The 106,415-nt window shown below is 45.3% G+C and overlaps 1 protein-coding gene across 16 annotated transcripts; it reads right to left on the reverse strand.

Annotated features, from left to right (window-relative positions):
- Positions 1–11,468: 11,468 nt before the first annotated feature.
- Positions 11,469–83,568, reverse strand: svila (supervillin a). 16 transcript variants are annotated; one of them, XM_048979735.1, is made up of 44 exons: positions 55,631–55,757; positions 55,508–55,580; positions 52,295–52,358; positions 49,987–50,078; positions 48,464–48,521; positions 47,993–48,126; positions 46,585–47,260; positions 45,535–45,618; positions 43,543–44,313; positions 42,940–43,098; positions 42,416–42,450; positions 40,823–40,887; positions 40,268–40,404; positions 39,528–39,614; positions 38,484–38,751; positions 38,186–38,263; positions 36,746–37,232; positions 35,851–36,034; positions 33,197–33,329; positions 30,346–30,393; positions 29,617–29,691; positions 28,999–29,067; positions 28,148–28,310; positions 27,186–27,278; positions 26,714–26,800; positions 26,437–26,614; positions 25,906–26,078; positions 25,637–25,792; positions 24,622–24,758; positions 23,149–23,296; positions 22,724–22,869; positions 22,314–22,489; positions 21,717–21,864; positions 20,638–20,920; positions 18,375–18,529; positions 18,065–18,170; positions 17,333–17,540; positions 15,658–15,791; positions 14,982–15,137; positions 14,523–14,666; positions 13,872–13,993; positions 13,623–13,778; positions 13,116–13,136; positions 11,469–12,409 (listed from the first exon to the last, which is right to left on the reverse strand). In XM_048979735.1, the coding sequence occupies exons 2-44, from the start codon at positions 55,563–55,565 to the stop codon at positions 12,323–12,325; spliced, it is 6,939 nt and encodes a 2,312-aa protein (XP_048835692.1). In that variant the 5' UTR covers positions 55,566–55,580; positions 55,631–55,757; the 3' UTR covers positions 11,469–12,322. The 16 variants fall into 16 exon arrangements, with proteins under 16 accessions (XP_048835692.1, XP_048836006.1, XP_048835847.1 ...); XM_048980049.1 differs by lacking the exons at positions 55,508–55,580; positions 55,631–55,757 and adding an exon at positions 83,266–83,568; XM_048979890.1 differs by lacking the exons at positions 55,508–55,580; positions 55,631–55,757 and adding an exon at positions 64,607–64,774.
- Between the last annotated feature and the right edge of the window lie 22,847 nt (positions 83,569–106,415).

Consider the following 106,415-nt stretch of genomic DNA (forward strand, 5'->3'; position numbering starts at 1 on the left):
CATTAAGAGCCAAAACTGAGGCTCATTGTGGGGGTGATGGTTGGAGCTGGGGTTACCTTCATCTGTCGACAGGGCTTCTACAGTAGGTCCGCTGGTCATGAGAACTCATACAATTACATTTTTTTAACCCAGCTATTGAAAGCACATTTGTGTGCATTTATGATCATTTTGCTCATTACATTTTTGTGCCTTTGGGTTGGTACAGTGCTGAGAAACCTGCTCTCAGAGTATCGCGATGAGATTAAGCGACCCAGATAAAATTGGCTTTGTCTTCACGCCTACAGAGCAAATGCTACATTAGATAAACAATTGCTGAGATCGAGCCACCAGCACTCAGCATGCTAATCACTTGTATCCTCCTTTGAACTAAATCCAGGATGATTGTTTTGAATGGAGTCTTGGTGCTTGTGTGATTAAAAAACAGCTTCTGCAGCCAAATGAAACGCGTTCAACAGAGACGTGTAGGGCATTCAAAAGTCACAGGCTGTCTTCCTGTAATGAATGGGAGGCCCAGTGGTTACATGATTACTCTGCTGGCGATGGGATTCGAACACACAACATGCTGGTCACAGATCTCCAGCCCACAGAGCTGCATGTCACCCCACGCACATCATAAATTAAAACAGTGAGGGTGTACCTCCTTCCCAGCACTATCATCCAAACCCAGGAGGAAGATACTCGGGCATCCACAGGTCTACAGAGATGTTTAAAGTGTCCCATTCACTCTCTTCTGCACTAAACAGCAGAAGCTCAAGACATCTATTATTCAGGTCCCACACTCTCATAGAGGGGAGGAGGGGGATCAAGGCCCTGGCTGAAGATTATTGTGTGTATGCCTGGATGACACATGAAGGGGATTTGGCTAAACGTCATGAGTCACAAGCTCCCCACGAGGTGAGATTTTGCATCGCACAGCTCCCTTATGAGAATCTATTAACGCGCTGGCGTTCAGGAAACCGCTGTCATTTATGAACCCACGCATGTACAAATTGCCGAGTCACAGGGAGTTGTTAGGGTCCTTCAAGATGTAGAAGGAGTATCGTAAATCATCTTTCTGTTGGGCTCTTCTGCTTTCATTCTACTTTCATAGTTTTCCGAAGGTCATCGCACCACTTAGACAAACCCATACAGATATCAGAGTCGGCACAAAGCTTCCTCGTGTTTAGGACGCGTAAATAAAACCATCATGCTGTCCCCGTGATTACCGTGTCACCATGCCCCCCCCCCCCCGGCATGCTGCCTTTAAGGAAGATCTGTCCCTTTAAGGCTCAGTGGGAGCAGGCGAGCCGGAGCGCCTGTCAGCGGGAATCTCAGCTACGTGTGTATTTCACAGCGCGTTCAGGCCGCCCTGACACCGTCCCCTGTGGTTTAGGGGGGGCTCAGCCCCATTTCACAAACCTTCTGTCAGAGTGACTAACCGCAGAGCTATGGGGAGGCGTTCCCTGGTGATGGGGTTATGTGGGGGGGGGGGGTCAGTAAACACTAACATTCAGCACAGCTACATCTCACAATGCTGTGGGCTAAGGAGGGCTGGGGGGGGGGGGGCGGGTATGGGACACTTTTTAAAATTGAGTTTGCAGCTGCCTGACAAACTGACAGCACCTGAAGACGGGTAGTGCTTATTGCCATGGTGACACTGACCCCGCCAAGCACCCCCTCAAGCTCCGACTGACACCTCCCTCTCATACGGCAGGGTCAGGAGTAGCAGCCGGTCTCCAGATAAGGGAACCTCTCAGGTCAGGAGAGTGGGAAGCATGACGGGAGGTGATGTAGACTTTCCATCTGATGATGGAGAGATCCCTGCAGTGGTCCTTCTGTAAGGTGCTGGAGCAAGGCCCGCCCGCCCAGTGAAGAAACCTCGAAGAGCTGCCTCTATTCTCATCTCTCAGCCCTGCTTGAAGAGGGAGACTGCAAGCCCTAGAACAATATGGTCCTCAGGGACCCCCCAGACAGTCTAGGTTTTTTTCCCTCCCAGCTCCCAGTTAGAAGGGAGCAAAATTATTGACTGTCTGGCAGGTAGCTAGAAGGGAGCAAAAATGTATACTGTCTGGGGGTCCTTGAGGACCGAGTTGAGACACGCACCCCTAGAGGATGATTTATTGTTAGTTACAGTCAAGGTCGAATGTGTTACCCTTAGTTTCACCTGAGAAGCACTGCTTACAACCAGATGAAACTGATTTTTAAAAAGTAAATCCATTGATACCCTTTTTATTCGCCTTCGTTTAATAAATGTAAAATTCTTGTTGAACACAGAGCTGTGATGGATCCAGTTGTACCATGTAGCTGGAGATGGCGGTTAAGCTCCTAGGCGGCCAACCATACTGATTTTTCCCCCACAGACTTAACAGATAACTTATCCAATAAACCAGTTTCTCAACCCAGTCCTCTGGGACCCTCAGACAGTCCAGATTTTCAGTCCCTCCCAGCTCCCAACACACCTGTACCAAGGACTTGGTTTTCCTGATTGGCTGGGAGGGAGTAAAAATGTGGCCTGTCTGGGGGTCCGTGAGGACTAGGTTGAGAAACATTGCAATACGCCCTCTCTTTTCCACACTTATATGGGGAAAAAAAAGCCCACCCTAATATAACTGCAGACAGCAGAAGCCCCAGTGTGATGAGAGATTTGTTTGTGATATACTGGTTTGTGAAATCAGCTCCCCATTCGTGCTGGCAGCAGAGGGGAAGCCTTGCTGTGTGACCGGGAGGCGGGATGCTGGCCGGCGGAGCATGAGAATGAGGCCCTTATGCTCAAATCCCCTGAATGCGTGTGGAGAAACACCTGTAAAATCTGAAGCCAAGTCAGGGCACTAAAACAGCAGGCCAAAGCAATGAAAACAAACAGGGAACCCAGGTCACATGACCACAGCAGACCGTCTCCAGCAGTTTCGAACCTCAGCTGTAACTCAAGTTTTATATTTGTTAATGCACGATTTTAATTATATCTCAGTGAACTAAACGGATGGCACCAGGGAAACCGGACAGTCAAAACAAATCTACACTCAGCTGGGATATAGTTTCTTTGTTCAAGGAATATTAAAATATGGAATAAAACGATGGAACAGTGAACTACAAACAGTGAACTTCCACAGCCTTGATGGGGCTCATCTGCTCCTCTGAAATCTCAAGTGAAATCAGAGGGATGCCTGATCCCACCCCTTCACCCACAGTTCTACACGACTGATTGGATAGGAAGGAAAGGAGGAGAACGGAGACAAAGCATGTGTTTGGGGGCAGGACAAAGCTCCCTGTGGAAGCCAGTGGAAGGCTGTGGGTTTGAATCTCGTGGCCAGCAGAGCGATTACATCACTCTCGGGCCCCTGAGCACCGGCATCTTGACTTTGGAGCTCGATCTCAGATTTGGTGGATAGGCAGAGCACTGATGCTAACCTGCCGTTAATCCCAATTCAAAAGTTTTCTTACATTTTCAAATTGTTTGCAACCCTCCTGCCCCACTTGACAAAAGTCTACCTCTAAGCTGCATGTCCACAAACACATTCTGGGAAAGGGTGATACTGGGGTCGTGTCTCCCCATGTCTCCCCATGCTTGAGTAATGCCCAAAAGGGTGTTTCCAGAAAAGCAAAGACTATCTGAGCCCACAACAGATGTGAAAGCAGGGTGCTGTCAATCAATGTTTGCTACGAACCAATAAAAACAGGGTCATCAGCACTGTAATATGCCCACAAATGCAATCTGTTCAGCAGACTGGAGTACTAAAGACTGGAGTATTAGTATTGACTCACTAAATCAGCATCTCCCCAGAAGATGGCGCTCTAGGCTGCCGCCTGTCACCTAAGAGGTTGACCAATGCTGGTTAGACCCTGTAGCTGGAGGCTTGTATTGGGGATTAATGACCTGCGTCCACGAGCAGCTTCATCCTTCTCTTCTGTGTTTCATCAGTCCCATCGGGCAACAGCTTGAGGAGACCATGTTCTCCACAAGAAGGAGCGACAGTCACGATGGAGCGGCTCCCAGCCTTCCTGGCATGTGCACTTGGCACCGGGGGGGCGGGGCAGGCTTCGTACTGTGCAGTAATAGCCCCCCCTCCGGGGCGCTGGCCTGTATCCACCCACTATCAACCTCGCGACTTCAGTAAAGATATCACCCCCACCCACATTTTGCCAAAACATACCATCCAAAGCGCAATGAGAGGAAAAACGCAGACACAGGCACTACAGCTTCGGACCCGGAGTTCTTTCGGCTTTTCCCCCATTCCCGCTGGCCGCGCTCTCGGAACGTCACATGTTTCTCGTTTAGCGCGGAAAATCAACTGCAGCGGTGGGGAAGGTACTGATTTCAGGAAAACAGGTACTTTAATCATTTTTATGGATCATAGAGTTTACGCAGCATATAAATAAAAACACCCGGGTGTCGCCTCCCCTGCCCTGGGGCACTAGGAGTGGGGGGGGCGGGGGCAATGGTAGTGCTGAAATGTAATGAGCAAGTCTAGAATTTATTTATTTTTTTTTTTAAAGTGAGGGCATATGAGGGGCCAATCCTATTAGCCAATGATATGTTGATGAATCTGTGAGTGACAGGAGAGGAGCCAATCAACATTCACTGGGGCCAGTGCCCCTGTACATCAGCACATTTAACTGCGTTCCACAGTCATGTCAAGTCAAGTGGCCTTCATCGCCATGCCTTCCACATAATGGTACACTGTAGCACCGAATAATGTTCCTCCAGGACACAAGTATGTAAACAATAAGGAACCGCAGCAGCATAATAGAGTGTGACCACTGCCAAGAGACCTACAAAAAGGAGGAACATGACTCTGACGCAAATCCCAGGTGAAGGTCGAGTGGGAATGATCGCAGAAAGCCACACGTCGTCGTCAAATTCAGAAGAGCTTGACATTCATCTTGTCATACTAGTGACGTTTCATCTCCACATGGAAGAGTAACACATTAACAGTAATCAGTGCTAATTTCAGAAAAATATTTAAATGATGTGTCCAACGCAAATTCCTCATTAGCCTCATTTATCAGACTAATTTTATTTCTCCGTCGAACCAGCTGCTAAATTAATATGAGCCTGAACGGCAAAACGGACCGGAGCCCAGTTATTGGAGTTTGTCAACGAGAAGAATGTCTCACAAAGGTCGGGTGGTCTAGTTCTCTATTCACTTGCAAAAGTACTGAGTCATGTTCTCACTACTACATTGTTATTTTAAAAGATCTTAACTGCCTGTTAGGAGACAAACGCAAACCGCAGTCCCATGAGGTCTGCTGAAGTGTTTCATTTCCTTGGCTTGAGTCACAAGCGGTATTCTTTTTTTGAATGTGCAAAATCTTATGTTTGCAGTGATTGGCTACTCCGATATCACCCACTGCTGGACTCCTGACACGGTTTCTGCAGAAACCGCGAGCCCAGGACCTTCCGTTAACCGAAAGCCGGAAATACTGCACAAATCACCACAACTATGAACACAATTTACGTCCATTCGCCTCATGGAAAAATGGTTATAGACCAGCTGCTGTGGAGAAGGTAGCTTCTCAGGTCAGTGTAGAAGTTATTGCTTGAGCAACACCCCCCAACATCAAGGACAAAACTGTCCCCGTTCATCTCCACACAGGCCTGGATGACACTGATGAAGCATGTATCACAAGGCCAGATTTCTTGCTTAGCTGGATAACTTGTTGGATTTAATGTACCCCAGTTAAATTCGATCACTCACATTTCAGCCTGGACTACCTTAAATCCGACAAGAAATGCAGCCTGTATCACGAACCTACACATCTTGATGATGTCATGGACTGGGTTGTTTTCATGTTAAGTACCACTAGCCAATCAGCCTACGCAGTCTGAGCAATGCAATCAGTTTAATCAAGGTTGAAAGACCACTTCATTTTACATCCTCATAAATCTCAGCTGGAGGTATGTGTCAAGGGTGGGGCCATCCTGGAGGGGGGGTGGTTGGAGCTAAGTTAGATGAGCACATCAGCATGGGCCAGGTAGCTTGGAAGTGCTTCAAGGTCAAAGGAGGGAAATGGGGAAGGCAGACAGGTGACTGTGTACACATACAACAGCCCCTCATGATGCTACCATCTCTACTTGCCCATATATCCAGACAGCAGGATTGGGTGCATCGGTATAATTTCCCCTGTATAGATAGCAGTATCTGCTGGCCAAGGCCATGTGTGACTTTCTGTGGATTAGGGAAATGAGGAATGCCAGTTCCATTTGGTGGCGGTGGGGTGGAATAACTCATGTTTAGCCATATATACAGCGAGGTACTTCACGCGATTAAGTCTTAATGAGGGGCTCTGTCCTGGAACAGGGAACCTGCAGGAATTGCATGTGTGATGTGTGCCTGGTTAGAGGAAACAGAGGAGTTCCATGCACTAACAAATCAGAAAAAAACAGGATTAATTCCTTAAAGGCGTACTGCATTTTTCGAAAATGTCTACATGTGTACAGTTGTGGCCAAAAGTTTTGAGAATGACAAGCATTGGTTTTTAGATGTTTGTAGATGTTTTTGTCAGATGTTTCTGTGGTAAACTGAAGTACAATTACAAGCATTTCATAAGTATCAAAGGTTTCTATTGACACATTAAGTTTATGCAAAGAGTGAATATTTGCAGTGTTATCCCTTCTTTTTCAAGACCGCAATTTGCTCTGGCTGCTGTCAATCAACCTCTGGGTCAAATCCTGACTGATGACAGCCCATTCTTGCATAAGCAGTGCTTGGAGTTTGTCAGAATCTGTGGGTTTTCGTTTGTCCACCTGCCTTTTGAGGATTGACCACAAGTTCTCAATGGGATTATGGTCTGGGGAGTTTCCTGGCCATGGAGCCAAAATGTCAATGTTTTGTTCTCGAGCCACTTATTGATCAATTTTGCCTTGTGGCACAGTGCTCCATCATGCTGGAAAAGGAACTGTCATTTTCATGGCACAGAGGGACTTTGCAATTAATTGCAATTCATCTGACTACTCTTAATAACATTCTGGAGTGTATGCAAATTGCCATCTTAAAAACTGAGGCAGACTTTGTGAAAACCAATACTTGTGTCATTATCAAAACTTTTGGCCACGACTATAGTTTCCATTCAGATATATGAAACAGACAGGTTTCATCCAGCCCGATCACAGGTCAACAAACGGTGCTGACTTTGGGTAAGCTGAGAGGATGGCCTTATGCTGCAGTGAAGAGGGGGGAGATGCAAACAAGATAGGCGATGGTACCAAAAAAAAAGGGCAGCATCGTGAAACGATGATCAGAGAGAGAGAGAAAAGCAAACGAACTGCAAGCGGTTTCCTGTACACAGAAACCTGAATAATCATATGGTGTCCAGGATAATGCATGGGGGGGCTGAAAACCCGTTGGCCAATAAACTGCAAGCAAAACCTCCACCACTGTGTTTGACTCCGTCTATCATGAGGCGAGAGTCACATAATGAAGTGGGAAACCCCCAAAGCAGAGGCATTTTAATCCCCCCAGTAACTGTAAAGGTCCCCATTATTTCGCCATGGGGAATCGTTGTCGAGACAGAGCTTTGCTGTATGTCCTGTGGCTACGAGCTAAAATGGCTTTTCCCTCACTCGACCATGTGGGCAGAACACTGGCTGAGACAGGTCTGTTTGTCTTAAGTCGTCAAAGTAAGCTAAAAGGCCAGCCTGGCCGCACCATAAATCGTTTGTGGGGGGGGGGGCTCAGCTAGGCCACTAGGATAGCAGCTAAATCTGAGTTAATAGTTGCAGCATGCCACCAAGAAAGGGGGGAGACTCCCGCTGGACCAGCATTTACTTGCCATAAATCATTTGAGCACTGGGCTTTGAGGTGCCCCCTCCAGTTGTCGACAGGAAAAAGGCTGCTTAGTGTATTTTGCCGGGCCAGGGGGACATAAAAATCGAAAAGGTCTTGTTGAAGCGGGGAGTACGAAGGAAACACACTGCTTGGGGAGCGGAAGCGGTGCCGTTTAACCCCAATTATCAGCTTTAACGTGTTCTGCCTCCTCTTCTGGATTCCTTCAGTGGGAACGCAGGACCTGGCTCTGGGCCAGGCGCTAACAGCCACGCTTCACCGTAAACATGGCGTTCGCCTGGCAGCAGCAGATGGGCCATGTGCCGCCAAGGAGCCTGCCAACGCTGGCGTCCACCCCGATGTTTGTGTTCCTGTTTAGAAAGCACGGCGTCACGCCGGAGCGGCACACAAGGCCAGCTGCTGTGTTTACCGACACTTCAATTACGGCACACGACATATCGATCTCACCTGCTCGTTTCCACCTGCGGCTCAAAGGTGACACGGATTGTTTTTGCTGAAGTATGAGAAGCCACAGGTCAGAGGTCACCGCTGGCCCTAAGCAAGGCCTGAAGGGCCTCCATATTTGGTCATATCTGGAGGATCCCATTCTATAAAAAGTTCAGGTATAAAAGGTAGGGGGTGCCAAACACCAAATATCACTCTCCATCTCAATGAGGGCACAGTTGCTACTCAGGTCCACAGACTCCAGAGGACTAATCAATATAATGGATCAGGAGCAGCTGGACGTCAGAAGGTATGTGGCTGGTGGGGGGGGTGGGGGTACGTCGACCACTCGTAGCACAGCTGGGGAGGGACAGACTTGCGGTCTGTGGGCCACGTTGTCATGACCATGAGCCTCATCAGGTGAGCTTCAGGTCCATACTTGTGGGCAAATTCCAAACATGTGAAGGATGCTTCTACCCATTGGCGAAAATCAACCCCCCGTCGACTGGCTTCCCCCTTTGCTTTTGGACAGCATGGTTTGGTCCGGTGTGGCCACAGATGATTGATGAGAGGCGGGCGGCCACAGTGCCTCACAGTGGGTATCGGGTGACAGGGCTGTTATAGGCACGGAGTGAACATCACTGGTGAGACAGGGAAACCAAAGAACAGTCCCAAAAGCCCACCCCGACACACCCCCTTCCGAGAAGAGCACACCGCCCCCGGTGACAAACATGTTCACCTACCAGTGACAGTATGAGACAGATATCAGTGTCACTCCCCAAAGGCTCGGAGTCACAAGAGAAAGATAAGATATGGTTATTCATAATCCATAATCCAGGCAGGTTGGACTCCAGGTCTAAACCAGGGAATCACAGACGGTCTAACAGCACCGAAGTCCAAAGGACTTGCTTTCTCAGGACAGTGCGTCTGAGGCACAGATTGGCCGGTAACCTAAATAGCTTTTAAACACCATATATAAAAGGAATGGGATTCATTTTAACCTTTAAGTGGATTTATGTAAATGTGACTGCTTTGGTAACCTTTCAACTCATGCAGCAGTATATAACCTGAAGAGCTCTATAAAAACAAGGCCTCTTACAGGCCCCAGGACCGCTGGCAGAGGGACATGGCTGGCCAACGTGAGTGTGTGTGAAATGCTGAAATAGCCATTACACCCCCCCCCCCCCCCCCCCCATCTCTTGACTCAGCTCATTACGGGAGTGGGCTTCAGTGATCAGCGATTGATGCTGAATCCCTTTTCAGTGAGCCCTCAGCGAACCTTCTCACCTCCACCAGCAGACCAGTCTGGCCTCCTCAGATTTGACTGGACACCTTCATGGCCGCATGGCCGGCAAACGCGAAGCTTCAGAAAGAAGTGGCAATACGATATTACGCAGATCTGGTAAGAAAAAAATCAAGTACTATTTCTCCATTCACGTAGCCTTCGGCATTCTACCTAATAAACATATAGATAGTTTTAAAGTTGTACCCCCTGCCCCCCAATCCCAAATGTCTGGGCTGCATTGTAAAGGTTGTACGTTTAATATTAAAGCATCAAACTAGGTCCGAGCTTTTCAAACCTTTGAATAACGGCTGGTGCATCCGGAATGTTTGACCTTTAAAGGGCAGGTATACAGAGCAGAAGCTGGGGCTCACAGGTATGGTGGCAGCAGAGGGCACAGCATTGTGGGATTGGTCACGAAGCTATGCAGGTGGACAGTCCCCAGACTGACCACGGGCTCAGAAAGCTGGCAAACTGGAGCTGAACAGTAAAAAGCTTGGTATGTTAGTGCACCATAGAGCATATAATAGTCCTACTCCCCCCCCCACTCTGGTTTAGCATAATGGGCCCATTTCGAGTGCCAGAGTCATGCAAAGCTGTAATATCCCCCCGCACATGTAGCAGAGCCCATTCCCATCCCATCAGCCGGGGTCCAGCAGGCAAGCCAGCTGCAGTAATGGCTTCCTGCAGACCGGTGCAGACATGTTAGTTGCCGTTTCTGCTTCTGTGGTCAAGTGGTGAAAATGCCCCCGCGCCCACAGTGTGCTTTGGCAGCTTGAAAGCACATTGGGCGGGGGGGGGGGGGGGGGGGTGGTTCCCAGTGAGTCAGCAGAGCGCTAGAGTTCACCGACCCGGAGCATCAGAATCACGAGCACCGCCTCCAGCGTCATACAGCTTCCTACTGCCATTTTCTTTAGGTCTGTCCCCCCCGCCTACACCACGCCGCAGCCTGCATGCGATGAGCAGCACGGAGCAGCGCTGCGTGTGACGAGCAGCGCTGCATGGGACTGCAGCATGCTGCCTTCGAATTCACTCCATGGGCTTGCGATAAACCACAACTATTTTATCCCATAAATGGATTTGGTCTCCATGCCTTCGCATCCAGGTGGGAATGCAGAGTCGTGTCAAGTTTACATGGGATAACGAATCAACACGGCTGCTTGAGGAACAAGCTGGGAAACTGATTACCGGCAACGTAATGAATTTACCAAATAAGGCAGACATGGAGACAAGAATCATGTAAATACAGAAAAGACAACAGTCTCTAACGGCTCAATCACCAAACCATTAACTGACATTTACAAGGTACAAAGAAATGCAAATGATACAAGACGTACATAAATTGTACATAATTACATCATTTAGATGCCATTCCCTAGGTGCAACACAATGGCTTCCTTTGAAGGGTCAGGGGGATGATATTCAGTTTTGCTAAATTACTCTAAACCGGACAATTATACTGTTTTTTACACTTCTAAATAAGTCATTTCAAACTAAAAAAAAGCAATGGACTAGTTGGTTTAAACTGTACTGAGCAGGACAAAGTGATCGTTTTGACACCAACAGTAAACACATGATCTCTTCTGTCCGATGGAATGTAGCTCAGTTGCCACACACAGGATTGGGACAGACTCATTGCTGTGATTACAAGTCCTCCAGCACCCCCTGCTGGCCATCATAGAAACAGGTCCTGCAGCTGAACGGTAAGTTTAGAGACCAAAGGATGGGGTAACCCTGCTGGTTTTCAAAGGTTGGAGAGAAAATTAGCATCCCTAAAATAACCAAAAGGCCATTGAGGAATTGGGGAGGTGGGGGAGGAGCAGCTATTCCCCCATTTCATTCTACCTGCCCCCCACTAAATATTCACAAGGTAATTTGTCTTACCTTAAAAAAAGGCCCAGTTTCACAGCAGAAAACAAGTCCAGCAAATGCATTTCTTGCCCTGTCCTTGTACTAATCACAGAACGCATTTTATGCATGATAGACCACAAACAACTGACTTTCGCAATATTCAGCGTTTATTTTTTCACCATTTCCTTTATCACAAAGAAAGTCTTCAAAATTTAGACTAATATCCTTTTGTATATAAACTGTACACAAAAGCAAGGCACTGTACATTATAGAATTCATATAGAAACACTTGTTCCCCCAACCCCAGCCTCCTCCAGTAAGCCCATGCCATTAATACAAAATTCTTTGACTTCAGCATCCGAGAGGTTAAAGGGGTGCGGCCAGGGGTTGGGGGGGAGGGGTTGGCGTGACACAAAGAGAGCCAAGGACAAGTCATACTGCAGGAAGCGGGACATGACGCAAGTTGCACAAATACTCCAACAGGGGGCAGCATCCTTCCACATGTTGAACACCAAAACACTTCCTTCTGCTTTTCTATGGTGAAAACCACGATCAATCACACAAAAAAAATTAACCTTAGAGACGTTTCTCGGAGAGGCAAACAGCACACGGTGCGGCTGGTACTTAAGTGCATGAGGTACTACGCATTTTATATATTTTTTATATATATATATATAATCAAAAAAAAAAAAAAACAATAAAAATATGCCGAGTCCAGTATCAGCATTAGGGTTCTTTCACTAAACCAGAAGAGGAGGAAAAAAAAAAATTAAAAATAAAAACAGAACACGACAAGGAAGCTGCAGGAAGCTGACACACCTCTGGAGATGGACATTCCCAATTGGTTTTCCCTCCCCACCTCACGCCATGAGCCACTCAGGAGGGTCTGCCTCTGAGCCATCCAATCAGGGCTTTGGCAGGAAGGGGTTAAAGTGATCTTAGTGGCAGATAGGGTCCAAGAGTAACCCCAGCGACAGTCGGGGTGCTGGGAGGCCAGGATGGCCTAAAACAGTCCCTTGGCTTTCTTCAGCTTCACCTGCTTCCAGCCTGGCAGTGCCTCAAAGGCCTCCCTCGTCATCTCCAGAGCTTTCTGCCAAAGCAAACGGTCAAGATTAAAAGAGTAAAAGAACAGAGAATAAATGCACAGGAAACAGTGCCATCCTCCCAAAAGGTCAATGGCTCTCCTGCTCGATTCGACAAGTTTAGCGTCTGCCTTCCATCGGACGGGGTAAAAACTTCACATTCCTCAGCAGCTTCTTAAATTCACACGGACGTATCAGCTTTGGGTCTTACGACACTGACATGTCACCTCAGGACTGAAATCCATCACGTGCAGTGCAACGTTTTAAAAAAGGGGAAGGCAAACTGTCACACATTATAGCCTTTAGAAGCCAATAAATACCAGTTCAAGTAGTTTGTGGAACATCAAATGAGTTCATGAGGTCAGAAATGACAAACTCACACGAGTGTCATGCTTCATTTTTAAGGTGAAGCCCACTTGGTATTTCAGAAGAATCCACGATTACAAGTCAGAGTTCTTCACGCATGTGGTCCCTAATCTCAGATGTAGGAAACATCTACATTCAAACACCATCAAACCCAAACGCTTAATAACCCATGCAAGATAAGCACCGGGAAGAGCACCGGTGGTGCACTGCAGTAAATTCACGCCTTCCTTGGTTAGAGATGGTGGGGAGTAGGGGTCAGAAGTGATGGGTTAAAAGGAAGGGGAAGGTCACCCATGACTGGGGATGCAGTGTGTGGGACCACCAGTGCTCACTGCAACAAAAACTCACCTTCCCAGAAGCCCCTATGCCCTGAAAGGTGAAGTGAAGCATTAAGCTTGGGCACAATGAAGACCCTGAAATAGACCCTGAAATAGACCCTTCAGACACAGATCCAGGTTCACCCTGTTTCAGACACTCTGGCCTTCTAACACACAAGCTTTATACCAAAACAATTACTCAACAATACGAACTTACAAGAACCAACAAAACGGAAGGATCGGTCAAAAAGTACAGGATGGCAGATTTAGTCTGGCAAAATGACTTTGGGTCAAAGCTTTGCTGTTGATTGCACATTTATTTCTTGGACAAATTTGCAATATCTGACCGTTATTTCACTGGTCAGTCAGTGTAATGGAACAAGTTCATCAGCTGAAACCTCTCAAGCAAGCTCTGCTACTCACTTGTGTCCTTAAGCATTGAATTAAAAAGACCAGCTACTAATGTCACAGTCTACCTTGCTGAAGAGACGGTAGAGTGTCAGTCATACACAGGTAAGGCAACTGGGCCAGGCCTCACCTCAAAGTCCTCGTCCGACAGGTACAGCTCCAGGTGAAGAGGGTCTACACCTTCTGGAAGGGGGCGTGCCTGTAGTTCGGTCAGTGGGTAGCTGTCCTTGCAGAGCCGGGAAAGCACGTCCTGTACTAGGATGATTTGTTGGCACACCTCGGCTTCCTGGTAGGACCGGGGTAGGGGGTAACCACACAATGGCCATTCATCTCGGTTGTGATAGAACTAGAGTTAGGTAGGCCTCTCGATTATGCTCACCCGTTCTGTGATCTCAGCAATATCCTCTCGGTGCTCCCAGCTGGGGAACATATTTGTGAAGGTAAGGGGTTCCAGACCAGCGTGGATCAGATACGCCTTGGGGGGCTTCTTCTCATTTTTCTCTGAGAAGGACCAAAAAGGTTAGGTCAGATCTACTCTAGAAACATGTAGAGAAGGGATGTCAGCCCTCCTGCAAATTTGCCCCCATCATTTTAATCTATTGAATTCCATCCATCCATCCATTTTCCAAACCGCTTATCCTACTGGGTCGCGGGGGGTCCGGAGCCTATCCCGGAAGCAATGGGCACGAGGCAGGGAACAACCCAGGATGGGGGGCCAGCCCATCGCAGGGCACACTCACACACCATTCACACACATGCACACCTACGGGCAATTTAGCAACTCCAATCAGCCTCAGCATGTTTTTGGACTGTGGGGGGAAACCAGAGTACCCGGAGGAAACTCCACGACGACATGGTGAGAACATGCAAACTAACACGCACACATGTGACCCAGGCAGAGACTCGAACCCGGGTCCCAGAGGTGTGAGGCAACAGTGCTAACCACTGCACCACCATGCCGCCCTCTCTATCGAATTCCTTTGTTTGATTTCACAATGATTGACTATTCTGGAATGTATCTGGAACATACCTTTGCAATACCGCAGCACGGTCTCCATGGCACACTTCCTATCTGCGTCCCAGCGGATGCGGGCAGAGCCCGTGGCCTCAGCATCCTGCGGCCACCAGCCCTGCCACAGGTACACCTCGTGATGATTGTCCACGAGGAACAGGGCTGTGGAACAGCATGGAATAAAGAACCAGACAAAGAACCTTATCTACACAGAGCCATAGTGGTTTGTTTTTCCATATCTTCAATACAGGCCAGAACAGCCAAGCTGATAACTTGTATGTTCTTAACTTTCAGAAGTTAACTCAGAGGTTCATATACACACAAGCATCAATAAGCTTATTGGAATAGAAGCTGTGTCTAGTAAATTATACATTCTAGTTTGCAGGATACGACGTCCTGCTGTGATGAGGTGCAACCTGACAATTTACCCCAGCAGGTCTATTATGCGGTCAATGATACAGGGGGCGCTGTGAGTACCTGGCTGGCTAGCTGAGTACAGGTCCTCCTGCAGGAAGGGCAGAGAGTGGACCAGCTCAGCGCTTCTGGCGGGGTAGAAGAACTCTGTGGCTGTGAACTCCCCCGATGAGCTGCTTAGCTGGAAGAGCCGCGACGTGAAGTTGAACTTCCCCGGATCTGAGAGCACAGGGGCTGGAGATCAGTGTGGGTCATGGGCAGCCTGCACCAATGGCTGTACCATCCTAGCTGGGCGCCACACCCAAGCACATGCTCACTCCCGCTAGTCTACAGCGATACCAGAGGCGATTCTTACATTGTTTGTCGGCAGGCAGAAGAGGGACCATAATTCATACAGACAAGGCAACCATATAATTAGCCAAAAGATACGTTTTGAATACGTAAGTCAGAGAGGAGGGGCACTCTGGGGGCCATTCAGGTTTCAGGTGGGGTCAGTGCGCTTGTGTATACCCCCTGAGCCATTTCCATAGCGATGAACTCCCAGCTACCACACATGCTAATCAGAATATAGTATATGACCTTACATGGCATGCAGATGAGCTGGTACAATAACCTTAAAAAATGGCAAAACACTACCGATTTACAAATTGAACCTCAAGTAAGATTGGCAGAAGCCCCACCCCCACCCCAAAGGAGGCGGGGCATGGAAAGCTAACCCACATGCTTGAATTCTGACTACCTTGCAGCATGCAGTCGTAGGCCTTCCGGTCCCTTCTGCCCACAGCCTCCCAGAAGCCTGGGGGCTCCGCCCCCTCATCACACTCGTGGATGGTCACTTTGCTGCTGTTGTGCAGGCCTGTCTCCAGGGGGCATCTGTGATCCAGGGAGAGCACACACCAACCAAGACGGCCCAAGTCATTCCCCCACACTGAACCATAACACTCCCAACGTTGCTTAAAAAGTTGCACATCTGTTATGAATGAAAGCATCCGAACCGAGTAATAAATAAAAGCTGTGGACGCAATAATTATAGTCCTCGGTCAGTGATATTCAATTATAAATTCCCACAAAGCTCCAGCCTTAACGGACTGGTCTCAACACAAGTTTGCCACCAACTCCTTCAGATGAGCGTCACATCATCCAAAAACATCTATTTTGCACAATGATTAGAAAGTAGGCTGGGCGACAAAACAATAATTATTGCACAATTATACATTTCTTGATATTAATATAATAAATGCTTGATAAAAGTTAGATGTAATTTAAGACTCAATTTAATGACATCACTTCCTGTTACTGCTCGTCATTTCATTTCTGCTGCACAAACTGCAGAAACTCCGGTAAACACACAAACGGGGGATTTATCGAACAAATAAGTAAATGCAATAGGGTAGGCAGGCAGATGAAAGACGACACAGTCAAAACAGGGAATCTTATTGGGAGAGCAGCCAAGTCCAAAGCAACCCATCCAATTAGGGCCATCCAGCGAAATCCAAAACGAAAGTTCAGTAATATTCAGTCCACTAGAAATCCACAGAGAATTTAAAATCTCTAGGAAGAATGCAAGCGGTGGCATATTATCAGTGCTGACTAAAATAACCTGGCAGCGCACATGCTGCTGTTCTGGTAAATGCACAGGAGTCACAGGAGAGAAAAGCACTCCCCCCTAAAAGGAGATACTCTGGATAAACCAGCTAAAAAGATGGTGTGATGGTACTTTGGCAATTTAAAGAAGCCTATGACACACTACAAAATGATGCTAACTGGAAATGCTACGAATTTACTTCATCATTTGAAGCATTGCCATAAAGTAGAACATACAAAATGCAAGTGTTTACAGTCACTGTTGTAACTGTCGCTTCCTGTATTGCTCCTGAATGGGACACAGTGTTTCAATGTATCAATATGATGTAGCTGGCAACCAGCACAAGTCGCCCCACCTCCTATAAAGAGCCGTGAGGCAGTAAGAGGGAAAAAACAAACAAACCATAATGTCAGTATATTATTAGTGTTAGAATGCATGCGAGTGTGTTTGTGTGTATTTAACTATGATTTATTAAAACTAGATTTCAGTTTGCAGGCCATTTAATGTGTCATCTTTTTCATGTTCTGTTTAAGGAAAATCTGTTTAAGGGGAACTCTAAGGGAACCTTAAGCAGCAAAGGAGCCTCAAAGTATTACTGAAAACAATGATGCATGAATTAGATCATAATTATCAACATCACCCAATATGAAAAAAAAATTGTTGTGGTAAAATATTTTGCCTTGTCACCCAACCCTATTAGAAAGTTAAATTTTGGAGGGTAAAAGCCACATGAGTTTCTCAGTTTATGGAATGGACGCAAATTTGCTCTGTTTGGTCTAAAAAAAACACACTGACGTGCATCTTATTCCCTGTAGGGGGCGACACTCACTGCTCCTTGATCTGGTTGGCGGCAGTACGGCCCACATCACGCATGTGCTGCTGGGCCTTACAGCCATGCCACAGGTAGATGACGGCCTTTCCCACGTTAAGCAGGATCATGGATGTACGGGAACGCAGGCTGCTGCAGTGACACGCCACCTCCAGCAGGTGGCCCTCCACTGGAACCTCACCGCGTACACAGTACAGCCGCCACTCATCTGAATGGTGAGAGAAATAAGGCAATGCAGTCAGTGGGTGGGACCAGTGTGATTTGCTCTATTTACTTAACACTTTCGATTAAATTAGCCAGCAACTGACAGGGCTTATAAATTCAGAGAATTGCTTTTAAATCTGCATTTCTCTCAGTCATAAAAAATGAGTTTAGGATAATTTAAAATAGCTGTGACCCCAGACGCCATACTAGAAGCTGTTCTGGATTTAATGAAGGCTAACTTTAGGCCCACTGTGGCATCATGTAAATATCAATTCACTCATTTAAAAGCTAGAAATGGAGTCTTCAAAATCAGAATCTTGATTCTAGCTGCATGCTTGTACAATTTGGCGAAGGCTGCATACAGAAGTTATGAGAAAACATGTCTCTACAAGCAAAGGGCAGTTCGATGTGCATTACCATGCCTGCTGCCCCACATGGGCAGAGCCGCAGCACTGACCACACCTACTTCCACACCCCTGCCCCGCCCCTGCCTCACAAATAGTCCCCATGGTGACAGATGACACATACTCTGCACGTTCTCCTCTTCTTCCTCCCTCTTTCCTGAATGCACTATCATTCCTCCGCTGAAGCACTGCAGGAAGCAGGGGGGCTCTTTACCCTGCTGTACCTGGACCTAGGTGGGGGCAGATCTTATCATACACCTCCATCAAAAAGGGGCAATTTTTATTTTTATTTTTTTTTAAAAAAGGCATTCAATATTAGATTCAAGATGTGTCCAACAATGCATTTGAACATGGCTGAAGAATATTTATAGCTGAAGTTTCATATAAATGGCTTTGAGGTTCCGGGACTTCAGCGGAGGAGAGGTGGGACAAACCTGCGCCCCGTGTTCCTGGTCCAGCTCCACGGTCATCAGTGCCGATGTTCCCTTCTCGCTCACCGTGGAGTGCCGGCCCTGCCAGAAGAAGTAGCAGCACCTCTCCTTCCCGGCTGCCGCCACACGCCCCTGCTCAGGGTTCTGCCTCTTCCCAACTGCACATGGACCGACACAGAAAACTACATTACCCACAGTGCATCTCTTTCGATATCCTCAAATGCAACTATTTCTTTAAAAGCTTGTTCTATTTAAGGACAATCTGCTTTTGCCACATTGCAGGGTACAAAAAATAAGGGGGCTTTTCCACTACACAAAGTACGGTGCTTTTGGTACTTTCGCTTTTCCATTTACTTCTGGTCGAATACCAGTACCAAAAGTTCCAGTATCGAAAGTGCCAAACCAGCTGGGATACTTCTTTGGTACTTTGGCGTGGGACCGGTAAGCATATTTGCTGTGGATTGGTTATGCCAATAGCCTGCCGCTGAAAGACAAAATACAACCGGCATCTTTTGAAACACACAGCGAACAGCAAGAAACAAAATAAGAAGTAGAAACAAAAATATAAAAAAAGTAAAATGGAAGGATGGACAAACAGGCTTTAAATCACCATATGGTCAGATGAACAGATCCAGCGGGATTTGGATGCACGACTCGAAATAAAGTATTTGCCGTAATAGCAAGCCGCTGGGAAGAAATGGCGCTTGAAAATCAAAAAACTGAAGCAGGAAAGTGAAGGATCATAACATGTTTAAATTCAGCGACAGAAATACCGCACTGCACTTTGTGACATCAGTGACCGCCCAACTGACGTCATTTGGTGCCGGTACCAGTTTTTATGCCAGTGGAAAACCGACACAAATGTAGTACCATACTTTTGGTACTTTATGGAAGTACCGAAAGTACGGTACCTGGTGCTGTGGAAAAGTGCCCTAAGTAATTAATGGGTTCCGTGTTTCTACCTCTCAGTCTTTAGGTGATGTACTTAAAACAATTAACATGCTAGATTCAGACACAAATATTGTTAATAGCAAGCTAAGCTACAGAAGAGATTAAGAGAGTCAGACAGCAAACATTCCATACACATCCCATGGCTTAGTACTTAGAAAGACCAAGCGCTATTTAAAGGTACATGAACATCAAAGCCAAAACCACCAAGCACAAGGACAACTTTGTTCCCACAGCAGTATCCCTGGTCTGCAAACAAGACACTTTGCACTTCAGTCAGCTGTCATCCTAGCATCACCTGTTTACTTACACTCACTGCTTATTTCACCCTTCATTTTATCCCATGCAGCTCTTGACAGCGTTAAAAGTGTAAAATTCCATGTGTACATACTTTCAAAAACAATGTTGAATGGCCTTGTGTGTTATATGTTATACTGGACAAGTTCACAGAAACCTGTTTAATTTGGATAAATTTATCCCTCAGAATACATAGTTCTTTATAAGTTGGGTCCCCCCAATATCAAACTCTCTACTACTTCGTCGATCCTGCACACTCACTAAGAGAAACTCCTGCTATGTTTAACATACTTGGCCAATAAAGATCTGATTCTGATTGAGAACAGCACCTGGTGGGGACCTGCAGACAAGATGGTGGACCTTTCACAGTCCTTCCCAGACACTGCATCATTTGAGGAGAATACCTGCCATCCATCACGCCGACCGAGCGAACGGGTCTGCACTGCAAAAATCACCATCCTGCAGCTCTCCCTAGAACCCTCCCCCACGGCTAAGTTTGGGGTAATGGCAGTTTACACTACGGGCAACATAATCACCTACACACACACGGCAATAGGTAAACATGATCCGTTTCAGTTTCTCTTTATATGGTCCACAGAGGGAAGATCGGTTTCAAACAAGCATGGTGCGTTATCCAGGGAAGGTTGGGGGGGGGTGGTGTAGTCCTACACGTGATTTTCCACTGGCTTGTAACAAAAATAAAAAGGTCATTCAGGTCCATGGTGTCAAGGGCAGGACTGTAAATCTAAAGAGCAGGTGCCAAGGCTTCACGCTGCCAGCAAAATACAGGCACTTGACATACGACCTGAATCACTCAGTCTGAAGGGCGGGGGGCATAATCTGCTTGTGTGCTGGATAAATCCCTAACTTATGCCGTTGAAATGGAGAATCAAGGCCCAGAGCAAAAGAGTGTCTTTAAAACCTGAGTGATGAATGTATTCAAGAAGCACTGGGAACTTTTGACAATTGTGACACTTTGCAATATGTGTCCTATTTGCGATACAACGGAGAACCTACTGACCTGTCGCGCTCACCATGTACCGCCACTTGACGACGTACGTGTCTCCCTCGTGGAACTGTCCGATACTCTGCCGGGGCAGTCGGCTGTAATCGAACTCCAGTATGTGCCACACGTCCACGGCCAGCGTGCTGAGCTCGAATCGCCGCTGGTCATCCCCCTCCACCGAACCGTAGCCCCGGCCCACATCCACGCCCTCCAGCAGCATCGTCACGGGCGTCCGTAACTGGGGCAGCATAAGCGCGGCGTCGTACGGCTGATGGTCAGAGCCCAGGAGCTCAAGGGACTGGGTAATACACAAAACTATTTGTAAATATCACACATAACTATTACATTTTGTTTATTTACCAGGTGCTTTTATCCTATATTCTTAATTGATATACAATTAAGAAAGAAGGGTTAGCCGGCCCCGGAAGTAATTTGGGGTTAAGGGCCGTGCTCAAGGGCCCAGTGATGGAATCACTCTACTGACTCTAGGATTTGAACAAATGACCTTCCAAACATAGGCATATCATCCTAATCAACTAGGCACATGCCACAATTTATACCAAGCAACAATTGCTCTGCAAATATATTTAAAGAAATCATGTTGGAAGGACCACAGGAGTAGTTAGCTGCTCATCAGTATGTTCCGAAAGAGCAATTTTAACAGATAATAAAGAGTGACCTCAATCTCCCAGCTCTTACTAAAGCTAAGGTGTCTCTGGGTACCTTGCAGTTTATCAGTTAGTAATCACTTGACTGCCACTGTTGGTTAAAGGCTGACCATTTTAACCAAATATGGAACATGAAAACACACACACCCCCCCTTTGGGGGGACCGTCCATACATTTCTATGGGCAGAACCCTAATCCATGTCACGACACCCATAACCCCTACCCAGCCCGAACTATAACCATAAGTAACCAAGCAAAAATACAATGTTGACATTTTTAGTTTTGATGGCAATCACTTTTATAAAACTGAATTTTGCCTTGTGGGGATTGAAAAAATGGTCCCAACAACATCAAAATAAGTTATCACATTGTGAGAATATTTAGTTGCCACAGTGTAAACTGTAGATCTCTCTCTCACACACACACCTTCTCATCACTGGGCTTCTCAATGCCGTTCTTGGCTGGCTGTTTTTTCGAGTCCATCCAGTCCAGGAACTTCTCCTTGAACAGGGTGGTCTCGTTGTGTTCTGTGAGCCTGCCAAAGATCGCCCAATCAGGGCGACCCTGTCCTTTCCTAAACAGGCACAACCATCAGTCAAAACCAGCTATCAAACCCTGCAGACATATTTTGCTGCCTAAAGCAATATTAGTGATGCATATAGTAACTCCAGGCAGACAGCTAGCAGAAATCGATCAGCTCCCTCCAGAACTAGCATTATGGAAACTAACAGATAAAGGCCATTGTGGTCAAAAAGCTATTCATATCAACTCTAGTGCTAAGCAGACCCATTCCAACTAAGTGACTAAAGCTTACATCAGAAGTCCTCTGAGACTGATGCTTTCAAAGCCCAAATAGCACTTAGGTTTTTACTTTGTTTAAAAGTCTTCCTAATGGGATTTGCATGCTAGCTGTGATCAAAAAAAACTTCAATATGGTTTCACCATATGTGATACTGCACTATCAGCCATGCGGCACTCTCAGGAAGGTAGAGGGCGAACAAAAGGGGATGAGGAGGAGCTTGCCTGGGAATGAGGGAGTTACACTCCCCTGGGTCGAGGGGGTTGATGTCGCAGTTGGTGTAATCAAAGGTACCATTCCATAGGTGCTTGGCCAACTGGAAGGCCACCTTCCTTTGTGCCAGTGTGACCTCCTTACCGTGCCACACATACACCTCACTTCCAAAGTCGAACACGAGCACCTGAGGGGGGAGTAGGGGGGGGCATATCAGGGCAGCATCTCCAAAGAAATACTCGAATGTTGCTAGTTTAGGAAACACACAAGTTTGGGTCTAAGTCTAGAGGATGGAGTCTATGAAGACTTTGGGGATGGATCTACTAGTTTTATACAGGTGACAAATCAAACAAGTAAAATTAAACATGCCAACATAGACAGTACAGGCAGGGGTGAAGAGCATACATTTTTTGTAACATACCTCTTTAGAGTCCAGCAGAGAGCACCGAGGAACCTTCCCCCAGAAGTCATCATCTGGGACCAACTTGTCGTCGAATAGGCGGTAGATGCAGTTAGTCTCTACGATGGCGCTCTCGTACAGCTCGTCCTCTTCAGGTGACCCGGCAGCTGGAGGGCAGGAAAGCAGCTCTTGCCAAAAAGTATAGTGCACAACTCACTCTGAGAAAAGCTTCAGTCATCCGAAAACTGAAAATCAACATTGATTACATAAGTTCTCGGTTGGTTTGCGGTTCTTCAATCTCTCCCTATTAGGCTGAGTTATATCAGCTGTTTTTGTTTGCGTAACATGAATCACATGGGTTGTTTAACGGATGTGACGGCTATCAAGACTCAACAAGAATGCTTGCATCACAAATCATAGGGATTGAGCCAATTGATAGCACTTACCCTGGTAGCTGGCTTGCCCACCCAGAATCTTCCAGAACTCTTTGGATGCATGTGTGTGAGTGTTAATTCCCTCCTCGATGGTGTGAATGCAAACAGCTCGGCACCCCAGGTCTCGTTTGCTCTGGATAAATGTGGCAAGTTCACTGGCCTAAAGAGGAATGGGAGGGCAAGTCAGGAGTGAACAAAGACTCAACAGTAGTGTACGGTAAGCCAACGTATAATCACTGAAAATGTGCAATAAAAAAGAAAAGGGAGCAGCGCCTTGTGTTAGCTGGTAGTGGGGGTGGGGGTACAAATGTGGACACGGATGGGGACAGGAATGGATATCATCCTGTTAGTCAGTGAGCTTGGTCATGGTCTATGCAAGACAGTGGAAGCACATCAATGTTAGATGCCGTTTCCTGCAGTCTGCAGTCCTTGCAGGTCACTTCCTGTGCCACAACACAGGCAGCTTCCTGCTTCTGGAGTATTCACCCACTTCTGGGAGGGGTTTTGAACCCCATAGACTGTAATAGGAACTCAGCAAAAAGCCAAAGCGGTCTGGCATACAGGCGTCGTTTCAGACTTCTATATTCAATAACCTCATCGCTGAACCAACAAACCCATATAGGGACTGTTCTTGATCATAAGCACTTCTCTCATGTGGCCTCAGACAGCTCCATCCTGCATAGGGCATGAATGCAGGGAATGATCCTTCCGCAACTGGATTTAGACATCCAATTGAGCACCGTTTCCTCTAGCAGCTGCAGGAAGTCATCTAAGTGATGGCGAAATCTACTATGGCCAAATGTGTTTACATAGATGTGAGGCTCCTACACAGAGACCTTAGGGCCGCTGTGGAACTTTGATCACTTTTTGGAAGTTTTACATCGCATGACAGCCCCAGCACACATATGCATTCTTGCCTACACTTTGGTATTTTTTTGGAGACAAGTCTGAAAAGAAAAATAAAAGCTACAAAAATAGGATTGGAATGAAAAACATCACATGCTAAAGTTTTGTTGATATGAAGAACCACTAAAAATGTATGGAGTGTGCATTGACTACAGTGAATTGCTACACCCACCATAAAACAAACCACCTTAGCGATGAGAGGCAAAGTGCAGCCATGCAGTGGGTGATACCTCAGCACCACACTACGCCAGTGTGAGTTTTTTGTCCCGTGGCTGGAGTACCAATCCAGCCAGTAACCCCCAAATTTCCCTGTAAGTTGGAGGACCTCCTTGGACGCAGATTAACGTCATACCCAAGATTTAGCAATTACAAGTTAAAGGCCTTGCTGAAGGGCCCAGTGGAGTAGGATCACTCCTGGCATTCACGGGATTCAAACCAGCAACCTTCTGCCACAGATCCCTAGCCTTAGAGCCACTACTCCACCCAACTAAAGGCAAGACAGAATATAAATGGGAGGGGTCTCAGCAGGCACAAAACACAGGGGTAACAGCTTCAAACAGCTTCAAGCAGCTGGCTGACCTTAGCCTTCTCAATGACGTTTGCAAACTCCCCAGTCCAGATGAAGCAGTGGTGGGGAGAGATGAGGAGGAAGCAGTCTCCGCTGTTTAGAGAAGAAGCGCGAGGCTCCACCAGCCTGGTCTGGACATGTCGACGGCCTGTAAGAAAGGGGAGCATAAGACATGCTTACTGCTACCTTGAGCCAATTCCCCGACAAACCACCACTTTGCAGAAGAAAGGTGGGACTTCCGGGCTGCTGATACCCCAACACAGTCACTCTACTATCAGATACAGGCCTCTCTCTACACATGTCCTCCCTTCAGGGTTCCAACTTGGTGTCAACACCCCTACCCGGCGTGGAGGCGGACACCAAACTGATCGCCAGAACATTCAAGACAAACAAGTTAAAACAAGTTAAAATCAGGACATGGTATCATGTGACAAGCTGTCCCAGATATATCAGAGACACAGGCACCCCAACTTCTATGGCTAGAACAAATAAGCTCATTATGCTGTACAGCAAAAATATAAATAATCTGAACCCCCCCCCCCCCCTCTGACCAGCCCGTAACAGTTATCTTATTTATAAATCAAATTAATGTTGCCTGTTTTCTCCATATGGCTGCACATAGTCTCAGTCTTCTAGGGCAACGGTCTCTCAGAACATAGGCAGTGAGCGGAAGATGCAGCTAAGAGGAACAAGGCTTGCTTCAGCCTGAACAGTAACGGTCTGTGTAAGGCAAGGCCTTACAAGAACAACACATTATCTGAAACAATTTATGGAATTGTATTACTTTGCAACACTGCACTGTGTATTACAGCTCTATAAGGACTAGTGAAGTTCTATCAAACACTCCAATTAGTACTCCACCAGAATGGAAGACTGAGCTGGATTCTGGGCCTCTGCAAGATTGGCTCCATAACTTACAGCTGACAAAAGCCAGCACCTGGTGGCCTTGTGCTCTCTATAAGTAACTGCATATGTGTTCGTCATTTCGTGATCTGTTCAGTGTCATGCTTCGGCCGTCAACCTCACCTTTGACCTGCAGAAGCATGAGCTTCTTGTAGGGCACTGCGCTGTTGTTGGATGTCTGCTCGGAGGAGTTGACGCTACGTAGACTAACACTGCTGAAGTTCTCTTTGCTGGCCAGGCCTGCCAGTGCCACCTCAGAATACCCAGAGTTCTTGCCCACTGGGTGTGGCAGGGCAAATCAATAAGACCGATGAAATAAATTTCAGGAGATGTTCAGCTAAATAATTCCACGCACATTCTTCTGAAAAGAAGGCTGAACCCCTAAGACTTACTCTTCTCAGCTTTCACCCGCTGGGACTCCAGCATGCCGATGTTGAGCCGCTGCTCTGTGTACTCGTGACGGATGTCCTTGCGTGCTGCCAGGATCTTCAGAGGGTTCCGAGATGCCTGAACGTTGCGGACAGGTCGTACAGCCCGCTTGTGCTCTACCATGGCCGAGGTCAGCCTGGACAAGACAAGGTGGAGTCATGGACATATCACCATGCTAGCCCAGGAAGACAACTAAAGCTTAAGAATGTCGAGACTCTGGATTTGGAAATCATGCAAGATGGTTAGGGTTAGACACAAGCTTGTCCTTATTAGCTATTCAGTGGAATAAATCCCGAGATACTTGTTTTTGCCATTAGCTGTCATAGCAGTTCAATGGGGACCCACACAAAGGAATGGATAAGCTAAGAAACAGATCAATAAAACAAGTTTCCTTTCCACCCAGTCCTTACCCTATTTGCTATCATCATTAGCATGGAAACTTGGCGGCTATAAAAGGAATACACGCCACTTGAACAGGAAAGTCATCTGCTTACTTTGGAACCTGGGGACCAAATATGGCATCAAAGTCGTCATCAATATCAACGAGGTCTGACGTGCGAGAGAGATCTTCTACATGACTGTAGAACTTTGAAAAGATCTCGTCATCCAGCTTCATCACCTCTTTGATGGACTTCTCCGTTACAGATACTGTGGGCTCCTGAAGCCCTCCCACTGGAGGAAAGAAAAAAGAAAAAAAAAAAAAAAAAGTGTTTTCCTCAGGGAATGAAAGACGTCTGCAAGCCCTTCACAAGCAATTCGAAGCAGACTCACATTTGTTGTTGAGCCTCCCCAAGAATGATTCAAGTTTGTCAAGTTTTTTGTCAGATTCTAAGTTCATTCCAGGTCTGGCCTCAATTTCTGAAAAAGCAATAAACCAAAAATCCGTCAATTCTGAGAAAGCTTGAAAGACTTCCATGGTTGCGAATACTTTGCTATGCTTTAGCAGTTACATGGCCTTAACTGGGCCTTGAGATTCTCCATAGTACAGCGTCACAGCAGGCATTTGGACTGAGATTATTACTGACAGTTTGAAGATGTGTTGTCAGAACTCCAACACTTTCACATAAATTTCACACAAGCCATTTGAGTGTGAACCTATAGAAGACATACATAAAAGATCCTTTCCTTCAGGTTCACATGTAGGTAGCAGGAATGAGAGTTCAACTGCAATCCTTAGGTAGAGAGCACAGTGCCTCCTTGGTGTACATCATAACACATCAACGACATTAGGACCACCTCTGACCTTCCTGGGGCTTGGAGATGGCTGGTGTGGTACTCTTGTTTTTCATGGAAATTGGAGACTGCGTGGGGCTGATGGCAGAGGGTGCTGCAAGACCTGGAACACAAGCAAGAACTACTAAGCATGCAAGAGCTGAATATTTCCATCTAAAAAAAGAGAATCATGCACTACCCATAAGGAACGTGCGATTATGGAAGTGGCTCCACAATAATTGGACACAAATGAGCAGTGCCCATTTTTTCAATTCACTATTTGATCTTCAAAGCTTGTCAAGTGCGACGCCTCCACCTTGGAATTTAGACTAAGAATTGTTAGACACCACAAGAAAGCAGTTTATGCTCCCTGCCCCTCTCAAAGAGAACTGGGGAAGTGCTGAATAATTAGGATGAAGCTTTGGGCAATCACACATCTAGGGTTGTTTAAAGTCTCCACATCTGGTGGCTTTGTTGCCCTGGAAACAACCTGACGAGCAAAGTAAGGATGGCTACCATCAAGGCAAGGAGGGAGGTTTCTTAATCATTGACTGGTTTGCATTTGACTGGATTGACTCGGTCTTCAGAGCAGAAGTGCTTCAATGCTAGACTGTTTTCAGAATGAGGATAATTTGCGGTGACCAGGCTGAGCATAGACCAACACCAGTAATAACTGATGACAGTCTTTCAAGCAGAATAAACTCTTGGTCGACACTAATCTCAGTACTATCTGACCGAGAGTCAGATGGCTCTTCAGCTTCCCGAGTTACAGCTGCCAGCCAGGTCCTCTGCTAATGCGATAATAGAGGCCATTACACAATTTTCCGCCTCAGTAAAATGGTGGCAGATCTAGCCGGCTCAAGTGTAATTAAATCCTCACCTGGAGGTTGGCACTGATTTTGAGTGAGTACATTTAACATGCTGAGATTTTACCCATGAGGAAGCAGAACATCACAAGCCAGCAGAAGCTAAGGGCTGTCAGCGTCAACCAACCTTTCTTGACCATACGTGCTGCCACGGTGAACTGGGTGGAGTCGTTGGCCACACCCTTGCCCTTCGTCTTCCACGCCTCCTCTCGTGCCGTCATCAGTTGCTTTCTTTCCTCTATGGTCATGTGCGGTTCAGTGCGCGGAACTTCAACCTCCTGTCCCATCCTCTGATTGGAAAGGAGAAAGAAGTATTTAGGTTAGATCATCTCGCACAAGGTCAGCCTAGAGCTCTCCTGTTAACTTTGACACTGCCACAGTAAGGACAGCCCTTGACTTGGGTAAACTGAACCGCCGCAAACAAACCCGAAAGAGTTGACGGAATGGCCAGAGCAAAACGTAAATTTACATTCTTTTCATTTATGTGTTCTTAAGTACATATTATGAGTTTCATTTTAGTTTAGATGTTTTTCCTATAAGGTGTGCTGCATGCTCTCCAAAGATAAATCCAACTTATGGGAAATTTGCTACGACAGTTGAGAACTGCCTAAACTACAAAGCATGACGACTACAAAACAAAACAAAAAAAAAAAAATAAAAAAAAAAATAAAAAATGAACATGACCCTAATGACAGCTGTATGTAATCTACAAACCACCACACATGTGACGGAACTGGTCACGGGACGAAATGCTGATAACCAGTGCCAACAGCACAGACAAAGCGAGCAGATAGAGGGGAAGGAAAAAACCCAACTGTAAAATGAACCATCCTGACTACCCAGAAGATAAGCTCTGAGGCTGGTCTCACAACCGCATGGTTACAGTGGCTTTGGTGGATGGGGGACTAATGTAACTCAGCTGTTGTAATGAAAAGGAAGGTTAATCGCGTATTAGGGGCACAACAAAGCTGTGTTCACCTTCCACCTCCATGGGTGCCGCTCATCCATCTGCAGAGGGCCAGACTCCCCAACACTGGGTGCTTTGACCTGTCCAGGAGAAGAAAGAAGGGGTCAGGGGATGACGAGAGGGGTTCTGCTTTTGGGGACATGGAGACCATGGGTAACCACACCGGAGGCAAGTTTCAAGTAAAGGAACATTTGAATGTGGAGGAAAAATAAATTTAAAAAAAGCGTTATAACTGTATCCCTCAAAACAAGCACAGCCAAGCTGCCGAAGAAGCATTCGGACGCCCATGATGTGAACATCACTGCCGCAATCATCACACAATGGTTAAAGCAGGAATCACAGTAAATGAGACGCAAACCAGTTAAGAACAGTGATGAAAGAGATTCATTAGTCAGATAGAAAACGACGAAGAGCTAGAAATATCTAAGGTAGTGGCCAGAACAGGATAACGACGACGACTATTCACAGATGAGCCAGTCAGATCCCATTTGCAGGGGTATGATTAAGGGTAACGATGATGTGTAAGGTAAGAATGATCGGTTAAAGTATCCAGGCATCACAAAAAAAAGCCCAACATTTAGGGGGGGGGGGGGGGCAGAACAATGGCAAAGGGCCCAGCAAGCTCTCACCTGCTGAAGATCGATATACTGCAAGGTGGGGGCAGAGCTGATCGGTGGTGCATAAGTGGAAGCATAGACAGGTTCCTACAGGGCACAGCCCACACGAGGGGGTGAGGCATGGGGGACAGAACATGGGAGGACAGACGAAGACATGGAGAGTTAGGCAGCACAGCGGACAGTCGTAGTGAGAAGATAAATTACCACTCAGGGACGGCTTGAGTAAACACTTGAAACATCAAGGCTGTAAAAATCTCTCCTTATGATCTTAAGAGTAGAACACTTCATCCATTATGCTGCAAGGCTGTTGACCTCCCCAAGGAGCTCACACCAGCACGCAAATCAGATGTGCTGTGGATTCCTAGCTGCACATCTCAGTGTCACAAGGGCTGTCGAGTCAGCTGGAGTGAGAGTGCATTCCGTGCATAAACCTCAGAGAGGGTGTTAGGCCCAGGTCCTTGGCAGGTCTCGCAGGACAGCAGGGAATGCGGTTCAGGGGCTCATGCCAAAATCAGCTATATTTCAACCCACCTAGGCTGATCGTTTTCCCCCAGGCCGAACCAAAACAAGGCACAGCACAGCACAGCCAACGGAACCTCCAGATACAAACTGATCAATAACTCCACACTTTGCTCCACTCGCTGTAAAGCTAAAGGTCCGTCACAGCATCATGCTCAGAAGCAGTCCCCAACACCGACCACCATGAAGCAGCAACTCCATCAGCACACTGGCCAAGCTTACCCAGAGCTGCTCAGAAACCAGCAAGTCATCAGCTATCAAGCCCTCCTCCTATAAGCCAAGACAAACGGACATGTTGCAGAATAATGGTGGAAGGACTTTGGTCAGAGACCTCCTGAACCTTGCAGATTACAGGAGCATTGCTTACATTGCCCCAGACATGCACAATAGCAGATAAACATGCCTCTGACATGGATACACTTACCTGATATTTGGATAAGGGAGACATCCAGGGAAACAGACTCATTTATAAAGGGACTTAACACAGTCAGTTGCTAATACTATAACGTATTTAAAGTATTGGGTTATATTGCCATCGTGAGCCCAAGAAACATTTCAGTATTTCAAGGGAAGAAAAAGCATCACTTTTCACAACTACGTTCAAATTTCCTTCCTTAAAACCTGGGAAAACAAGCTGGTATTAGCCTGTTCGGACCAGTTTGAAAGGCCAGCACAAGGAATGTGACTTGTTAAACTTCTACAGATCAGCCTTAATGCTGGAGTCGCTCAGTCACTTAATTCGCACTTTTTGTCCCTGTAGATGTAATGCTGAATGGCCGCCAAACGTAGGTGTGGCTCCTATTTCCCGTGTGAATCTGCTCCGTGGTTCTTATTGCAGGAAAGGAATGGCTCTTTTCCACTCACAGGCCCACGGAGAACCCTTCATCCTTGATGAGCTAGAGTTGTTCACGTCTACTCTCTCTCCTAGCTGGTCTGACAATCACTGAGAAATTTCTATGGCTCTGGCTCCAGATAAACTGTCAGAAACCCTGGTCCAGGCAACAAAACAGTGCACAACATGCATCATGCACGACGTGTTCATCGAAGTACGGCCACAAAGCAACAGGTATACAACGTCACAGAAGCTTCTCTGAACTCTGCATTAAACCAGGAGACAGAACGGTGCCGCTGGTGCAGTCAGAGCCCTGCCTACGCACTCAAACAGCCAGGGGTGTGCTGACAAAACTCACACCTCTTTCTAGACACAATGCTGGACTGCATGTTAAATTGCAATTATTTTGGTGTACGTGCAATAATCACCAGGGCAGGGGTAAACACTGGCCTTTCCATACTATAGATACAGCCATCTACTTACACCCACGATTTGGTCAGCAAATTAGTAGTATGCCAAAAATATTAAGGAGAGGTTACTGTCATGCCCAAAATGCAATAGCAGGTATAAATTCAGTGTATCTTTATGTAGAATTTGGATAGCTGAGCACGCCACATGCTAATGGCTTGGTATGGCATGGAAGCGAGAAACACTGAAGTGGTGATGAAGACTCTAAATTTATACAGATTACCAACTTTGGGCTTCACAATAGGCCTCATTACTATTTTAGGCATACTACTAATCTGCTTACCGAATTGCAGACAAAGTAAATGTCCAAATAGTATCGAAAAGCTGGCATCTGGAAAAATATTTGGCTTGCCACCAGAAGTCCTGTTGATTACCATGCATGCGCCATATATTTCAGATTCATATCGCCATGTGATACCATGCAGCCCTATTGTATTGCTACAGAATTAAATGAGATGCACGGGTATCCAAGTCTGCTTATTCTGAACAGATGAGGTATTATGCAGGAGAAGGCTGGAAAGAGTTACCACACAGAATACATTGATAGAATACAGTTCCACAAAGTGAATGTAGTATGTTAAATATGGAAAATACTAGAGCTTACAATTACATATTAACATTTCCTTTGGTAAGTCAGTCTGGCGAGTCTATCCACAGTAAAACTGCTCACACACACACAGTACAGAAAAAGCCAAACATCTTAATCAGTGAGTGAGAATACTACAATGCTGACCTCATCAATGTAAACAGCAAAGAAATGGAGAGGCATTTCTACTTGGGGCCCGAATGCGATTCCTAATTACATACAGCTGCATTTGATGAACTTCAGGCATACATTTCTCAGAACCATGAAACATAGGATTCGCACATTTGATACGATGGGAATGGATGCCAAATAAAACAGGATAATAGGATATGATTTGTGGATCCAGGACATTAAAGGCCGACAAGCTGATAGAGCACATTAGGAGCAGAATCACAATTACACCCAAAGTAAATATTTTCCCCAAAATGCTGAGAAGCATTAAGTCACACGTCGAAACTGCCAGAGTCAAAGCAAATGTAAACTTAAGGGGGCCGGTTTAGCTTTACGGAGGGACTTTGAAACACGGCTGGTAAGACATCACAGGCAGTGCTGGAATCAAACTGGCAAACCTTTAATCAAGCCGCACATAGCCTCGGGACAGATGGTATTTACTCCTGAGTGTCGTACAGCAACGCAACACGTGTGAAATGTGACCATGCGGTGCGGCTGCATCTGTGCGCTTTCATCCAAGCTGCTAGTTTGTGGGGATGTTACTACAGTACTAAATTAAGCCTTATTAATAGGAGAATTAACAAAGCTTGACCGTGTGCTGTATGCATGCAGATCTATGTCCTAACAGTAGGTCTTGGGATTGTTACAATGTATTATGTAATAACGCCACATTATGTAATAACTTGACAATGTAACAGATGATTATGATATTGATGATGATAATAGGGTAATGTTGCAATATAAAATCATAATGACAAAATGTTACCAATTTATAGACAAGTTCTTACATAATGTGGTGTTACACGGTGACAACATTATGTAATAACATCACAAGTAATGAAAATTTGTTACATTTTATCGAGTTATTACACAACGCGGTATTATTACAGAATGCTTTGTAAATGGAATTCACACAGTCAGTTTGCACATCACGTCAATTATTCAGCAGATCCAGTGAAGACAGGGGTGGGAATGGAACTGCAGCAGAGTGGCTCGGTTAGGGAGAAAGGCGTTACCGTTTTCTTGAAGCCTGGCTCCGTCTCCCAGACGTACGTGGGCCTCTCTGCCATGGCTGCCATCGCCACATCCTGCTTCTTGTTGATTCGGTTCTTCCAGTCCTCCTCGCCACTCTTTTTAAGCAGGGCCAGCCTGAGGGGGGGGGGGGGGGGGGGTGGGGGGCAGACGACAACAATGGCGTCAGACTTGGCCTGCCGGGTTACTGGCGTGCACTGATGAGGCCCTCCACATGTACTCCCGACACCTTCTATATCTACCCTTTGCCCCCCAGGCTGCACTCAGCTAGTCAACCGTATCGAATAATAGGGTCCCAGATGTCCTCATGCAGCTGGCTTTACCCTGGAAGTGCTGCATGCCGATAGTATCCAAGTACCAATTATCTCTGCCACTCAGTATTCAAGATCCAAGATCTTTATTGGCCACTGGTAACAGGTGCATTGGAAGGCTTAGTCTAAAGACAGTGTTAGACGACACAGAGCGCAAAACTATATGATATGTAGCCAGTGGCTGATAAAGTGTAGTAACAGATCTACAAGTGCATGTGCCATGGATATGACCATTACAGGAAATGTGGATGCTGGAAATTCAAATTGCTTGGGGAAATAAGCTGTGTTGAATCTGGCAGTCAGGCCACTCAATGTTGGCCAAAGTGCTTTAGTACAGCTGACTGCTAAAAACCTCAAAGTACCACATCCAGAACCAGGAGCAAAGGCTGCAAAGACGTTCACCGCTAAGCTACTCGTGCAAAACTTCACACTCAAGAGCTAAATATCATCTGACGTAGCTCCTTTTAATGCAGCAGCTACAGAAACAGTTTTTGGTCAGGAGTGCATCGTTTTGAAGACGACAGCCTACAGCCAGCATCTTCTGGTTTATGAGTCTGTGGACAGACAACAGATATAGACAGCAGACAAAAGGAGACAGCAGCTTCCAAACAAAGTCCAGTGGTCAGTATAAATGGGCCGCTCAATTCCAGGTGCCTCTGCAGTATGTACACAGAGCAGTGCATTGTGGGCATGAATGCAGGATAAGATTACACACGTCTTGGCAGGATGCAAAAGAATTGAGAACCAAACCGTGGTTGGAGAGATACTCAGCCAGAGAGGCTCAGGAATAGCATAACCGGACAGCACTGCCCCACTGACCCCGAACGTCCTTCCTGCCACTACAGTGCTGTGGGTTTGACAAACAGCAGAGCATAAACAGCCACTCATAGCCGCAGCTGACACAGCATGTGGCACCAGTCTTAGGGACGTGATCTGAGCTCAGTAATTAGCTATTGTGCAATTATCAGGGCAAAAAACACTGTGGTCAACTCTTGACCCCATGACCTCTTTAAGCATATTAGATGGATTTTGAGAAGCCTGATCAAGACCCCCTTCAAAGCACACTCAAGATAATTGATTATTTTACTTTCTTCCACATTCTGTTCTATAACCAAAGACCTATGACACAGCCCAGTGTCCAGATAACAAGCCTTTCCAAACACATTATGAGTGGCCACCCAACATTCCCACCTCCCCTGCAAAGACAGACTCCCTCCCAATAGAGCATCAAAGGGCACCACCTTAATGGAGAGGCGCCTGGTGCGTCTTCGGGGGAGCTGTGCTCAGCATGAAGGTAGACGGCAGAGCAGAGCCAACCAAAAGGGGGAACAAGAAACTAGGGTGTGAACTGACAGCAAACATCTTCAGCTTGCAGTAAAGCCCAAAGCGTGACCAACAGTGTGTGAAACAAACTACACATGTGAGCAGCATGTTAACCAGATGTCACACAAAGAAGGCAGGGGCAGAAAGTTCCTGAAGCAATTGGGGGCTATGGATCCAATGGTAAAACCACTCTTCTGACTGTGGGATTTGAACGCACAACCCCCAAGCATCACCAATAAATTGAGCCGGACTTTGTATCTGAGTCTGTTACTCCCCAAATCTGCAGGGACACGGACACCACAAGGATTCCAGCCCAGGAATGCACGGCTGCCGGCTCGCTCCCTGGCCGGGCAGCACACGAGGGTTTGAGATTAGAACCAATGACCTTATGGTCACAGGCACAGTGTCCTAATCTGCTGAACCACACACTGCCTCCCACACATATAGCACTTCACATCAGACCCCATTCTTCACAGAACCTGCCAAGATGAAACTGATTCTGAACCGGTGTCCTTCGAGTACCACACTCAGTGTCTCAGAAATGGCACACTGCTACAGTTTACACTTCGGCACAGCCCTGAGACACCAACCCACAACCCTGAGGACATCTTGAAGAATAAAAAAAATAAAAATTAAAAAAAAAAAATCTGACACTTCGACATGTGGGCCACAAGGAACCTTCGCCCTGTTGCCTCTAATCGGAGATTCTAACTCCGCCCCCCAACCTGTGATGTAAAAAGATTCCACAGAGAGACACAAGGTACCTCTGACTCACCTTCAGCTACTTCACTGCAACTTGTTAAGCGACAAGTCAAACAGAGGTAACCAAGTGTCTAGCCAAACAATGCTCTCTGCTCATGCTAATACAACACTCACCAACATTACAGCGCAGAGCATGACCAACGAAACGTCATGAAAAAAAGTACAATCTATTATCAAGAAACAGGACACACAGAAACACACATACAGCGCAATTCTAAACATCCACTCGCCCAGCAGCTCACCTCTCCTTGATAGACATCTGTTTAGTGGTCATGGTTTCATAGGAGTCCCCCACAGCCTCAGGGTGGCTCTCCTTGGCAGTCAGGGGCTCTTGAGAGTTGCCGATGCTGTTGCGGGGCACGCGTCTCCACACCGGCACTGCTGGGGCTCTCACGGCTGTGCTGGGCTCTGACAGAGAGGCGGAGACTGATGTGGGGATGTCAGAGAGAGAGAGAGAGAGAGAGAAAGAAAGAGGGGGGGAGACAGGATATCAGACAGCCCCAGTGCAACCTCCGACAGCAAAACATACTCTGAATACACACAAAAAAACAACAGTAAGGCTTGTGCTGAAGTCTGACAGCTGATAAGGCTCACAGAGTGTATCCACCCCTTCTCGAACACCCCCACCACCTTAAAAACTTGCAAGCTAAATGCAAAACAGAATGCGAAAACACAGTAAATGTCCCTCCCACCACATTCCCAAGAATCCTCTTCCTGGTCAGTTAGCTTTGACAGCCCTGAACTGAGAAGTGATGCCCTTTAACGGCCCCATTCACCTGAATGCTGAGGCACGGACAGACGCAAGCAAGAGTCGAGGAGCCAAACAGGAAAACCAGAGTGCCTTTCTGTTAAGGCTGAGAGGAAGTGCATAACCACAGAGAAAAATGAACGCATGGCCAGCAGAACCAGAAAAAAAATAGTCAGAAAGAAAGAGAGAATGTTTTAAGCAAAAATCGGGCGCTTTTGCGACCTCGAGTACACATCCGGCGCTTAATTGGGAAACAACGCATGATGTTCTCAGCCACTGGAAAACCAAGGGAGCCGTTAGGAGGACAAAGCCCTCAATTTATAAAGAGAGATTAATGCAGTGAAGCTGCCTGTTTAGAGAATCACTCATCCTCAGCACCCCCCCCATACCTGAGCTGTTTGTCCCGGGGGCAAAGCCGCCTCCCCCTTGGTGCAGGTCGTGTGAGGCCTGGGCCTCCCCCAGAGTGCCCCGGTACTCCTCTTTCTCCTGGGAGAGAGGACACTCTTCTTTCTTCGGGCTCCAAATCGAGCACTCTGCCCTGTCAGTGGAGGCTTGCACCAGAGCCTCTGGCCCCGCCCCCCACCCTCGGGGAGGCTGAGGCTGGGGAGGCTGCCGGGCCTCCTCTCCTGGGGAGGGCAGCTTCCTCTTCCCGTTGCCCTCACCTGCCCCGGCCTGGGGGGTGGTATCCCCCTGGATGTCAGACCTTGCCTCTGGACCGTGGGGTGCCTGAGGACTCCTGGGGAACGGGCCAGAAGCCACGACCCGAGTCCGGTGGCAGCTGGACTCCTGAACCAGATGGATGTCCCCCGCCTGGGTGGGGGTGTCTGTGACCGTGGGCTTTGTCAGGGGTCCGAGGCCGGAACCACCACTCCGAAGCTGCAGTTGGGGAGGGGGGGGTGCGATGTTAAAGGCATTCCTGAGACCTGGTTCAGAAAAAGGCTACAGTGAAGCACATCCGATAATGCTGTGATGCAGTGGGCCAAATCCAGCTGAGTAATCAGTCTCTGGCAGCTGTGACTCACCACACATCCTGCCCGTGGAAACAAAGCGCAGAGTCAAAGGTCATAGCAGCCAGAGGATAAAGACAACAAGTCCAACTACAGGCTACAGGCAGTAAAGCCACCTCACACTGGGGAATTAAAACTAAAAGGGGCATCGAAGGAAGATTTTTTTTCTTCTGTCAATTTAGTAAACATACATATAAATGTCAAATCTCTGCTGGTCGATTCATCTCAGTAACCCACAGGTAATGTAAATAGTAAGCATTGACCAGTGAGACTGGTCTCACTGGACCTGTAGACAAGCAGGGGTGTTAACATGTTCAAATGAACTGTAAACTACAGTAAAGTTTTGAGGCAATAACCCTCTTCCAAATATTACATAGCTAAAGCCATTCTCAGACTTTTTGATCCCCTCTGTGTATAATGGTTCGGACCGATGAAAGTTGTCCCCCATTCCAAGATGCTGTTTAATGCCAGTGTATTAAAGCCATTCAGCCAAAATGAAGCTGAGCTACTTCTTACCAATCAGCACAGAAACTCTTTTCATGCGAAAGCACAGTACACACAAATATGTTGACCAGTCGCACAATCTCCCTCATTGATGCGGGCACCGAAAATCTACCACAGCTATACATAAATTTCCATTCATGAACATTTCACAAAAAGCTCAAGTCTTGATCGTCAACAATGAGATACAACTGACATCCTGTGACTGCATGCTCTGATCAAGGCATTCCTGGGGACATGTAACAGAAAAAAATGGGCCAATGGAGGACAAAGCTTAGCAGATAGTGCATGTTCAGGTATCCAAATCAGAGCAATTCTTACTTGAGCTGTCTCATAATAGACATCCAGAAGTTCTACAGAGCCACTGGATTGCAGAGAGGAATCTGTACTTAGCAGGTCCTGTATCAGAGATAAGCTTCACTTCATTACGTAGACGTGGGGGGAGGGGAGTTTAACCAGGAATAAGAGGGAAACTTGAAGATAGTTGGCTTGCAGTGGGAAGTATTGCTGTCAAACCGTTTAATGTTGAATTTGATGACATACTTCTCTTACATAGTCAGAGTGCAGTACAAGACTGACCTTATGTTTGTGTGTTCTGCAAGGAGTCAGACCCCCATACCTGCTGCACCTCTCCCAGGGTGATGGGCTGTGTCTGGTAGCGGGCGCTGCTCCTGCGCTGCCGAGGGTCCGGCCGGGCACTCGTAACCTTAGTGGCAGGCTGGGCCAGCCGGTTGAAGAGGGCCATCTTCTCGGCCAGGCTGAGGGTGGATAAATCTGGCTCCTGGGATTCGTCCTCAGACGAAGGGGCCTGTTTGGACCCCGGTGCTGGTTGGGGTTCCTTTGACTGCTCTGGAGCCGCAGAGGTCTTTTGGGAAGAGGCCTGCAAACTGTGGGGGGGGGGGGGGTGGAGGAATGTTGACAGGGACAGTGTGAGAACACAAATCGCAATGTTGGGACACAGTAAAGCAACATTCCTTGTCCATACATAAACACACACAGTGAAGAAAAGACCACTGGTCTTAGGGTTTTCCATTGCAAAAGAAGCCTGAAGAACCACAGAGTAGCATGCCAGTCACACCAGAAGCAGGAGCAGGCTTATATTGCAGGCATTATATTGAGATCTTGCAACACAAATATGACTGTCAAATGACCTGGATGGACCCTGTTGCCAGTTTGAGCAACCAGACATGGAGACCCTTACGTAACGTTGTGCTGATGTGTGGTTTGGGGTTGGCTGTATCAGACAGTTCCCAGACAGCTCTGCAGAGGACGATCTCTACTGTCAGCTGTGGCTATGATTGCATTACGTTCTGTGGTACTCTGTTAGTAAGATGCACTTCCGTGAGTTAAAGGGATGTGTTAAAACTGTCCTCTTCGCAAAAGCTATTTTGATGGTCGCTGTGTGTGGTGTTTCACCTTTTTCAGGGTGAGGAGCATTTGCAAAAGAGATATCACTTACACAAACAGCAGGGGGTGCTCTTTGTCAAGGTCTACTCTGGTTATACTCAACAAGCTCTTAACAGATATTAGCTGCAAAAGACACACATTAAGAGACCACAGGAAAATGTTAAAAGCTCCATGTCAGAGCTGAGTGACAGTTACTTTGTGGGTAGGAGGTGATGCGGAGCATCATGCGAGGGGCTTAGCATTCGCAGCCTGGTACCTGCATCGTGTTTCTGAGCTGCTGACTACAGCTGGGATTGGAACTCGAGTGACCGCTGTGGGGATAGTCGTGGCTGGGGTGGGGGGACTTAATGTGAGCAGGACAGGATGGGGGAAAACGCAGGAAGACAAAGGAGAGCAGGAAGAGAAAAATTAGGCATCTCGTTAAGAATGGTGAAAAGGAGATTGGTTGGGAAATGTTCAGAAAGCCGACGCTTTATGGCCAAAGTGACATACAGCAGAGGAAAGGGTTACAATTTGTGTACGTGGCCCGGCATTGAAGCCCATGACCTTGCTGAGCTGTGTGAAAAGGAGGAAGCATGGCGGAAGCAAAGCTGCAGTATTTACAGCCTGTTCGGCCACTCGGCTGGAAGGAGATGCTGCAGATTCGCTCGTCTGCCTCGACACGAGTGTAAAGGCCCTTCCTATCGTGTGTCACATTCCTGAGTGCTTCCCGGACTGCGAAGGGACAAAAACGACGATCTTTTTTCATAAGACAAAAGGGCAGGAACCCTTCCTTGGAATCAGGAGGAATCAACGTGTCGGCTCTGTTCGAATCCTGAGCGGAAAAAGCCAGCGGCTTCCCCACCGACGTCTGGGAGGTGACCGTAACATGTTCATTCTCTTTATGACCGAGCTTCTTCCTTTACATGGCTCTAAACCTCTTAGAAGCTGGTCATCCAGTGTCACACTGTACCCTAAAACCCCCACCTTCCGGCCACCATCTCCCCAGCAACGTACGTGGCGGCGATGACCACCTCCTCGGTGGTGACGGGCTGGGTGCGTGAGCGGTCCTGCGTTCGCCTCATCCGGCGTTCCATCGCTGCATTCCGGGAGCGGGGCTTGGGGGCCCCCCCTTCTGCAGTCTTTTCAAGCTCCTGGGGAGGGGATTAATATATCACTTTCTTGATACGATCAGACCTGGCCAACATTAATACTGGTGTTTGTTTGTTTATTTTTTTAAACAGGGTTTCCTATGATCCAAGCGCGCATTGTGGTGTAATTCCCCTTTGTTAGATTGGACCACGGATCACACGTTCCATGACTGCATCAGGGTACATGCTTCTGCCCCCTGCTGGCTGGGTCACACGTCAGCAATGATGCCAAAAGCAGACTGAGTCAGGCCTAAGGAACGCAGGGGGCTGAGCGTTTTGGAGGGGGGGGGGGGACCTGATACCCAGGCACGACTTAGTGATACAATGAACACAGATGTGGCAGATGTCCCACGGGGTAGAACAGGGGCGGGGTGGGGGGAGTGCAGGAGGAGGTTAGGAAAACAAGAAACAGGCCCATTACCCTGAAGAGGGAGCGCTTGGCTGCCACACTCAACTTCGCTCTCTCATCAAGCTTCTCGTCATCCACTGGAGAAAGAGGAAAACAAATTGGGAAAGAGGGAGAAGGAGCTGAAAAGCAACAAGTTAGGAAGAAAAACCTCGGCACTAAGTGGCACTTGGGAGCCAGAAACTGATGGAGGCGGCAACTTGGACAGAGGAACAGAAGGCAGAAGTAAGACAGGAGGTGCGGAGTCGTTTTAGAGTGGAGGATGACCAGCTAGGCCAGCTATCTACACCCAAAGTGTTCTGCATCACAGAAGCCCACTAATTAGTGCTATTTGGGGGGGGGATATACATCAGGAAATCTTGTGTGTTCTGCTGTCATAAATCTCTGATCAGCCAGAATAATTATGACCAGCAGGTGGCGACGTAGGTAAGAAACCAAGAGGGCCGTAAGGATAACTGTCTTGTTCTTTCGGGGGCTGTGAAACTGCAGTCCTGCTCACACTGCTTCAAACTGCCAGTAAAAACAGTTGCACAAAGAGGTAACTGCATGTAAACAAAACTGTTGAGGCATCCAACACGGCCCAGCACAGAAAAAGAAAGAAAGAAAAAAGATATTTATAGCAACCTACCACTAAGCTGCACGGCAATAATGAGCCTGGCAAAGAACAAGGTTTTTATGACGCGTGTAATGCGAGCAACTTTTGTTAAGTCTTGTTAACGACAAAAGAAACGTGAGCGGCGAAGAGAGCGAAAACAGCGCCTCGGAAACGACTATACGCTCACTGCAGAGTCATGCCAGATGCTCACTATAAATCACACGCAAAGGCATGTGCATGATGAGAACCTGAGCAGGATCAGAAGCTCGCTCACACATACGCACACGTTTGAATTTGTAATAATGATAATTGTAATTTAGCATTATTATGTTCCGGGGACAAAACCATAATTCCAGATTAGCCTGCACATAATGTCACATAACACAATGTCCTGAACCACACAATAAGCAGAGTGTAACCTTATCCATTCCCTTAACACACCTAACGCATGCACTAGGAATTAATTCTGCAACCCCGTACCAGTTCTGCTGCTAGCCAGCATGGGGCGCCATGCATCCTGATCGGCCCCTATGCTGAGCACGCAGCCCGACACCTGGGGAGGTGAGGAGTGCAGCGCCCAGGCAGGTGCGGCCCTGGCACAGGCCTCTGGAAGGCCCCCGCTCCGCGTCTTACTTCATCCGTGAGTAACGCGACTTGATAGATATTGGCAGAGAGTATTTCCAGCTGGGAGGCCATCGGTGCGTCATATGAGAAACACATGTGCCCGATCCCACCATGCAGAATAACAGGCACCATACTCTACTGGGAGCGTCCAGAACACCTTAGAATTTGCTCTGACCTTCAGAGCCTAAAATATCACGATGTGGCGAGATTGTGTCACCCCAACAAGCTGAAACGTGTATCTGGATCGAGAAGCGTGGGGGGGGGGGGGGCCGTTAAGTCACACTAAGCACCACTGAATACACAAACAGAACAGTCGTGCCAGAATGACACACACAAAGGAGGGGTCGGTGTGTGCATTGGGGGTGGGGGGGCTTACACATGGTACTCACCTTCAGTACTCTGTCGCTCAGGACTCAGACAGGACCTGGGTGGGGGAGAGATCCGAAAGCAGGTGTCAGCAGGTAAAACAGGCAGGAGCCATTAGCGATTTCACCAACCACGGCCCCCAAGAGTACAGAATGTGCCGGATGGTAAAGGAACAGGAGGGGGTAAGTTGACAGAGTGGTTAAAATCAACAGGATTAGCGATGAAGTTTCAGCTGCCGTGTGGGCCCAGGGGGAGCAGTGTAGTGGGATAGAGCAGGAACAGGCCAGAACCATCAGCACACAAGAAGAAATTTATACAGGAGTGCCGAGGGAGCCACGGTCCCACCATTGTTTGACGGGATGATGCCGTGAAACTCATATGCCCCAATTTATCATTAAAACACTTTTATAAAACACACACGATGCTCCCTGCTGGTCAGACTTCACAGGAAGTTCTCCTCTGCAGTGCTGCATGCACAGGCACCATTGCAACTGCCCCCATCTCCTCCCCACCTCCGTGTTACCACCACACCTCACACACAGCCTACCTATCGGACTCCAGGCGCTCTGCGGACGTGATCGGCTGGGTCCTAAATCTCTCAGAGGCCTTTCTATCATCGTCAGCGGAGATATAGCGCCTGGGTCTCCGAGCGCCCCTGCCCTCCGCTCTCCCAGCCAAGCCCCTGCCCAGCTCTACCTTAGCCTCTCTTAAAGGTTTTGTTTTTTTTCCAGGGGTAGAAACACCCAGGAAAGGAAGACAAGAGGGGGAGGGGGGGGACAAAAAAGTAGCATGAGACTGACGAAATGGAGACGAAGGGATTTTTTAAAAACCCGGACCTTACACTGCAAACCGAGTGCCGGGTTTTTAAACTGAGCAAAGAACGGTCACCATGACCTGGCATGTTAGCCCCATGCAAAGAGGGTGGGCCCCTTGAGGGCCTCTTGCAGCAGCTGGGGTCAGGTGAGGGTGTAAGACGCCCTAGAGGCAGGATTAGGACACGCAGGAGAGGCGCGCCAGTCCACGGCGCACCGGCACAAAGGCAGCCCATTCCGGTTAAAGCGTGAACAGCATAGGCGTTAAACCGTGCAAGTTGACCACTATCTGTTATGGTCAGGGAGGGCCAATGTGCACTCCATACTGTACCACATACAGCTCAGGTTTCTTGGTGACACCAGTGCTCTCCAGGTAGGAGAGGCGGAGCTGTGCCACGGAGACCCCGGTGTCCAAGGCAACATGCTCTCCATTGGTTAGAGTGCCGTGGAACACCAACCCCTCGTCCGTGCCCGGCTCCGGCCCCTGGAACACTGCCACCCGTGAAGACGACGCTGGTGCATCAGATATAGAACGAATCAGTGTTTTGGGCTTCTCCTTGAATGCCTCTGGCTCCCTCTGGGGGCAGACGAGGATGTTGCCTTGCCGTCGGCTGTCCCGGGCCCGGCCTTGCCGCACCCTGGAGCCATGTGCCGAGGACACGTGTTCCTCTGGGGTGCCATAACCCAGGTCCTGGCTGGCCCTGCGGGCCCGAGGTTCTTCCTCACGGTGGCCCCGGCGAGGATCCTCCACGCTTCTCTCCCTGCGCCGGATCTCCGAGGGCAATACCGCCTTCCGGCTCTTCAGAAGCCCTTCAGTACAAATGCCGTCCGGCTCCCCAGAACCCCATTTGGGATCCTCCTCCTTTCTGGCACTGTAGGTCTTTGACACGCCCTCAACAGACAGATAGCTCTGGCAGTCTGTGCCCTCGGGCTGCCTCGCCGTCCCTGGCCCAGTCATGGGGCCACATGTGATTTGGGAGGTGAAGAGCTCACGGAGGAGGGCCGAGTTCTGAGGCACCAGGGTTCCCCCCCTGGAGAATGAATCCGGCGCCAACTCCGGGCTTCTCCTTACACCTTCCTCCCTCGCCATCCTCTCTCTAACTTTAACTCTTCAAGGAGAGAGACAGGAATTAATACCATTTAATACGTATAAAAGAATACCTAGGCCCATCCAGCTCTGCAGGGAAATCCCCTGAGGGATGGACTCAACGTTCATGTACAAAGGCCTTCATCAGGACCTGTGGGGTGGAGAAACTAAACAGACGTTCCTCGCGAAGCGGTAATGCTGGAAGCTCCAGCAGGCCCCCGCAGACCCGATGAATACCAGCACTGACACATCAAATGCATCTTCTGTAAGAGGGCAAAGGAACAGGGGCTCTTTGACCCATGATGACATAAGGGATACCTGGTTAAGGACATGGACTCAACATGAACTGTGATGCATTCAGTCCAAAAGTGTCCTGCTGAAGGGTCTAGCAGCTAGGTAGTCACTCCACAAAAACGATCAAAAACAAAACCAACCGAGCAACTAAAGCCGTGTTATATATAGCAATAGCTACCTTACATCTACTGCATACTCCCAATATTAATGATATATTAGAGACCATTGCTCACGTTGTTAGTACTGCTGGTTAGGCAGCTATCCAAACAATGACTAGCTGTACTATTACTGTGCCATGAAATTAAAAAGAAAGTAACATCTGTTTGTACGTTAACTTAAAAACAAATACATTCATACTTGTGCACCACAAATGAACAATCTGCTAACGGAAAGGGAGGAGCTGTGTCCTGTTCCCATCAGAAGAGTACCTAGACTCCCTCATCTGTTCCTCAGATGAGGTCCACAACCAGCGCAAGACTATTGCTTTCTCTGAAATAATTTGCTTCGATTTTGGAATTACCCGATTAAGAACTGCTCATTCCTGAAGTGCTCCCTGTGTATATGCCAGACAGTTTGAGGGAAAGTAAGTCATGGTTCTTACATGCGTGTGAAGTTAATCACATCGACCAATAATCTAATGCATCTAGGTTGTACCAGTCTCTGCAACTATTTCAATATTGCAATATTTCGCATAGTCTGTACAGACCTAAGAAAGAGTAAAATCAGCAAGTTTGGAACAATACCAGGTGAATTATACAAATTATTAGCAGCAGAACAGATCTGAAAATGCTGGCTCACACACTTTGAGTGAAGAAAACTAGATTTACCCCAATGAGAACCCCCCCACCCACTTGGGTGTAGTGTGGTTAAGGGGACCATAGAGCGATGGGTTAGTCGTCCTTGTTAAGTAGGGTTCACATGGCTGACACACCCACGCATCCCAGAGTACCTGGATGGCCAGTTGATTAGAGACTGTGTGTCCCCTTCCAAATCGGTCTGAAGAAACCAATCGCTCTTTGGTTTCGCGTCAATGCTGTATGGGGACAGCTGGCGGTAAGCAGGACATCAACCACCAACATCCACCATGCAAACACCAAAAGTTTACCCGCCACTTTCCAGATGAGCAGTAGGGATGCAACAAATCCATTAAGTTCCAATGGAAATTCCATCACTTATGGCGCATTACGGGACTCAACTATGCCCAGATTCCACTCAACTCTAGGCTCATGATGAAGCGGTTATTACGAGCACCACATACTTCCACAGTAAGCCGGGATGTACCCTGAAAATAAGGCTTTAGTGACATTTGATCAGAGACTAAAGAGCAGAGGGGTGATAAATGTATGATGTTGGACATTCGTGATCAGTTAAGGTAGGGCCCTTGCCTACACCAGCTGGGAGCTCTGTCTTCCATCTACTCACCCCCTCAACGCCGACCTTGAAAAATGTCCTAATCCTGGTCCAATGTCTTCACGGTACACACCTCATATATGATGGATGACCAAATGCTTTTGAAGACTCCAATACATGGTCCTGACCCAATGCCTGCATATTTCACCCTGATAAGTCCCATCCCCTACATTCAATTGGACCCCAAACAACCGAAACTGCGAAAGTCCTTGGAGCCCAGTGTCTATAAGCGGTTTCATTACCAATGTGAAATTCCTCACTTGACCACCTGTGTAGCAGGAGCCTAAAACAAGTCAACACAAATATCCAGGCATGCACAATCGACTGCTAGTTCAGACTTCACTGTGTGGTTAGACAGGTTCCACAGAGCATGCCGCAGTGTACCAACATAAAGCATGCCTGAAAGGTGACCACATCAGCTCCCCGAAGGAGAAACCTCCCCTAGCAGACGCTTATCTCATTTGGACACGCCCAGTCGCCAACATATCATAAAAAGTATGTCCCTACAAAGCCTGTCCCATAGCCCCAGGGGTTCGTTACCGAGAGGTAGCATTAGCACAAATGCTAGGGCCTGCTGGTGACAACTCACCCTTGCCTGTTGAGGACGGCCTGTGCATGCTGCTCGATGAGTAAGTCCCCGGGGGAGGCGCCATGCTTCGGGGAGGGCGGAGAGGCCCTTGGTGCACTGGCACCATCCCTGGCGGGTCTTTGGGCTGCGGCAGACATGTCCATGTAAGGCGGCTGGTCGCCAAGGTCCTCACCCTGTCCCCGCCTGTAATTCTCCAGGTTCATCAGTCTCTCGCGCTCGGAGACACCGCTCTCCTCCCAGTGCACACCGGGCTCTGCCAAAATCTTCCCCAGTCCAGGGCTCGTACTGCTGCACAGGTATGCCTGGTTATGACTTTTCTCCATCACCTCTTCTGCCTGCTCCTTCCCGCTGGCATGCTGGCGTTCCGAGGACACTGGGGCTACTTGAGCCTCTGGCACATCACGCTCCTTGCGGTGACTGACATAGCGGGGAGCGTAGTCTGCGTCCGCCTCCTGGTCCAGTGAAATGCCGTAGCGCTCAGCCAGCTGCCGCCTCCTCTCCGCTTTATACCTGGCTATCCGTTCTGCCTTGGACTCCAGGCCCGCTGGATCATACGCGGACTCTTTGTGAGCAGTGTGGACCTCGGCACGACAGCGGGCCCTGGACTGCCTCTCTGCAGCTGGGTCCAACATCTCTGGGCTCTGGGTTCCCTCCTTGTTTAATCGTCCAACTGTGACTGCAGGAGGAAGTTTTGGGAATGAGGGACAGAGGGGAAAAGGAAGAAACAGCAGTCAAGCTAGGGCATGAGGGATTATCGCAGAAAATGTTGATTCCCGGCAACAAATTTAAGATTAGCCAGAGCCTCAGAGAATCCCACTCACGGTGGACTTCAAAGCCTCATCTGCCACCAGTAAAAGAAATACTGAAGCTTAACTGCATTACTGTGTTTATTAGTTCTGTGCGAGGCACACAACAGATAATCTCCTCATTCAAAACATATCGCAGAGATCATTTGAAATAACTGTCTGTGCAGATGCCCCACTATCCAAGTTGCATCCTACCAAATGTCAAAAGATAAACAAGCAAATGCTGTATTTTGCAGAGAGAAACACACACACACACACTCTAACAGGAAGAGCCGCAATTTGTTGAGAACCTGATCCAGAACTGGAACACAAAATGAGGACGATGCAGAGCTGGCCCTCTTCAGTGAAGCTTATAAAATGCCGAGGGGAGCAGTTTCACATGCCAATAAGCTTTGTTAATACTGCAGCAATTTATACCTTTGTCTTAAGATTTTATTTTTTTTTATTTCCTTACATTGTTCCCTGATTAGTGCTGGTTTTATGACGACAGCCATTTAAACTATACTTGTACCGCCTCAAAGAAGGTTGATGAAATTTGTGACCCTGTTGGCCACAGGGGTGCGGTTTAGTCAGGCCGTGACCCACGACGGGCAACCAAATACCTCCACAGGGGTCACAGGGGTCAGAGGCGCGGGTGTAGCGCGGCATGTCCTCCTCTAACAGTCTGTCGGCCACCAATCCAGCGGGTTGGGGGTCACTCTCCGCGCACTCCAGGTGCCGCGTCATCCTCTCCTTGCTATGCAGACGGGGAGAGGCTCAGCACAGACGAGTCAGCACTTATGGGCATACAGCCCTGTCAGCAGGCACCCTAAAGCACACCATCATCATCCAATACAACCTTACTCACCCACTTTAACAGACACCTAAACACCAATCAATGACTAGCCATCTTCAAAACTAAAGCCGAAAGCCCACACATGGCAAATTAGTAAAATACGACTGAATAATGATTTTCTGTAGTTAAAATGCATAGTCATTTATAAATCACCCACTACGGCATGCAGTTGTAATACAGTATGAGACCCCCAATCCACCTCCCTTCCCCCTAACAGAGGTATCAGAGTTCGACTTACCGGTTCATCTCAAAGTCACGTGGGGCACTGTTTTCAAAGTGCTTCCTCAACTCTGAAACTGGAGATGATCAGATCAATAAGGGGATTAATGAATGAAATGGCTATGAAATTATTGCACGGCACGGTATAGATGATCTGCTAAATCGTGTGCAGGGTCACACAGACACACACCCTTCAACACCTTGCAAAACCAGCGGTTGAATAAGAAAGCAGATTCACAGGGCAGTAAATCAGAGAATAACGTCAACTGCTTTTGTGTGTCTAACACTTTCCTGCCGGGCATGGAGACTACAGGAAATGACAGAATGTATACAGACTGATTTATCATTACAGAGAGGATGTCAGTGTCTCAAAGACAAAGACACCAGGTGAGATATACAGCCGAGGCTGTGTTCAGGGGGCCAAAAAGGCCTCGGGCCTGCATTCTAGTAGCTTTCGAGACAAAAAGATGACAGACGTCAGACATTCCACAGATGCTTACAGCTTCCCCAGCAGCCCTGACACCCAAGGTGCTTAAGGATTTGATTTATTAAGACCGCGATGTGGAGGCTGTCCTGATTTACACAACATATCAGGAGAGCCAGACCAAGCAAGAGAGGGCGCAAAAAATATAGAACGATTATAGTGGCAGAAAAGTGCCACACAAAGCAGCCGTGATGAGCACATCCTCAGATCTGACCCATAAACCCCACTTTCGGCTGCAGTTATCCATCCGCACCAATGTCCACAGACGAGACCCTTCATCACCCACTCCAACTTGAGGATTCAAGACAGAAACTGTTCCTTCCCTTCCAGGAGAAATGATACGAGATCAGCGCTGAAGGTGGCCTCTCGGGATGGGGGATATTCTTAGACATCCTCAAACCGAAAAGCGTTATTTTAGGAGACAGCGGAGGCTTGAGAGTTTATACTGTAGATACAGTAGGAGAGTGTACAGCCATTTGAGTGAAGGGCACTTGGGAAGAGAGCCATTTGGAACAAAAGAAAAACTTCACAACCCCTGGAACTCACAGCTTCATTTGTCAAGGGGGGGGGGGGGCTCGCCTACAACACATGTGGGGGGGGGGTCAGCTTGCCTACACCAGCACATATGGGGAGCAGAAAATGCAAGTAGTAACCAGAACAGTGCTCTTCGATCCCAGCTGTAGTGGAATGGGCCAAAAATAACAGAATCTCAGCCAACAGCAATGGAGGGATATGCAACATAAACATGAGTGGGTAACCTGACGAGTCTCTGAAATGTATTCCAACCTCCTTATGTGCGTGACTGCAGTAACTGTAATGGGGGGGGGGAGCTTGCAAAATGCTTGAGAAAAAAAAATAGATACAGGTGGATCTGTATATAAAAACTGTATTCAAACAAGATATAGGACTTGAGTTACAAGCTCATTAAAAATAAGATTCACCAGGATGCTCAGTGATTGAGCTAATTCAAACATCCCTACCCCCCCCCATCCCCCTTCCTCCCACATATTCGTCCCAGGGGCTCACCACTTGGTTTTACATGAACAAGCATCACCCACCTTTTGGGAGAACTGCCAGGAGACTGACATCAATGTCCTTCGGACCCCTGGCCGATTTGTCCTTTTCTTCCGACGAAGTCCCCGTTTGATAGCTACGCAAAGAAACAAAAGGGGTCACTTAGGGAACTGATAAACAAACTTTGAATTATTAGTATTGCGTGTGAGATGGATGAGAGAGCTTATACAACATCTCCAGAGTTCATCTGGGAAAGCAGAAAAAAGCTCAAATAAACACTAGCTGGATGATTACTGACAAAGTGTGCAACATGAGACACGACGTGTCGTAGGAGAATTTCAACACTGGCAGCTCAACCTATAAATCAACTTAAATTTTAGCCAATGTTTAATTTATTTCCACTTGGCTTTTCCAACTGGAAGTGACTGGCTGCTGCATGCCGAAAATTTTCACCTCACTAGTTCTGATAGTGTCCCTGTCAGGCCTTGAAAGATGCATAAAGTGACTGTCAATGCTTATAAAAAATAATTACAGAAAATACGATACAGGAACAAAAACGCCGACCCTTAGATACTCAATGGCTATCAGTTGGCCCACTTCCAGAACAAGAGATGAGCACAGAGCTCTGTTCACTGAAGGCCTTAAAATGGTCAATTCCTCAACCATTTTGAACTCAAATACTTCAGCAACAGCCTGAAGCAATGCCAGCTGCATACCTTTACCCCACTAGAGGAGCCCCTTCTGCGACATGGACCTCCAGGTCACACACTCTTGTCCTTAACCACTTAGCTAGCTGCTGGACTCACCAAGGCAATCTGGCTGTGAGCCCAATTTGGTGTTACTAGGGTGAGTCATAGCAGTGGAGGATCCGGTCGTGTAACATGCAAGGTGTGAATGAGCGGGATGGTGTCAGAAGGGGTCACATGTGACCCCAATGGCTCAAATATTCATATTTTTTAAATCGAAAGCATCGAAAGCACAAACCCATCTAGTGATATAACAAGCTTCAAAGCTGCTGGTTGGGACCAAACTATCAACATATAGAAAGGACTCCGGAAAGAGATTTGCTCTCATTCTCATCCTAAAACTCAGATTTCAGAGCACTGGGCTCTTCGCCGTGCCAGTTCTATTTAGAGGTCCAGTTTGAGTTCATGGTCATTAATCCAGGTCCCATTTCATAAAAGAAAAATCAGACCCAAACCCCATAAATCATGTTAATTGAAGCTGAATTCAGTAAAATCCACCCTAATTAAACCTGCACCCATATATTGGTGCACATCAAGTGAAATTGATCAGATAATGACAATGACAATGAAGGACACTGAGCTACTTCTAGTTTTACAAACTACTTTTTTAAACTGAAAAGGCTCCTGTGCTTGGCTACACAGTTTTGGTGGTTCTTGTGCTTTGACTGGTTTGTGTCCTTGATTGAGAGACTCATCCAGCCGTTTCATATTAACATTAGTGATAGATGCATGGATACAGGAGACTGACCAATCAGCAGACAGCAAAAAGTCTGTGCTTAAGTGTCCTGCTAATTCTAACTGAAATGATCATTTATAAACCCGATCCAAGCTCAGTGTCCTCCCTCACTTATGGTCACCCTTCAAGTACACTACCAGTAAAAAGTTTACACACCACAGGTTTTTACCACTTTCCCATTTCTTTTATAAAACAGATTTTTTTTTATTCTTAAGTATTGGAAAGTTGAGTGAACAACTATAAATGGAAATAAGTCAAATAAAACAAGTTTCCTTCATAAAATGGAACGAATATATAACCATTGTATGTCTGACATTATATTACCTGGTTGTGTTGATGGCAGTCAAACTCTAAGTTGTCCTTTAACTTTAAATGCACTAAGAGTTTCATCGCATGAAACAGCAGTATTTTGCAGAAAGAATGCCTCAAATATTCTCTGCAGTTATAACTGCTGGAGGAGGTTACTTTGATGAATCAAAGATATGAAATTCTTGCTAATAAAGGTACTCAGATGGCGAACATCCTGTAAATTCATTAGCAAAGAATATTGAGTGTATTTTTACTAAATGTTAAGTGAGTAACACGCAAACGTAGAATATTTCAGTGTGTGCAAAAACTCTTGACTGGGATTGTATGTGTTAGAGTCTGTGTAGCAGTGTTTTCGTAGTCACATGGCCACTTCCGGTTTCTGTGGGACAATACCATACAGAGGGAGTCACGATGCATAGAAAAAACCAATCAGAATGGTTTTTGAATGTTTGAGGCATGTGATTTAGAAGCTGCCGCTGACCCATTACACAAAGAGTTGAAACAGGAAGAACTGGAAGTATAACCAAAGGCATGGTCTGTGGTAAAAATAAACATACCTACCTAAACGCTTTACTCTGCAGTCGTTTTGAGCCGCAGAGTTTGACTGGAGCGTGTCTCCCAAAGCCTGTGGCAGAGTAAATAAATTGCCTATTATGACCAGGGCCCCAACAGAGCAGGTAATACAAAACCAAATAAGACATTAAATTGCACTTTATTAATACCAGATTTTGAACAGAAATCTTCGACATGAGAAGGGGGGGCAGGTGACCTCTCAAGGGAAATTATGAAATCATGATACAGGAAAAACACACACACACACACACACACACACACACACACACACACACACACACACACACACACACACACACACACACACACACACACACACACACACACACACACACACACACACACACACACACACACACACACACACCACACACGTTGGTGTTCCTCTCTAAATGGAGACCTTCGATTCATTTCTATGGGGAAAAACCTAATTCTAATCACGGCACCTTTAACCCCTAACCCAGCACTAAGCTTAACCAGAAGTAACCAAACATTTTCACTTGCGTGTGAACTTGTTCGATTGTAGTCAGATTTTTATAAAACTGAGGTTATCCAAAAGGGGACCTGATAAATTTCCCAAAAGTAAGGAAAATTTGGGTCCCCAAATGTGATCTATGGTGCCGCCCCCATCCACATGTGTGCACGCACACACACACGCACACACACACACACACGTTGGTCTTCCTATCTAAATGGGGACTGTCCATTCATTTCAATGGGAAGAACCCTAATCCCAATCACGACACCCTTAACCACTACCCAGCCCAAACTTTAACCACAAGCAACCAACCAAAACAAGACTTTTGGCACTTCTACTTTTTTGATTACAGTCATTTTTTAATAAAACTGAGGTTATCCAAATGGGGACCTGAAGAAGTGTCCCCAAAAGTAAGGAAGTTTCAGGTTTTACTGCACTTTGGGGGCATTTTGGTCCCCAAATGTGGTCTATGCAAACCCTCACCCTCACACACACGCACACACACACAAAAGGAGCACACATGGCTGATAACAGCTGGAAATGATTTATGACTCTAGCCATAGGGCGCCCAACCCTTTGGGAGTTTAGTCACACTTCAAGGGTGTGTCCCAGTGCAGCACAGAGGCACTGCAGCGGCAGGCACTTAATGAGGCAGCGGAGCTGTATGCAGCCCCTGAAAAACAATCCACACACATCCCTGCTGCTGACCAGGCCGGAAAGTCACCTGATGCTGCAATTCAGCAATGCTTCAAATGCTTTAATTCTGTGTAAAACCAGCCATCCCACTACAAACTGTTAATGGGGGCGGAGTGTGGCTCAACAGGTTAGGACACTATGCCTGTAATCAGGATGGTCACTGGTTCAAATCCCAGATCGGGCAAAGCGATATCGGCATTGGACCCGTGAGCAAGACCCAGTTGGTCCAGGGAATGTCTGACCCTGCCTTCTCAAAAAAAAAAGTACGTTTTGGATAAAAACGTCTGCTAAATATGTGTAAAGTAATGTAGGTAGGCGTTATGCTGCTCTCAGCAGATAATTTGGGAGCCATGGTCTTAAGACAGACACACAGATAAGAAGCACGTTTAGCGGTAAGAATGCCTCCAGCGTGTCCTGCACGACGTCTCCTAGCCGAAAGGAGAAGGTTCTGATCTTCAATCTCAGGAGACCGGCCATCTCAGACAATGATAACAAGGACAGGGGGTAGACATGTGTTTCCAATTCCACCACCCCCCCCCCTTTCAAAGCACTGCCCTAATTTACCTTGGGGTTCCAAAGCCACCACTACCCCTAACAGACCAGGCCCTCTTTTTAGACCTTATTAAGGATGTTTGGATTAATGTTAGAGCAACCTCTAAAAATACACAAAAAATGTACTGAAAACAAAATCTATGGGGGGGGGGGGGGGGGGCGGCGTTAGGTATTATTACAGCTGTGGAGATGATATTCTACATCACAACAACACAAAGAGAAATGGTCCCCAAGGACCAGCCATCAGCATCAAGAGGACACCGACAAGCAATGAACTGCACGGGATGGTCTTCATATACATTAAAACTCATATGGGCAGTTGTTTTTGGGTGACGTTACCATTTACTTTCACACTATGTTTGGCATCAGAGGTAGGTCACTTCATTTTGAGGTCTACATCAAACAAAGAGAAATGCGGAAGGGCGTCTTCCAGGGTGACGTGTGATGAGGAATCAGAGACGTGGATGGGAGCGTAACGAGGAATCAGAGACGTGGATGGGAGCGTAACGAGGAATCTGACGTGGATGGGACCGTGCCAAATTCATGGCAGCCTGCATGTGTGGGGCAAACGACAACAAGGCAAACTCAAACACAAGAGACATTCGATATGAATAAATCAGATTAATGGAAACGGGCTGGAATGAGGGTGTAGGGGCCACAGCACATTATCCCACCCCACCTCCCAAACCACATTCGGGAAAAGCTACCAAGAAAACAGCCCCGCCCCTTGAAAAATGAAACAAAACAGTTCTGGGATTCCCGATTGGTGATGCAATCTGTAAATCAATGATATCCAATCACACGAGACAAACAAGGTAGCCAAACAAACGACAATAGGGGCGGGATTTAAGGAAGCACGTCACTGAGGTTCCTTAATTCTTTAAGGGTAGGAGGCACATATGCCAGACAGACACAAGACAGAAATCCAGCTTGCTTAAGAATGTCTACAAACACCACAAGTAAAAACAATCCTTACCACCACAGTATAAAAAGCAAATAACCCAAGCAGTCAAGTAATTTAAACAAATCTTGCACTACAAAAAAAAATTGCAAGATACAAAACTGAAAGAATGCAAGGGTGGGGGGGGGGGAGGGGGGGAATATACTGCAAAGTCAAAGAATGCAGAAAAACCAACCAGAAAGCAGCAGTCAGAATAAAACCAGTTTTTTTGGATGGCTAGTCACCCCTGGACCCACATGACAAACACGTCCACTCAGCATGAGGAAGGCTGCTGCGACGGCGACGCAGACAGCACCATCGCACCTGTTGCAAATTCCGAGCCAGCACAACAAGACCCAGAAAGCACACCGGAACCAACGGAGCACTGGAAAACTCCAGACTGATTGAGGGGGGGGGTAGAGAAACAGAGTGGAGCGAGAGGAGCATCCCCCATGCAGATGGAGGAGAAGGACAAACCAAAGGCATTTACAAAAAAAAAACTCCTAAAATCAACCAGAACAACGGCTCAGCTTACCTTGACCAGAAATCTGGACATGGCTCAGGTAATTCGATATCCACGGGTTCCGATACATGGTTGCAGGTCAGAGGCAGCGGCGTGGTGAGGGAGGTAAGGGGGGGGGGGGGACAAGCGGCGGAGGCAGCGGCGGTAGCACCAGACAGCGGCGGCTGCCAACTGAACTGCAGAGGTGATGCAGACGCAGCTGCCGGCCCAGAATGAGAGTAGCTCCGTGCTCCAATCGCAGGCCCCTCCAACCCCACCCCCCTGGGGCCCAGTGACAGCCCGTCGCAGAGCTGCAGAGCTGCACTCCAGCTCAGAGCGTCGCTAAAGCCAGAGCACCCCCCCCCCCCCCCAAAACAAAACCTCCTCCTGCTCCTCGTCTTTACCTCTCACCAACCCCTCTAATCAGATTACAGGCAGAAATTAGGCACAGGATGTGCCACGGAGACGGTCTGGATGAGGGAGTCCAGCGCAGAGAGATGCATCATGGGAATAATGCCTAGGACAGGTTTACATAGAGAAGAAGCGGTGAGAACGGTAGGTTTAAACGAGCGTAAGAAATTCCTCACATCTCTGAGCTACGAAAGAAACATTGAAGTGCATGGAGAGGGAGAGAGAGAGAGCGTGAGTGAGAGAATGATAGGAGGGGAAAGCAGAGAGAGAGAGAGAGAGAGAGAGAGAGAGAGATTGCAAGACGACTCACTCTGACTAATCGTATCGTTATGCTAAATGAGTGTACCATCCCAAGAGGAGGCAAAACGGAACGCTGCTAAAAAGCTCTAAATCTGCAGATTTATGGAGAACACCACACAGGTTCTACGTTCTTCACCCCCCCCCCCCCCCCCATGCCCCCGACCCAACTCCGCCACCGTAGAGTACACAGACACTCCCCATGAGTCGGCGGGATGCGAACGTGTACAAACTCGCTGACTCGGAATGCAACAAAAAAAAAGCTAAATCTCTGTCATCAGCGACAGAACTTGAGTCATGCCTCGTAAACAAACTCAGAGCCTTATTATGAACCCTGGTGTACAAGTCAGGCGTAAGCCTAACCAACAGAGCCAAGTGATGCTTGTTTGTGATGACAGACAAAATTCAGACCATCTGACTTTCTCAGTGTGGGCTGTGAATAAGATTAAGACCTGACAATTAAGACATATGGTTCAGCTTTAAAACTAGAACACACCATTTCCTCAATTAAAAAAAAGGCTAAAAAGTTGACGATCTTTAGATAACCCTATACGAACTTCAGATGATTCAGATGACAATACTCTCACTCACTCTTCCAGTCTCTCACACACTGACACACGCGCTTACGTTGCACAGGTATTCGCTAAAGCATTTGCACAACATAAAAGATCTATTTACACAAGTGTCTGAAATCACCAGGAGCAAATGCGACTGCTGCCATAGACCGTCAAGGGAACAGACCACCTCCTCTGTCCCAGTGAGGCCTTGGGGACGATGATATCCTGTCCCGCCGAAGGAAAAAAAAATCTACGTCTCCCATGTGAAGTAACATTCTTTATTCTAAACTAGGCGACCCCTGTTCCCAACTTTTTCCTACAAAAAAAACTCTTCCAGTAGTGATTACTATCCCCCCTCATCCCCGACCAAGCTGGTGCTAATGGCTGCCTTCGGAATACAAAAAATATTTGTGTTTTCAGAACATTCCCAAGAAAAGCCTCAAAACACCACTCAAATTTCACCTGTCCTAAATAGTCAGATCAGCAGTACTTATCTTTCCAGAAAGATTGATTCCTGTATTCTTACCGTCACGGCCAGACAAAAGCTCTGACGGCACAAATGGCCAGGTAAAAGCCATGATCTGCTCAAATGTGAACATTGACTAACCACCTTCTTTCAGAACCATCCTTCACAAAACTTCCTTACTCAGGTCATTACAGTTCATTTAAGGAAGATGGACAATGAATATTAAAAACCCAGCCATAAGGCTGAATTCAAAACTCCCTGCCTCAAAGGAATCAAAAGCCCGTTATATTTTAGTCCAGCTACTTAACAGCAGACCCAAATTTAACACCATCAATAACAACTTGAAAAATCACCCAGCCCCTCAGCCTGATGCGGGGGCAGATGGCCTGAAATGCATCGTGACAGGAATGCAGTGTTGAAACCTTTAAGTGGACCGGGGGGGTGAGATCTGGGCTGCAGTCCCATCTATTGTTTTGTTACAAAGAAGTTCTCTCCAAACCCCCCCCCAATCCAAGAAACTCCATAAACTTTGCGGAAAACCATCTCCAGCTCAGAGATCTCCCACAATGACCAGCCTCCTGTAAAGACCACCCCTCCCAAGCCATTACACAGGCAGACTCAATAGCAGTATGAGTAATTAAAGCATGCCAAACTTAAGTTACTCCAGGTCATAACCAGGCAGTGGGAATGCCGTTCTCACCACAGCTGCTGGCACTGATAATCAGGCCCAATGGCACAGAGACAGAAATACCAGCAGTGTGGGAATTTATCTTTTTACCCAATAAATGCAGCTTCCGAGGAACAGCATCAACCCACTTAATGAGCTTGATGTATCAGATAGTGTGAAGGTGCTCAAGAGATCTGACACCATGCAGATTTTATTTTTGTTTTTGCCCCATTTCAGGACACTGAGAAGCCACTGAAGGCACAGAAACCAGGTCATATTAGAACCACTAGAGAATTTACTAGAACTGGAACCAGAAACGCAGGGTGTCAATTTTGTCTTGCAGTTGAGCTTCTTTTGGCAAGAGTTGTCTGGAAAAAACAATTCAGCGCAACAGCCAGGTCGCCAGAGGACAGTGAACTCCAACAAGCCTTTGATACCGGACCCTGATGTTCTGAAATCTGAGCTACGTGACCAATTTCCGTATCTTGGGTGTGTGAAAATGCTTCATACTCTTCTGGAAACAGTCAGAAGCTAGAGAAGAGGGGAAGGAGGAGGAGAAAGGGGAATTCATTTTAGAAGTGTATTCTCATACAGCCTCCCAACCTATCTTTGAAATGGAATTCTTCTAGAAGATAACCCAGATTTAGAGTAAGCAAGACAGATGGGCCTCCGGCAAGTATGTGACTGGGAAGTCCGTTGGCTGAGACACTACTGGCTTCCATTCTGTACCAATAAAACAATAGGTATGCAAATTAAAAATAAGTCCTACAATCACTCGGTACAAGAGACACACTCTGGAGACCTCAGGGTCAAGAACACTTTGGACCACCAGATATTTCGGGAATCCCATCCAGACAATTACAGGATCTGAGCAGAAGGATTATTGAAATGGAGCCTTGAGTGGTCAGCGGTTTTAAAAACAAACAAGGTGCGTTTGACTTTCTCCCTCTGGCAATCAGTGCCACCCTCTCTCAATCATGCCAAGACTCAGACCAAATGTGTAAAGACAGCTAAGTACTGATATACGCGAAACGTTTGACCTATATGCAGACCAAGAAAAAGGTGCACAAGTAACAAAGCTGACAAAAATTACAAGGCTGTGCAAACACACACACACAAATCTAGCTTGGCCCAGTCCCCAGGCTCACGACCCAAGTCACATGCCCTAATAAGGTAACGGGTACACCGATTGGCCACTTGTCAACGGTCATCCAGCATTCATACCCTAGACTGACCGCATGCCCACTCATATCCACCTTTCAACAGGGAGGCAGCATGTGCTTAAGACCATAAAAACAGCCAAGCAACTCTTTAAAATGACTACCTCACACTTCTCTTGCCTCTGAGCATGAAAGCAAAATTTAAAAAGCCAGACATACCAAGGACAGAGCCAGATAAAGAATCACATTTTTGGGTGGGGTGGAAGCTATTAACTGCCATCAATTCAGCCCCCTCTCCCCAGAACTGGATAGGAGCTGTGGGCAGAGGGTGACTGCAATGGTACTAATAAAAGTGAAGCTCTGCCGCAAGGTCAAAGGTCAAGCTCAGGATGACAGAGCTTCCTGGCCTTCTATTGACCAAGCTAGATATCATTATGTGACGTCTGATGCATACCTGGGCTGCTTCTTCCCTTGCTAGCATACCTCCCCTAACTGGATGCTGTAAAGTTTTGCAGAAACTAAAAAGTAACATTTAAGGCACAGAAGTCTACCGCCTTATGTTTACCGTAACTGAGTAGATAACAATCAGGTTTTGAAATCCTAACTGTCACGATGCCTTAAATTATGTGTTCACTAAACTTCACAAACGCATCTGAATTTAAGTTCTAACTCAAAGATACACAATTCACCAGTATCTTTGCATCCAGGGCTTCCCGGGGATCAGAGTTCTCCATTCGTGGAACCTCAAGGAACAGTCCACCCTTGGGTCTGCCAGAACGTTCTCAATGTTATTTCCACTTCAGCCCCCTGCCTAAGGACCGTTCGGCTCTCCAGAACGCAAATGGCCAGGAGAGCAGCACAGGGTGTGGGGCAGGGGAGAGAAGGAAAAACAGAATGACTCAAGCCTGGGCATCCTCCAGAAACAGCCTCAAGCCCGGCAAACTTGGAAAGCCACATCTGAAAAACCGGCTCACTCATGGAGGATGCTGGGTAACACAGCAAGTACAGACAAACAGGTTAAACAGCAAGCAGATTATTTGGCGGCAGAACCAGTACGCGTTTCCTGGACAACTGTCTCTTCAGGCCATCTCAACATCTAGAATCATGTGTCTATTAGCTGCTTCTTCATGGACGTATAACCAGCTCCAGGGTATTCCTTAGGTTTTGATGCATGGCATCAAGCTATATAGGTTAATATTGATCACGCAGTGCATTCAGCTTCAAATGGAAAAGCTACTACAACCTGGCAGACAGATGAGTATGTCATTGAATTGCTGATTCAAAGACTAGTAACCATCTCAATAATGTTAATGGAATACTTCACATCAAATGAGACAGGAGTCTGAGAGCAAAGACTTCAGTTTTGACTCCTCATACATGAGAAAGTGACAATTCTGAGGCAGAGAGAATTTCAGAAAGGATGATCCACCCACAAATAAATGAAGGGTCAGCCAGTCAAGGTTCAGTGTTTCAGAGTATAAAACCAGCTCCTACTTTTAGTTGAATGGTTCACAAGTGGTTGTTTGGGTTGTGCCTAATTACGATGAGTCTTCTGCCTTTGCCTGAAGCTCCACCCCAAACAATGGCACCAATCAGTACTGCATTCACACAGTGCGGCACAAAAGGTTCTCTGGCCCCTATGTCAAAAACTGATTTGAGTGCCACATACACACACAAACAATGGAACATAGAGTCGTTACATAAATTGGACAATGACCATCAGTGCAATCAGGTGCTTTCTGAGTGGGTATGACCCACTGTGTTCAAAGTGAGCTTTGTTGCTCACCTGTCAACAGCATAGTCATAGTAACAGGTGGCTGAACGACCTGAACCATTCAGGACTACGTATTAGAGCGGTCTTCAGAAGAGGGAGTGGCCAAAGACAACTGGCAGCAAGCAAGAGCAAGGAGCTTTATTTACACGTAGGGCTGCAGGATTTGGGGAAAATATCTAAATCACTATTTTTCTGACAGACATTGCGATTATGATTCGATTCGCAACTTAATTTTTTTATGTCAAGCTTCAATTCAATATTAAGTTTGTAGTAATTTTAAAACATTTGACGCAGCATGAGAACATCAATATTAAACTGTCTATATTCTAATACAAGGATGAGCAGCAAAAGAGAAATGGTGATCTTGCGGCTAACCCTGATTAGCCCCCAAAAAACACTAGAACCGCCTTTTCCCCCACACAAATGAACAAGTAAAAACTACTTCGGTGTATGCAGCCCTTTTGTTTGCGCTAATGTGTTTAGTGTTAACAGCAGCTAACAACACTCAGAAAGCCGTTAATGTTCATAACAGAGTGGCTGTTCTGTCCTGAAACCGTAAAGCGGGAAATATTTAAACGTAGTCTGCATTTTTATAAAATGTTGAATAAATAGAAGTCGTTTATTGGTGATTTCATGTTGGTTGAAGTTTCCACTTTTTAACAACAGTACCGTTATTTTCTATACAAATCAATTCAGGTGAAACAAAAAAAAAATGTACGTGTTCAGGGTTGCAAACTCTTTCAGACTCTCACGAAAGATCTTTCGGCAAATCTATATTCCATTCTGAACTTAAAATTAGCTGCATCAAAAACGTTACAGCAGTTTGTAAACCCTACAGACTATTTACAAGGTAATAAAACTTACATACATGTAAATGTATGTGCAGAACAGAGAACAGAACATCTCACGCTATGCAGCTGACCAAAGTTGCCAACCCTGAACTTTGAGAAGTAAAATGCAGTTTAACTGAAGCGGCTTAATCCTTTGCTTTGTTACTCAAATACAAAACGAATGAATAAACATTATATGCGTTTCTTTTTGTATCTTTAAATAAGACCACGTGCCCATACCCAACTGTAATAGCGATTAAAGCGATCTATTTTTAGTATTTATGTTAAAGCGAGGCTTTTATTTTATCACTGTTGTGGGTTTAAGATTCATCTTTGGAAATACTAAAATTAATAAGCACAAAAACATATGACATTAAACACGACTATTACAGGTATGATAGGACCTTACTGAAATAATCTCGGACCATGAAATAGGAAGGCAATTCACTTATGGCTCAGTAGCGGAATCAGTATTTTTCCGCACCGCGAATGTAACATTTTCCTTGGGTTTCCTTGGGCAGTCTTCTTGGGCCACTTCTGATTGGTGAGCATGACTGGCACGCGAGATGCACAGCGCTTGTGATTGGTGAGAATAACTCACACAGGAAGCACGGCATGAATTTGTAAAACTATTCTCACAACAGTTTTAAACCCTGGGTCCGACATGCTGTATAATGTGTATCCTAAAGCCCAGCCTTTGCGATTTCCTAATCACGTTGTTTCAAATCGCGATTTCGATTTGAAATCGATAGATCGTCCAGCCCCATTTACACGCTGAAGTAGGAACAGATACAGCGTGTCATAATGGGAAATTACACCCCTAGCTCAGAAGGTTGTGGACACTTGAAGGCATACAGGTCCAGCCCTAGTTTTTAGCATGACTGGAATTCTACTTCAGGTTGAAGGCAAACATGGAGACCTGTGTGAACCCTATCAGAACACATGGGAGAGCCCAAAGAGAAGCTTTCGGCCAACGTGACCTACGTATCAGCCTCTACTTAGCGGAGCTGTCAGCACCTTCCAGGGATGGAGCCCTTCACCCAGACCAGGCCCATGCCACTTCCTGTCCACAGCTGCCTTTATTAGGAGTCAGCCCCAGCCAACAAAATGGGGGGGGGGGGGGGGGGGGGGGGGGGGGAGGGACTGGTAAGTGTAGAGAAAGGTTATAATCTCGGTCTCTTAGCGCCATGCAGTACTGAACAAAAATCAGCTTCAGCAGAGCAGAGAGAGAAATACAGGCTCACAAGAACTCAAATTGAAACTTATAAATTACTGGCACAAAGTCTTAGTGAGATTCCATTATAGCAAAAACAGCATTCTGACTCATGCTGGGCATGTATCCATCAATATCCAGAATGTACACAAAAATCACACAAGTTGCACTCAACATCGATAACAGAAGGTATACATTTGCAGTAATAATGGTGCCCTTTTTCTAACTAGGGATGCATTTGCCCAATGTTTCGAATTGTTGCTCCACTGTTCCAATCCGTCTTCATATTGGTAACATAAATGTTCCCTTTTCACAGATTTAAACCAGAATGCTGGAACGGAGAGCTGGAAAAAGAAGCCGAGTATAAATTCTCACATGAAAACATTTACAAAGGACACCAAAATGAGGACGACCACCGAAGTCCAACTCAAAGCCAACCAGACACTCAGGTAGTCGGCACACCGTAGGTTCTAGGCCGCAAATTTGGCAGATTCTAACATTTCTTCTCACAGTAAAGACGTGTGATTAAAATCAACTTTATAAAAGTAATGAGCATCTGCTTTTATGCTTCCCTGGGACGGGATCTGCTGGACTCGAACCCAAACGGGATATGCAGTTACTGAACACTGGATGGATACAGCAGATGTACCACAGAAGAGGACCTGTAGCATACGGCCCAGTCTTATAATCATAAAACTGGTATTCTAGGAGATTTAGGTCAATTCTGCAACGACGGAGCTTCATTATATGGGTAAAAAAAAAGAAGTTAAAAATACAGATATGCTCTTGTAGGAGGGCCACTTTCCAGCCTGACGTTCATTAAACTCCCCCTTTTACAAAGAAAGTTCTCCTTCAGGATGGCAAGAGGTCCATCCCCCCTGAGCCAAGGACAGCCTTTCATCGCAGCATCAAGTTCCTAACCTGCACATGACGGACTCATGAATTTCCACCTCTGCAAACATTACGCTCCCCCCCCCCCCCCATGCCATTTCCCTGTCGCTTTCAAAGAGGACGTTTTTCTGTTCCAGTGCCAGCACTGGAATTCACAGACTGAGCCAGCACTGCTAGCAGAGAGGCAGTGAAAGGACAGCACAGAAGAAAGCTCCAAGCCCATCTCAGAGGCTCAATAACCCATGAAAACCAACCGCAGGCTAGAACTGAACCACGGATAAACAAATGGGAAAACAAATTATACTACCAAGTAACATGCTTCTGGATCTGTTTGGCCTCACAGATGCCAGGAAAACAATGCAGCCCTTAGGACTAAGTCTTACTATAGTGAGGACGTTTCGTGATTCAGAAAGACTGCACGCTAAAAATCAACCTGACGCTTAACAGTTAGCTAATCTCAAATGTATGCTTTGAAATCATCTAAGGCAAAAATTCTTATGACACACTTCCAGTTCTGAGATACCACCACAACCCCAAAATGACAGGGAAGCTAAGCACTGAAGAAGTCTTGACGGCCCTATCCCACACCAGCCAACGTGCAATCAGACGTTCAGACGCAGACATGAATCCTTCATCAGCTGACATCACTTGTAATTAAAGATAACAGCGTGCTTGAAAGCTGAGTGTCAAAACAACAAAAGGAATGACGAGGCTCCCCAACCAGATTTCCACCAGCTGGTTGGTAACCTTCTTTTAACACGGGGCTGCCAGTCAACGCGACACGCTCAGGAATAGCAACAAGAAATACCACATTACTGCCCTGCCTCCATCAGGTCTCATATGGCAGCTCTACTTGTCACCCTTACCAGCTCGTTCACCAGTCATGACTTCCGCTGGCCTTCAATGAGGTCCACGCTTCTGGTAAAGATCCGTGACCACACCGTGCTCAGGAAACACTTGAAGTCAATAAAAGCCCAAACATACGGAGTGCAAACACAGTCCTGGCAGAAATCTCACACGCCGCACTGTTCATCCGCACTACATGAAAAATGACAGCCCTCTCCCTGAAAGTAACGCGAATAAGAGGAAAGAGTGGAAATAGAGGAACCGAAAGACTGGTGTGAATCATGGCATTACACAAAAACACAATGAATGCAAATACGCGAGAGAAAATGTCCAATAAAACGTAGAGGAACATGTAAAGGAGAAACACGGCTTGACAAGTGCTTGCTAAAGCATTTAAGTGTCACATGGATGGATGAAAAGTCTGGTTAAGCTGTCTGAGCACTTTCCAGACTAACGCAATGAACTTAAGTTTTTTGGGTTAATAATGTGATGCAATTTTTTGTCGTCCATATACTTTACTTAAAGCTATTAAAAGACCAAGTCTGAAATTTCGGATTTTAAATCAATTTTGAAAAAATATTTGAGGGATAATGGCAAAAATGCCAATGTGGTGTACCCATAAAAATAAAAGTTACGAATAAACTTGCTTTAAAAAAGGTGAAATTCTCAATAAAACACCCTATCAACTAGTTTATCATAATCTCATGTTAGAGCTGTTTTAATTGAAAACATAGTGGAAAATCATTTTTCTAAATATTCAAATTAATTTGGGGATTCATGTTAGTCAGCTCAACTTCTTTTAGTGCAAAGGAGGTGTAATCACCATTCAAGGAGCTGTTTAGTTCATATAGAGAAAGAAATCCATGTGACATGAAATAGGGTCATCAGGGGTTTGTCTCTCAGTGCTGCAAGCCAAAATGAGTAACTTTGTAAAATATCAGATAATTTGACATTTTGCAGAGTATGGTCAGGTATGCTTAAGTTTACATGTCAAATGGCAGAACAGGAATGCACTGACAATTCATCATAATTATGAAAATGAGTATTTACCTTAAAAATTACGTTTGAAACACTTCCATTTAGATTTTGTTAGTCATTTCGTTACTTTATAAACTTTCGTTTATGAAGTTGATTTTAAATCACACATCTTGTGCTAGAAGGTCAAATGGCCCTGCACTCAGATATTACACAAGTCTGTCACCAGACAAGCAGGTTATGATAGTTCTCTTTGGACTGAATCATCTGCCCAAATGGAAATGCAGCATCCGATTTCACTTGTACTCCAACCATGTTCATCAGTCTCCTCTCCACTTTTGAGATTTGGTCTGTTGTCACCAAAACAACCACCATTTCCTGCACTGATGACGTATTCTCTTGTGACATCCTTGTCAGGGACACATCAGGACACATTAATGTTTAAACTACAAAACATGCGGTCCCAGATCACTTAGGTAAGGGGTTTCAGTGATCGGATCACAATGTGTCTTGGCTGTCATTCACACTTGTATTTAGTGCTGTGTACTTGTGATCTGATTGCTCAAGATGCATTTTAAAACCAAGTGTGAACACAGAGAGAGGGGAGAGAGAGAGGGGAGAGAGAGAGGGGAGAGAGAGAGGGGAGAGAGAGAGGGGAGAGAGAGAGGGGAGAGAGAGAGGGGAGAGAGAGATTTTACCTGGATTCGTTTTTGCTAGATTTTTTTTTTTTTTTAGCTAAAATCACAACTGAAGACAAAGTTCACGATTCTTTGGATGTTTCTCTATACATTTAGATAAAGCAAGTTCAGTTGACCTGCTTGACTGTCATGCCTGATATTCAGCATCAGTTTCTTCAACAAGCAATGGCATTTGACTGAGGAAACAAGGTCAGGTGTTGCAACTGCGTCACTTGGTGCAACCAGTATTTCATAAAAATGTCACTATGTGGGAAAATTAAATGTGGAAGGAAATTAAAAGTTTTACAGAGAGGTGTTTTCAGCACAAATCCCACCACTCAGTATTACAAAACACAAATTTATATGTAGTAATTCAGCTAAAATCTAAAACCCCTGTTTTTGTGATATTTGAAAATGAAGTAATTATTTGTATGAGTACACTTACATACACTCCAGATGGATAAAAATACTTAATATTCATTCTTTTGTGGTTGTACCATTTGACATTTTCAGGTAGATTCATTCTTGCCTTTTGTTTTAAAAAAAAAATAAAAATTAAAAAATGGTGACAATTATGGGTGGCGGGAAATGATTCTGTTATTGCAATACATCAAGGTGGCAATTTTAATATTGTCAAAAGAAACATCAATTTAAAACATGAATTTAGGTAGTTCACATTTGGTTCTGCTAATATACATGCCCAGTTGCACACAGCCTGATTTTAAGGGACTGACATGCGCAAGTTCGCACAGTGCTGTCATTAATATGCAGAGACTTCTACACAAAAAAAAAAAAAAAAAAGTCAATGAACTCTAGCACTAGCTGTAACTAACACAAAGCCACAACTAAAATGTTTTCCATATGAAACTATCTACTTGTGAATTTAAGTTTCACCCATGTCAAGGAATTTATCAGACCTAACGTGTTTCATTGCATATTCGAAACTGAAAACACAGTGACCAAAAGGGGCACCATCATCCTTGGCTTTACTGTAAATGTAGGCCTGAAGTGATCTTCAGCAAAATCTGTTTAAAAATTGCAATACATATTGAAAATCGACAAACATATCTGTGTCGATTTGGGCGGTCACTGCTGATTCGCACCCCCAGTGCCAATGTGGTGTCAAATGACACGAAACCAACATGAATACGAAACGTACACCGACAAACCTGATATCTGCTTTCAAAACTTTCAGAAGATTTTTGAATTACTTATCTAGCCAACCCTTTGTCGTCATTGACCCTTTTATAAAATTAGTCCTCCTACATGCAAAGGGAGCAGACCACAAAAATGGCTATATACATCTTTTCCACAGCATTTCACATACCTGTAACTAGAGTGTTTCTGGCTCTTAACATACAATCACAGGACCATTTAGACTTTGAGACTACTATCATCCCATAATATTGAATGTGGCAGTGCTAAGGCACAGATTATTAACATTACTGAACGAAGGCCGATTAAGTAAAAAAGTCTGATATAATATATGTACATTCAAACTCGGAGAACTTTCACTTCCCATTTCCTTCCTCAATTGCCCTTGACATATTGCTATAGATACATTTTATTAAATTTAAGAGACACTGCCTCCGTCTGCTCGCTGTCACTCTTCAGGAAGAGCAGCTACACATGCGATATTCTCAGGAGAGATGTTGCTAAACCGGGCGTCTGCTTGGTGACATCACGGTTTATTAGGAGCAAACTCTACAAGGCCTGCGTCCAGCCAAAGGACCAATGGCTGAGCCCAAGCTGCTCCCTGCTGGAAGCTTACTCAATGAAGTACCCACCACCCCCATCCGACCACCCACCCACAACCCCCAACCGCATGAGCAGAGGCCTGCTCAGAAGGGATCAGATTCTCAGAGATGGGGTGAGATGTCAACCAACAGATTTCACGTGAAGGCACAGGAATGGCCTGGCCCACATGGCTGAGATGATGATCCCAGGTATCATTTCTACAAAACAGATCACTGTAGCGTGTGTAGTAAGCTGCCCAAAATTCACATCATAAACAGGTCTGTTGAAAATAGCAAATGAGGTCATAACAAGTGCATCTAAACACCGTCGTTCTCATAAAAGCCTCAGCATGTGAAGAGGACGGCATGCGGGACCATTAGGAAACAAGGTTAAACAAGTTGGTGAGCAACTCCAATAGGCAGCAGAGTGCTGGGGTCCTCCACACCAGGTCCACAGACAACATTAAGCTGCCGCATCCTTAGCTGCACAGGACACCACACATCGATTCCGTGTGGGAACTTAGTGCAACCATGGCACGATTATAACCAACAGTAGAGACTTAATAATGTTGCCCCTAAATGCACGATGCCTCCACAGTTATCTGCTGACATTCAGATTTCCTCCACGGAGGACAGTTATTGCGACAGATTCCTGCGGCCTGAAAGCACGTTTCGTATTTGCCTGGTGTTGAGCCCAGGATTCTGCTTGAAATTTCCCATACAGTAAGAATTTTTCATGGCTCGCTGTGCAGAGCGCATGGAGAGGGACCCCTGTTAACTATACGTGTCCTTCGTACCAACGGTCATAACTTTATGATGCAACACCTTATAACTGTTCAACATTTTAGTTTTTATAGCTACTTGCTTCAGTCTGTCTCTGGAAATTTGAATTATATGTAATACAATTAGGTCAAGTAGATGCATAATCAGTAAAGTGAAATCCCAAATATCAATTTATAACAGTAATAATGATAAATTTTATATAAAACCAATAAAACATCAATAAAAAATCTAAATTGCGAAAAATACGGTTAAGGCACGGTCTCTGACTAGATGAGGCACAAAAATATGATTGCAGTATAAGAACATTCAGTCAGTATTAGTCAACCCAAGAGGTGACACAGGCGGCTGCACAGGGCACCATCTTCTGACAGGGTGCTGACTTAGTAAACTGGCTTCAGCTGGCCTTGGACAGGGGGCGCCGGCAGTGAAACTTGCCGAAAGTACCAGATGGGCTTCAACCGAACCTGCTCAAAATCACTACAGGCAACCCAGAGTATCTGGGCACCATCCAGGGCCCAAGCTACCAGAGTCTCACCTGGGGAGTAGCGCTGTTTGATTACAGCAAAAATCACCTTGATTATTCTGATCAATACTGAGATCACAATTATTCATGCATTTTTTTGACTTGTCTGGGTGTCCTTGAACTGCAAATATAATTCAACTGAGAAACAAAAAAGGGGAAGGAAAGGTGTACGCTAGATTTATAACAAGACGAAATGGGAGCACCATCGTGAAACTAAATGCGACAACTTTTATCTCGATTTTTCATTTTTTTTGGATAATTGTTGGAAGCCAAAATCATAACAGATTAAAACTTGATGAAGTGCCCAGTCCTACTAGAGAGTAGTGAGCAAAGAGGAGCTTGCATAAGGGCTGCCTGCTCTAGAGAGTCGAGGCAAACAGGCTTAACCTCCTGACAGCGGATTTTTACAGGAACGACAGGTGCGGAAAGACAAACAGCTGCAGCAGAAAGCTTTGGCTCCTGGCTCCAGCACTCAGAAAAAATAAAGACAGGGGCAGTGGGGGGAACAAAGGCTGCAGGAGGTTGTGGAACGACGCCGATACCACGACTCGCCAAGCTCCAGTTAGAAAACAGGGCTATAGGCAGGTACCTCATCCCTAGGAAAATGTCATTGTCCATCAAGAACACCTTGGTAACCGTTTTCTCCCGATAACGGCATTGTTACAACAGGCCAATCTCTCAAAGTAACCCAAGACAATCACAAATGTTAATATACGACAAGAAATGATGCTTATTTTGCATTTTATTTTGGTTGAAAAATACATTTAGCTAAAACTGGGGAGGGGGACTACATAAACGACAAAGCGTGCAGTCTGATAGAGGATGACATGGAAAGCACTCACGTGATTCTGTAACATATCTGTAGAGTAATAACTTCTAGAATACATGTTTATGTCTGAAGGATATTTTAACGTGTCCACCATCCTAAATTAACATCTGGGTCCCAAGTTCCACACATAAGCAGGTTGTTAGAGGGAGCCAGGGACAAGATTTGGTGGGTTTCAGATTTACTAAAACATCCATACCACAAATTAGAAGGAAAACCCATACTACAGGAATAGCGGGGCATTCATTTTAGCAGCGGCGGGTATAAATGCGGCCAAACACCAGGCACTCACTCTGCTTCGGCTCCTTCTCCGAAGACCCAAAGCCAACGCAAGTCCAACGTGCCGCAGTGCAGAAAGGCTGTTCCTCACTGCCAGGGGAGGACGCGTGGGAACCCAAGGGTGATGGGTGAGCGCCAAACCCCTCACACCCTTTTTTGACAGGTGAAGGTCACTGGCTCTGAGCTTGTGCTATCGGGGGGGTGGGGGGCAAAATGACAAGCGAGCTCCAGTGCAACCACACGCTCCCTGAAGAGCAGCATGCGGCAGCTATAGTCAGGATGATTCAGGGGCGGACTAAATTAGAAACGGTGCTTTCCAACTGGGGACCGCGGGGGTGAGATAAATCAGGTCAGGGGACGAGGGAATGAGGGAGGGGGGGACTATAAGCATGCGAGTAATCGGGTGGGCGGGCTGGGTGTCAGAGCCCCATACTGAAAGCCTGATTCAGAGTTTAGGTGAGCCTTCCATCACCTGGGTCCAGGAACTAATGGAACACCATTCTCAAAACGTGGCCAAAGAAGCCAGAAGCTTCTAGCGCAGGCCACATGAGACTAAAGGCACAGCGGTGACTGGTGGCACACAGGAGCAGCCATTTATGGGCCGAACGGCGAGGCTTTGATAGCGGCCAATGGACCATAAATAGGCACACAGACACTCAAAGGGATCAAATCAGCTGTCCTAAGAACAATCCCTCCCAGAAAAACTTCCTCGACGACTGATCCCCTGTTTCAGTAGGATCACGACACCTCCTGTTATTTTTAAAAAGAGTAAACATGTGGATGAGTGTGGACATGCAGAGGAGTAAAGAACTCATTGGAATTCACTGGTTTTTCCTGCATGCTAAGGTTAACATGTGACGGGCTACACTGACTATTCGAAATGCAGTATTTTGATTTCTTGGACAATAAGAAAATGCTACTTCACATGCAATAACTAGGTCTGTCTTACATAAAGCACCCCCTCTCTGACTCTGGAACAAGCCCCTCACTACAGCGGTACCACAGTGAGTCACTGAACTTCATCATATTAGATGCTCTTCTAGCGGATAGCCAGCTTTGGTAGTAAGAGGGTGAAGTCTGCTGTCGAATTAGCCGGCTACCCACCACGTCTGCTGACTGACAGTTTGAAAGGGGAGCACAGCACCTGGGTCAGCAGGTGACAGAACAGCTGTACGACAACATCACACCAGAGAACCCGTTTCACTGATCATGGAGCAGCTACAGTAGGTCAGCTACGCTTGGTATAGGGCTGAGCTCCAATGTAATCACGGGGCCTTGTGTGAATCCTTAAAATCACATCTCTTTGGAAGAAAAGTCAAACGTTCAAATGGCAACACAATGGAAATGTAGCATAAAGGCACTCAGTCCTACAGAGACAGAAGAGCCCACTAGGGTAAGGCGTAGTTCAGAAACACGTAATTGACAACCACCAACCTCCCGTTACAAGACACTAACACTCTACAAAGTTAGAACAGCATAATGGCTGTAATGAGGAAAGTGCAAGATATACAGGGGCATGGCGCTAAATCCACTAAGCATGTATCAATCAATCAGCCAAATTTCTGCTGAAGTCTCCTAACTGGCGCACTCCGCTGTGAGAACCCACTGTCACAGACAGGTGGCGCTGAACTTCGCAGCACCAACTGGAACGTCGCTGTCACCAATTAATCCTTCTACTCCAACATTAAGGGCTCATTCCCCCGCCAAGTAGCAATGAGTGAAAAGGCTTTGACCTAGACTCCGTTTCTAAAGACTACTGAGCCATGGGACTTCAGAACCTTTGAGTTGCTACATAAAATTAAATTAAGACTACAGAGAGCGGACGGGCTTGAGCAGCGAGCCACACCACCACAGCAGCTCTTTGTTAGCTCCAGGCAGAGTAACTACGGAGGGCTCCGAACACTGGCAAGGCCCAAAAAACAAGGGGGAGTCTCTCACCCCCAGCTGGCAGAAGGGCAAAGAGAAACTTGGGAAAAAGCCCACGATACACAACTCTGATCGCCCACAGCTGGGCCTGAAAATGCATTTTAAGAACTAGCTCTGCAGCTTCAACACAGTGCCATCTAGCGTCCAGCGGCAGGTACAACCCAGTCAAGAACAAAGGCCTTGAACGTTTTAAAACCATTTTAATTGGAGGCTAAGCTCCACCTAAAAACTAGGTAACATTGCCCAAGCAGGCCTAATTACTTCATAAACCAATTATGAACTCACAAGTCCCTAGGCTCACAAGGCCCTGCGTTTGCCAATACTGACAAAGAGAGCAATAAATCTCAAGCAGCAAATTAGCCAATAGCTCACCAAGAGAGACCTACAAATGACCGAGGCCTTCAAGATCAAACTTTATTAACTTATCAGCACGAGGCACTGAGCCTGAGCCCATTTCACAGTATGTCCCCCAAAGGCTCACTTTGAACACAAGGGATCTGGCCCACTGCCCAAGGGACACCTACAAAGAGCTTCAGAGCATGAGAGGCAGTGGCAAAGGGGATAGAGAGGAACAATCTCAGTCCTGATGAGAGAGATTGTGCTTCAGCATTAGTACTCTGCCAACGACTCTCGAAATATGGCACGCAGCAAACATGAATGTTTTGCTTCTTCCAAGCTTGCCTCACCAGACAAAGCTGCCAGTACAATTCTGAACAACAACCCCCCCCCACCCCCCCCGATTCTGCAACAGCAGCCAATAGAGCAAAACAGGATTGGGGACCACAGAATGAAGCAGAAATCAAAACGACCACAGAATGACCATCTATAATTAAAACCTCAAATCATTATGCCTGTAAACTGCTACCTAATGATGCCATACTGTAACTGCAAAGACGACAGAATGGGTTCATTCGGGATGTGTTTCACAATCCGGTCCTCGGGGACCTTCAGACAGTCCACGTTTTCGCTCCCTCCCAGCTCCCTGTCAGACAGTCCACGTTTTTGCTCCCTCCCAGCTCCCTGTCAGACAGTCCAGACAATTTTTGCTTTGGGATTCAAAATCGTAATGGTTGGTAGGGCAAGTGTCACCTAAAAATGACAATACGCTTCCAAAAGGTAATTCAAGGGCACAAGCATTATTCAGTCTGATTTTTACAGACTGCCTTCAGCTGGCCTAGCTGGACTTTAAGCCCGAGTGTTGCCTGCTTCCCGGCACCATCCATGCTAAGAGCTTGCTGCCCTGAAACGCACCTTTTCACCCACTTAATCCAGAGGTTCCTTCCAAACCTGTGCTCCTTTACACAGCAGACATTTTCCAGCCATCGTTCACCCTTACCTTACAAATTTACAATTTAGTAGATGCAATTCTCCAAAGCAACCACACACCACCCAGAGAAGACTGACAGCACCTTTCATTCAGCAAACCTCAGCACTGTTCAGACTTCAGAGCCATTCTGCTGCGAGAAGCAGCTTTCTGGGCCGTCTTCTCAACCAAACAGCCGGGGACTCATTTTAAAAGCAATATTAACACACCCCACTGTGACATTTATCCCCGAGACAGCCTTCGGCACCTGACTTTACAGAAACCAGACTCCGCGCTCCTCCTCTTCAAAGCATACCACCAGGCATCTTAAAGGGAATCCAGTGTCTGCTCACCTACCGTGCCAAATATATATCAAACACACACACACACATTCTCATGCTACCACAAGCATCTATAAAACCCCAGGCAGACAAAGAAATAAAGGGAGGTCACTCACTAGCTTTTGTCCAAGTTACAGGTACCCACTGCATCCTGCTAATCCAACCGAGACGTCCCACAGACCAATAGCTGTGTGACTAGCGTGAATAAGCCCTTGCAGTGCAATGAAGTACTGTGCGAAAGATAGGTCAGGCTGGGGAGAGGTTTCACACCACTCAACATGCCAGTGGCTGCAGAGGTGTGGGGAAGGAGAGGTGAGGAGGCCGTCCTCAGGAACTCTGCCCACAGCTGGTGGAAACAGTCACAGGTGTTTCATACTCACTAAACCACACCAGATGAGCCTCACATTTACAGTGAGGAAAGAATGGAAACAGCTCAAAGCAGAAGTCAAAACAGGGGTCCAAGCAAAAGGCAAATTAAAATCTGGATTCAAACAAAAAAAAAAAAAAAAAAAGCATGAATGGCAAAAAAAAGCCCCCACACACACACACACATCCCTCAAGCTTCTGATGGACCACTGTACTTCACAGCTCTGCTTCAAATCAGAGAATAAGCAGAATCTGCAGAGCTTTGAGATCCTGCAAGCCCACCGGAGCATGCTGCCAAATGAGAACCTTGCTTCCCCATATGGTGCATGCCCTGGGATGGAGATCTCATGCCAACATCAGAGCAGGTCTCCTTTGCCAAAGCCACTCCTCCTCCAGTTTTTCCTCACTCCAGACGCACAACTAAGGTTTTTTTTTGTCACGGTACCAAAGAGGTACGCTGAACCAGAACAAGAAGCTTGTTCTGGGCAGCTTCTACAAGCCCAGAAAGATCCATTTGAGTGTGGGAGAGTGGGAGGGGCATCAACAAAGCAAGAGGACCAAAACTACCAGCAGCGATATCTAGAGTGCCACGGAGTTAAAGAGCAGAGGAGTTCACCTAAATAACCAGGACACTACAATCCACAGGATAGCTTCAAAATATAACTGCTACTGTGTACATCTTGCTTATGTTTTCTACAGTGTGGGGTAGGGCTATAAGAAGTAAACACCCACTATGCTGAAGCATCTCGAGTATTCAGTAGGAACACTTTTCAATAAATGTCAAGTCTTTAACGTCACAACGATACAGAATTGGGTGTTGGGGAACAATGCCAACGTGTGACTGATAAGCTGTAGACAACTAAGTCATGCCCTCACGCCATCTTAAGTTCCAACTCAGATGGGCAGCTCTGACACAAGTTCAGTACCACCAACATGCTAATTACCCCATGAAAGCTTGGCTTCTTCCTTTCTGAAGCAGCTCGAGGCACAGAACAGGCTGCACGACTAAAAGGGGGAAGAAATGGCCCTCATTAGCCGTGATGTCCAGCAGGGGTCGCATGTCAGCGAGCAAAGCCACTGAAACACGACGTTTAAGAGCATTTGGTAGAAGAGACTTGGGAAGACTTAAATACCACCAGAGGCACTGTGGGACGATCTGCAGCTCCTAAATCACGGGCAGATGTCACTTCTAATGGGCTCTCGAGTATTCAAAGACAATCTACAGTGACGTCTCCTAACTGACGGAAGAATGCATGCATACTGGGCTGGATGATCGTATTCAACATAAGGGGAACAAAATTGAAGAGGATACTCGTGAGAAAGTCACCTTTTAAAATAAGAACAACTTTAAACACACAGAATAAGCTGGAAGGAGACACCTTTGACAGGTTTAATGACAACATTCATCTTCAAAATTTAGTAGAAAAGCACCATCCGAATAAAGGCATAGCGGTGCGAGCGATGGATCTGTTTAACGACAATGCAATGTCACATCTCCGAAATCAGACAAAAGCAGCTGTCATTGGATAGGTTCCTTGTTAGTCACACAAAAAGAAAAAGATTCCAGTGTGCCAACAGATAGCAGTGATTCCGTTATAGTGAAAGTCGTCCTACAAAATAACCCTCTTCTCTCGCTCGTCTCCCTCACACCATCCACGATTCATTTCAAAAGTGCAGGTCAAATAATTCTTTTATGTATTTTTACTTTATATTTTGTATTAATCATTTTAATATGAATATTTTTGGGTTGTGGAAGGAATCTGAGTTTCCATTATTTCCAGTGGGAAAATTTGCTTTGATGTACGAGTGCTTTGGATTACAAGCACGTTTCCGGAACGAATTATGCTCACAAACCAAGGTACCACTGTACTTCTCAAAATCCTAGATCAATCCCACTGGACAGAGGGGAGAATAAACCTCCCGTTAAAGAACAACCGCAAGACTGCACCCTCCTCCCCCTCGAAATGTGCTGACCCATTTTACAGACAATGAACAGTACGCCCCCACCACCCCCACACCTCTGGATGTTAGAAGAATGGGGGGGGGGGAGAGAGAAAGAGGTTTTTATAAAATGATAAAAATAAAACATGGACTATACAGGCCGGCAATATTTGGAGGGAATTATACTGTTTTTTTAATTCACAGAGAACACCTGGGGGGTAGGGGTGGCACGACATATCCCATATAGACTAATTGAAAAATGATGTGGAAATATTACCATAAGCACGCACTGCAGCGCTGAAGACAGCCAGCCAGTGACTACGCAGTTGCCATGGTGAGGGAACAAACATTTAGGGCTGTCCCTCTTGTCCCAACACACAACGAGGCTCCGGGTCACCTAGCAGCAAGGAGCAGACCATCCACACTGAACACTTCCCACACAGAGAAGTACAGCGACATGGCGATGACTGACCATCTCCTCCTAGTTGCCGCTGCCTGTCTGTCGCTTGTGAAGCGTGACACGTGTCGCCCGCCCCCATATAAGAGAAAGTCAAGCGTGAGCAGGCAGCCTTCGGGGACCCCCAGAGCAAAGTCACATTTATCATATTAAAAAATAAATAAATAAAAATAGTAGTGTGTACCATTCAAATCCCTCAGCGACCAGCCTGGCTCGTCCTGAAAGCAGATTAGAAATTCTGTTAGAAAAACTAATACCTCAGAAGGTATAATTTTGTAAAATCAAGCTGGGCCTCACTGTAGAGGCCATATTACTAATAAGGAGGCAGTGCTAAGAGGAGACGAATCTGACTTTATCCTGCTAAGGGGATTCAGTTAGAACAGAATTTGCGAGCAGTGTTCAAGATCCACAAAAACACAAAAAGTCTGAAAACTACGACGACGTGTAAAACCTCAACATGCAGATTTAGGAGCAACTGCCAAGGCGACCTCACAGCAAGGTTCCAGAAAGCCGGCACACTAAACCACCCGAAACATACAAACACTCTTCATTATATGTAACATGACACTTTTCAGAAGTGTTTTCAGACAGCAAATAATGTTATGGGCATTTCCAAAGCAGGATGACATCAACCATGACCCAGGATGACCTCATGATCTGCTAGGAGGCAATAAGCAAGACTGACAAGTGGTTTCAATGGGCACAAATCAGCTCACATTACTGTACCTAGATAGATTAACCTAACTCCTGGTGAGGCTTTACAGTGCATCCTTGTGTTTATTAAACTCTGTTAGCGCAGCACGCCACATAATACTGTTTTGGTAAATCATAGAAGCAAGAAGCACTGATGTGGCGGTGAAGAAAGGGACAGCTCAGCAGCCACATCATTTAAGACATGAATAAGCCATATAAAAAAAAAAAACATGTTGGTGGCGTGGCAGGACTTTTTATAGTTTACAGTCCGACATGTTTATTAGACATAAGGATACACAAAATTTATACAGATAACTAACTTTGGGGTGTTACAATACACCTCACATTAGTATTTTATGCACGCTACTAATCTGCTAACCAAATGTTTACACTCGGACAAATATTTACACTCATCTGAAGCCCTGGTGTGTATTGTGCATGCATCATATAATCAAAATGTGATTTTATGCAGACCTAGGTTACAGATACCCCAGTAATTAGCTGAATTACTTAAGCAACGCAGGCCACACTGTCACCCAAAGCTCAGTCATTTCCAAACAGTTTCACATCTGGAGCACGGCTCAAAGCATTCCAGCTGGTCCAACCCTAACTCAATGCAGAGACCCACATAGCTGAAACATGAGTTACACAGGTTAATAACACAGCTTGGGTTAATAATGTACTGACCCCAGATCAGTCAGACACATTAGTCTAGGACACCACAAAACATAACTGTTGGCTTAACTCCAAGTCAGAGAGATTCGAAAAACCGAAACATAAGTTTCGCAGATTAATAATGTAATGACCCTAGATCACTCAGAAACATTGGTCCAGGCCATCACAAAACCACATAAACCTGGAGAGACGATGCAGGCTTCAAGTTTGAGTCTCTCCCATATCAGGAGTGACCTCAAATACTACCACTCTGTCCCTCAACAAGAGGACACTGTTGGTTGACACAAAAGGCTTTCCCGAAGTTCTACTCAGAGACCGCGTTTCACAATGTCGTGGTCACACTCCTCCCGACCTAGCAGCACGAGCTTCCAGTTGGGTGCTACAGCTCCAGGCTGCGTGGTGATCAGCCTCCACATCTGCATGCCTGCTGTGTCAGGCACAAAACAACATCCCAGCTTCCCACACATACATGTTTGCTAACATTTGTCAAAGGCAGCTTGGGCTGTTCAACATTTTTCTTCAGCATTTCCCTGATTTATGGCAGTCATCTCATGGTAACTTCTGGAGAAGTATTTATCCATTGGACATATGGTCACGGGAGTCTGGGTGGAAAACGTAAACATGATATATGAGGATCTAGGGATTTATAACAAAAAAAAAAATTAAGATCATGTGGTTCCACCTTTCAGATGATCCATTTTAAAAGCAAAGTACATCAGACAATCAAGTCTTCCCAAGCATCTTATATCTGTTAGCAGACACTGAAGTATCAGACAGTCCCTGCACAATAAATCCAGCACCCCTCTATGCCAAAGGGTGCCCCCTGTTGGGAGCACTTTGTCTCATTTATGGTACCCTTCCAAAAGACCTCCATCTAATCTGCCTCCAATTCCCTCACCAAGCCTTCCTCCACCACTTGTGTTAGACACACCACACCCATTGCAACAAACCCCAAAGCTCTATAAATGTGTTCGTCCCTCAAAACCAAGCCTAACCCAACCCTTATCCATTCTCGCAAAAAGAAATGCTCCTTTCACCACTGTGACAAAAGCTACCTGGGAATGAATGGGGAAAGTAGTAGGTACACTGGCGGGAGACCCGAATCAGATAAGGCAGCACAGCAAGGAACAGCTACAGAACCAGGCAGGCGGCACTAGGGTTTCCAGATGAAAACGCAGCTACAAATGATCTAAAGAATGCAGGAAAACATGATGAAGTGCCCCAAAAACACTCGCAGGAAAGTAATAAAAGCACTAGAGCAATTCTTCACATTAGACAAAGAAGAAATGCAGATAGAACATGAACCAAGTGTGAAAATTTGATTTCAGTCCACAGTTAAGAGATAGCAAAGGAGAGCCACACAAACACCCGTTTCTTTGATTGTGCACAATCTCATCATCTGCAACCTGATATCTTACCCCCCTCCCCCGAGAATCACCTGTTCATCACCATCTCCACGGAGCCCGTTTATCCCCCCCAGTATCTGGTAGACGGTCCCCGCTGCAGCTGTATCAACAAAGCATCGCAAACATGCGGGGGCAGTACGGCTATGAGGCAAAGCTGTTCTAATTTTAATAACTTTCACCCTCCTTCTAAACTGAACACTAACACCTTAAAAAGACAACTTAATTTTCCATGGTATCATTTGGTAAGTTAATTTCAAAGAACCTTTAGAGTTACTTAAAATGAACACGTTAGAAGCCCAATAACTGATATATAAAAGTGCTGGCAGCTCAAAAACACATAACGGAAAAGAAGCCTCAAACAAGGACATTCAATAAATCATAGTAATACCAGGCCACCCTTAGTGCTTAAGGATAAATAAAAGATAAAAATAACCCTTTATCCCACTGATCAGCTGAACCACATCACTCTGCCAGCCAGGCATCAGTCCAGTGTCCTGATAGCCCAAGATGCAAACACTTAACTCCTTATCACACTTAGTCTGGCCTTTAGGAAAGATCAATTTACAGAATTAATTATTACCAGTACAGGGTACGTCATCTAATAAATAAATACATACATACATAAATTTAAAAAAAAAAAAAAAACTTGTACTTTTTGACAGTATTCTCCACAGCTAAGCAAATTTCTTTCATTAGACTTGGAGGAAGTCATTAAAACACAGTGGAACGAAGTTCAAAAGTCTAGACACCAAACGCTGGTAACTAACTAAAAAAAAATAAGCGCCATAAAAGCCAATGGCCGTTACAGGCAGGAAAGCTTGTGCTGCTCCCCGACCAGCAACAACTGACTATTATCCAGAAGCTCAGCAGCAGTCCTCAAAATCTGGGTTGGGGTCGTTAATGACTGAAGAACTCATTAACGGTCCAATTAATGAGGTATTCCACATGATCACAAAAGCCTCGCAATACAGAGCTTTTACAAGAAATGCCAAGGGCCCTTATGGCCTACATCAAGCACTATAGCGAAGATCAAAGCTTGTACTTGGACATAAGACGACAAAAAAATTCTCAAAATACACAGAACATCCCATAGATGAATGCTGACTAACTGCACAACTGACAGTGTTCATAGTTCAGGATTATAAACATTTAATCTTTTAAAATCTAATCCATGACTCCAGGGATGCTGACTGACCTACACTTGACCTTCTGAGGAAACAGGTTCTGGCTGTAGAGTTTTCCAGCTTCTTGATTACACCGCAGAGCACAAAAATGACTTCAAAAAGAAGCTCCAACTGCTGCAATATGGTGAACCTTTCTACCTAGGCAGATAGAGCCCCCTCCCCCATCAGATTCCCAGAATAGCCTGTGATAACAAAAAAGTCTCCACAGAAAAGCACAAGAGTGAAATTGTGGGTCATTTCTCAGTAACATCACACAGAGGAGAACAGCAGTAACTTTCATTCACATGCAAAACCCCAAACCACAAGACCATCCACCTTCAGCATGTGGGATGTCCCACCTCACCAGAACATATGACAGCTAAGAGGATTTCCATAAAATTTGCACTTTGCATTGTACAATGGGGTTCAAATTATGAAACACGCCCGACAAGGACAGAGGGTTCAGACATTAACAGATCGATGAAAATACATCCACCATACACCAAATCCTAAGTTTCTACAAGAAAACAGCCTTCAGAGGCCTTTTTCCTCGATCTATGCTTATGGAGCTAGACAACGGTGATGCATACATACTGCATTTAGAGAAAGAGGAACAGGCCAGAGGAAGCTGCAGCAATGACCACAGCTCCCAACACATCTGAGGACAAGACAACAGCCGTGGGAAAAGACTGAAGTTAACTTATCAGTAAAGTGTAGATCAGAAGTCTACAAGAGCGGAGGTTTGGTGGAACATATCAAACAAGAAATACTCGAAAATGGGAGAATAAACCCATTACATAAACCCATTAAACAGGCAGAGAACCTCAGGTGGAGGTAGGGGGGGGAATGCCCCCTAATCACCTGACTGGGAGCAGCGCGTGGCTCAGCGGGCTAAGCCTGTGCGCCTGTGATCGGCAGGTCGCCGGTTCGAACCCAACCTCGGCATGTCTCCGGCTCCTTGAGCAAGGCCCTTGACCCCCAGCTCTTGGGGTGCCCAACAGGTGGCTGCCCTTCGCAGGGGGAGGCATAAAGGGAACTTCCCCACTTGTACCTATGTTATCTGAAGCAGTCATTTACAATACAGCAAAAACACGAGTCCCCACATTACCTTTTTCGTACAATATATTTCATCAGCAGTATTAGGCCAACATTGGCAAGAACCTTGAGTAACAGCTTTGTATTACTTAATTTCCCTCCTCACCCAAAACCACAGTTAAAAGCAAATGTTTATTTATCAGGGTCCACAAAGCCCAAATCTCATTCACATTGTTAGCGACTGGAATTAGCCCGAAGGCCTTGCTTGAGTCTCACGTCTCTCCCGGTGTAGAACAAAACTGCAGATATGGAGCTGCCCCACACAGCAGCAGACTCTCTTTGATGGAGCTGAGTGACATCTGCACAATCATGCAACTGGCACGTGACACAAAGCAGATCAGCCTGCAGCCGTAGGCCATTTGCAAGCCTCTGTAAGCCTGATGGTTTCATGGACAACCTGGAGATGGTGCTGCTGGAACTGGGTTGGGTGAACTCCAAAAGCCCAAAACAATGACAAGGGTCACGAAATAACCCAAAAGACCCAAGTGCACAAACATTTCTGATTTAGCTATATCAACGCTACAGATATCAGCGTCACTCTGTTACCGAATTAAAATCAATAACACGGTACCTCTTTACTGAAGAGATTTTCCACTTACAAGAAATAAGGATGATGCTGCAGTTGTTAAACTCGTTTAAAATTATCCAAGAGGACTAACTTCCTTCAATGTCGTGTATAATGAACAAATAGCTTGTTTCTATACGGTATGTACGACAAATACTTTAGAAAGAAATAAAGTTATGCATAAACACATTCGGTATGTACGTTGCAGAGGGGCCGGGGCGCAGGCGAGTTATGCAAGTCGTATTTAAGGTTTATGGGTGATGTTTCTAGGCAGTATCAGCGTTTCATAAGGGCATTTAAATTTCATTTCGTGCCTGTTGGCACCCTCAGCTCGCAGATGTGGCGTACTCAGCTGCGCTCAAGCACATTATAAAAAGCGTTGGATAAACAACGGTGCCCTGGCTTAGCTTGGAGGGGCACAGTTACAGCAGTGCGAGTGCCCTTCGTTTAAAGACAGTTAACTGCCCGGCCCAAGAGCAATTGTCTTTATGTTTCGGACAGCAAAGCCCCACTTACTGCGGATCTTTAATTCAGTTTCCATTGAGAATAATTTTTTTTCCAGAAGCGCTTGCCCATCCCGGCGAAAATGCAACGTAGAAATTGATGCAAACGCTTAAAAGAAAAGCGAACAAACAATACTACAGCGCCCAATGTCAACTTTTTACACAATTAGATGTGCAAGGTGTTTGAACAAGCAGAAATGATGCGCTGCCACCTCATTTACTGGGAAATTGCTCCAATGTGAAGCGTGGTTTGCGTTTGAAAATATATTTGCATAAAGGGTGCAATTTAAGACCCATATAGACGACTTTACGAACTACCGGCAAATGCAATGAACAAACACGGGCAAAGAAATGACTGGATAAAATAATAGGAGTTAAAGAAGTAATGCTGATGAACAAAAACACAAACGTTCAAAAACCAGCATTTTAAAAGCGAAAAGGCTTACCTCTGAAAAACAGCCAAAGTTGATGGAAACGAACTCCGGGAGCAGCTGTTGCCTGCTCCGTTCAGCTCAGAGTTTCTTCTGAACAAACTTCGCAAATGAAAACCTACAGAGCGATCCTACTTTCCAAACTGCATTAATCTGCCCTAACTGCACTCGCGAACACAAAGCGCATCTTTTGTGCTTATCTGCGGTAGTGGCGCTTGTTGCATTGAGCGGACGCCACCAAAGCGCGCTCCTCGGGTGTCGGACTTGCACCGCACAGCCGCCTGTCACTCACGCTCGCCGCCCCAAAGCGCTCCTCATATGCTGCGGCTTCCGGGCGACGTGAAGCAACTCTAAAAGGGGCAGGAAGAAAGATTAGGGCCCCACCAACAGGGCGGCAAGAGCAAGCGCATATAAACAACCGAAATTAACTAAATTGTGCAAAATCACTAATTAATGGAAAAACTCCAGATAATATAATCATAATCAATATTAATAAAGTAAAAATGAATTATTGTTGTTATTATTATTACTGTTGTTATTAATGGGTGTAAAGTGTAGAATAATAATCAGTCCTTCTTTTCATAATTGCTGCATTATAACAGAGAAGAAATCCATTCCTTTCACCTCCACGTCTCCGTGAAGACACCATTTGCACGCGACGGCAGTTAGACGCAGCTGTTAGACAATAGTTACCTACGACAGAACAAAAAGTAAAGAAAATGTTGGCCACAAACGATCGGATATTTGCGATTCGAGTGACGTGAAGAGCAAACATCGTGTTTATTTAAAGGTTTATTTAAAGTACAAGACTGTTACAGCTTAAGATTGCACTGTCACCCCAACTGAAATGCCCACGTTAAATGGAGGGTGTAACTTAAATTTGTCACAAGCTAACTTACATTCAGCAAATGTTTAGAGTCTCCATTAATCCATGTTGGTTTCAGGGCTGTGTATCCCCTGCCGCTGAATGGCACACGTTCATTATGCGGGCTGTAATTCTCCGATTTGGTCTCGCAGGCCAGCCTCCGATGGTTAATGGAATGCCACTGGACATTGTTTCATCCTGGCAGGGCTAAACAGCCGCCTGTTACCAGGGGCAACATGCTGGCCGCATATAATGAGCTCTATTATCTGTCCGTCACCAAGAAGGTGCCTGGGCTCCACAAATAGGACCACACAAGGTCACAAACAGGCGGGCATGAGAAGAGACCCAGGAGCCCTCACACTTCTAACATCTGAAGACAGGGACAACTTGGCCCTCGGATTTAAGCTGCCTTTGGAAACAGTTATGATTGTGAAAAATTATATCATTTATTTAAGAAGGAGACATGTTACAGTAAATACTAAATACAGGTTCAGGCAGTTTTGACGTCCAAAACTACCGCAGCCTGTAACTCATGTCAATATAAACTGGGTTGCTACTCTACTCTCATGTAAGTTACATCTTTTGATCATTAAATTGTTCTTCATGCACGGATTACTGTACCATAAGTGACAGTGGCATGGCAACGAAACATGTGTCAGCACATATACAAAACAAATTACTCCAACTAAGCCAGATAATTGCAAAACAGAATTGGGGGTGACAAAAAAGGCAAAAATTATTGCTGAGGTAATATTGAAATACAAAGACAAACCCTTTGGCCATTGATTGCTGTGACTTACTGGTGTTACAGGTATCAAAGATCTGATGTTTCTGTGTCTGTGTAACATGTTCTGCAGGAAAGTCCCAGCCATTCAAAGAGGACTGAGCTCCTATGATTTACTTACAGAGAAACTCAAACAGATTAACATGCATTAACAGGCTTTACGGATAATTTACCTCCTTTTCGCTCTCAGATCCGCAGCGAAATGGTCAAGAACAACTGCAGATGTTTTTGTTCATTACTGAAGAATATTTCGTGTTGTACGGAGTGTTTCGGTGGTCCAGTATGTCGACATGACACTGGAAAAGAAAATCTGTCTAATATTTCATGTCCCCTCTGACTGCCTTGTGGTTTCAATGAGACCTTCTTGCATCAATTAAACCAGCAGCTGAAACAAGCAGAGCTTCTTGAAGTGAAGAGTGAGCTGTGTTCCTAGACTGATAACTGCAGTTCAGCATTATTGGCATTATATATATATATATATATATATATATATATATATATATATATATATACACTGGAGGAATAAGCCCCATCCTTAATGTCTAACAGTTTTTGGACGTTCCAGGTGGCAGGAATGTTCATTTTTTGCTTCTTCCTCAAACAAACTCCCTTTCGGTTCATTTGCTGATGTTCCAGCGTATTGTAAGAAGGACGCAAACAGGAAGTACGCCTCATAAAGAAGATGACAGTCTCTTAAGATCACTCAGTCTCTGAGGCTCGGCTGACTTTCGCTGGGTTTTCTTTCTATTCACACTTTTGCTGTTTTATGGGGCCTTTGTCCATACACTGAGTAGGAGTAATTGAAGCTCATTATCCGCACTGAGTGGGAGTTCTTGGCGAGGGTATGAGTCTAGTCCAGTCAAAGCTTCTCTTCATTTTCTATTCCTCAGATTTTGTTCTTTGACCAAGGACTCAGACCAACATCATGAAACAAAGTCCTCAACTCAGGAACCAAGAACTGATATATTCACAGCCAAGAAAACAGACTTGCTTATGCCTGGATATGCTAAGAATGGTGTTTGCAGACTGCACGCTGGTGCAGATTTGCATCATTTTATTTGACGCATTTGTGGATCCTAATATTCAAGATTTGTACCCGTACTTGTGCGCCAGCAGGGGAATGAAACTGCTGCTACTCCGGATGACAATAAACAAAGAAAAATCATCTCTTTTGCTAATTGCAGGTCTCAGGATAGTGGATGGGATGCTGCAGAGGGCCAGAAAGGTGCCATAACAAGTATAATTTAAAGCAACAACAGCTGTAATTCCAGAGTAATTACATGTGAATTTGACCCTTCCGTTGGCTGGTAATTCTTCTGAAACAAACAAAAAAAAAAACAGTTTTTAGACTAATGTGGAGATTCTGGCCAGCTGGAGGGTTCCCAGTGCTTTTCAAACACAGTATTTACCGATATTTACCAGACATTAAGACAAATGTTAGCTAATGTGTATTCACAGGTGGATGACATAAGAAGGGGAATTTACAATCACAGGCTATCCAGCAGTCTCCTAAACACCTGGTCAAAGAGGGACCTGAATCCTGTGCCAGGCAGCACAGGGCATATTAGACGGTGGGAGGAAACTCACATGATACAGAGAACAGGAGAAGTTTGAACCCCTGACAATGGAGGGGTGAGGCACGAATGCTACCCACTGAAGGACCCCAAGCACCAGCTAAACAAACCAGAATTCTTTTGACAGCGTGTAAAGATTAAAGGCCTCTCTTAAACATTGATATTTACAGGTTTGGACTTGATTAACAACGAAAGGTCACTGGTTACCTTATAGCTTCCTGCCTATGTGTCCTCCCAGGACTGCCGCTTTGAGGATGCCATCGGCCTCCTTCTCATGCTACCCCAAACAGACTGTCCATGTCCAGCAGACCCCAGGGGCAGTGCAGCTGTTGGAAGTGCTTTTGTTGTATGTAGAAGGTGCTTCTCAAATTACATCAAACATCCCTTGCAATCATTCCACTGCTAATCTGATTTCAAAATTGTCCTTCAGCTTTGTCCTTGTCCTTAATGACTACACCACCTGCTGTCCTATATGCACTATATGGACAAAAGAATTGGGACACCTGGCCATAACACCTACAGGAGCTTTTATGAAGTCCCATTCTAAATACATAGGCATCAATATGGAGCTGGTCCCCCCCCTCCTTGCAACTATAACAGCTGCCACTCTTCTGGGAAGGCTTTCCATTAGATTTTGGAGTGTGTCTGTGGGAAATTTTGGCTATTCATCCAGAAGAGCATTATTGAGGTTAGGCATTGATGTTGGACGTGAAGGCCTGGCTCGCAATCTCTGTTCTAGTTCATCCCAAAGGTGTTTGTTGGGGCTGAGGTCCGGGTTCTGTGTGGGCCAGTCAAGTACTTCCACACAAACTCACTGAACTATGTGTTTATGGACCTTGCTTTGTGCACTAGGCCACAGCCATGGAAAACCACACAAATGGGCCTAACCCAGCCCCTGAAAAACCACCCCATACCATTTTCCGTCCAAACTTTACAGTTGCCACAATGCAATCAGGCAAGTAAAATTACCCAGTCACCTGCCAAACCCAGACTTGTCCACTAGACTACCAGACAGAGAAGTGTGATTCGTCACTCCACAGAACACATTTCCACTGCTCCCGAGTCCAGTGGCACCGTGCTTTACACCACTCCATCTGACGCTTGCCATTGCACTTGGTGATGTGAGGCTTGCATGCAGCCGCTCGGCCATGGAAGCTCATTCCATGCAGCTCCCGGCACACAGTCTTTGTGATGGGGTTAATGCCAGAGGAAGTTTGGAAGTCTGCAGTTATTTAATCAACAGAGCATTGGTGGCTTTTACACACTATGCACTCAGCAACACTGCTCTGTTACTTTGTGAGGTTTTCTGAGTTTCTGTTGTTCTTGTTGACTGTTCAGCATCTAGCAGGGAAGAAATTTCGCAAACTGACTTATTGCAAAGGTGGCATCCTATGACAGCACCATGCTTGAATTCACTGAGCTTTTCAGAACGACCCATTCTTTCACAAATGTTTGTAAATCTGACTGCATGGTTAGGTGCTTGATTTTATATATCAGTGGCAATGGGTCTGAATGAAACAGCTGAATTCAGTGATTCAGAGGTGTATCCCAATATTTTGGCCATATAATATATGTATGATACAGACAGTGGCAGTCAATCCATTAGGCTACAGGTTGCCAACCCCCGGGACCAGTCTGTGGCTAATATTTCAGCAGGCCACTGAAAGCTGGTGGTTTGGTAGCTGGTTAACTTCCAAAAACAAACTATATATTTTCAGTTTTTACACCCTCTCAAATGTGCGTGTACTGTTACAGTCTGAAAAAACTGGAAATGTCAAACATAATAAATCAATGATCAATCCGCTGGTTCCCCACCTTGCTGGCCATTTTACCAGTGACATTTTTGTACAAGGTAAACTGGTCAGCAGACCACAAAAGATTGGGAACCCCTACAACTTAGCAAGCCGGTGAAGCTTGTCTGGGGCATCACATGAGCTTTGACCGGTACTGGATGCACATTCATTTGGCTGCAAAAATGTTCTTGGGCAGGAAATAATAAATAATTTCATTCTGGGACCTCAGTGTTTTCAGGAAACTTCAGCTCAAGGGGAAACACTGCAACATGAGAGAGTTTATGGCAAGACAGATGTTTCTCTCTAGTAAACAAACCAAGAAGAAGAAAGACGGCAAACAGGGACGGTGTCCTCAGCTGGGTGACATGCTCCCCGCTTCAGGGTTGCTTATTAACATCGTGGTCTTAAAAAAGACATTCATAGCAGTTTAGTCCATGTGTCGATCCACAAGAAGGTTATAATTCTTTAGGAGATGTCTTACAGAAACTTCTGAAAATCCCTTCCTAATAGTGAATCTCATTTTTTTGTTTGCCAATGTTTCTGTGAAGTTACGTCAATAGGAACATTCGATCATCCTCATTTACATCATTGTTTTGCAACTTTAAACTGGCAGTTTCTGTTTAGCGTGACACATTCCAAACTAGGGAAGAATATGACTGTTTTGTGACAGGATGACACAAGCTTTTAAACAGGATAAAACAGGCATCTATGCACGCTTCACAGCTGAGTGCGGAATAATAAGGCAGATATCCTGCATCAGTCTGACGATACAACAGCCTCCTCACTGCTGGCTACCTCGCAGCACAAGGGCAGTTCCTTAAAAGACATGTTCATGACAAACCAGTATTTGTTAATGCACCAAAGATCTCATAGCATTAAATTGCATTCTGAACTGGTGCTCAGTTAAATCATAGTGATTAAATATATAATTCTTCCTTTGTGTTTCTGGTTTCCTCTTAAAAGGAACACGGATATGAAAATTTGTGGGCTTGTTCGCAGATACTTTAAAACAAATTGCTATGGCACTTTGATAGCACTGTTAAAAAACTGTTTGTAATATTGTCTATCTTTCTGAAGACTTTCATTCTCACCAGACCCCGTGCAGAAGATGGTTTTTATAAGGCTGCGGCATGTTTTTTTTAAGATTGATCTTTTCCACAGAGAATAAAAATAGTCATCTGACAAGTAGCAGTTTGGAACACTGCTCCTCCCTCCCATCTCTGCTCATTAGCAGATTATTAATTACTGGCCCTTTGGGCTAAACACCACTTAGCCAGTGACCCCCGGGGGTATTTGAGTTTGAAATCCCCATCTTGCGGCATGTATTGTCTCTGTTTCAGAAAACACCTGAAAAGGATGTCAGCAGGTCAATACCTGGCTCCGGTAATGCTGTAGTCTGAGGTCAGGAGGTCGAGACCAGTACACAGGGAGTCCTACCTGCAGTAGAGTCAGCCACTTGACTGCAGTGATGCCATACAGAAGGTCAGGACAAAGCAACAGCCAACCTCAATGGTAACGTATGTGACTGGAGCCAGCCATTAGGTCTCTGTCTATTAGCCCCACAGCAGGTATTCTCTGGAACAGCAGAGCCATGGAAGCTCTCTGTGTTGTGAATTACAGACCAGTAATCATGTAATTAGCTTAATTAACAGTGACACGGCAAAGTTTCCGTTTTCATATTCATTGCTTGCATTGAACTTTGTATTTCAAATAAATTACCTAATTTAAATTCCAATTACTTGCATCATTTTCACTGTGTATTTATTGTTATAACTAGTATAATTACAATGTTATATGTGATCGTGATTGGGTTAAGCAGCTTGAAGTTGGATGGACGGTAGGATAATCCAATTATAATAAATGTAATTTAATAGACTGACGCATTGTAAACAAAATTATTGAATTTACTGTATATTCTGTAGCCGTGTGATTTCATGAATTTCTCACACGCATCTATGTTTCTGCTCCACAGCTGAAAATGCACAATACTTGGTTTTGGCTAATTATCTGAGCCAGTAATCAGAAGATTAGCGGTTCGAATGCCAGAAGTGATTCTAGTCCGTTGGGCCCTTCAGCAAGGTCCTTAACCTGCGGCTGCACTCTCTTGGGTATGATGTTAATCTACATCCAGCCTTGTAAGCATGTCCTCCAACTTACAGGGAAAGTTTGGGGGTTGGTGGCACTGCAGGCACTGGAAGAACTTCACACTCTTCCATCTGGAGCAGTGTGGTACTGAGGTATCACCCACTGCATGGCTCTGATCCCTGAGGTGCTTTGCTGTGTGGAGGGTGTGGCAATGCGCTGTATCAGTGTGTGCTCCTTACCTTATCTGAACACTATGACCTTCATGCACAACGTGGGTTCACCAGCACAAAACATGACCACCAGATCCTTCTGCATGTACTGTGCAAGTTGAGCACCACCAGGCTGCCTGGTGAGTGTTGACCTTCAGGACCCTCTGCCTCTACAGAAGGAGCTGACCACTAGGGCCTCGGGGTCCCTCGACATATACAGTGCAAGTTAACCACACAGACCCCCGGCATTCCACCAAGGCCCATGGAGCTCATACAACATATAGCAAGAGTTAACTACCAGGGGCCCCTGGGCCCCCAGTATATACACTGCCCCCACCCCCAGGACAGGGGGGCCTCACAGGACCACAATCTGGCCTTGCACGCAGGGGGGGAATACCTCCTTACATTCCTTTTTGGGAAGTCCCAACTTGTTTGCTAAGACGTGCAAAAAAGCAGATGAAGAACCAAAACAATGGAAAATTGAGGGTGCGATGTGACACACAAAGGTTGAAGAAAATACTGACTGTTTATGAATTTGTCATGGGGTACATTTCTTGTTTAATAGTTATCTAAAGCAAGACTGAATAAAGTCTGTAAGTAATTACTTACATGTGCTGAAATACTGAATTAAATGTGCCTGTTTTGGTCGTCACACCCTCAAAAAAATGTGAATGAATGTTCACTCTTGGGAATGCTTGAATAATATGTCTCTCTTTTGTTTAATGAAATAACACAATTCATTTTTCTCCTTTGAGGGTAATAAAATGAAAATAAAGAAAAAAATACAAGTTAATGTATTTTTTTCTGGAAGTCTGGAAGTAGGAAAAGCAAAAAGTGAGCAGTCTCACCCCATGATAGTGAGCAGTCTCACCCCATGATAGTGAACAGCCTCACCCAGCAAAAGTGTGTGCTGTATCACTAGTGTTCACAGCAGCTCCCCGCAAGCCAGACACATAACTGCGCTGAACTCCCATAGAGGTCTATAGGAAAAATGTGCAGTATTATTTTTGCCTTTATAATGACTCCCTCATAACAGATGACCCTGTTATTCCAGTCCTTCACTACATTTTAATGGGTTACAAATACATCCATGTCCACGGTCTTCTGCAGCCCAGCTGGCCGCGCAGCAAAGGCAGCCTGGGAGTTTCTGTCCTCACGGAGGCTGATGTCATCAATACTTCCACTGGCGGTACAGTGATAACAGATTAGCTGCTGTAAATTTTGCCTTTGCGAGCTATTGTTGCTATTGTGTAAAAAACGCCAGGGACCGCGCATTCCCAGTTCCCACAGGCACCTCTCCCCCATGTCGGGAGCAGATTAGCACAACGACGCATCAGATCCCTGCACGCTGGCACCATCTTGGCTACACCCACAGTGGGAAGGCAGCCTTTTGCACCAGAGGAAGGAGGTATAACAGCCGCAAAGCAGCAACAGATCGGAGCATTTCAGTCTCCCGCCGCGTCAGCCGCAGCAGGGGCTTAGCCTACCTAGTTAGGTCTCAGTAAAAAGCAAACCTCACAGCCATGTAGCCCTGTTCGGTCATAATGTGCCTGTGATAAGCTGCTAAAAGTGCAGTTAATTAGACTGGGATCATTGCTGACACCATAGTCAAACATTAACAAATTTCCCAAGCAGGCGGGATATGTGGAAAAAAGAATTCCTATGTACTTGTGCAAATAAAGTAATTACCTGTTTGTTGTAATTGTAGCAGGTTGTTGAGAGCTTCAAACTCAGTGACAGCCGGTGTTAAAGCTCAGGGGGACTTTGGATTGATCCTGTAAGGACACGGAGGAACCTGACGTTTCTGTCCATCTCTCTGGATCACCTCACCGGTGCACTGCTAAGCTGGCAGCAATAGGCCCAGGGTCCTTTCTAAAATGTTAGGTACTGCCCCATGTGTCAGATGGCGTTTAGATGTTACATAAATTCAAATTAGTGCCACAACAGCAGAAGGACTCTTCTTTATTCCAAGCACTCTAGAGCTACTTTGAAGAAGGATGGACATAACCTGTTGAACGCAAACCAAGGTCTGATTTAGTCACAGCTAGTGTTGGGGAAGTTACTCACAAAAGTAATCCACTACAGACAAGCAACCAACTCAGTACTTTGTGACTGTGAATCTTTATACTCAACTGGTTGACTGAATACTCAGTGTCTGTGACTCTTTTTTCTGGACACGAACTTTCCACCTCTGTCTTTAATGGATTACTTTTGTGAGTCACAGCAAGCATGAAAAAAATCTGTTGCCACAGAGAAAAACATAAAGAGCTAATACTCTTACTGAAGACTGGTCAGTGTACTTTTGGTTGTGAACACAATAATTTACACTAAACACTCAGGACAAGGATTAGGTGGGACAAATTGGCAGGCGTTACCTCAGCCACCCGAATCGGTTTAACGAGCAGAGTGCCGGCCTTGAACCCCCCTTAAATTATAATCAAAATCAGACAGCTTCCCCGCCGAAAGAAAAAAGCTTTTTTATAATGAGTGTTTGTAAACCGTGTGGGTGTTATAAAATCCTTTTACATCCGAGTGGAACCAGGCTCAGCCCTGAAACTAGTCCACTTGGCCACGTGTCTAAATCTCATTATGGGATAAACTTGTAATGAGCCAAAGGTCTGAGCATAAACCCAGTGAAATTACACCCCAAGCATCGGGAAAATAGGGGGCTGTTTGCTTAGTGTTAGTGTTTACAGGGCTGGTCATTTTTCTCCAGTATAATTAGCCAAAACAACATCCTGAGCACACCAAATCCTGAACAAGTCCCAGTCCCACACACACGACCAGCCATTACTCCCAGTAAGACACAGCTTCTCACATGGATGAACGCATGTAAGCATGAAGTACCCCACACATATGGGAGAAACTGCTTCCATCACCACCACACCTTCCAGGCCTCCTTATGTTTGATCCCCCCTTATTGTTTCATTGCTCTCCTGCTGGACACGTGTGTGGCGTGTGTGGGAGCCGCAGGTGACAGTCGGTTCTGGGTGTCGACGTACACAGACAGCAGGAGAAGACAAGGAGTCGTCGGCAGTGTCACAGAAGCCTGTTAGAACTCTCTGGAAAGCTTCGCTCTTCTAGTCTCCACATACGCTGTCTGTTTTCCTTCTAGAGCACTTTAAAGAGGGTGCACTGTCTTGGGGGCGTGCAGGCAAAGTCTGTCGTCCTGTGTAGCTGTAAAAAGAGGGATGGCCATAATTCCTCAAAATCCCCCGGAGAGAAGTTGATTTCCCATCGGTGACAGACATAAGGCAGCCCAAAGCGTACCAGGGAACATTCTAATCGCTGACTACAGATTTGTTTACTGATCCATATTTAAGGAATGTTTTTTCACTGGATTAATGTGTGACCCTACAGTGCTAACCGGGTTAAAATAGATATTTTGAAAGTAATAGGTAACACAAAAATGTGCATTACTGATTTTTCAACAAAGAACTTCAACAATAAGGCCGTGACAGCATACATTTGGAGAAACTGAATTGGAAAATAAGAAACCATGTGATTAAAGGAGCAGTCGGCAAGATATTTTGTTCACAGTTGACGTGCACTAATAATTTTGCTGGGCAAAAATTGCTAGAGAAGACATAGGGCATCATCCTTTTCAGGAAGGACCCGCCTGACATATTCAATCTGTACTACACATTTGCATAGACAAAATTAAACCAAAAGGTGCTTATTAATAGCAGTGAAGCTCATTCCATCAGCACGAGACCTCTGAAGGAAATTTACCCCAGTGTGTCAACGTGCCACCAGACCATATGAACAAGCACAGCACAACTGCCATGTGTGGTGGGAAACACAAGCGAGAGGGAATGTACTGGCCTGTCCCACGCTCTGTCCATGGTGCATCGGGCCATTTCCTGGGAGATGCAGTTTCCTGGAGAAATTAGATAGTTACAGTAAAATCACACCAACATTACTGGGGGCGGGGGGACAAAGGGTTCACATGCTGTTTCCTTTTTTTCTGTTCTTCTCCCTCCAGTAAACGTAGCCTGGACCCCAAGACCCAGCCCCAGTCCCACCCAGGACACACCCCATCCATGACCTGACCCTCTGTTCATTTTGAGAATCTGCTCCCCCCCGGGCTCATGCTGAAAAATCCTGCCAGTTTCTCTGTTCCTCCGTGTTTCTTTTATTACCCCCAGGATCCAACACAATTTTTCTGCTCTTTCCTGAAACGGCAAACAATTTTTGCTTCTCACATTTAAGAATCCCGCGACCCAGAAGGATAAGCGGTTTGGAAAATGGATGGATGGACGTTTAAGAATCCATTCAAGGTAGCCCAAGGGCCAGATTTCTTCTGTGAAAAAGAGTACAAGTGGGAGAATGAACTGGAAGGGATTTGTTTGCTATCTTAAGGGATTTCAACGAATGAAGTCAACCGGATAAATTAAGAGAACTTGTTGGAAAATGTCAACGTTGTCCAGTAGGAAAAAGGTTAGGATTACGTCAGCAAAGACAAGCCTGAATCAACTAAAATCCTTAAGCTATCTGACAAACAGGAGATACCCTGGGATTTGTGAAATGTTCCTTCAAGAACTAACCCCCCCCCCCAAAAAAAGATATAGGCAGTTATGCTTGAGCTTGTGTCCTGTCTGCACTCATGATGATGCTCTGTCTTTGTCCTACTCTGTGTTGCACCATGGTCCTGGAGGAACGTTATCTCATTTCTCTATATACTGTGTGTATGGTTGAAATGACAATAAAACCTACTTGACTTGACTTGACTTATCAGTATCACCACTAAATAAATGTTAACTGTCTTATATATATGCGCCACATGTTAACTTGAATTAAACTTATTTCAATTCTTTAAAAACAACAGAAGCCAGGGAATTCTGAGGATTCCTCGCTCTGAAATGAATGAACGTTGTTTCTTTGAAATAAAGTGAAATGTATAAATAAATCAACATACAGTTGGATTCCCTCCTTAAATATGTAATTACAAATTAACGTGTTTAGCATGGAAATATGCATGATATGCTGAAATTCGCTTTTCATTGATAATAAACTACCCGAATAAAACAGTGTAAGACCCCCAAACAGCAGGTAGGCTACATGGGTTGCAACTCTCGCAGCAGACACTGCAGAACGCGCAAAGGCAAGAAACGAAATAGCAGGTCTTGCCACTAGGGGGCACACGTTCAATTGGAATGAAAAGCGACCTTCAATTCAGTGGTGTTCCTCTGAGTCCCAGTCTTTGTAAATGTTGTGTACTGTTGTATAATACACACTTCGCATCATATTTAGGCTAACAAACATACATCAAGCAAACGAACTTAAAATTTTCCGTCGTGCTGCACATAAACACGGTGTTATGCGTGTTTACAGTGCGTCAGACTTTTAAATTCCTTTATAGTTTTAATGTGGGTGGAAAGGAACGGTCGCCTTCTTCGATTCTGATTTGAATATGAGATCGTAGCCAGAACTTACTTGTTGAACGTGTACATATGCATCAGTGACCATTGAGTATGCATGAATAGTTATAATTTTACTGTCACATAAAGCCCGTGACTAAGACGGGCTTTGTGGAAGTAGGTGGATATAAACAGTAAATGTAGGCCAAGACAGTATAAATCCGGAGACGAACAAATTCCCGCATAATTCTACTGCACAATACAAAGAAAACTTCTTTGTAAATGAACAGAGTGTGTATACTGGTGTCTGCTGCAAACACGTGTGGTATTTCGAGCCGTCTTTCATAGCTTTTTGCCAAGAAACTGGCTTATGTATGTGACGGATAACGTTTCACTAACGACTGCTTGGAAAACGCTTTCTGTGTTCAGCTGATGAACTCACAGCAATTGAATGTTATAACGAGAATGCTCTTTTCATGCATGTTATAGCTTAATTTAATAGATGAAAGCAAACAAAGAGTTTAAGTAGGATCAGTGCCAGATATTTTCACCAAACGTCGGAATATCTTGGACCTCTCAGTGAATTAAAACAAAAGTACCGGGGAGATGGATGGAGACGAGCAGCAGTCACTGATCTACCAGTCATAGCATTTCATGTCCACTAGGTGGCACCATGTATGTATTTCTACATTTTGTAAATATACGTGACCATAGAAACAGTACATGAATAATATATCAGCTCAGCAAAGAGCAAAGTGTCGTCTATAGACTAACTAAAATTACCACCAATTTAGACAAATATAAACATTCGTTTTCCTTAGAAGGTTATAGGAAATGATAGGCCCAAATAAATGCCTTAGACCTAAGTAAAAATTTGTCATTTTTACAGTAAACATACCACAAGAACATAGCTTTTTTCAGCCATTCTTTTGAGTCTTAGACTTCCGCTATTGTCACAGAATGTTTTAAACAGCAGCTCAGATCATACATATTAGTTAACTTCTAGAAGCATAAACTGCAGCATTGGACAAAACTAACGACACGTGACGCAGTAAGCAATTCAAGACACATTTCAGTAGTGATACTACCCGGTGTAACTCTAGCGGATAATCTGTAAGGTTAACGCAGTAACTTTACTAAACGATAAATAAAGGTTTGTACTATTCCGGTCTGGCGACTACCGGCTTGTTGTGCTGTTAATAAAAGATGATGATACCTACAAGCTACTCATCTATCATCCCTAAACACAGTGAATAGTTTCTCTGTTCTTCTCCACCCTAAAATTTAAATCCCTTAAGACGAATAGAAGGCAATAGCCTATAATTTGTGACAAAACGACAGAAAATGCGGACAAGTTATATTCTTTGTTCGCTTTGACAAATACATCAATTTGGTATTTGTCATGGGGAAATAAGTGTACTGATCTGATTTCCTTCGCGTTAAGTCTGATAAACTGAATCGCATCAATAAGCCTATTCCAAAGGCGATAGCAATCTGTAGCAACATTTAATATGTTTATATTAGGGCAGCACTCAAATACAACAAGAACGAATTTTGTTTAAATTTCCATTAAATTAAATTACGAACAGTGTTACAATAGCTATTTACTAAAGTAAATGAAGTAGAGTTCATGATGAAACCGCACGTTTAAAATAAAACGTCGTGTCGGTTTGTCTCTCAGTGTCAGTGGCTTTCATAAACACACCGCGTGTCGCAAATGGTCATGGCACTGCGGCTGTTTTGTTGCCTAAAGTACTACGACAGTAATTTCCTCGAAATTTAATTTCCACGGAGACACGATTTAGAAACTGATCACTTCTACACGCTCCAAGCGAGGTTTACCTATAATCAAATAGTCAGACTGGAGCACAGAAAGAGTGCAAAGGACTTTCAATATATTTAGTAATAGTGATGTATTATATCAGGGTGAAGCTTTTGGTGGGTACCAGTGATATACCAATTTGCGGACTCGCATGTGCACATCGCAATATTGTCAACTGTTTCCATGGGAAGTCGCCAAAGCAGCCCCAGAAAGTCGCCAGATGGCGTCATACGTCAACATCCATACTCATAAATATTGCATTCCTCCACTAATGTTAAAATGAAAGAGTAGGCTCACAAAAAGGACAAAAAGGAAAAAGAAAAACGACAGCCTTATCAATACGTGACATTAAAGTGGTGCTTTTGTGTTTTCATGAGTTTATCTGTCAAAAACATTCAGGGAAAAGTTTTAATATGAACTAAAAGCTGATCCCCCAGTATTCAGCTATGTTTCAGCACATGCTATCTAGCAGGAACGTGTGCAACATATATTTTACTTAGACGGAAAGTAAAGACCACTGACGATTCACACACGCTGCTCTCTCCCTGAAGTCGCACAGACATCAGCATTTATATTAGGGTCAGGAAAGTGTCATAAGAGGAGTCTTCTGCGCAGACCTATGTGTGCGACGTCAGTATGTGCATGCGCTACACGTGTAAAACGTCACGCCATGTGACGCCAGACACACCCCGTGTCCGCCCGTTGGGCGTGTGCTGAAAGGTACAGCCGGCCTCCGCCTTCTTGTTTTTGTTGTGTTCGCCGCCGTTGTTACGGCTCGTCGGGAAAGGTGTGTCTCCCTCCGTGTTGAGACACCGGGTGTGTCCCAGTCGGATGACTCTGTCCCCTCAGCTTGTGCAGAGGTCTTGTTTTACTCCCAGTGCTGACTGCTCGCTTATGACTGGAAAACAGTCCCACCCCCCCCAAAAGTACTCCTTCCAACTACTCTTCAAGAAATATGTATCGATCTTTATTCTGGCCATTGAAACGCAATGACTCATGCAAGTCGTTTATTCCTGCATGTTCAGGCTCTTGGATTACAATGACTCATAAAAGTCTGGTAGAAAAGCAGAAAGTCTGAGCACACTGTACCTGAATCACATTGATCGTAGATAACATGAGCAGTACTATTCTTGCCAGTCGAAGATTTAACACGATTTAAACTTAACATAGAACTTTATGCAACAGAACTTGTATATGAATTTTTAAATAGGCCAAAATCATGGAATCAATGTACATCGAGCCAGATTTAACTTGTACAAGAATTACTGAAAAAGTTGCAAAATAAACGACAATGTGTGAAATAGAGTATGAGGAAACTAAAAGAGGTACGTGTTTACACGTTATAAGAGTGTGTGAGAGATGTATCTTACAGAATCTTTCAATGAGAACAAATCGAGAACAAAGGAGATTTTACTGTTTTATATCTAGAACATTATACAGCTCTTTGTCACACGTCAAATATCACAATCAGATAATAGACACGATAGACTGACATAACAACATTGGATTACACAAAAAGCCAGAAGGCAAATGAGTATGTATCTAAAATACGATTCTTGAAATACACATCGAGGTCTCCCAGTTTCTAACTTGATAACAGCGGGAATTAAAGGTGTGTAGGTGTGTGAACATGCACTTGCAGTGATAAATTGAACTTGAGTTATGTCAGTGCCAGTATTACAACTAAAAAGTCGTGTTTATTAAGGGTTTATAATTAATGAAATTGAGTTTTCAGGGCCATTTGTGTTCAATATTAGCCGAACTATAAAGTCGCTTTTTGTGGGTAACTTCCGACAAAGAAATCTCGTTTCATTAGATGCTCCACGCAAAGGTAAAAAAAAATTGGGGAGTATTTATAATCTAAATCATCACTGTACAGGGGCAGGGTGAAACCTGTACATTTGTGCCCTAGGGGTATTTTGACATCCGCTGACACACCCCAAGCTCGTCCAAAGCAGGTTTCACTTGAATTCTTGTCGGTAGATGAGCAAATGTTCGTGGTAGGTAATATCCCCATGACAACCCGCCAAACTAACGTACAAACCAGCAAGGTGTGAAAGAAGAAAGTGACGGGGAAGTAAAATACCGACACAGAGGTATATGATCCTTTGATAAGATATAATAAAAACACTAATTCGCTGCTGGACCTTTGAGTCAAGGTCCATGGAAATGTTCCAGCATTAAAGTATCTAGTAGTAAATATTTTTAGCACTACTGACGTATACCAGCTGATATACCATATGTTATACCAACAGAACGCCACAGAAATGTTAATTTTTTAATTATACGAATAAATGCACATGTAAGAAAATAAATATTATTTAGACCAAATTTATATTATATCTTAACATGTAATGCAATAGTAATGCTCACAGATTATTTCATTATGTTTCAATTCCCTGCAGTGTTCAGGAATACAAACCTCTACGTCATTAAACCGTTCATGGACTTTTCCCTCAACACTAACCGCGTATAATGACCAAGATTTTCATTTTCACTATAATAACACTTTAGTACCGTGTGGGATGGGGAGGGGAGCTTAGGGGGCTGCCTGCCCATTTTGCCCGAACAACTGAAAGTGCCTTTTATAGTGGCCCTGACGATCACTCAGAATTCACTAAATTAATCTCCGTGGTTGACCTGCCCCTCGCAAAGTTGCCGTATTACACATTTTCTTAGGAACTGTGAGCAACAACGACAACAATAAACATAGGGTTTGCGGCAAATATACATAAATCAAGTTAGCGGGAAGTCTGAAAATGAAAATGGCTGAGAGAACACGGATCTGTCTAGGCATGCACTCTTCTGGCTTAGATTTTGCAGCGCCGAAAAGCGAGGCTGTACAAGGTAAAACAAGCTCAACCCTGACACCGATCAACTGCAGTAAATTCTGTTGTCGGACTGGTTTGAGGAAAAAAAAAAAAAACAACAGACCAAACATTTCATTCGGAAAGGTGAAAACAGACAACGCCTGATCACTGAAACCACACTGATTACATTTAATAAAAACCGTTGCCACATTTAATTTGCATTGAGTATTTTAGGGAATAGCAATTTCTGGAGTTTAAGGTGTATCTGAACCTGATGCCAATGTCAGTTTCAAGACCGAGTTACATTTAATCACGCCTGCACTTCACTTTGAAATTTAATACTTTAATACTTCAATAAAAATTCCATTAAATAGTACAGTAAGGAAACATACAGAATAACATAAAAACCCATATTTGCTGCTTACATTAAAAATAGTCAAGATAAATTTATTTTCATTTAACAGATGTTTTTGCCAGTGCAAATAATTAATTTGATTATAGTTAGCCTACAGAAAGTGTATACAAATAAAATGTTAAGATAAAAATAAATTAAAAGAAATGTGGGAACAAGTATTGAGCAGGGGCGGATCTAAGGGGCCCCGCGACCCAGTTGGATAAGTGGTTTGGAAAATGGATGGATGGATCTAAGGGGTAGCCAGAGCTGGCGATGCTCATCCTTAGTAAATTCGTAGCCACCCCTACTGCCACCCCGCATCAAAATAATAAAAAAAATATATAGATTGTTATATTTTCTTAGCTGTCTCATAGAAGACACACCGTATGGCACGATTGCCCCCTTAAATATAACAGCCCCCCGATGGCCACCCCAATCAAAAATTTCTACATGCACCAACGCTCCAACTGCAGTCAGGAGGTTGACATAAGTGAATGTTTAGACAAGCAAAATACTAAATCATGACATTTGTATATTATTATTAGGCCTACATATTAGATATTGCTGCTTGTGTGAGAAATTTAACCTGCGTTGTTTTAAATTATACCAAAATTACATATTTAGATATAGATGAAATATGAGAAGATTGCATCATGGAGAAAGTACGTGTTAATGAAATTCTTGAGTGAAAAATGGCAGGTTGAACTGTATGATGGAATGTAGCGTCAATGGAGAAACTCCCATATTGAAATGCTCGGCACCATCCAACTGTAACACACATTAGCTGTTGTGCTACGTGCTTCATTCTGAGGTATATGATGGATAGAATGGAACTGGGAACAGGGAGTTAGTGTGGTGAGGAATGTCCTGTGACAGACAGGAGCTCCAGGGTGTGGCTTGCGGAGGAGTCACTTTCCCAGGAACAACATCTCGCCTCCTGTGGCATCGCAGTCTACGGCAGATTCGGAGCACATGCCGTTCTTACTTTCCTAGGTTGCAGTCATGCACAAAAATAACTTTCATGTTTAATGACTTTGATAAAAGGTTCAGAGCGAACCTTCGCTAACATTTCTCTGAGGCATTTTGCTGCGTACAAGGGGCAGCATCACAAAGGTTTACATAATTAATATCACAGTATCATCTGATAAAGCAGATGGTGTCTGACAAACCAGGTGACAAACCAGGTGGATGCCATAAGTCTCATTAAGCTGGCTGACATATATGCAAAATACAATCAAAACACAAATATCTCCCCTAGTCTGAGTACAAAATGCAAAAACCTAGAAAAGCATTGGGTTCTGCCCCTAAACTTCACAATAGAACAAGTTCAAGGTAAAAGGTGAACCGCTAGGAGTCAGTCGTACAGCCTGAGGTTAGCTGAAGTACGGAGTCACAAGTTTCTTGAAGGTTGTGAGGGACTCATGGCTCACCCCCATGGAACCACGCATGGAAAATGTACGGCTTGAGTTTTCTGAGGTCCACCTGCTGATCATAGAGGGTGGGATGGAATGCTGACCCTGATCAGTGACTTGATGCAGATTGGTGACGTTCCCTTGACACCCAACACCCTAGGGGGTTGCAGGGGGGTCCAGGTGAGTGAAATACCTGACCGACTTCTACTGTTTGACTCTTTCGCAGTACTTTCACAGCACATACTGATTACCCAGCTAATTAAGAGTTAGGTTATCGAGTTCTGAGATGGCAAGTGCCTGGAAATGGATCTTTTGAAAAAATTAAATTAAATTAAATTAAATTAAATTAAACCTTCTTCTTCGGGGTATAGTGCCGTTCTGAGGTATTTCAGTCTCCTGTAGGGTCATGTATAAAGAATGGTCCCCCTACCCCCAGCTCCATTTACAGTTACATTTATTAAGCAGATGCATTCAAAGCAACATATTTTTTTGAGAAAGTGGGATTAGATAATTCCTAGAGTAACTGTGGGTTAAGGGCCTTACTCAGGGGCCCAATGCCAAAAACACTCTGCAGAGTCTGGGACGTGAACTAACAACCTCCTCAATCACATGCATAGTGTTAACACACTGAACCATACACCGGCCCCATTAATAAGAATGGGACTCACATTGGGTGGGGTGCCATCTGGCTGCCCCTAATCTCAGCACCAAGATCATTATTTGCAGGCCAAGGCCAAGGCCAGATAATATGTATCAGAAGCAGAAGCACACACCTGGGTGTAGGAGCTGTATGACTGGTAGGGACATGTCACAATGTCTTTTGTGAAAATGTGATCATCATTGGCATACTAACATTTATAATAAGCCATGCCACGTCAGCTGAGAAACAGCTAGCTTCTAGCTGGAGCTCAAGGTGTGCATGGTTGGCAAGTGGCAAGTCACACCCTTATGTCGCTGGATGAATGGGTCTACTGGTTTTTCAGGAACTTTGTCCAGTCTTCACAATTTACTTTATACAGGAGCTCATACCAGTAACCTTGTGGTGATGCTTAAAATCTCCACTTTGTATATTAAAGCTGTGCATTTTGGGCTAAAATTAAGTAATTCAGCAGCCATGCAAAAGCAAGACACTTCCTTCCTGTGTGTTTATCACTTACATTGAATTCCGGGGATTATACGATGCTTTGGAATACGGTCCTCCTTAATTTCTCACCTATTCGTTTTTGTCACTTGTATTTGCATATCGAGAAACGCACAGAAAAATCCCGCATAGCAAGTAAAACAGCTGAAATACATTAAGATTAATTCGGACCTAGAACAGCAAAGACAAAAGTGCAGTAAACAAGGAGGAATTAAACGAAAAAGGTTCCATCCATCCATCCATCCATCCATCCATCATCTCCTGCTTAATCCGGGGTCGGGTCGCGGGGGCAGCAGCCTCAGCAGGGAGACCCAGACTTCCCTCTCCCCGGCCACTTCATCCAGCTCCTCTGGGGGGATCCCGAGGCGTTCCCAGGCCAGCCGAGAGACATAGTCTCTCCAGCGTGTCCTGGGTCTTCCCCGGGGTCTCCTCCCAGTGGGACATGCCCGGAATACCTCATCAGGGAGGCGTCCCGGAGGCATCCTGATCAGATGCCCGAGCCACCTCATCTGGCTCCTCTCGATGCGGAGGAGCAGCGGCTCTACTCTGAATCCCTCCCGAATGACTGAACTCCTCACCCTATCTCTAAGGGAGAGCCCAGCCACCCTGCGGAGGAAACTCATTTAGGCCGCTTGTACCCGCGATCTCGTTCTTTCGGTCACTACCCATAGCTCATGACCATAGGTGAGGGTAGGAACGTAATGCACAGAAATGCTCTGATGCACAGAGAACGTAGATCGACTGGTAAATCGAGAGCTTTGCCTTTTGGCTCAGCTCTCTCTTCACCATGACAGACCGATGCAGCGCCCGCATGACTGCTGACGCCGCACCGATCCGCCTGTCGACCTCCCGCTCCATCGCTCCCCCACTCGTGAACAAGATCCCGAGATACTTAAACTCCTCCACTTGGGGGAGGACCCCCAAAAGGTTCAGTTATGTAAATCAAGCAAGAAGTTATCAGGAGACATTCTCTGAATGAACACATTGAAATATGCGTCTGCTTCCTGTAACTGCTTGTCCTGTTTGAGATTGTGGGGGTCTGGAGCCGATGGGCACGAGGCAGGGAACAACCCAGGATGGGCTGCCCAGAGCTGCCAACTCTCACGCATCAGGCGTGACACTTACACTTTCAGACTCACGGTCACACAGGAAACCGTACAGCAAATCTATGTTATTCTATTAGAAACCTAAAATGAACTACATCAAAGGCATTGCGGTAGTTTGCAAACCCTACAGACTATTTACAAGGTAATGAAACTGTTACACACATATAAATGAGTGTTCAGACTTGTCTCAAATTGAAAATCTCATGTCAGCCAGCTGACCAAAGTTGGCAACCCTAGGTGTCAAATCATTCTCTCTCTCTCTCTCTCTCTCTCTCTCTCTCTCTCTCTCACACACACACACACACACACACACACACACAGAAAATCATACACCCAGCTTTGTAATTATATCTTTTTGGGGACTCTCAGTTTTTAGTTTTTTGATTGCATTCACAGATCTTTGTGGGGACCTGAAAAATGTTTCCCACAACGTCAAAATAATAGGCGTTTATTACATTGTAATAATACATACAATGTAATATAAACATAATACACACAATTTGGTAACTCCAGGCCACCTTAGCATGTTCTGGATTGTGGGGGCAGGACTGTATTCCACACACACACGGGGCCATGGCAGCGCAAGCCGCTACAGTACCGTCCCCCTCCATTGAACTATTCATTACATATAACTATTTATTCTACGCATTTTTTTTTTCTTGAAATGTTTGCATAGCGTTCTCCAAATTAATATTTTTTCGCACAGAAAGCAAACCATTTTATAGTTTTATAATTCAAAATAATGGAATCTCCCTTCCAAGCGTGTATTGGTAAACTTCTGCAACTATTACCCGTGCAGCTCGTTCAGCCAGTAGCCCAGACTAAATCACAGACACAGACACTGAGACTGTGCTCGTGAAAATATGCGTCAGAGAATGGAAGCGCTATTAACGCGACGGGGTCCGTTAACTGGAATTTTGTGTTCTTCATGCCTCGTTCTTTAGTCTTTTGTCTGATATGTATAAAGAGTATTACAGTGCGGTGACGGTGTTATTTATGCATGATTGTACTGTATTATAGGTTACTTAGAGTAAACGTCAGAATGTTTATCTAGGTAGGCCTACACTATTTTATGCAAAAAATTTGCGGTGAGGTGAACTAAGGATATATTACTACGGTTCTCCAAATGTGTATATTTATATTTATATGTACTGGATTACCCATTGTGGAATATGAATAGGTGGGCATTTAATTTTGCTAGATTTACAAGACGATTAAACATAATAAGCATTTAAGCATAACGACTTTGAACATGTTATACAACTTGTGTAGCAGAAATGTAGAGAATTTTTAAATGTTTGAATTTATATGAGAATAATACACAATCCAGTGCTCATGTAATCATATAAAAGGTACAATGCTTAATTACTATATATGAAAAATGTCATAGAAAACCTTTATAATAATTACCAGGAGACAGAGACACTCGATAATTCTTCATGAACCGCTCGTTTAGATTAGGCCATATTAAATCAACTGCAGATACACATGCGACTTCTACGGTTAATAGTACAACTTAGTTTTCGGTGTCACAGGCAGGTGGCATTGTAACCTTAGAAGAATCATTTTCTGGACAATAAGCTTTTGTTGGTTTAAAAAAAAAAGAAATACCCGAAGGTACAAGGTTCACAAAGCTTACACAATCCGCAGCGATAAATGAGTCACGGCGCTGGGTGCTTTTTATGACAGACTCCCCTGCGTGAGACGCACTCTGTGTAATGCTGTGTAATGCTGTGTAGCTTTAAGTGCGTGGTTTCCTTCCACAACCCAGGTAATGCTGGGACACACTCCCCCTCCCCTCCAACGAGAC

Source organism: Brienomyrus brachyistius, chromosome 1, assembly GCF_023856365.1.
Source record: "Brienomyrus brachyistius isolate T26 chromosome 1, BBRACH_0.4, whole genome shotgun sequence".
In the NCBI taxonomy this organism is placed as follows: Eukaryota; Metazoa; Chordata; class Actinopteri; order Osteoglossiformes; family Mormyridae; genus Brienomyrus; species Brienomyrus brachyistius.

What these genes read in the sequence shown, in the direction of transcription:
- svila (XM_048979735.1), bottom strand. Translation starts at nt 55,565, where the DNA reads ATGTATCGGAACCCGTGGATATCGAATTACCTGAGCCATGTCCAGATT. An exon ending in CTAATCAACTGGCCATCCAG is followed by an intron (nt 44,314 to 45,534) that starts GTACTCTGGGAT and finishes CTCTCCTTGAAG; the next exon opens with AGTTAAAGTTAGAGAGAGGA. An exon ending in AGAAGCCCAGTGATGAGAAG is followed by an intron (nt 20,921 to 21,716) that starts GTGTGTGTGTGA and finishes TGTATTACCCAG; the next exon opens with TCCCTTGAGCTCCTGGGCTC.